Source organism: Salvelinus namaycush, chromosome 33, assembly GCF_016432855.1.
Source record: "Salvelinus namaycush isolate Seneca chromosome 33, SaNama_1.0, whole genome shotgun sequence".
NCBI lineage: Eukaryota > Metazoa > Chordata > Actinopteri > Salmoniformes > Salmonidae > Salvelinus > Salvelinus namaycush.
Genome location: NC_052339.1, coordinates 1,108,051 through 1,252,229, shown reverse-complemented (window position 1 = coordinate 1,252,229; position 144,179 = coordinate 1,108,051). Strand labels below are relative to the sequence as shown.

General features: G+C 43.3%; 3 protein-coding genes and 1 long non-coding RNA gene across 5 annotated transcripts in view; 2 read left to right on the top strand and 2 right to left on the bottom strand.

Annotated features, from left to right (window-relative positions):
- Positions 1-4,671, top strand: part of LOC120027992 (zinc finger protein OZF-like) — a 16,778-nt gene extending 12,107 nt beyond the window's left edge. Inside the window, exon 2 of the mRNA XM_038973093.1 lies at positions 2,693-4,671. Within this exon, the coding sequence (XP_038829021.1) occupies positions 2,693-3,981 (1,289 nt within the window). The 3' untranslated portion in view covers positions 3,982-4,671. The remainder of the gene's footprint in view (positions 1-2,692) is intronic.
- Positions 4,672-12,523: 7,852 nt separating this feature from the next.
- On the top strand, positions 12,524-13,587 carry LOC120027824. The gene is made up of 3 exons (XR_005473346.1): positions 12,524-12,656; positions 13,199-13,261; positions 13,365-13,587. It is a non-coding gene; the product is annotated as an uncharacterized LOC120027824 (long non-coding RNA).
- Positions 13,588-41,334: 27,747 nt separating this feature from the next.
- LOC120028015 (protein CDV3 homolog) lies at positions 41,335-52,350 on the bottom strand. Of its 2 annotated transcripts, none has more exons than XM_038973129.1 (5): positions 51,918-52,350; positions 50,621-50,697; positions 50,364-50,494; positions 50,024-50,186; positions 41,335-42,939 (listed from the first exon to the last, which is right to left on the bottom strand). In XM_038973129.1, the coding sequence occupies exons 1-5, from the start codon at positions 52,122-52,124 to the stop codon at positions 42,810-42,812; spliced, it is 708 nt and encodes a 235-aa protein (XP_038829057.1). In that variant the 5' UTR covers positions 52,125-52,350; the 3' UTR covers positions 41,335-42,809. The 2 variants fall into 2 exon arrangements, with proteins under 2 accessions (XP_038829057.1, XP_038829058.1); XM_038973130.1 differs by lacking the exon at positions 41,335-42,939 and adding an exon at positions 48,182-48,329.
- A 20,370-nt stretch (positions 52,351-72,720) lies between these two features.
- On the bottom strand, positions 72,721-143,906 carry LOC120027965 (transmembrane protein 108-like). The gene is made up of 5 exons (XM_038973062.1): positions 143,692-143,906; positions 114,219-114,302; positions 77,149-78,366; positions 76,618-76,772; positions 72,721-73,511 (listed from the first exon to the last, which is right to left on the bottom strand). Exons 2-5 carry the CDS (start codon positions 114,256-114,258, stop codon positions 73,395-73,397), a joined length of 1,530 nt encoding a protein of 509 aa, XP_038828990.1. The 5' UTR covers positions 114,259-114,302; positions 143,692-143,906; the 3' UTR covers positions 72,721-73,394.
- Between the last annotated feature and the right edge of the window lie 273 nt (positions 143,907-144,179).

Here is a 144,179-nt window from a genome sequence, read left to right as displayed (position 1 = left end):
ATTTTGGCCCATTCCTCCATGCAGATCTCCTCTAGAGCAGTGATGTTTTGGGGCTGTTGCTGGGCAACACGGACTTTCAACTCCCTCCAAAGATTTTCTATGGGGTTGAGATCTGGAGACTGGCTAGGCCACTCCAGGACCTTGAAATGCTTCTTACGAAGCCACTCCTTCGTTGCCCGGGCGGTGTGTTTGGGATCATTGTCATGCTGAAAGACCCAGCCACGTTTCATCTTCAATGCCCTTGCTGATGGAAGGAGGTTTTCACTCAAAATCTCACGATACATGGCCCCATTCATTCTTTCCTTTACACGGATCAGTCGTCCTGGTCCCATTGCAGAAAAACAGCCCCAAAGCATGATGTTTCCACCCCCATGCTTCACAGTAGGTATGGTGTTCTTTGGATGCAACTCAGCATTCTTTGTCCTCCAAACACGACGAGTTGAGTTTTTACCAAAAAGTTCTATATTTTGGTTTCATCTGACCATATGACATTCTCCCAATCTTCTTCTGGATCATCCAAATGCTCTCTAGCAAACTTCAGACGGGCCTGGACATGTACTGGCTTAAGCAGGGGGACACGTCTGGCACTGCAGGATTTGAGTCCCTGGCGGCGTAGTGTGTTGCTGATGGTAGGCTTTGTTACTTTGGTCCCAGCTCTCTGCAGGTCATTCACTAGGTCCCCCCGTGTGGTTCTGGGATTTTTGCTCACCGTTCTTGTGATCAGTTTGACCCCACGGGGTGAGATCTTGCGTGGAGCCCCAGACGGAGGGAGAATATCAGTGGTCTTGTATGTCTTCCATTTCCTAATAATTGCTCCCACAGTTGATTTCTTCAAACCAAGCTGCTTACCTATTGCAGATTCAGTCTTCCCAGCCTGGTGCAGGTCTACAATTTTGTTTCTGGTGTCCTTTGACAGCTCTTTGGTCTTGGCCATAGTGGAGTTTGGAGTGTGACTGTTTGAGGTTGTGGACAGGTGTCTTTTATACTGATAACAAGTTCAAACAGGTGCCATTAATACAGGTAACGAGTGGAGGACAGAGGAGCCTCTTAAAGAAGAAGTTACAGGTCTGTGAGAGCCAGAAATCTTGCTTGTTTGTAGGTGACCAAATACTTATTTTCCACCATAATTTGCAAATAAATTCATTAAAAATCCTACAATGTGATTTTCTGGATTTTTTTTTCTCATTTTGTCTGTCATAGTTGAAGTGTACCTATGATGAAAATTACAGGCCTCTCTCATCTTTTTAAGTGGGAGAACTTGCACAATTGGTGGCTGACTAAATACTTTTTTGCCCCACTGTATGTGTTGCGTAGAAACACAAAGTGGGTGGCCAGCAGAGATAGATGGGATGGGCTGAGGGAAGCTGAGGGTTGGTATGGGGAATTGTAGACAAGTGGGAGTGAAGTTGCTGTGTGAGAGAGAGAATGATGGTCAAAAGATAAAGGAGGAAAAAAAAGTCAAAATAAAACATAATAAAAGTACATTTGAATGACACTAAGTGGCAGTGTTTTTACAACTAATGCCGGTTTGCCTGAGGCTGAGGCTGTGCAGGTGTTTGTACACATGCATATACACACACTCTCATTCAAATAAACACATACAAGAACACACACATACATGTAATAGTGCCAGACATGCACACAAACATATAAAGTATGCATTGCTGTTATGATTTCAGTTGTCCTTGATGTCCTTTATTTAAAATAAAATAAAAATGTGCATTGTTGTTTGCTGTTTTCTTCTGTCTTTTCCTTTTTTCTCTTTAGTTCATTCTCTTGGTTGTTGGTGCGTTGGGGGGTTCTTGGGGGTGGGGAATGGAATTAATTGTATTTTTTATTTTATTTTTCTGGGGGGGGACTGTGGGAGGGGTCTCGAATGGGTGAGGGACAGCTATTGGGGAAGTGTGGGGGGGGATCTTGGAGGGTTCGGGTTTCACAAGATTGTGATCATGAAAAAGGAAACTATGACATATTTTATATCACTATCTTGCACACGTACCCTCACACATAAGGATGGCTCTGTTGCGGAAAGACTGATACATGTTTGATAGTGTCTTGATGCTGTATTGTTTGTCCTTCATGTTCTAATACTTTAATGTTACCCCTTCCTTGTGTTTTTTGTAATAAATAATAATAATTTCTTCTTTAAAAAAAAAAGTTGTTTCCTATTTCAGTCACCTCTTTGCAAAGTTGTTCCCTATTTCAGTCACCTCTTTCCAAAGTTGTTCCCTATTTCAGTCACCTTTTAGGTCACGTTAGCGTGGGTAAAATCAAAAACACCCTAAAGATTGACAAATATTACATCCGATAAATGCATAATATAAAACACAGAAACGATCTGTATAGTATGTTCTTATAGATGTTCTTACCAGCGGTGGTCCTTACCTGTGAGTGTTCAGCTCAAGCGACTCAAGTGTGACGTGTAATCCAGCATACGAACAAAACTTGTGGGAGTTGTAGTTCACATGAGAATTTTTCAACTTTTTGAGATGTCTTGCTTCTCGAACTTCCAGTAACATGCATCAGCTATAAGTAAATTAATTCACAAATCCGAATATAATTTTAGATATATCTTAAATTACGTGTTTTTAATTAATTGGATGATCCAATTTTGAAGCCCCATTGTATAGGTAGTAGTCTCTTTTAAGCGTTTAAGTTTTCATTAAATGTCTTCCTTTCTCTTTCCCTCCAGACCTCCAGCAGCTCACTCTCACTGAAGAGGTTGTTAACCCTGAGCGACAGCACTATGAGCAGGAATGGAGCGCCAGTTTGGGGCCAGTCGAGTCTGATGCCGAAGAGTCTATATGGAACTCTATCAACACTACAACTGTAGAGAACCAAACAGAATTTGATGGTGAGCGCTACAGAGAGTCCGACTCAACCAGTGAATATCAGCCCCCATCTGAAGTAAATCCAGAAAGTGACAACGATGAAAGTGATAATGTAAAAGAGGATGAAGTGGAAAATAGAATACGACTGTCACGGTTAAAGCCTCTTAAATCAAAGAGACGAAGAGGACGGCCAAGGAAAGAAGCCAGGGAGTTGCCTGATCTGAAATGTGACTTGTGCGGAAAATGCTTTGCGACAGCAGGTGGTCTGAGAAGGCATCAACAAAATTTGCACGGTGAAGAGAGACCAAAAGGACAGCCGAAGAAAGAAAAAAGTGAGTTGCCTGACCTCAAATGTGATGTGTGCGGAAAATGCTTGGCGACAGCACGTAGTCTGAAAAGGCATCGACAAAATCGCCATCTTGAAGAGAGACCAAGAGGACGGCCAAGGAAAGAAACCAGTGAGTTGCCTAATCTGAAATGTGACGTTTGCGGAAAGTGCTTTGTGACAAGACGTGGTCTACAAATGCATGGGAAAAATAGGCACAGTGAAGAGAGACCATACATGTGTGACATATGTGGACAAGGTTTCATCTTGAACTGCTACCTGATCCGCCACATGAAGACTCACACGGAGGAGGGACAACATTGCTGTACCGTATGTGGCAAATGTTTCAATCACAAGAATAACCTGAAAAATCATATGGGTACTCATACAGGGCCGTCTTTTAAATGTGATTTGTGTGGAAAATCCTTGACAACAAAAGGAAGTCTGAAACTCCATCAGCAAAATCACACTGGGGAGAAATCCTATCCGTGCAAAGAGTGTGACAAATCCTTCAGCATAAAGGCAAGCCTGGTATTGCATATGAGGACTCATACAGGGGAGAAACCATTCCGGTGCAAAGAATGTGGCAAATGCTTCAGTGACAAGGGAACCCTTACAAAGCATATGATGACTCACACAGAGGAGAAACCACATCGCTGCAACGAATGTGGCAAATGCTTCAGTCTGAAGGGAAGCCTGACTGCGCATATGAAGGTTCATACAGGGGAGGGAGTTCAATGTCATTTGTGTGGAACTCACTTGAAGTTAGCATCAAGTCTGAAAAGACATCTGCGAACTCACAGAATAAATATTCACAATGACTAAGAACAAGAAACAATGCCCCTTGTGTAAAATGTGTTAGATGGAAGAGACTACTAAGAGGACATACCACTCAGGTATGCTCTTGGTAAAAAGTACACTCCGCTATCTTGGAATCTGTTCAATGGTCATTTTAATTCATATAACTTACTCATTGATTGTTGAAGATTTTTATTTTGGGGGAAAATGTATTTATTTAAATGTACTGTATTTAGGTACATTTTCCCATTCTAAATACACTAATATGGCAGCTTAATTACATCATTTTGATAATTAAGTGTGCCACCAGCAGGAGTAGTAACACCAATGATACATTTTAGGTCAATGAGGAGTTTCTGAAATTGAGGCCACAGATTCGAAATTCTAAGATCATTAACCCTTTAAAAATAATACATGTGATATGATTAATCATTTTTCTCACAATGTAATTTCCTTTAAATTAAATTGAGTTACACCAAGTGACACTGGATTTAGACACCAAATGATCAATGGAATCCTCAAAATATATTAAATTCTAAAAGGATGTGATTGGCTAATAATTTTGTTTAATATAGACCCCTCCCCCGATAACAATGGAGGGAATGCTCAAAGTCCTTGTATATCCTAGTATTGAGTGATTTCCAAGGTGTTCACACCAATTACAAAAACCTGAGGGACACATGTTATATTGGTAAAAAAATATATTATTGATCTACAGTGCCTTGTGGTGATTAATTTCTGTATTATCAAATGAGGAGAGACAGACTTATCACACAAGTCAGAGTTATACTTAAACTACATCTTTATTGGTGAGAGCTCTGCAATAGCGGTGGCTGGTCGACGAACCACCCTCAGCTGATTCGTTGAGAGCCACGACACAAAGGCTACTGAAATCTTTTATAGCAAAGATCCACCCCCTAGTCTACATATCAAACAACAGATGTGTGGAACGGGTCACAAGGTGAGACTTGATAAATGAGAATGGAGTATCCCACAGCCAGATAGCATTTGCTATAAATTCTGTTCTTATCGTTCAGTTTGGCCCCTAAGACGAGGCTCCGATCTCATTCTTGGTACTTCATAGCACAAAAACACCAACTCATTCTATGGCATAAATCAATTGTCAACTCCAGATACTCGCATCTCAAGTAAAACCTCTTCTTGACCACACGCCTGGACAAGCTCACTGAGAGAAGTGGCCTCTAGGTCATACACTATCTCAGGATAGGTGCAACATCAGAGATGTCATACAATGGTTCCAGACACTACCCCACAACACTACCCCACACATCTGTTGTCTCAAACCTTATCTCCCCCAAGGCCAAAGGAGGGAGTGACTGGCGCACAGACATTGTGGAGACAAGTAATTGGTTCCCCATTAGTCACGCCATCCCTTCACATGGTTTAAGAATAGGTAAAGACACATTCACATATGAAGACAATGTTCCCTCCTGTCCTCTTTCTGATATTCTGCATAGCACCAGGGACATGTGAAAGACAAGTCTGACTTTTCCTCTCTCTGGGTACCAGGTGACTGAGCCCCAGTTGAGGGAAGAAGTGCAACTACCAACACCAGAGTCCAAAGGGATACATTCTAATAACAAGTATATCACATAAGCATATTATGCAGATAAGACAGCTTAATTATCTATGTTACCTAACTAATTCTGATTCTTCCGCCACAGCCTTCAGAAAGTATTCATACCCCTTGACTTTTTCCACATTTTGTTGTGTTACAGCTTGAATAAAAAAATTATTAAATGTAACTTTTTTTGTCACACAATACCCCATAATGTCAAAGTGGATTTAAAAGCTGCAAATGTCTTGAGTCAATAAGTATTCAGCCTCTTTGTTATGGCAAGCCTAAATTAAATTCAGGAGTAAAAATGGAAGCCTGTACAAAACAAAAGTATTCCAAAACATGTATCTTGTTTGCAACAAGGCATTAAAGTAATACTGCAAAAAAAATGGCAAGCAATTCACTTTTTGTACTGAATACTAATTTTTATGTTTGGGCACATCCAATACAACACAGCACATTACTACCACATTACTACCACATTACTACCACTCTCCATATTTGCAAGCATAGTGGTGGATGCATCATGTTATGGGTATAAATAAAGATATTTAGTATAAAAAATAAACTGAATGGAGCTAAGCACAGGCAAAAACGTAGAGGAAAACCTGGTTCAGTCTGCTTTCCACCTGACACTGGGAAATGAATTCACATTTCAGCAGGACATTAACCTAAAACACAAGGTCAAATCTAACCTGGAGTTGCTTGCCAAGAAGATAGTGAATGTTCCCGTGTGGATAAGTTCCAGTTTTGACAAATCTGCTTGAAAATCTATGGCAAGACCTGAAAATGATTGTCAAGCAATGATCCACAACCAATTTGACAGAGGTTTAAGAATAATTTTTGAAAGAATATTGGGCAAACAAACGTTGCACAATCCAGGTGTGGAAAGCTCTTAGAGACTTACGCAGAAAAACTGACAGCTGTAATCACTGCCAAAGGTGACTCTAACATGTATTGACTCAGGGGGTTGAATACTTATCTAATGAAGATATATTAGTGTTTTATTTGTCATACTTATTTGTCATACTTTCTTCCACTTTGACATTGGAGTATTTTGTGTCGTTATTTAACAAACAATGACAATTAAATCAATTTTAATCCCACTTTGTAACACAACAAAATGTGGAAAAAGTCAATGGGTGTGAATACTTTCTGAAGGCACTGTATAAATATATGAAATACTTTTGTTTACTTTCTAGCATTCAAAATAATAGATATCTCTAAATCCCCAAAACATGTTACTACTGAGACAAGCCAAGTACTTTAAACAATGCATAATCCTATAGTTTTGCAGTATAAATGACTTGCATTGTGTTTTATCATTGATAAACAGTTCAATATAAACAAAAACATGTATGATGTGTGACTATTTGTCATTTTATATTATTTTTCATGGTTACAAAGGTGAGGGGTGCAAATGCCCAGGAATTCATTAATGACCCAACTTATGAATGCACAACTATCTTACGCTATCATATTCCAAAATATAAGGTATTATTACTCAGTTGTATAGAAACAACAAAAATGAAAACAAACACTGAATAGCTTCAAAATATGTTAAAAATGATCATGTGGATGTCAGTCTTTGTATCTATAGTGCTGCCTAGGTATTTGCGAGGAGCTAGCCAACATTTTTCTAGCCCCATCTCTCAGCTGTTTACTAAAACATGGAACGGGAACCACATTTTGTTGTTTTTCGATATTGCAGTCTAAAGCTTTAAGGTGGGTATTAATATATTCCTAAACCTGCTGAACCAGGTAGTAAATCAAAGTTTGTCTGACATTTTAAGACCTTTTAAGTAAGTGTAGTGTCAAGATGAAACCACATCCCGCAACATTGGTTGTGTAGTTCCAGCTACATTTGTCCATCTCAAACGCATGGAAAAGAAAGCGCTGAGTAAAACCATTACAACTTTATAGAAGGGTCTCAAAGCGCTTCAAAAGCAATGTCATTTTGATGATATGGTTTGATGACTGGCTAGGTTATTTTCTTTTCGCAACATATACAATAAGGAGAATTATGACAATGGTTATGATATGATAATGATTATCATGATGTTTAGTAATGTTATGATAATATGCAGTATGCAATGATCAATGAAAATTATGTTAAACTATGTACTGTACCTGGAACCCTGACTGAATATGAAATAATAGGGTCATTCTATATGAATTCAAACACCTTTTTTACCACGTCCCTTTTGATTTGAACAAAAGCCCTATGGCACTATAAAGGCAGCATCACTCCTGTAAACGTTTTTTGTTTTGTTCTACTCAGTGACCAGTTTATTAGGTACACCACCCCGTTCACGAAAATGCTACGCTCCTACAGACAGTGAGTCACGTGGACGTGGCTTGCTATATAAAGCAGGCAGACAGGCATCAAGGCATTCAGTTACCGTTCGATTGAATGCTAGAATGGGAAAAACTAGTGACCTAAGGGACTTTGAGCGTGGTATGATCGTCGGTGCCAGGCGCGCCGGTTCCAGTATCTCAGAAACAGCCAGCCTCCTAGGCTTTTCACGTACAACAGTGCCTAGGGATTACTGAGAATGGTGCGACAAACATACAGTCCTGTGGGTGAAAACAGCTCGTTGATGAGAGAGGTCGAAGGAGAATGGCAAGAATCGTGCAAGCTAACAGGCGGGCCACAAACAGGCAATTAACGGCGCAGTACAACAGTGGTGTGCAGAAGGGCATCTCAGAACGTACAACTTGTCGGTCCTTGTCACGGATTGGCTATTGCAGCAGATGACCACACCAGTTTCCACTCCTATCAGCTAAAAGAAGAAGCGGTTCGAGTGAGTACGCGATCAACAACACTGGGAAATTGAGGAGTGGAGACACATTGCCTGTTCCATCGAATCCCGGTTCTTGTTGTGTAATGCTGATGGCAGAGTCAGGCTTTGGCATAAGCAGCATGAGTCCATGGCCCCATTCTGCCTGATGTCAACAGTACAGGCTGGTGGTGGTGTTGTAATGGTGTGGGGAATAATTTCCCTGGCACATGTTCACTCCCTTGATACCAATTGAGCAACGTGTATCTGAACATTGTTGCTGACCAGGTGCATCCCTTCATGGTTACAGGGGGTCTCATCCGGTACTAGATGTGTACCTAAAAAACTGGCCACTGAGTGTATATAATTATAAAATATTAAAGCCACCATGGCATATTAAAGCTGTCAAGCAAGTCAGATGGATGGTTGGTTTGGCAAGCTAGCTAACTGGCTAGCATGTTATGTTTTGATTTGAATTTTGGAGGTTGAGTGGACAAGGCCAAAGCAAGGGTACAAGCAGAGATGGCAGAGGTATGCGCAAATGCTCGGGAAGGCTACTTTGGACTAGCGCTAACATGCGGTGAGCCTTCCGCTGCCAGGGCATCACCCACGTGTGTGCTAAGTGATCAGTGGTGGTCGAGGAGTAGCTGGCTAGCTACCGGCTACAGAGACCAGGCTTTGCACTGTTTAACGGCTCTGGATAACAGTCATCATTGCTTCGAGACCGAACCCGTCTGACCGAGGCTTACCCCTGCCTATGACTGTGATGCATCCACTCTCTCCCTCCTCACATGTACATTTCCCTTACAAAAAAACTCACCTGAATTTCATGTGATAGCATGTGATCTTATGTGAAGTTAATGTAATAACGTGACATGTAAATGCAACATGTGATAACATGAAACTACACATGTAAAAACATGATCTCATGCTAAATAAATGTGACAACATGGGATGCAAAATTACAACCATCTGAGTTCGTTTTTCACATGTGGAAGTGCAAATTCGATTTTCACAGACATTCCACATCCCACTGGGCACACCACGTCACTTAAATGTGCATAATTGGGTCATATTTGGTTAAGATGATGATCAAAGCACAACCAAATTCCAATGGAAAAACAATGTGTGATTTTTGGTTTATACAACAGATTAATGAGTTATGACTGTGCTTTACCTAATAGCAGAACCAAATGACCTGGATTGCAGTTGAGATTACATTAAAGGTATCCTTGAATATGCACACTTTATATAATTACATAAGAAGACATATATAGTTACAGTCACCTCAAAATGTGGTCATGGATGTGTTACTCATTTGAAGGTTGAATGTTACATTCGTTTGTAAGACAACCTTAACTTTATGCTATTTAATGTATTACAAAAGTAATATTGAATTGTGTTTGGTTGTCAACACAACCAAATATCAACAATTAGTAAACGAGATGTATCTTCTGCTTGGATAGATCCATCTGTGCCACTGACTTAGTCTGGCTTTAATTCCAGTTTGTCTACAAATTAATAATTGATATGTTGGATTCACATCTCCATCTTAACCAGACATCTAAGTTAAAGAATAGCACTACATCAAATCTAATTGTAAGGCCCGACGCCGGAGATGAGAAGCAGGTACGGGGAGTCAACATTTAATCAGGAACAAACAGGTAACAAGACAGGCACAGCTTCGGCACACGGGTAAACAAGGACATACGACAATCAATGCTGAAGCAGGGAACAGAGCGGGGAACCAGACATATAGGGAAGGTAATGACAGAGGTGATAGAGTCCACGTGAGTCCAATAATCGCTGATGCGCGGGACGGGGGAAAGGCAGGTGTGCGTAATGATGGTGGCAGGAGTGCGCAATGCTGGGGAGCCTGGTGCCCTCGAGCGCCAGGGGGGAAGAGCGGGAGCAGGCGTGACATTAATCAAATTTTAAATAAAGTTTGATTTGATTTAGTCCTATTTAACTTAGATTTTTGGTTGAGATTGAGACGAAAACAACATATTAATGATTAACTTGAATCCCAGCGGAGAGAGGGGAGCCGGCCAGGCAAAGACAGCAAGGGTGCCGTTCACCTTTGCACCCCTGAGCCAGACTACACTCAATCATAGGACCTACTGAAGAGATGAGTCTTCAGTAAAGACTTAAAGGTCGAGTCTGCGTCTGTCACATGGATAGGCAGACCATTCCATAAAAATGGAGCTCTATAAGAGAAAGCCCTGCCTCCAGCTGTTTGCTTAGAAACTCAGGGACAATAAGGAGCCCTGAGTCTTGTGACCGTAGAGTACGTGTAGGTATGTACGGCAGGACCAAATGGGAGAGATAGGTAGGAGCAAGCCCATGTAATTCTTTGTAGGTTAGCAGTAAAACATTGAAATCAGCCCTAGCCTTATTAACAGGAAGCCAGTGTAGAGTCTAGCACTGGAGTGATATGATCACATTTGTGGGTTCTAGTCAAGATTCTAACAGTTATAGATCTTTCATTCTCATTGAAAGTAAGTCTAAGAAGCGCTAGTTCTATGTTCTATGTGCGCTATTTCTATGCTTCCCGGTTTTAAGTTTTGTTTGTGGATCTTTTAATTTCGGTTCTGTACACGAACCTCAAACAGCTGAAAATACAATGTTTTTGGTTATGGAAAATATATTTCCCAGCAGTTTAGATGGTACAATAATTCTCAACACAATGACTACTTGTTTTGTTACATAAACTGAAATTAGGCTAACCATTATGATTATAGCAACCAGGAATTGGCAGAGCGATTTTGGCATAGTGCATCTTTAATACACTGAACAAAAATATAAACGCAACATGTAAAGTGTTGGTCCCATGTTTCATGAGCTGAAATAAAAGACCTCAGAAGTTTTCCATACGCACAAAAAGCATATTTTTCTAAAATGTTGTGCACAAATTCGTTTACATCCCTGTTAGTGAGCACTTCTCCTTAGCCAAAATAATCCATCCACCTGACAGGTGTGGCATATCAAGAAGCTGATATGCATGAATATTTGGGGCCTCCCGAGTGGCACAGCGGTCTTAGGCACTGCATCACTACAGATCCGGGTTCGATCCCGGGCCGTGTCGCAGCCGGCCGCGACCGGGAGACGCATGAGGCGGTGCACAATTGGCCCAGCGTCGTCCAGGTTAGGGGAGGGCTTGGCCAGCAGGGATGTCCTTGTCCCATCGTGCTCTAGCGACTCCTGTGGCGGTCCAGGCGCAGTGCACACTGACACGGTGGCCAGTTGTACAGTGTTTACTCCGACACATTGGTGCGGTTGGCTTCCTGGTTAAGCAAGCAGTGTGTCAAGAAGCAGTCCGGCTTGGCAGGGTCGTGTTTCGGAGGATTCATTGCTCTGGACCTTCGCATCTCCCGAGTCCTTACGGGAGTTGCAGTATGGAACAAGACTGTAACTAACAATTGGATATCACGAATTTGGGGAGAAAAAAGGGGGTAAAAAGTACCAACAAAAAAAAGACAGCATGATCATTACACAGGTGCACCTTGTGCAGGGGACAATAAAAGGCCACTCTAAAATGTGCAATTTTGTCACACAACACAATGCCACAGATGTCTCATGTTTTGAGGGAGCGTGCAATTGGTATGCTGACTGCAGGAATGTCCACCAGAACTATTGCCAGAGAAGATTATGTTAATTTCTCTACCATAAACCGCCTTTGACGTTTTAGAGAATTTGTCAGCACGTCCAACCGGCCTCACAACCTCAGACTGCGTGTGTAGACGAATACCCAATGGTGGCGGTGGGGTTATGGTATGGGCAGGCATAAACTACGGACAACGAACACAATTGCATTTTATCGATGGCAATTTGAATGCACAGAGATACCGTGACGATATCCTGAGGCACACTTTACATGTTGCGTTTTATATTTTTGTTCAGTGTAATTTTTCCTCTGTGCAGAATAAAGTCAACATCTGCACTGTCATTTGTGATAAATGATAAAATACATGTATTCATTTTTGGGGGGACATTACACTCTCAGAACTATGGCATGGGGCAGTGATTCAATTAACTGAGATTAATTTGTGACAAAGCCAAAATATAGAAAGACGGCAGTGTATGCCAATGCGCTTATGCTATGTCCAATGGAACTATTGGACTTGGAAGTCACTTTCACCATCATTGATGTAAAGGTGTAAAAATTGACAGCCCATTTTGAACACGCCCTCTATGGGGCATGTGACATCCCCATGCTATAAAACTGAAAAGTGCTGTGGTCTCTCTGAATAAAGCACAAAGTGAAGATGAGAGGAATAATACTACTCAGTCTCCTGGGTGTTGTCCTGGCTCTGCCTAAACCTCAACAACAAACTAAACAGCGGGTAAGAAATAATTTTCTTTGAGTGAATACTAATATGGGCTGAAAGAACTCCTATAGGAACTCTATATAGAACTTTGATTTTCGACTGTTTTGAATAAACTCGGGAGTGAAATGGAGTCAACACTTTTTGAACAGCGAGTTCCTATGTTTAGTTGCTTCATCAAGATACTTCCGTAAAGATCATAATGGACACTGCAAAAATGGAAACGTCATAAATTATATAATTTGGAATTGGGATTATGGAGAGGATAAAGGCATAATTTCATATCATAGAATGTTCAACGGGTTTTGTTAGAGAACACAGCAAAGTGTATTTGGAGTCGTTTGATATTTGCTTTGTCTGGTGTCAATGGCCTTCCTGAAACAGGGTAAACACACAGTTACGGGAATTCATACTCTTATACAAATAAAAATCTGTGGTTTACGGGTGTTGATTAACCCGAGTCAAAGGAGCTATGTTTACCACGTTGTGTTAGTTAAAATACAAAGACACTGAGAAGAGATGAATGGGCTAATATTAACATTTATAATGCGTTATTTCAGTGGCCAATAGGTTCCAGGTTTCCCCTTGAAAATGTAGAGGGGTTTGGAGAACAGGAACCACAAGTGAGTAACTTTTTTGCATGTGTGAGTGTAACTGTGCGTTGTAGATTAAAGGACTTGACATTTGTGTTTTTATATTTACGACTGTCACGTCTTTTACTCCCAGGAGACGTCCCATGGTTTGGTATACACAGGTACTCAGCCCATTATGGAGCCCACTCCTAGACCCTTTGCAAACACGGAGAAGACAACCCTATCAGCAGCTGTAAACGCTTTAATATCAGCAGTTGTAAACGCTATTCAGAGTTTGGGAGAATTTTAAAGGACTGTATTGCTGGTTTGAGTTGGGGCTATCGTGGTGGTGTGTCCAATAAACCAGTGGTGTTCAACTTGTGGTCTGCAAATGATTTTTTACATTGTTTCTCTTCCAAAAATAGTATATTATGATTATTGGTTGAACACATTCATTTATGGTAAAGGGTGATTAACTAGGAAACATGGGGGGAAAAATACACGGCAGTGATTTCATATAAAATGTGAAACCAAATGCATATAAATCAAATGTGCTCATGAATCGCAATACAACATATCAATATTACATTTCAAAGGAATAAATACTATGGGGTCAATAGATTCAAACAAGAGTAAAACAAATGCATCTAAATATGAAACAATAAATGTTCACATCAAAAAGGAACAACATAAAAGGGATACAAACTAACATTGTCATCAATGCGTTCAAAACACACAGAAAAAGTTTACAAGAAGAAAACGTCTTGCAACAAACACTCATGTAACTGAAAGGTGTATATAGACCGCATTCCTCTGCCCAGGCGTTGCTGACACATGCCAGCTCTTACAACGCCTGGATAGGTGTTTTACGTATCAGCTAACCAAATCATTATGTTATAGCAATCTGGTGCCCGCCGGCACAGTCGATAACGTGGCATGCAACGCAACCATTGGTTTAAGCATGCAACGCCTGAGCAGGGGAATGCTGCCACATTGATTAGCTGCAAGTGTGTGCATTAGTTAGTGAGCTGAAGTCCCGCTTCTGCTGGAGGGGGAATGGACAGGAGAATAGCAGATTGGGGTTAGTTAAATGAAGTGACTGTCAGTTTTGGGTAGGGAAAATGTGACAGCAATAGTCACTAAGGGCTCGATTAAATCTGTAGCGCTGAAGATCTGCGCTATACCGCGGTTGAAATGTAAAGGTCCTTTCCAATAGAGCGTTTATCTATGCATTGTTTACTGTGAATGCAGTCTCCGCGAACCGGGAACATTGCTTTTACATTTCAATCTCTCTGTAACACGGAGCTTCAGCGCTACGGATTGAATCGAGCACTAAGTTTTGTACAGAGTCAGATTCTCAAATGGGCAAAAGTCTGTCCACAACTGTGGCGTGTTTCTGTGCACATTCCCTTCGCTACGAGCTATAAACGGGACACACAAAAGCAGTTCACCGATGGGAGTGCATCAGGCTGTAAAGTAGATGACTCAACTGTTGACTCATTTATACTTGCGTGTGTCCCAGTGTCCTTTAGCAGTAATTTATACTTGCATGTGAATCATTTATCTAATCACTTTTTTACAACGAAGATGACATTTTTAGCAAAGCAATGACCCGTTGGAACCGAAACTTGGGATCGACATTTAGCCTACAAAAGGTTTAAACTTTCGGTCCAGTAGAAGATTCGATCAGTGCAATTAGTGATAATATAATACAGTGCACTGGCTTGGATGTGTGGGGTGTGTGGGGTTCTGGGAGGAGGGATGTGTGTATGGCAATATGCACTGCCGTTTACATTTGAAACGCTTGCTGTAACTTGATGTGCAGCGCATCGCGGGCACATCAGTGGGGTTGATCAGAAGGTCAGCAATCAGTCAGTTTTACATCAGACCAAGAATAATTATCACCACTTCTACATTATAAGACAAATCATTTTATCTCAGCCACCAGGATGGTGAAAGTGCATGGTATTGAGCTTGATGCTCCTTTCCAATAAATATTGAGGGTCTTATGCTGGTGACATGACCATCGATGCTTGGCTGCCGTTTGACAAATAAAAGTTCTCACTCTTTTTTCCATAATAATCTCATCATGTAGGCTATACCCACACGGTACCTGTATGCTGTTGGCTAGAGCACATTTGCCAATCAAGTGTGCACATTTACTATATAACGCAACACTTTTAGTGTCAAAACCATCAGTAGAGTTGAAAATCAGATGGAAACCCATTTTTTATTCAGTACATGGAAATGTAATTTGAAAAAGTAATTTTTATGTACATCTACGTCATTACGCACAGCCTTTTATCTGCAACAAGTCAACTTAACGGAAACACACCTCTGGTGGGAAAACACGCATAGTTTTTATGCGGATTTTAGAATATTTGCATAAAAAACATCTGTTGCCAAGTGGATGGAAACCCAGCTATTGTAAGGACTTGTATTCAGGTATGAGATCAGTCTATGGCAGCGTTTCCTAAACTCAGTCCTCAGCACCCCGAGGGGTGCACGTTTTGGTTTTGCCCTAACACTACACAGCTGATTCAAATAATCAAATATTAATCAAGCTTTGACAATTTGAATCAGCTGTGTAGTGTTTGGGAAACTCTGGTCAATGGGGTTGATCAGAAGGTCAGCAATCAGTCAGCTTTACATCAGACCAAAAATCATTTCCACATTATAAGACACATCATTTTATCTTGCCACCAAACTTCTGTCATTCACACCCTTGACGGCATTCACCATCACAGCAAACGTTGCATGAACCTTCAAGGCCAGTCTGGTAGAAAAGTTAATACCTGGAAAGAGAAAATTTGATTTTCATATACATATTAGGTGTCAGTCCAATATTTCTATTTCTAAGCAGACAATGTAATGGTAGCATTGCAATGGTAACATTTTCACATGAATAATTTACTAAATTGTAGTGCATTAAGGTAACTCTGATTTTTTGTAATGATCAGGTGGACATTATCAATCAGGTAGATATATATGAGACTGGTTTATAGGAACTCACCCCGTCAGAACAGGGATGGGCAAAATGGCCTAAAAATCATATCTAGATTTTTTTGAAATTTATGGCCGATTCACGTTATACAGTACCAGTCAAAAGTTTGGACACACCTATTAATTCAAGGGTTTATCTTTATGTTTACTATATTCTACATTGTAGAATAATAGTGAAGACATCAGAATTATGAAATAACACATATGGAATCATGTAGTAACCAAAAAAAGTGTTAAAAAAATCAAAAACAAATTATATTTGAGATTCTTCAAATATATGTTTTGATGACAACTTTGCACACTCTTGGCATTCTCTCAACCAGCTTCACCTGGAATGCTTTTCCAACAGTCTTGAAGGAGTTCCCAAATATGCTGAGCACTTGTTGGCTGCTTTTCCTTCACTCTGCGGTCTAACTCATCGCAAACCATCTCAATTGTGTTGAGGTCGGTGATTATGGAGGCCAGGTCATCTGATGCAGCACTCCATCACTCTCCTTCTTGGTCAAGTAGCCCTTACACAGCCTGGAGGTGTGTTGGGTCGTTGTCCTGTTAAAAAACATATGATAGTCCCACTAAGCGCAAACCAGATGGGATAGCGTATCGCTGCAGAATGCTGTGGTAGCCATGCTGGTTAAGTGTGCCTTGAATTCTAAATAAATCACTGACAGTGTCACTAGCAAAGCACCCCCACCCAATCACACTCCTCCTCCATGCTTCACGTGGGAACCACACATGCGGAGAACCACACAGGCGTTCACTTAATACCTCCTGCAACACCCAGCGCCGCAAAGCTGCTGGTTAGAAGCGCAGTGTGTCTGCCTATAACTTGTTTTGTGCAGAGGTGCTGAAGGGGAAAGGTATGTATTCTCAGATTCATGTTTATTCCAACATAAAAAAATATATGTGTGAAATGTTGATAATTGCTCTATCACTTTCACATCTCCATTCAATAATGCGTCTTTCCACAGGAATCCTTTTTTAGTCATATATATTTCTCAATTCAAATAAGACTGTTTCCTGTTGGACTATTTTTAAAGGGGAGTTAAAAGTAAAAGTATTATTTAAATAATGATATTAAATGGCCAATTACATATTTTTTTTTTTTTTTTTTCCCCGATTCACTACTAATAATAATTCATTCAGGACACTCAAGGACATCTTACATCAGCAATATAAAGTCTAAGCAATCAAAAATCAAAGGACCAGACAAAAGGACAGATAAAAAGAGGAGGGAGGGGTTGGGAAGAGGATACAAACCCGGTTTAGGGTAAGGGTTTTGTTTAAGATGGTAGGGTTGGGAATAGGAGCTAAAGGCCCGGGCACCCATGGTGGATTGGGGGGGAGACAAGGAGACCAGCAGAGGAGGAGCGCGATGGGGCATAGACTGGGAAAAGATCAGAGAGGTAAATGGGTACCATTTTGTGGAGGGCTTTGTAGGTGAGGAGGAGGATTTTAAAGTTAATACAAGATTGCACAGGGAGCCAGGATTGGTTTGATGTGTTCAGTTGATCGGTTGCTAGTGTGGATTCTGGCAGCAGAGTTCAGAACCAGTTGGAATCTATTGATGAGATTGGTGGGCATCTGGTGATGAGAGTGTTACAGTAGTCTAGTCAGGAAGCAACCAAGGCATGGATAATCAAGCAATCAATCAAATGTATTTTATATAGCCCTTCGTACATCAGCTAATATCTCGAAGTGCTGTACAGAAACCCAGCCTAAAACCCCAAACAGCAAGCAATGCAGGTGTAGAAGCACGGTGGCTAGGAAAAACTCCCTAGAAAGGCCAAAACCTAGGAAGAAACCTAGAGGAACCAGGCTATGAGGGGTGGCCAGTCCTCTTCTGGCTGTGCCGGGTGGAGATTATAACAGAACATGGCCAAAATGTTCAAATGTTCATAAATGACCAGCATGGTCAAATAATAATAATCACAGAAGTTATCGAGGGTGTAGCAAGTCAGCACCTCAGGAGTAAATGTCAGTTGGCTTTTCATAGCCGATCATTAAGAGTATCTCTACCACTCCTGCGGTTTCTAGAGAGTTGAAAACAGCAGGTCTGGGACAGGTAGCACGTCCGGTGGACAGGTCAGGGTTCCATAGCCGCAGGCAGAACAGTTGAAACTGGAACAGCAGCAAGGCCAGGTGGACTGGGGACAGCAAGGAGTCATCATGCCCGGTAGTCCTGACGCATGGTCCTAGGTCTCAGGTCCTCCGAGAGAGAGAAAGAAAGAGAGAAGGAGAGAATTAGAGAGAGCATACTTAAATTCACACAGGACACCGGATAAGACAGGAGAAGTACTCCAGATATAACAAACTGACCCTAGCCCCCCGACAAATAAACTACTGCAGCATAAATACTGGAGGCTGAGACAGGAGGGGTCAGGAGACACTGTGGCCCCATCCGATGATACCCCCGGACAGGGCCAAACAGGAAGGATATAACCCCACCCACTTTGCCAAAGCACAGCCCCCGCACCACTAGAGGGATATCTTCAACCACCAACTTACAATCCTGAGACAAGGCCGAGTATAGCCCACAAAGATCTCCGCCACGGCACAAACCAAGGGGGGGCGCCAACCCAGACAGGAAGATCACGTCAGTGACTCAACCCACTCAAGTGACGCACCCCTCCTAGGGACGGCATGAAAGAGCACCAGTAAGCCAGTGACTCAGCCCCTGTAATAGGGTTAGAGGCAGAGAATCCCAGTGGAGAGAGGGGAACCGGCCAGGCAGAGACAGCAAGGGCGGTTCGTTGCTCCAGAGCCTTTCCGTTCACCTTCACACTCCTGGGCCAGACTACACTCAATCATATGACCTACTGAAGAGATAGGTCTTCAGTAAAGACTTAAAGGTTGAGACCGAGTCTGCGTCTCTCACATGGGTAGGCAGACCATTCCATAAAAATGGAGATCTATAGGAGAAAGCCCTGCCTCCAGCTGTTTGCTTAGAAATTCTAGGGACAATTAGGAGGCCTGCGTCTTGTGACCGTAGCGTACGTGTAGGTATGTAAGGCAGGACCAACTCGGAAAGATAGGTAGGAGCAAGCCCATGTAACGCTTTGTAGGTTAACAGTAAAACCTTGAAATCAGCCCTTGCCTTAACAGGAAGCCAGTGTAGGGAAGCTAGCACTGGAGTAATATGATCAAATTTTTTGGTTCTAGTCAGGATCCTAGCAGCCGTATTTAGCACTAACTGAAGTTTATTTAGTGCTTTATCCGGGTAGCCGGAAAGTTGAGCATTGCAGTAGTCTAACCTAGAAGTAACAAAAGCATGGATACATTTTTCTGCATCATTTTTGGACAGAACATTTCTGATTTTTGCAATGTTACGTAGATGGAAATAAGCTGTCCTTGAAACAGTCTTGATATGTTCGTCAAAAGAGAGATCAGGGTCCAGAGTAACGCCGAGGTCCTTCACAGTTTTTTTGAGACGACTGTACAACCATCAAGATTAATTGTCAGATTTAACAGAAGATCTCTTTGTTTCTTGGGACCTAGAACAAGCATCTCTGTTTTGTCCGAGATTAAAAGTAGAACGTTTTCAGCCATCCACTTCCTTATGTCTGAAACACAGGCTTCTAGCAAGGGCAATTTTGTGGCTTCTCCATGTTTCATTGAAATGTACAGCTGCGTGTCATCCGCATAGCAGTGAAAGTTAACATTATGTTTTCGAATGACATCCCCAAGAGGTAAAATATATAGTGAAAACAATAGTGGTCCTAAAACGGAACTTTGAGGAAAACCGAAATGTACAGTTGATTTGTCAGAGGACAAACCATTCACAGAGACAAACTGATATCTTTCCGACAGATAAGATCTAAACCAGGCCAGAACTTGTCCGTGTAGACCAATTTGGGTTTCCAATCTCTCCAAAAGAATGTGGTGATCGATGGTATCAAAGGGAGCACTAAGGTCTAGTAGCACGAGGACAGATGCAGAGCCTCGGTCTGACGCCATTAAAAGGTCATTTACCACCTTCACAAGTGCAGTCTCAGTGCTATGATGGGGTCTAAAACCAGACTGAAGCATTTCGTATACATTGTTTGTCTTCAGGGAGGCAGTGAGTTGCTGCGCAACAGCTTTTTCTAAAATTTTTGAGAGGAATGGAAGATTTGATATAGGCCGATAGTTTTATATATTTTCTGGGCCACGGTTTGGCTTTTTCAAGAGGCTTTATTACTGCCACTTTTAGTGAGTTTGGTACACATCCGGTGGATAGAGAGCCGTTTATTATGTTCAACATAGGAGGGCCAAGCACATGAAGCAGCTCTTTCAGTAGTTTAGTTGGAATAGGATCCAGTATGCAGCTTGAAGGTTATTTTCATTATTGTGTCAAGAGATATAGTACTAAAACTATTAAGTGTCTCTCTTGATCCTAGGTCCTGGCAGAGTTGTGCAGACTCAGGACAGCTGAGCTTTGGAGGAATACGCAGATTTAAAGAGGAGTCCGTAATATGCTTTCTAATGTTCATGATCTTTTCCTCAAAGAAGTTCATGAATTTATTACTGCTGAAGTGAAAGCCATCCTCACTTGGGGAATGCTGCTTTTTAGTTAGCTTTGCGACAGTATCAAAAAGACATTTTGGATTGTTCTTATTTTCCTCAATTAAGTTGGAAAAGTAGGACGATCGAGCAGCAGTGAGTGCTCTTCGATACTGAGCGGTACTGTCTTTCCAAGCTAGTCGGAAGACTTCCAGTTTGGTGTGGCGCCATTTCCGTTCCAATTTTCTGGAAGCTTGCTTCAGAGCTCGGGTATTTTCTGTATACCAGGGAGCTAGTTTCTTATGACAAATGTTTTTAGTTTTTAGGGGTGCAACTGCATCTAGGGTATTGCGCAAGGTTAAATTGAGTTCCTCAGTTACTGGGTTAACTGATTTTTGTCCTCTGACGTCCTTGGGTAGGCAGAAGGAGTCTGGAAGGGCATCAAGGAATCTTTGTGTTGTCTGAGAATTTATAGCACGACCTTTGATGCTCCTTGGTTGGGGTCTGAGTAGATTATTTGTTGCGATTGCAAACGTAATAAAATGGTGGTACAATAGTCCAGGATTATGAGGAAAAACATTAAGATCTACAACATTTATTCCATAGGACAAAACTAGGTCCAGAGTATGACTGTGGCAGTGAGTAGGTACAGAGACATGTTGGACAAAACCCACTGTGTCGATGATGGCTCCAAATGCCTTTTGGAGTGGGTCTGTGGACTTTTCCATGTGAATATTAAAATCACAAAAAATTTGAATATTATCTGCTATGACTACAAGGTCCGATAGGAATTCAGGGAACTCAGTGAGGAACACTGTATATGGCCCAGGAGGCCTGTAAACAGTAGCTATAAAAAGTGATTGAGTAGGCTGCATAGATTTCATGACTAGAAGCTCAAAAGACGAAAACGTCATTCTTTTTTTGGTAAATTGAAATTTGCTATCGTAAATGTTAGCAACACCTCCGCCTTTGCGGGATGCACGGGGGATATGGTCACTAGTGTAACCAGGAGGTGAGGCCTCATTTAACACAGTAAATTCATCCGGCTTAAGCCATGTTTAAGTCAGGCCAATCACATCAAGATTATGATCAGTAATTAGTTCATTGACTATAACTGCCTTTGAAGTGAGGGATCTAACATTAAGTAGCCCTATTTTGAAATGAGAGGTATCACAATCTCTTTCAATAATGGCAGGAATGGAGGAGGTCTTTATCCTAGTGAGATTGCTAAGGCGAACACCGCCATGTTTAGTTTTGCCCAACCTAGGTCGAGGCACAGACACAGTCTCAATGGGGATAGCTGAGCTGACTACACTGACTATGCTAATGGCAGACTCCACTAAGCTGGCAGGCTGGCTAACAGCCTGCTGCCTGGCCTGCACCCTATTTCATTGTGGAGCTAGAGGAGTTAGAGCCCTGTCTATGTTGGTAGATAAGATGAGAGCACCCCTCCAGCTAGGATGGAGTCCGTCACTCCTCAGCAGGTCAGGCTTGGTCCTGTTTGTGGGTGAGTCCCAGAAAGAGGGCCAATTATCTACAAATTCTATCTTTTGGGAGGGGCAGAAAACAGTTTTCAACCAGCGATTGAGTTGTGAGACTCTGCTGTAGAGCTCATCACTCCCCCTAACTGGGAGGGGGCCAGATACAATTACTCGATGCCGACACATCTTTCTAGCTGATTTACACGCTGAAGCTATGTTGCGTTTGGTGACCTCTGACTGTTTCATCCTAACATCGTTGGTGCCGACGTGGATAACAATATCTCTATACTCTCTACACTCGCCAGTTTTAGCTTTAGCCAGCACCATCTTCAGATTAGCCTTAACGTCGGTAGCCCTGCCCCCTGGTAAACAGTGTATGATCGCTGGGTGATTCGTTTTAAGTCTAATACTGCGGGTAATGGAGTCGCCAATGACTGGATAAGGGTTTCGGTGCTGGAGTGTGACAGTAAGGGAGATATTGCGGAGGTGGAAGAATGCTCTCCGGGTGCTGGTTTTTATGTGGGTTCAATAGAGAGGGAACTATCCAGGGAGACACCAATGCTTTTGACTTCTGTTTACAGAGGGATGGGGAAACCAGCAGTGCTGGTGCTTGTAGAGAGTGGATTTGGAGCTGATGAGCATGACCTCTGTCTTGTTGCTGTTGACTTTGAGGAGGTTCATGCTCATCCAGCTCTGGATGTCGTGAAGGCAGCCGATGAGGGAGGGGAGTGGTGGGTTTGGTGGAGAGGTAGAGTTGGGTGTCAACAGCATAGCAGTGGAAGTGAACTTTACGATGGCGCATGATCTCGCCCAGGGGTAGGAGGAATATGGATTCTTCTGACAATAAGTATAATAATTTATTTTCTGAACCACTAATATCTTTCAGCACCAATATTAGAGAGTCACATCTCTATAATCACCATTGGAGCGCTCCGCAATAATATCACACAATCTTCAGCGCTAACGCTCATACAATGATCCTAGCACCAATATATACTTATTAGCTTTCACTTTAAATTAGAAACAGCAATATATACAAAGGTCATAGGTTTAGGGAAGTGTGCCCAGGGAGAAGGAGAGCTGATCCTGGCTGAAGGTCATACTTTTGCCATACTTACGATTCAACTACCTGTCACGCCCTGATCTGTTTCATCTGTCTTTGTGATTGTCTCCACCCACCACCAGGTGTCACCTGTTTTCCCCATTTAGTCCCTGGGTATTTATTCCGGTGTTCCCTTTTTGTCTGTTGCCAGTTCGTCTTGTCCTGTCAAGTCAACCAGCGTGTTTTTCAGTGCTCCTGCTTTTTCCTTATCTCTCTTTTACTAGTCCTCCCGGTTTTGACCCTTGCCTGCCTTGACTCTGAACCTGCCTGCCTGACCATACTGCCTGCCCTGACCTCGAGCCTGCCTACCACTCTACCTCCTGGACTCTGACGTTGTTTCTGATCTTTTGCCTGTCCACGACCATTCTCTTGCCTGCCCCTTGGATTTTAATAAATATCAGAGACTCGAACCATCTGTCTCCAGTGTCTGCATCTGGGTCTCACCCTGTGCCCTTATACTACCAAGCTGCCATTACTGGAAGTTTGGTGTAAGTCACCTTCACTTCTCTTGTCCTCTCAAGGCAGGCCAACCTTTACATATACTGGGAATCTTCTGGCCACTGGGAAACACTGGAAATGTATAGGGAAAACCCCACCTACCAATAACGAGACACACCTGGGCGCAATCACAGTTAGGTGACGCAAGTCACACCAATAAAACAGTCGACATGGGTATTCCGTAATGTTTAATTAGAGAATCATTTAAAAGTGATTTGTTTTATTACACATGTACTCTTCATTACATAAAGCAATTTGTTTTCCAACATATTTAGAAAGAGGTTAATAATTCCTCCCAAACCCGGATCCGGGAGCACCCCCATCAGTAAAAAAGCTGACTAGCATAGCCTAGCATAGCGTCACAAGTAAATACTAGCATCTAAATATCATTAAATCACAAGTCCAAGACACCAGATGAAAGATACACATCTTGTGAATCCAGCCATCATTTCTGATTTTTAAAATGTTTTACAGGGAAGACACAATATGTAAATCTATTAGCTAACCACGTTAGCAAAAGACACCACTTTTTTTACTCCACCAGTTTTTTACTCCATCAGTAGCTATCACAAATTCGACCAAATAAAGATATAAATAGCCACTAACCAAGAAACAACTTCATCAGATGACAGTCTGATAACATATTTATTGTATAGCATATGTTTTGTTAGAAAAATGTGCATATTTCAGGTATAAATCATAGTTTACCATTGCAGCCACCATCACAACTCTCACCAAAGCAACTAGAATAACTACAGAGACCATCGTGTATTACCTAATTACTCATCATAAAACATTTCTTAAAAATACACAGCGTACAGCAAATGAAAGACACAGATCTTGTGAATCCAGCCAATATTTCAGATTTTTTAAGTGTTTTACAGCGAAAACACAATATAGCATTATATTAGCTTACCCCAATAGCAAACCACACAACAGCATTGATTCAAGCCAAAAATAGCGATAACGTATAACCCAGCAAAATATATTAATTTTTTCACTGACCTGCTCAGAATTCTTCAGATGACAGTCCTATAACATCATATTACACAATGCATATAGAGTTTGTTCGAAAATGTGCATATTTCGTGGCACAAATCGTGGTTATACAATGAGAAAAGTAGCCAAGCTGCAAAGAAAATGTCAGGAGAAATCTTGGGAAAGGCACCTATTCTAATCGATAAGTAATCATAAACTTGACAAAAAAATACAGATTGGACAGCAATTGAAAGATAAATTAGTTCTTAATGCAATCGCTGTGTTAGATTTTTAAAATTAACGTTACTGCGCAATACAGCGTGCGCTAAAGCGAGACCGCACTGAAATTCATGGCGGAATTATTATTTGACATTTGTCAACATAAATACGAATTAACAGCATAAAGACTGCTTACTATTTGCTGAGCTTCCATCAGAATCTTGGGCAAGGTGTCCTTTCTCCAGAACAATCGTCTTTTGGTTGAAAGATGTCCTCTTCTCCTGTCGAAATAGCCGCTAACGTTAGCTATGTGCCAGAAAGGTGTCCAACTCCTGATAGCGCGTCACAAAGAAATCCCAGAAAATCGCAATAAACTGATATAAACTGCTATAAGTCGGTTTAAATTAACTACCTTATGATGTCTTTAAAACCTATAACGAATAAAAACATGACCGGAGATATAGAACTGCTAAAACGAAAGCTTTGCAGGACGCCATTGTGATGTCCCTCTTGCGCCAGGCACCCCGTTGAAAAGAACGGTACTTCCGTTCCACGGGCTTATATAGGGCCCCAGATGGTGCAATCCACTCCATTCAAATTCTCACCGCTTACTGACATCTAGAGGAAGGCGTATGCAGTGCATGTAGCCCCATAGCTTACATGGGGACTTATAAACTGACCCTAGAACAGGGACCTCGATTTCAGAAATCTCACTTCCTGACAGGAAATGTGCTGCAGAATGAGTTCTGTTTCACTCAGAGAAATAATTCAAACGGTTTTAGAAACTAGAGAGTGTTTTCTATCCAATAGTAATAATAATATGCATATTGTACGAGCAAGAATTGAGTACGAGGCAGTTTTTTATTTATTTTTTTATTTTATTTTTTTAAATCACAATTTTCACCCATATTAAAGAGATACAACAACAGAGACAAGGTAAAGAAACAACAACAACAACAAAAAAACAGCACCCGCCTACACATACCTGCGCATACATATACATATACACATATACATACACATACACACACATACGCACACCATTTCTCTCCCCGCCTCTCTCCCCCTATCCCCATCATTGCGTCTCTCAATACATACATTTTAAACAAACTTACAAACAAAAATTAAACAAAAAAGCTCGGTTTAAACTAAGAAGTTAGGTTCCACACATGGAACATAGTGTAATTCTGAATACATAGATCCCCACCATTCTAAGAGAATCCTTGCAGCATAATAGCTGATACCTCAGGTTCTAGGTAATTTAGGTAGGGTTCCCACACTTTGTAGAACTGATCTGTTTTAGAATGCAATGTACATGTCAGATATTCCAGAGGCACCCATTCAAAAAGTATCTTATGCCAATCTTTAATAGAAGGAACCTTATCACTAATCCACCGTAAAAGGATGTTTTTCCTTGCAGCAAAGGTAAGGATGTTGTAAAGCCTCCTCTTACCCACAGAAGTAACATGCCTACTAGGGAGACCTAACAGTAAAGAAACTGGGTCCAATTCTAGATCAACCCCTAGAATCTTTTCAATTTCTTGCAGAACACCAGACCAGTATCTTTGTATTTTGGTACATGACCATAAACAATGTGTTAGGGTGCCTGTATCAGTTTTGCATTTAAGACACTGAGGAGAAGAGGAAGAGGGGCTAAAGGCATGTCTGCGATTTGGGGATATATGCAATCTGTGTATTATTCTTAATTGGATTGCTCTAGTACGATTACATATAGATATTGTTTTTGCATATCTCCAAATGTCCTCCCACATCTCTTCGTCAATAGTCACAGACAATTCTTTCTCCCACACTTGTTTCACCCTCTGTGTGTCGACAGCAGGAAAGGACCTTAAAGCATCATAAAACAGACTTACAGACATTTTCCTTTGTGGAAAAAAAAGCATTCTCTCAATGACAGACATATCAGGGTTACCAATTAAGGTGGTGCTCTTCACAATATAATGTCTTACTTGTAGGAAACGGAAAAAGTCCTGCTTTGGGAGTCGATATTTCTCCACCATCTGCTCAAATGACAATAGAATCTTATCAGCAAATAAGTCATTTAGTCTGCGTATGCCCTTATTAAGCCAAAAGTTAAAACCAGCATCCAGCCCTCCTGGACCAAAATCTGGGTTGTTAAGAATTGGGGTAAGAGCAGAGGTTAGTTTGGACCTTCCCAGGAAGCGCTGAACTGACCTCCAAACCTTGAGTGTGTTAAGTGTAATAGGATTGTTGCAGTGATCTTCTACAGACTTGAAACTTCTGAAAAATAAAAGATCCTGTAAGGGGTATTTTGAAAGAGAAGTCTCAATGTCCAACCAAATAGAGGAGCCATCGTTTGTGATCCAATCAGAAATATAACATAGGTGGGCACACCACTGATAGAGCCTGATATTGGGCAGATCCAAGCCCCCCATAGCACTTGGCAGCTGCAATATTGCCATCTTAAGCCTTGGCTTGCGTTTACTCCATATGAAGGAACTTAGCCATCCATTTACATCCTTTATTACCTTATTGGAGAGTAATACTGGGATCATTTGGATTGGGTAAAGTAGTCTAGGTAAAATGTTCATTTTCAAGAGGGATATTCTACCCAACCAAGAAATCGGGAGAGAGTTCCAGCGCTCCAGATCCTGTCTTATTGTATCAAACAAGGGAACAAAATTGGCTTTGTACATTTGCTGGAATTTAGGAGTTACAAATATACCCAGATACGTAAAGCCTGAGGGAGACCATTTAAAAGGGAAGGGGGGAGAGGTATTAGGTACAGAGTGAAGGCTACCAAGTGGCATAGCCTCTGACTTAGTTAAGTTAATCGTGTAGCCTGAGAATTCGCTGAATAATTGAATAATATTAATAAGAGATGTAGTTGAGGTCTCGGGATTAGAGATGAATATCAGGACATCATCAGCATACAAGCTTATTTTATGGTGAACGTCACCAATGAGCAGCCCCTGTATAGCAGGCGTTACCCTGATGGCCTCGGCCAGTGGTTCCATAGCGAGTGCAAATAGGAGGGGGGACAAAGGGCAGCCCTGTCTGGTACCTCTGTATATAGAGAAGCTATTTGACCTTAGCCCATTAGTAAGGACAGCAGCCTGAGGATCATCATATAAAACTTTCACCCATTTTATAAAGTTGTCCCCCAGACCAAATTTATTTAGAGCAAAGAGTAGGTAGGACCACTCCACACAATCAAATGCTTTCTCAGCATCTAGGGAGAGCACAAGACCATCCCTAGCACTTTGTTGGTAGGCTTGAATTACATTAAGAAGCCGCCTGACATTGTTGCACGACTTACGGCCCTTAATGAAGCCAGTTTGGTCTCCTTTCACAATTAGTGGCAGTGAGTCCTCTAATCTTGTGGCTAGAATTTTAGAAAGTAATTTTCTATCCACATTCAGAAGGGAAATTGGTCTGTACGAGGAACAAGACTCTGGACATTTTCCCTTTTTGAGAATAAGTGATATGTTGGCTTCCCTCAGCGTTTGAGGGAGCTGGTCATTTAAAAATGAGTGGTTAAACATATCACGCAATGGCTCAAGGATCAGGCCATGAAACTCTTTATAGAATTCACTACCAAACCCGTCTGGTCCTGGGGCCTTACCGCTTTGCAGATTCTTAATTGCGAACATTATCTCTTCCTTGGTAATAGGGGCATTAAGGAGAGACCTCTGTTCTTCGGAGATAGTAGGGAGCTCAATCTTAGAAAAGAAATTTTCCATTAATTTGGGTGCGTCATTTGGCAGTTCTGTGGCATAAAGATTTGCATAAAATTTCTTAAATGAGTCATTTATCAATTTATTTTCATATAAATGATTGCCATCCGAATCAGTAATAGTAGCAATTGACTGTGAGTCAGCTCTCTTTTTAGCTAGGTACGCCAAGTACTTTCCTGGCTTATCGCCATGTTCATATAGCTTTTGCCTGACAAATCCCATTTTCTTTTCAGCGTCCTGTGTTAGGAGAGAGTCCAACGTTGATCTAAGAACTGATATTTCCTTTAATAGGGCAGGAGTGGGAGTTTTAATGTAGTCCTTCTCTTTAGTTCCTAATTCACCCTCTAACCTTTTTTGCTTTTCACGCTTTTTCCGCCTCTTAGTGGCTGTGTATGACATAATCAGACCCCTGGCGTACGCTTTACAGGTTTCCCAAAGGAGCGAGGGATTATCTGTTGATTGAGAGTTAATAGAGAAAAATGTTTTAAACTCTGTAATAAAATATGATGTGAACGTATGGTCTTTAAGGATGGTTGTATTCAACCTCCAATGTCTTGACAGATTGAATGCCCGTTGAGTTTTATGTCCAGGATCACCTCCGCATGATCAGATATGACTATGCTTCCTATCCTAGCGGATAAAACAGACTGCAAAGACGTCCTGGGCATAAAAAAGTAATCTATTCTAGTCTGACATCCATGAGGTGCAGAGAAAAAAGTGAACTCTCTGTTGGAGGGGTGAAAAGTTCTCCAAACATCAGCATACCCCAGATCATCACAAATAGCTTTAAGTGACTTAGCTCGAGGAGAGAGTGAAGCTATACCGCTGGGAAACTTATCAATAAGGGGGTTCAACAAACAATTAAAATCTCCTCCCACCACTGCAGTGTCTGAGTTTAATTCTGAAAAGTCTAGAAATACCTTAGTGAGGAAATCAGGGGGGTGGGCAGGGGGGAAGTAAATATTCATTATGGAGATGCTCTGCCCTTATAAAGTACCATTAATTATAACAAAGCGACCAAATTTATCTTTCACACAATTCAAGACCTTAAGTGGTAAGTTCTTTTTCACAAGAATTGCTACACCTCTACTTCTGGATGTAAATGATGAGAAAAACACTTGACCAAACCCCCCTTGTTGTAATTTCAGATGCTCCTTATCATCCAAATGAGTTTCTTGCAACAGGGCAATATCAATATTTTCTTTTTTCAAAAAAGACAGTACCTTCTTCCTTTTAATGGGATTATGGCTCCCTCTAATGTTCCATGTACATACACGCAGTGTATTACCTGCCATTGCACTTTGACCGTTTCATATTCAGACTGAATCCCACCGTAAAAATGGGGTGGTACCTTTTTCCATGTGTTGAACTCTCTTCTATCTCACCGAGCATAAACAAACGATATGAACCCTGAACTCTAACTATACTAAACCCAAAACTTAAACATGTAAAGATCCAAAAGGGGGTTTTCCCACTAGTTAACATGCAGGGGATTTCAACTTTCCAATGTAGACTCTTAAGTCTGCATTGCCACTCAATAGCCTCGTCCTTTATACATATGAAAAGGAAAATCAATATATTAAGATTGAGGCTCTTCCACCTAAAACCAAGCCTGGGCACCAATATAGATTCACCCATATCTCAGCCTGAGCTATAGCGGCAGTTACTTTAGCAAGAAAAATAATAAAAATACGAATATTACTGAACCGGAGCATGTGAGAACTCACACCACTGTTTCATGATCAGATTCAAATAAGATAATAAAAAGTTATCCAATGCTGCGGCAGCGCAGCTTAAAGCTATTTACCCGAGAGAGTCAATAAACGCAGCAGCCTCTTCAGGTGTGGAGAGTTTCTTAGGCGATCCGTTGACCATAATCTTCAATGTGGCCGGGTACAACAGTGCGTAGTCCATCTTCATTCTCCTGAGTCGAGCCTTCGCCTCATCAAACCCTTTGCGTCTTCGTACAACCGCTGTGGAGTAATCATTGAAGAATGAGACCTTTGGACCTTTACGTTGACTACCGTCAGAGCCGATGTTTCTAGTCGCATCCATAACGCGCTGCTTGTCGGTGAAGTTGTGGAACTTTATAACCACTGGCCGTGGGCGCTGGTTGGGACCGGGTATCGGTGCTTGAGAGCGATGGGCTCTGTCCAGCTTCACACGACCAGCCTTAGTGTCCATTTGTAAGTAGTCAGGGATCCATTCCTCAAAAAAATTTACTGAACGTGTCCCTTCAGAATTTTCCGGGAGTCCCACAACACGAATATTGCATCTGCGTCCTCGATTATCCAAGTCGTCAATGTGCTCCGCCATTTCGCGCACCTGTTTCTCAAGTGCTTTCATCTTAGTGTTCATAGATGTAGTTGAAGCTTCCACTGTAGCAATTCTTCCTTCCGCCTCATCGACACGTTTGATCACCCTCTGTAATTCAGCTGAATGGCCTGCTATTGCTTCCAAGACCGTTCTTATCTTAACATCGATCACTTTAGTAATGTTGTCCGTCATCTTTTGAATCACCAGGTCCATTGTGCCTGGATCCGCAACGGCGTCAGCTCCGCTAACGGAAGCTAGCTCCTCTTGCACATCTACAGGGATGGTGGTTTTGGTCGAGTTCTTAGTAACTCTGCTGGGCATGTTGTCGGAGATTTTTGAGAAATAACCGTCAAGACTCATTGCAGAATAACTTATTTAGCCAATTCTACCACTTTTTCAAGCTATGAAATTAATGAAAGAATATAAATTTACGAATGCCACGGGAGCTCGCTGAAACACAGTGTTCTCTCTACGGCGCCATTTTGTCCCCCCAGTACGAGGCAGTTTAATTTGGGAACGAAATTATTACAAAGTGCAAATAGCACCCCCTAGAATGTAGGGGTGCAGAAGGTCAGCAAGGTATGAGGGCGCCAGTCCATTGTTAGAGGAGTGCAGTGAGCAGGTGGGAATGTAGGGGTGCAGAAGGTCAGTAAGGTAAGAGGGCACCAGTCCATTGTTAGAGGAGTGCAGTGAGCAGGTGGGAATGTAGAGGTGCAGATGGTCAGTAAGGTAAGAGGACACCAGTCCATTGTTAGAGGAGTGCAGTGAGCAGGTGGGAATGTAGAGGTGCAGAAGGTCAGTAAGGTATGAGGGCGCCAGTCCATTGTTAGAGGAGTGCAGTGAGCAGGTGGGAATGAAGAGGTGCAGAAGGTCAGTAAGGTATGAGGGCGCCAGTCCATTGTTAGAGGAGTGCAGTGAGCAGGTGGGAATGTAGGGGTACAGAAGGTCAGTAAGGTATGAGGGCGCCAGTACATTGTTAGAGGAGTGCAGTGAGCAGGTGGGAATGTAGGGGTGCAGAAGGTCAGTAAGGTATGAGGGCGCCAGTACATTGTTAGAGGAGTGCAGTGAGCAGGTGGGAATGTATGGGTGCAGAAGGTCAGTAAGGTATGAGGGTGCCAGTCCATTGAGTGATTTATAGGGGAGCATGAGTAGTTTGAAGGTGATCCTGTATTGTTCCAGGAAGCCAATAGCTCACGACACTTCCCCCACCACAATATCCTCTGTTATAGTTGACATCAGCAAACAATATTGTCATGTCAGGTGACCTGACAACCCTCAGTGGCGGATGGGAGGGTTTAGGTGAGATGGAGAGGAGGAAATTCCAGAAGATGGCTGAGGAGCTCTGGGAGTCAAGGGAAAAAGGACAGATGGCTGAAGACGTTAGGGCAAGAAGAGTTGATGACCACATAAAGTCATTTAAAGCCCAAGTCAGAGTAGGATGGCAGCCTAACACTATATTTTAGCCCACAATTTTAAGCCACTAATTTGTAGTTTATAAGTGTTTCATAAGTAGTTAGGGAGGGTTTGGCCGGCAGGGTAGGGATATCCTTCTCTCATCACGCACTAGCGACTCCTGTGGCGGGCCGGGCGCAGTGCATGCTGACAAGGTCGCCAGGTGTACGGTGTTTCCACCGACACATTGGTGCGGCTGGCTTCCGGGTTGGATGTGCATTGTGTCAAGAAGCAGTGTGGCTTGGTTGGGTCGTGTCCTTCGCCTCTCCCGAGTCCGTACTGGAGTTGCAGCGATGAGACAAGACTGTAACTACTACCAATTGGATACCACGAAATTGGGGAGAAAAAAGGGGTAAAAAAAACAAAACAAACAATAGTCCTTTTGCACATTGCTCCAGACGTGGCGAGGGCCAGTCCCATCCAGATATGGCGAGGGCCAGCCGGGCCCCAGTGGACCTCCAGCCCCCCCAAGAAGTGGTGAGGGCCAGCCGGGCCCCAGTGGACCTCCAGTGCCCCTCAGACGTGGTGAGGAACAGTATGGCCTCAGCGGACCTCCGGGGCCCCCCAGACCTCTTGTTGCATCCTCACCTGATCAGCCGGTGGGTCTACATTCTCCCCAATCATTTGATGGCCATTTTCAAAAGTCTGCCAAAATATGCTTCTGCAACCACATTGCAACTAGCAAATACCCTAATGCAACAACAAAAACAGGGTTGTTGACACCAAAATGTTCAGTTGAGATCAATCATATTTTAGCTACATTGAGTAGGCTGAGCTACAAAGTAGTAGCGCCTACCTGTTTGTGAATTCAGGGGAAAAGCTATGGGCCATATAACTGCTATGATGTATAATTCACAATTTCACATGATTTTGTTCAGACCTTTGTGGTTTCTTCTGAGTATCCTGCCTTGGAGACTTTTCTGGTGGGTCCACTTCTCTTCACTCCAAGGACATATATTTCCTCATCATCCTTGCTGGTTTAGCTATGTTGTTCTTTACGACATCTTTCAGCAATTAATATTTATTTTACCAAACTAGTTGACTGAGAACACAAACTGTATTACAACAACAAACTGGGGACCATTTTGCATGCATGGGAAGGCGAGGGATGAATGGGCCAAAATGAAGTGTACAAAAATCAAGATGACTTCTCTTGTGTTTTTTTGTGGGGTAGAGTCTCCCTGTTTTGCCTGGACCACCCGGGCCCCCAGGTACTGCAGTTGCTGGGTCAGAGGGACCCATAACTGCCACTCTTGCCCACGCCATGCTGGTGTCAGATGTGACTCGTAAAAATGTGGTTGTTTGCTTTGTTTTTAATGGTGGAAATTGAGTCAGAAAAATATTTTGAAATGAAGTGTCCAGTATATTGAAATTAAATGCTTCCATCTTATGAGGATAAGTCATGCTGTTTTTGTGAGACAGAAAGATGAAAGTCAAATGAATTGTTTTGTTTATGTTTAATGCGTGTGATAGTATTTAACTGCATGGCAGTACATGTTAGTATGTAGTCAATTTCATAACTGGTTATAATGAGTCCTAATACATACATTTGTGTTACAGAGAACCCCAGACACCCTGGTGACATCTCCCTACTTTATGAACATTTCAAATAGAACAAATCTTCCTATTTGTATTTTGTTATTTTGGTGGTTAAAACTTCTTCGGGATCGGTGTCCCGTCCACAGGGCGGTTGAGCTAACGTAGGCTAATGTGATTAGCATGAGGTTGTAAGTAACAAGGACATGTCCCAGGACATAGACATATCTGATATTGGCAGAAAGCTTAAATTCTTGTTAATCTAACTGCACTGTCCAATTTACAGTAGCTATTACAGTGAAAGAATACCATGCTATTGTTTGAGGAGAGTGCACAATTTTGAACATGAAAATTAAAAAAATGTATCCCCTTTTCTCCCCAATTTTCGTGGTATCCAATCGCTAGTAATTACTATCTTGTCTCATCGCTACAACTCCCGTACGGGCTCGGGAGAGACGAAAGTCGAAAGCCATGCGTCCTCCAAAGCACAACCCAACCAAGCCGCACTGCTTCTTAACACAGCGAGCCTCCAACCCGGAAGCCAGCCGCACCAATGTGTCGGAGGAAACACCGTGCACCTGGCCCCCTTGGTTAGCGCGCACTGCGCCCAGCCCGCCACAAGAGTCGCTGGAGCGCGATGAGACAAGGATATCCCTACCGGCCAAACCCTCCCTAACCCGGACGACGCTAGGCCAATTGTGCGTCGCCCTACGGACCTCCCGGTCGCGGCCGGCTGCGACAGAGCCTGGGTGCGAACCCAGAGACTCTGGTGGCGCAGCTAGCACTGCGATGCAGTGCCCTAGACCACTGCGCCACCCGGGAGGCAACATATATACTATTTGACAAAAAAAATTCAAACCTAGATTACATTTGGGGACATTGCCCTGTATAGGGTTACGTCTTTCGGATGGACGTTAAAACAGGTGTCCTGACTCTCTGCAGTCATTCAAAATCCCATGGCACTTATTGTATGAGTAGGGGGTTCACCCGGTGTCATGGATAAATTACCAACCTGGCCACATTCAGTCACGGCCACCTAATCATCCACCTCATTCCTAATTGGCATATATCACTTCTCACCTCTCCACCTGATAGCTGATGTGTGGTGAGCGTTCTGGCACAAAAATGGTTGGGTACGACACATTGATGGTGGATGAGGTGAGTTTCCCCCTACTATGTAATGCGCTTTGAGTGCCTCAGTTGGTAGAAAAGTGCAATATAAATCCAATCAATAATGATTTATTATTTGTACACGATCACATATGTCTCTCTATTATGCTTGGGAATATTTTGGAACAGATTTCCAAAATTAAAATCAATTGGGAGCTGATTTCCTGGTGTTTTTAGTCTCATGTCAAACAAGAAAAAAAAAATATATATATAATACCAACAAAAATATACATATATATTTTTTCTCAGAAAACTTGGGGGGCCAAATAAAACCACCAAATTCGGCCGGCGATCCGCCAGTTGAAGAAGCCTGATTAGGGTGTATTCACTTAGAATCACTGCATCCAATAGGTGGTAGCAACACACTTTTTGGGGGTTGTAGGCGCCATAACACCCCACCGAAGTAGACCAAGTGAATACAAACAGGACTTACCAGTAAGTGAATCCGTGCAATAGAAACTCTCGTTTTCGTTGCAAAAAATAATAATATTATAAATACATCCCAACACCTTACCCCATGTCGCCAATACAGCAAATGGAAGCCTAGTAATGTAAATTGGTGGGGCAGCTAACACGCTTGCTCTACACTGCTACTGGTGAGAAAGGACAATTTACCGAAAAATGAACATGCCTTAGTTGAAAATGTTTAAAATCATTATTCTAAGGTAACGCGTACCACACGTGGCGTGTGGGATACCACATTCACCATATGAATGGTGAGATTGGTAATATTTGTCCACCTTTTAATGGGGTGATTGGTGGCTAATCGGGTGGATATGTACAAATGTGCCATGAATACTAGGCTAGTTTCTTTTTTGTTGCAAAGAAACTAGCTATCTAACGTTACCTAGATGATATTAGGAACATACCCTTCCTTATTTGACCAGATCCCCTTCTCCTTCAGCCAGTGGACTTATCACTTATCATTTCTCCCAACTACATGAACACGGTGAAATCAATTTCAATTCATGGTGTCAGAATGCATTGCAATTCATAACTTAACTTGTTGACATACAAATTCACATCCAGATGTACTCATTGCAGAATGTATCCATAATCATGAATGAATAAGCATATTTATTTGACAAGAATGCACCTAGTCACCAATCAAACACCTGAACTCCAACAATTACATTGCTTTAATAAAGAAAGTACATTAGTAAACAATGCATACATACATGGATTTTATACATAACATATATATTTATACATCTGACTTGAAGTAAACATTAAATTATTTATTTATCAATGCTACAAACCTGGGACTGTGAATTATTTTATTTCACCTTTATTTAACTAGGCGGGTCAGTTAAGAACAAATTCTTATTTACAGTGACGGCCTACACCGGCCAAACCCGGACAACGCTTGGCAAATTGTGCACCGCCCTATGGGACTCCCGGTTGTGATACAGCCTGGATCTAGTGAAGAGCACTATATGAACTATTATTACTATCCGAGAGCGCAAGAATTATTCTGCTTTTCCTTTTTAGGAATTAGACTAGCACAAATAACACTCAATGTAAAAAGAGCATATTGTGATCTTTGGTGGGTGAGTTACAATTGGAAAAACTGGATGCGTGAGGTAGGTTTAATATAAAAATATACCACTGCATTCAGTCTAAACCCCATCATAAGCAGGAGGAGAGCATTACACAGGTGATCCCAAAGGGTAGCAACAACAGTAGTCTAGATGTTATCAAATCAGGAGAAGAACAAGTGAAGGAAGAAGCATAGGAAAAATGAGTGAAGGTAGGGTTGGGTATAGTGTGGAATAAGGGGTAGCTAGAGGGTTGGCCCTAGAATAAACATAACATTGGGTACTGGTGTGCTTCTGCATCCCTTTTAAGTCGTCACAAATATCCTTCCCATGTCCAGCACAGGAGGTTGGTGGTACCTTAATTGGTGAGGACGGGCTTGAGTTAATGGCTGGAGCGGCATCTGTGGAATGGTAATACAAACACACATTTTCCATGTTTTTGATGCCATTCCATTTGCCCCGTACCAGCCATTAATATGACCTGTCCTCCCTTCAGAAACCTCCACTGATGTCCAGTCATACTCGGAGTCTCATGCTGCGTTCAAAACAACTGGGAACTCGGAAATCGCAAACTTCTGTGCATTCAAGACAACTGGGAACAAAACCCCCCATCTCAGACAGGGAAAAATCATCTTTGTAAAGTTCTGACTGTGACCTGAAGATCACTGACGTCATGATTTGACTTGCCTTGACATTATTCCGCCTCAATTGCAGCATTCAAATCGTGGTCATCATGTGTCTGTGCATCACAACATTAAAGACGATGAGTGATCACAGCATTTCCATAAATTGAGTCAGACACAATACAACATAAGCATTGAGGATAGCATTTTGTTGACAACATGGTGGTTTACACCATGTCTATCTCCTGTGTGTGAATTATGGAATCTTACCCAAGCTGTAGGTCCATTTGAGTGTGTGGTCACTTAGGCCTGCACATCAGATTTCAGCACCCAAAGAAAATCTTGCTTTTACAAGACAAAAATACAGTGCCTTAGGAAAGTATTCAGACACCTTGCCTTTTTTCACATTTTGTAATGTTACAGCCTTATTCTAAAATGTATTCAATTGTTTTCCACCCCCATTGTAGATCTACACCTAATACCCCATAATGACAAAGCAAAAACAGGATGTTAGAATGTTTTGCTAATTTATTAAAAATAAACTAGTATCACATTTACATAAGTATTCAGACCCTTTACTCAGTACTTTGTTGAAGCACCTTTGGCAGCGATTACAGCCTTGAGTCTTCTTGGGTATGACGCTACAAGCTTGGCACAGCTGTATTTGGGGAGTTTCTCATTCTTCTCTGCAGATCTTCTCAAGCTCTGTCAGGTTGGATGGCGAGCGTCGCTGCACAGCTATTTTCAGGTCCCTCCAGAGATGTTCGATCGGGTTCAAGTCTGGGCTCTGGCTGGGACACAAGGACATTGAGACTTGTCCCGAAAACACACCTGCATTGTCTTGGCTGTGTACTTAGGGTCGTTGTCCTGTTGGAAGGTGAACCTTCGCCCCAGTCTGAGGTCCTGAGCGCTCTGGAGGTTTTCATCAAGGATGTCTCTATTCTTTGCTCCGTTCATCTTTCCCTCGATCCTGACTAGCTCTACGGACAATTCCTTCGACTTCACGGCTTGGTTATTGCTCTGACATGCACTATCAACTGTGGGACCTTATATAGACAGGTGTGTGCCTTTCCAAATCATGTCCAATCAATTGAATTTACCACAGGTGGACTCCAATCAAGTTGTAGAAACATCATGGATGATCAATGGAAACAGGATGCACCTGAACTCAATTTCAAATCTCATAGCAAAAGGTCTGAATACTTATGTAAATAAGGTATTTCTATTTAATACATTTGCAAAAATGTCCCTAAAAACTATTTTAGCTTTTGCGATTATGGGGTTGCTGAGGATTTATTTATTTAATCCATTTTAGAATAATGCTGTAAAGTAACAAAATGTGGGAAAGGTCAAGAGGTCTGAATACTTTCAGAAGGCACTGTACATGGAAAGCATTAATGAAATAGACATTTTTCCAAATATTTACTGACAGCGATTCAAAGTAGTCGGAAGTACAGTCGGCCCACACTCGTCACCACTCAACTCCATTGTATATTTATATTGGCCATATAGCACAAACCCCTGAGGTGCCTTATCACTATTATAAACTGCTTACCAAAGTAACTAGTAGAGTAAAAATAAGCGTTTTGTCATACCCGTGGTATATCACAGCTTTGATATATGTAAGTCTCTGGCCCGAACCACCAAGTTTATAATGTGGAGTTGAGTAATGTCTGCTAATATTTAAAAAGCGTTTGCACCTGATGAAAGCCAGAGACTTACATATTGTTTGCACCTGTAGCAGTCTTTGGCTAAGTCCCTGTACTCCTGAGTCCAATTGGCTTCTTCTCTTTGCCTCTTCTCTATGACTACTGATGTTTATGACTAGTTCTTTGTGGTCAGTAGTCATGAAGTTGTGGCGACAGAGACAACGAAAGGAAGCCCAATGAAGTGTTGGGACAAAATAAAATCTATGGTCTCTGACAGATGTCATAAATGTGCCTAGTCCACTACCTACTTTACCAAAGATTTGTCCCAAAAAATAACTCCCGAGCCTAAAGTGTTGTTTGAACTTCATCCGATTTTAAATTATAATAACATGTAAGGCTCAACCCAAAATGGTGATCTAAAATATAATTTATTAGACCACGTGCATTATTGTGCTTTCTGAAACACTACTTACCAGCTGCCAATACTCATGCAGACTGGTTTCTCAGTGTGGCCTTTTATTTGAACACCTAGCTTACCTGTAAAACAGTTACTTTCAGGTTAAGAACTCACAGGACACCCTTCACAAGGATCACTGTTTATTTTTTGTTAAACTGTTCTTTGATTGAAGAGTCCTCCGACATTTTCACTACTTCCACCCACATTGTTTTGGCAGAGGACCACAGGCTGCGTAACGTGTTACAGTGCCCTCCACAAATCTCTACATCTCAGTTCGATTGGCTTTGACAGAAATGAACACAACTCCAGCTCTTTTTAGTTCTAACCCTCTGTTCAACCTAAGGAAATGCAAGCATGCTTATTCTTATCTAAACCCCCTGACCTTTGAGATAACCTCATTGGTTTGTTAGAGGAGACAGATCAGGTGGTTTGGAGCCCAAAAATAAAAAGTCAGACAGCAGCCACTGACTGAAGCTCTCCAGGACCACAATTACATGTCATAGACCTGCTCTACAAACATTTCAATAAGTGCTGAATTTTTTTTTGGAACAACCTTTGAGGGCATCGATCTCTACAGGGAGGAGGGAGAAAGATGGGTGAGTTCCATGCTGCAGAACAAGGCAAACTTCAATGCTTTGGACTGAAGCAATGCAATGAGTATAAGAGAACGCAAACGGATGCAGTGCATTCAGCGGATATGGGGAGGGAGACTCCTTGACTTCTCCCACATTTTGTTACATTACAGCCTTATTCTAAAATGGATTAATTCGTTTTTTCCCATCAATCTACATACAATGCCCCATAATGACAAAGCAAATACAGATTCTTTTTTTGTTGCAAAAAGAAATCACATTTAAATAAGTATTCAGACCCTTTACTCAGTACTTTGTTGAAGCACCTTTGGCAGCGATTACAGCCTTGAGTCTTCTTGGTTATGACACTACAATCTTGGCACACCTGTATTTGGGGAGTTTCTCCCAGTATTCCCTGCAGATCCTCTCAAGCTCTGTCAGGTTGGATGGGGAGCGTCGCTGCACAGCTATTTTCAGGTCTCCCCAGAGACATTCGATGGGGTTCAAGTCCGGGCTCTGGCTGGGCCACTCAAGGACATTCAGAGACTTGTCCCGAAGCCACTCCTGTATTGTCTTGGCTGTGTGCTTTGGGTCGTTGTCCTGTTGGAAGGTGAACCTTCGCTCCAGTCTGAGTGCTCTGGAGTAGGTGTTCATCAAGGATCTCTCTATACTTTGCTCCATTCATCTTTCGCTCGATCCTGACTAGTCTCCCAGTCCCCACCGCTGAAAAACATCCTTTTACTGAGGAGTGGCTTCCGTCTGACCACTCTACCATAAAAGCCTGATTGGTGGAGGGCTGCAGAGATGGTTGTCCTTCTGGAAGGTTCTCCCATCTCCACAGATGAACTCTGAAGCTCTATCAGTGACCATCGGGTTCTTGGTTACCTCCCTGACCTTCTCCCCCAATTGTTCAGTTTGGCTGGACGGCCAGCTCTAAGAAGAGCTCTTGGTGGTTCCAAACTTCTTCCATTTAAGAATGATGGAGGCCACTGTGTTCTTGTAGTCAGTGGTGCAGAAATGTTTTGGTACCCTTCGACACAATCCTGTCTCAGAGCTCTACGGACAATTCCTTCAACCTCATGGCTTGGTTTTTACTTTGACATGCACTGTCAACTGTGGGACCTTATATAGACAGGTGTGTGCGCCTTTCCAAATCATGTCCAATCAATTGAATTTACCACAGGTGGACTCCTATCAAGTTGTAGAAACATCCAGGATGATCAATAGAAACAGGATGCACCTAAGCTCAATTTAAAATCTCATAGCAAAGGGTCTGAATACTTATGTAAATATGTATATACATTTGCTAAAATTTCTAAAAACACATTTTCGCTTTGCCATTATGGGGCATTGTGTGTAGACTGATGAGAATATTTAATCAATTTTAGAATATGGCTGTAACGTATCAAAATGTGGATAAAGTCAAAGGATCTGAACTCTTTCCAAATGAACTAAGTAATCAAAAATGGACAGCAGTATGACAAGCCATACTTACTGAGGTCAATTACAGGCATTGAGTACAGAAGGGTCATTTTTGGGACGCTGTAGCTAATGTCTTTGCACCTGTAACAATGTCAGTCTACTTCCCCTCTGTCCCACCTATACACAATGGTGTAAGTACATAAACACTATGGTGAAGAAACAGCCCTCCAAGTAAAACATAACAAAAAAACTCACAAACGAATCCTCAGAATGCTTTAAAAAAAGTCATCTACCAAAGTAATGACTTCAGATTAGAAAAGAGCTTAAATAATGGTTTGCCAATGTTAATAATTTAAAAAGGGTGAGCAAGTCTAACAGTGGATATGAAGGACAGTCGGTGTAATCTGACAAACTACAACTCAGCACTACATTTAACTTGGGAGGTTGGTTTCCTTTTAAGTGGTGCGATCCAGGAGGCAGGCAACAGCCCATGAGACAACCAGCAAGTTTCTCTCCAGAGGACGAGGCAGTTTCTCTCTTTACACTAAGGCCACTTTTAAATAGTCATTCTGAATGAGGACCATAACTTCTCTCCCGTGTTCACAGATCTTTGTAGGAGTCCCATTTTTGAGGAAAACAAAGTTTAAGGTGGTTCTCTCTTCTGCAGGGCTGGTGTTTGCCCCACTCACCACCAATAAGAGCAAAGTCCCCGCTCAACATGGTCACCAGTCACGCGACCGAGGGTCTACGCTCGTGTGCCCAAACCATAACTCACCCCAACAATTACAAACCATGTGCAGTTCAGGTTATAACAATCTCACAAAAAATATATCCATTCTCAACAGTCCATAAACTAATCTTGCCCAATTTTGTGTCTTCTTTGATCCTCTGTGGCTTTATCAAAGAAAGTTGAAGTCCAGAGAGAAGTTGTACCATACAACTGCTGCTCTGACTACAATCCACAAAAGACAACCTAAAGTTGCCTTTGCTGTTGTTGTTGCTGCTGCAGTGTCATATGGGTGTATCATATAGATTTGACATTTGTTTCAGTTGATCCCCGTTGCCACAGCCCTTTTTGGATGTAGTCCTTCAGTTTTGCCAACCAGGTGCTTTATGTAAGTACTGTATATACACGTGAATGTATTGACATAGTGGGAGTGTCTGTGTAGATGTAAAGTGTGTGTCAGTGTATATGGTTGACTGTGTGAGGTGTTTGTATGTATACTGTATGTATTGTACTGTGGTGTGTAAGAAGGAGATAAGGTCCAGTGTGGTGGTGGCAGCAACACCAGTGTTTGTTGTCAGGACTGCACTGTAGTTAGGTACACAGCTGTAGTTCAGCTCCCTCTGGCAGCTGGGTAAGACCACGCTGGCTGTGCAGGGCACTACTTGTCCCCCAGGATGGCGTACTGATTACCAAGCTCCAACTGCTGCAGGGAAGCGCCACTGCCGCCCTCCTCTCGGCCACGGTTTTTGTGCTTCACCACCTCAAAGGTCTTCTCCAGCTCTCTGTCCCTGAAACCCAAGCATTGGACATATTAAACAAAGTTCCTACACTGTGTGTCTAAAGGAGTTCGCATACATTGGTTCGGTTCGCTCCTAGCAGAACTCAGCTAGGCAAAACGACATCTGCTTGTATACCCCTTAAAGACCGTCGCTTGAAAAACAAGAAAATAATATTACCGTCGTTTGTCCCTCGAGCCGCCTAAGCAACAGCCAGAAACACTTCCTCAAAATTGTCAGAACTAATCCAAGATAAATCAAGAAATGTGTCATTAAGTTAGATGTTTTGGCCAAGGAAGTCTTAGTCGCATAATTTTACATTTAGCTAAGATGTTTGGTGCAGTGAACAACGTTGCATAAAAATGTGTCTCTCGCTGAGACTACGCTTCATGTTCCCACTCATACTAAGAGTAGTACTGATGACCAATCACCAACGAAGGGGCGTTGACGTCGGCTATCGAACTTCAACTTACACCAAGAAAGAATGTTGAGCGCACTAGGGTTGACCCCAGTTAGTCAACTGGATGATTGTTTGGTTGTTAGGCTGTTGGTCGACGGAGATTGTTTTAGTCGATCAGTAACATTCAAAAAGTATTTAGACCCCTTGACTTTATCCACACTTTTTTTTACGTTACAGCCTTATTCTAAAATTGATTAAATTGTTTCCCCCCCTGATCAATCTACACACACACACACACAATACCCCAAAATGACAAAGCAAAAACAGGTTTAGAAATATTTGCAAATGTATATATATATAAAAATAAAAAAATGAAACATGTACATACTTTGTTAAAGCACCGTTGGCAGCGATTATAGCCTCGAGTCTTTGGTACAAGCTTGGCACACCTGTATTTAGGGAGTTTCTCCCAGTCTTCTCTGCAGATCCTCTCAAGCTGTCAGGTTGTTTTCCAGAAATGTTAGATCGGGTTCAAGTCCGGGCTCTGGCTGGACACGTCCTCCAGACGTGTCGCTTGGCATTCAGGCCAAACTGTTCAATCTTGGTTGCATCAGACCAGAGAATCTTGTTTCTCATGGTCTGAGAGTCTTTAGGTGCCTTTTGGCAAACTCCAAGTGGACTGTCATGTACCTTTTACTGAGGAATGGCTTCCGTCTGGCCACTCTACCATAAAGGCCTGATTGGCGGAGTTCTGCAGAGATGGTTGTCCTTCTGGAAGGTTCTTTACTCTCCAAAGAAGAACTCTGGAGCGCTGTCAGAGAGTACATCGAGTTCTTGGTCACCTCCCTGACCAAGGCCCTTCTCCCCCGACTGCTCAGTTTGGCCGGGAGGCCAGCTGTAGGAAGAGTCCTGGTGGTTCCAAACTTCTTCCATTTATGGAGGCCACTGTGTTCTTGGGGACCTTCAATGCTGCAAAAATGTTTTGGTACCCTTCCCCAGATGTGCCTCGACACAATCCTGTCTCAGAGCTCTACAGACAATTCCTACAACCTCACAGCTTGGTTTTTTGCTCTGACAGGCACTATCAACTGTGGAACCTTACAGTTGAAGTTGGAAGTCTACATACACCTTAGCCAAATACATTTAAACTCCTTTTCACAATTCCTGACAATTAATCCTAGTAAAAAGTCCCTGTCTTAGGTCAGTTAGGATCACCACTTTATTTTAAGAATGTGAAATGTCAGAATAGTAAGGAGAATGATTTATTTCAGCTTTTATTTCTTTCATCACATTCCCAGTGAGTCAGAAGTTTACATACACTCAATTAGTATTTGGTAGCATTGCCTTTAAATTGTTTACCTTGGGTCAAACGTTTTGGGTAGCCTTCCACAAGCTTCCCACAATAAGTTGGGTGAATGTTGACCTATTCCTCCTGACAGAGCTGGTGTAACTGAGTCAGGTTTGTAGGCCTCCTTGCTCACACACGCTTTTTCAGTTCTGCCCACACATTTTCTATAGGATTGAGGTCAGGGCTTTGTGATGACCACTCCAATACCTTGACTTTGTTGTCCTTAAGCTATTTTGCCACAACTTTTGAAGTATGCTTGGGGTCAATGTCCACTTGGAAGACCCATTTGCGACCAAGCTTTAACTTCCTGACTGATGTCTTGAGATGTTGCTTCAATATATCCACATCATTTCCCCCCCTCATGATGCCATCTATTTTGTGTGCACCAGTCCCTCCTGAAGCAAAGCACCCCAACAACATGATTCTGCCACCCCCGTGCTTCACAGTTGGGATGGTGTTCTTCGGCTTGCAAGCATCCCCCTTTTTCCTCCAAGCATAACGATGGTCATTATGGCCAAACAGATCTGTTTGTTTCATCAGACCAGAGGACATTTCTCCGAAAAGTACAATCTTTGTCCCCATGTACAGTTGCAAACCGTAGTCTGGATTTTTTAGGGCGGCTTTGGAGCAGTGGCTTTTTCCTTACTGAGCGGCATTTCAGGTTATGTTGATATAGGACTCGTTTTACTGTGGATATAGATATTTTTGTACCCGTTTCCTCCAGTATCTTCACAAGGTCCTTTGCTATTGTTCTAGGATTGATTTGCCCTTTTTGCACCAAAGTACGTTCATTTCTAGGAGACAGAACGCGTCTCCTTCCTGAGCGGTATGACAGCTGTGTGGTCCCATGGTGTTTTTACTTGCGTACTATTGTTTGTACAGATGAACATGGTACCTCCAGGCATTTGGAAATTGCTCCCAAGGATGAACCAGACTTGTGGAGGTCTACAATTTTTCTTCTGAGGTCTTGGCTGATTTCTTTTGATTTTCTCATTATGTCAAGCAAAGAGGCACTGAGTTTGAAGGTTGGCCTTGAAATGCATCCACAGGTACACCTCCAATTGACTCAAATGATGTCAATTAGCCTATCAGAAGCTTCTAAAGCCATGACATCATTTTCTGGAATATCCAAAGCGGTTTAAAGGCACAGTCAACTTAGTGCATGTAAACTTCTGACCCACTGGAATTGTGATAAAGTGGATTATACGTCATGCACAAAGTAGATGCCCTAACCGACTTGCCAAAACTATAGTTTGTTAACAAGAAATGTGTGGAGTGGTTGAAAAACGAGTTAATGACTCCAACCTAAGTGTATGTAAACTTCCAACTTCAACTGGCACACAACTGTGTGCCTTTCCAAATCATGTCCAATCAATTGAATTTACCACAGGTGGACTCCAATCAAGTTGTAGTAACATCTCAAGGATGATCAATGGAAACAGCTTGCATTTGAGCTCAATTTCAAGTGTCATAGCAAAGGTTCTGAATACTTAACTAAATAAAGCATTTGTGTTTTTTTATTCTAAAAACCTGTTTTCACTTTGTCATTATGGGGTACTGTGTGTAGATTGATGAGGAAAAACATGAATTGAATTCATTTTAGAATAAGGCTGCAATGTAAAAAAATGTGGAAATAGTCAAGGTGTCTGAATACTTTCCGAATGCATTGTACACACACACACACACACCTCATTGAACTAATCCATCGCGGAGACCTAGACTAAAAGCTAATTTATGCTTGATCTGAAAATGTGGTTGGAGACTCCATATGGAGGGTGTGAAGCAATTGCGTAGCCTCCAGAGGCATGCAGAGGCCAAATAAAGCTCCGTACTGCATTCCCATCCCAAACGTTGTAACAATGCAGAGGGCTCTGTACAGCTCCGCATTTACATGATTGGTTGACGGTAGGTGGGGTCGGTACATCCTGTAGGAAACACAAACTCACGTCCTTGACAACAGCTCTGCACTTCTCCACGAAGCGCAAGTATGAATGCCCTGACTTCTGCTGAGGCCGTATCACCACAAATTCTGCATGGCTAATGCAGACTTCCAATTGACTATGCACCCAGATGTACAATGCACTTCTCTCTACAGAATGCGCTCTCTCCCGCCAATTTGTGCACATTCATTGTTTGCGTTAGATTGTTAGTGTATATCAATTCCCCATTACATATAACACCAGTAGTACATTTACCGTTAAGTCATAATCTACAATGTTTGTTACTTTGGTTACAGTAAATTACATTAATGCATTCAATATTATTATTCCATCTTCCTGTTATCATTGTCGGAGTGGACACATTGTAGCATAAGTTGTGCACTCTGCAAACACTTGTGAGAAACAAGTTGTCCTTCATTTACAAGTTGTCAATTTAGTCATAGTCTTTTGTTTGGAGTGCTTCTGTCAATGTTGAGTAAGCCTATAGGCTACATGGCCTGCGCGCAAATGCAGGCATATAAAATGTGCACATTTGGGGATCTGATCGTATTTCTTATTGGCCTTAACGCACCACCACTAATGAGCTTCTCAAAGTAATGTTCTCACTTCAAACAGCAAGCAAATTAAGTCTGTTTTTACATCAATTGAGAATTACAATAGTTCCTCAATGTATTTGAATATCTTTCCAGCTGTCTACCTTTTGATAAGCACTCAGTGTGAAAGGGAGAAATGTAATTCTCTGACCCAATGGAAAAGTTGTAAAATAGGCCTACCTGATTACTTCTTATTAGTGCTTGACTTGGACTGAAATTGGTTCCTGTACTCATTTTGGTATTGTTCATATTTAGGTGCAGGAGCTCCACAATACTTTGAGCTAATATTCTATAAAAGGAACAGGAGCTCAAGCAGTAGAAAATTTGAGGTGCCATTACTCAGCTCTGGTGAGCTCCTGCCCAAGTCAAGCACTGCTTCTTATCCCTTGCACAAATAGTCTACTGCTGTGTCTGTCCTGAGCTCACTGGCAGAGGAAACTGAGGGCAGACCGGACCCAAGTTAATACAATGTTTCAAGTTAGTTGCAGACAGGCCATGTGTAGCTAATGTGATTTATAGGAGTTTTTATTATTATTATTATAATATCAGGAAATTTTCTACCTGCAGGCTGCAAAGTTTTTATTTGTTGGCTTTATGTAGGCTATTTTTACATAGTTGGCAACAGCAATAGGTGTTACGTTTTAGGTTTGTATCTTTTATATTTGGATTGAGTTTTTATTAAAACACATGACAATGATTGAGATGTGAAGAGGTTATTATAAATTAAATTAAACTGTCGCATAACTGCCACGCAGGTAAGATAAATTGGCATTCCACATGAGAAAGGTTGCCAACTCCTCACGTAGCGTAGCCTATTACCAGCAACTTCAGGAGAGTAATGGCAGAACCTGCAAAATCCAGCAGGAGCGGGAGGAGAAAAGTTTCTCTCTTCTGGATATCTAGGTCTCTGGCGCCCTCTTGAGGCATTCGTCTTATTTCATCAAACTGTAATCTTAAAAAGCATCAGACAAGCTCAATGCATATAGTTGATTTTATTAAAACACATAGGATGTGTCTATATGGAAAAATACACTTTTAAACATTTAGACCAATCGATAACAGACTACTTTCGGTCAACCAAGAATTGTTCAGTTGGGGACAGCCTTAGTGTGCACGAACAGCTGAAAAAACATGCCGAACAGCAAAATGAACAAAAACGTCACAAAATTGTCATAATACACTGCTCAAAAAAATAAAGGGAACACTTAAACAACACAATGTAACTCCAAGTCAATCACACTTCTGTGATATCAAACTGTCCACTTAGGAAGCAACACTGATTGACAATAAATTTCATATGCTGTTGTGCAAATGGCATAGACAAAAGGTGGAAATTATAGGCAATTAGCAAGACACCCCCAATAAAGGAGTGGTTCTGTAGGTGGTGACCACAGACCACTTCTCAGTTCCTATGCTTCCTGGCTGATGTTTTGGTCACTTTTGAATGCTGGCGGTGCTTTCACTCTAGTGGTAGCATGAGACGGAGTCTACAACCCACACAAGTGGCTCAGGTAGTGCAGCTCATCCAGGATGGCACATCAATGCGAGCTGTGGCAAGAAGGTTTGCTGTGTCTGTCAGCGTAGTGTCCAGAGCATGGAGGCGCTACCAGGAGACAGGCCAGTACATCAGGAGACGGAGGAGGCCGTAGGAGGGCAACAACCCAGCAGCAGGACCGCTACCTCCGCCTTTGTGCAAGGAGGAGCACTGCCAGAGCCCTGCAAAATGACCTCCAGCAGGCCACAAATGTGCATGTGTCAGCATATGGTCTCACAAGGGGTCTGAGGATCTCATCTCGGTACCTAATGGCAGTCAGGCTACCTCTGGCGAGCACATGGAGGGCTGTGCGGCCCCACAAAGAAATGCCACCCCACACCATGACTGACCCACCGCCAAACCGGTCATGCTGGAGGATGTTGCAGGCAGCAGAACGTTCTCCACGGCGTCTCCAGACTCTGCCATGTCTGTCACATGTGCTCAGTGTGAACCTGCTTTCATCTGTGAAGAGCACAGGGCGCCAGTGGCGAATTTGCCAATCTTGGTGTTCTCTGGCAAATGCCAAACGTCCTGCACGGTGTTGGGCTGTAAGCACAACCCCCACCTGTGGACGTCGGGCCCTCATACTACCCTCATGGAGTCTGTTTCTGACCGGTTGAGCAGACACATGCACATTTGTGGCCTGCTGGAGGTCATTTTGCAGGGCTCTGGCAGTGCTCCTCCTTGCACAAAGGCGAAGGTAGCGGTCCTGCTGCTGGGTTGTTGCCCTCCTACGGCCTCCTCCACGTCTCCTGATGTACTGGCCTGTCTCCTGGTAGCGCCTCCATGCTCTGGACACTACGCTGACAGACACAGCAAACCTTCTTGCCACAGCTCGCATTGATGTGCCATCCTGGATGAGCTGCACTACCTGAGCCACTTGTGTGGGTTGTAGACTCCGTCTCATGCTACCACTAGAGTGAAAGCACCGCCAGCATTCAAAAGTGACCAAAACATCAGCCAGGAAGCATAGGAACTGAGAAGTGGTCTGTGGTCACCACCTGCAGCACCACTCCTTTATTGGGGGTGTCTTGCTAATTGCCTATAATTTCCACCTTTTGTCTATTCCATTTGCACAACAGCATGTGAAATGTATTGTCAATCAGTGTTGCTTCTTAAGTGGACAGTTTGATTTCACAGAAGTGTGATTGACTTGGAGTTACATTGTGTTGTTTAAGTGTTCCCTTTATTTTTTTGAGCAGTGTATATGCGCAAACTTTTCACCTGGGAAGCATGCAACAGGCTTAAGATGAGTGAAATCTGAAGTTGAGGTTCGCTCACCTGCGTGTCTCCACATGTTTGGAGCCGGCCATGAGTGAGGGGAACTGTGTGTCGCTGAAGATCTCAGGGGGCCCCTGGTTGTGGCCACGCTTTGTGGTAGTCAGTCGGGCCCCTGGGGGGCGGTACACCCCAGAAGGCTTGGACTCAGGCACCTCTTCCACCTCTGTAGAGACAAAAGCAGAGATGAAGCAAACCAGTCAGTGAAAACAAAGGGCAAGGCTCATTATTAGTAAAATCGGCAAAATATCTATTGGAGTAACCCACATACATGTACACATACATACACACTACAATAAGACAATGTGGAAGTGATACATAGAGTGGAGAGAAGTATACCCACCAACAGGGGCAGCGGCTGGGGGCGGGGCACCAGATTTGTTCCAGGGTCCAGACATTTTGTCTCCACTGACCAGGATTATCTCTCCATCCTCACCGACCTCCTCCTCATACTCATCTTCCTCCTTCTCATCACTGCCACAATCGCCAGAGAAAACCCAATCAACAACAAATGTGCCACTAGTACAGACATTTAACATGTCATTTGGGTAGTGCCTACTGAATGAATGTGACCCTGTCCCCCCTTATGTTCAGTTTTACCTTATCTGCAGAGCCTGCAGTCTGAGTCCACTGTAGTCCACCTCCTTTGCCTCAAACTCCTTCCACTCCTCGTCGTCCTGCAGACAGAGCACACAGTTTATCAGTTACACACCCCACTGACGGTTTAGCAATCCAAGGCTTCATAGTTCATACATTTGCATTGTCATCATGTCAATCTCAATTTAGCATGTAAAATTTGACCATGCAAAGGAACGTATGTCAAGGGGCCAAATAACTAGAAACTAGGATCTGGATAACTAGGATCTGGATACAGGCCACGCCCTGACATGGGACAGTCATCACACCATGTCACACTGCCTCTGGAATAAGTGTCACAACCTCTGCACAGAACCACACCAGGGTGGCACCCTGATATCAATTAGCTAAGGTATCCCAGAGAGGGGACAGGTTGACAGTTAACGTTAGACCGGCACTATCGGCTGCCTAGGCTTGTTGTGCGGTTATCAGAATCATAATAAAATGTGCATTTAGTAACTAGCTAACGTTATCTGCTGCAAATGTTACTAATATTACCACCAGTAAGTTATGCTCTCAGTGCATTTTCCGCACAAAGGTTCTGAGTCGAACCGCTGCAGTCCCCATATCTCAGGCTAACCATCTGTAAATTCTGAGTAGATTAGAGGCCTAAGCATCTACCTTTGCGAATCGTGCCAACTAGCTAGCAACATTACTAATCTTCCAAATTAATTAAGTTAACGTTAACTGGCAAGCAAGTTATATTCACATAAGTCACGGGCCATAATATGTTGCTGGCTATATTCACCAATAATAGTATTACAAGTCGTCACGAGGTCATGATTACTAACTAACGTTAGTTAGCTAACGTTACGCCCTAGCCTAGACTCAATCCAATGGGTGACCGTTTTCACCTTTGAAAACATGCTAGCCACTTGTCAGTTAACGTAGTTATCTAGCTGATTAACGTTGATCAATCGAGAAAGTTGACACTGTCGCGGCCTAAAGTTATCTAGACATGTCTGCTCACCGTCTGGAATAAGTATTGAGCTTGCTGGCTTATCTAGCAGCGAACTACATTATTGTATTGCTGTTTGAGGCACTAGTTAACAAACGTAAGGTAGCTAACCTTAAATATGTATCTCCAGAAGTCCTGTGTTAGGCCAGTATAATAACTAGGCAGCCATGGTTAATTACTAAACAGCCACGAGTCATCCCTGTTAGCAGGCAAACTAGCTAGCTAGCAACAGATTGATTTGGCTAGTAGCAGCGGTATGTGCCAACCGCTAACAGTTACTGGCGCGGCGCTAGCCAACGTTACCTTCTCCGGCTGCGCATCTTGATTTTCATTTTTCGTGCCGAACTTCTCCTTTTCTTTCTTGTTCTTTTTCAATACAATTGGTGTGGGCCCAGATGGGACTTCCTTTCCCTTGCCTCCCTTTTCTTTCTTCTTTTTTTTATCCCTCTTGGCAAAGAAATCATCCAGGCTCTTCTCCGGTGCAGCACCACCAGTCTCTACATCCGCCATTTTCTTTCAGAAATTAATGCTAAGCAATGACAAATGTCAAAACGTCTCTTTAAATCAGTTGATAGGGAGGGTTTAAATTCCTATTCGAGCAGAGCAATCAAACAACTCCCCTTCTATCGTGAGCAAGAAAATGTACCTACTGTCTGACTGCCTGTCTTTCAATGTGCCACAATATTATAGGGGTGTGCGACTCGCTCGCTGCTATTTGACAGGCGAACCGGATTTGCAGTCAATACTCTCCAAAATTCCCCGGATTAATTTGAAGAGAAACATAATGAACATGCTGAAGAACCAATTATATTGCATGTCTTTTTTTGATCACCCTATCATATTAGCCCGGTAATAATAATGTACCACACCATGAGTTCTACTGTAGTAGTCTTCACGGATCAATTTATTGTGTTGATCATTGACTAGTTGATCATGGAACAATAGAGAATCACAAAAATATATATTTAATGTATTTATGAGTTTACTTGTTTTCTCAAAGCCAGCATTCCAAGTATTTACAGTACAGGCACTGTGGTAGTCTACACTCTGGATGTGACCTTAGATGAAAACGTAGGTATTTCTGCTCCCCATTCAATGACAGTTCACACTTAAAAACATGTATATTGTGTGTTACTGGTTTCCACTAAAGGAACACATGTGGGATGCCACCGTGTGAAACTATGGGCATAGCATGGGACTGGGCTGCCCATAAAGCGGTTTATTAGGCCTACTATTGGGCTGGGGTACACCAGCATATGTTGTGTGTTGAGGACCTACACGGTCACCTCACACAAAGTTATGGATATACTGACAAGACACTACATGTCTCTCCATCCTAACAAAGGGATGCTGTCAAAAAGTGACTGAATTCAAATGTATTTACCCTAAAGTAAATTTGATGACACCATAATGATGACAAAAAGTTGTCAATCTTTTTTCTCCTACTAATTATTTGCCTACGTTAGGAATTTCATCATATTTACATGCCACTATAGTGTAATTTAGACTGAACAATCATTAACCCTTGTTAAGAATGACTGGACACCGCTCAACGTTTTGGAGCCACTATGGCTGAGGAATCAATAGAATGCTCATAACAACGGTGTGACACGAGACAGAGGTGACAGAGATGCAACCCATGTATTCAAGAATGCATTAGAATGAGGAAAATGACCTTGCTCTCCCAAGTGTTAAACCACTACTAGGCTATCCTTCAATGTAACATTCAACAACAGAATATAGATATTATGGTTAAGTGTTTAAGATGATCATGTTATCATGTATTTAAAGCTTAAAAATTAATAAGAAAAAAGAAGAAGAAGAAGAAAAACTACAATCCATGGATGTCGGGTGATGAAAAGGCTTGAAATAAAGGTTGAAATCCTGGCTTGTCACATCATCATGCAAACAGGTGGTATGAACAGGTGGTTCAGAACACACATTGAAATCTGAGTTATATACACACATCCTCCATTTACAAATTCACCAGGAACACAGAACACAACCATAATGAATTAGTTTATAATCACAGTACTTTACTGTCTGTTTGGCCATATCGCTTAATTCTATCACGTGTGCAATGAGGTCAGAGGGGGAAAAAACAGCCTTTATGTCATATGAACTTCTTTGCTGTTGTATTACCCAAAACCACATGCGGCCAGTGGCACCTTAATTGGGGAGGACAAGCTGAATAAATGGGTTTCATGTGTTTGATACCATTCCAGTTCATTCACTCTATTCTAGACATTATTCTGAGCCGTCCTCCCCGCAGTAGCCTCCTGTGAGTCCAAAAGACGGATCATAGCTTTAATTCATATTGTTTGAATACATTAAATGGCATGAACCCTATGTAGGAGTTAGCATAGCTAATATGAGTAAATGTTAAATAAATTGACAGTTATATTTTTAGCACCTTTGAGGGGTTTTTGCAAGGAAGTGGCCCCATCCTTCTCCCTGTTACAGTTGAAGTCGGAAGTTTACATACACTTAGACTGGAGTCATTAAAACTATTTTTTCAACCACTCCACGAATTTATTGTTAACAAAGTATCGTTTTGGCAAGTCGGTTAGGACATCTAATTTGTGCATGACACAAGTAATTTTTCCAACAATTGTTTACAGACAGCTTATTTCACTTATAATTCACTGTATCACAATTCCAGTGGGTCAGAAGTTTACATACACTAAGTTGACTGTGCCTTTAAACAGCTTGGAAAGTTCCAGAAAATGATGTCATGGCTTTAGAAGCTTCTGATAGGCTAATTGACATAATTTGAGTCAATTGGAGGTGTACCTGTGGATGTATTTCAAGGCCTATCTTCAAACTCAGTGTCTCTTTGCTTGACATCATGGGAAAATCAAAAGAAATCAGCCAAGACCTCAGAAAAAAATTGTCGACCTCCACAAGTCTGGTTCATCCTTGGGAGCAATTTCCAAACGCCTGAAGGTACCACGTTCATCTGTACAAACAAAGCACCCAAGTATAAACACCATGGGACCACGCAACCGTCATACCGCTCAGGAAGGAGACGCGTTCTGTCTCCTAGAGATTAACGTACTTTGGTGCGAAAAGTGAAAATCAATTCCAGAACAACAGCAAAGGACCTTGTGAAGATGCTGGAGGAAACAGGTACAAAAGTATCTATATCCACAGTAAAATGAGTCCTATATTGACATAACCTGAAAGGCCGCTCAGCAATGAAGAAGCCACTGCTCCAAAAACCGCCATAAAAAAGCCAGACTACGGTTTGCAACTGCACATGGGGACAAAGATCGTACTTTTTGGAGAAATGTCCTCTGGTCTGATGAAACAAAAATAGAACCGTTTGGCCGTAATGACCATTGTTATGTTGGAGGAAAAAGGGGGATGCTTGCAAGCCGAAGAACACCATCCCGACCGTGAAGTATGGGGGTGGCAGCATCATGTTGTGGGGGTGCTTTGCTGCAGGAGGGACTGGTGCACTTCACAAAATAGATGGCATCATGAGGTAGGAAAATTATGTGGATATATTGAAGCAACATCTCAAGACATCAGTCAGGAAGTTAAAGCTTGGTCGCAAATGGGTCTTCCAAATGGACAATGACCCCAAGCATAATTCCAAAGTTGTGGCAAAATAGCTTAAGGACAACAAAGTCAAGGTATTGGAGTAGCCATCACAAAGCCCTGACCTCATACCTATAGACAATTTCTGGGCAGAACTAAAAAAGTGTGTGCGAGTAAGGAGGCCTACAAACCTGACTCAGTTCCACCAGCTCTGTCAGGAGGAATGGGCCAAAATTCACCCAAATTATTGTGGGAAGCTTGTGGAAGGCTACCCGAAACGTTTGACCCAAGTTAAACATTTTAAAGGCAATGCTACCAAATACTAATTGAGTGTATGTAAACTTCTGACCCACTGGGAATGTGGTGAAAGTAATAAAAGATGAAATAAATCATTCTCTCTACTATTATTCAGACATTTTACATTCTTGAAATAAAGTGGTGATCCTAACTGACCTAAAACAGGACATTTTTACTCGGATTAAATGTCAGGAATTGTGAAAAACTGAGTTTAAATGTATTTGGCTAAGGTGTATGTAAACTTCAAGTGTATATCCCTGTTATATTCCTCAACCTCATTTTGAAGCTGCTGATTCTCCGCCTCGACTCTTTGCAGTTTGCTTTTCAGCTGTTCAAATTTCTTTGGAGACTGAAGGTGGATACTTTTTTTAAGGACCTGCTTTCAATGTGCCTTTAAATGGTTTGATAGTGGAAAAAACACATTTTATACTTTTGTCTTAGCGCTGTCTTTTCCTTTTTTGGGGGGCTGAGAAGCTGTGCCACTATGCTCATCCCAGCTGCAGGCAGCTTCTCAGGCTTGTTTTTCTTGCTTTTGCTACACTCTAAATATTAGGGGTTCAACAAGGGTTATTCTCAGGCTTGTTTACTTGCTTTTGCTACACCCTAAATATTAGGGGTTCAACAAGGGTTCTTCTAAGATCCTTAAAGTTCTTAGAAGAACCTTAGGGTTCTTGGCACTGAAAATGGCCCCCAAAAGGTTCTTCCAAGAACCCCATAGGAGGTGGGGTTCATCGAGGAACCTCCTTAGTTGGTGGAAGCAGGAACCTAACTGCAGAACCTAACTGCAGGAACCTAACTGCCGAACTGAAAGGTGCAGGCACTTAACTGTCAAATGTAAAGATCTCAATTTAAGGTAAGGTTTGTCCCTTTTATATGATCTAAATTGATATCGTTTTATGATTACACTATCTATCTTTTCATATTTGTGCAAATCCTTCTAAAACAGAAAATGGACACAGTTCAATGGATATCAATCAACAAAAAGGTAACAATATGTAGGCTATAAGAATATGTTCATGGCTAGCTGTATTTGGGAGCAGATGACTGATCTGCTCACTTTTGTGTCTGTAGGTATACAGACAATGAGACATACAAAGGTATTTCAATTGGTATTGGTATGTTATGCAGATCTCATGTACCATCCTCCTTCCTTACATCTTCAATGAATAGCCCATAAGGCCTCTACATTATGGACAAGGTAAGTGTATGAAAACTATTATCAAAGCAGGTTTTTTCATTCACATTCACTACAAAGACCATGGTATGAATACTGTTGTGTGCATATTTTGTTAATCATCTGTATAATGACTATTTTGGGGATTTACAGACTTCACCCTCCCTACACCTCTGATGAATAAAACAGTAAACCTGTTCGATCACCATGCACTGCAAAATTATTATGGCTATTGATACGGAGAACATTCAACACATTAACAAGCCATAGGATATACCTATTGGACTTTAGGCTCTGCTGGGAGTTTAACTCATATTTAGATTGTTTTATTCTGCTTTGCCACTAAAATCATAATAAACACTGAGAACTAAAATATTGTGTTATTGTTGTTATGCGTATTAATAATAATAACAGGGGTGGGGGGTAGTTCAAAAATTAACCCCAAAAGGTTCTTTGAGGATCCTTAAAAAAAGGTTATTTGAAGAACCCTTTTAAAGGGTTATTCGAAAAACTTATAGTGGTTCCCCCACAGTTTCAATATGAAGAACCCCTAAAGGATACTCCAGGAAGCTGAGTGTAGTGTGTATCACTTGCAAATGCTTCACAATTTATTTGTTTGTAGGCTATAACCTTGAAATAATAGGCTAATAATAGGCTATAGCCTAAATAATACATTTTCCTTTCTTCTTAGGCTACCTCTCTGGCTCCTGACCTATTCACAGTGTTTATATGCTGTTTAATACTACATGTAGCCTATTTGAAATGATGAGCACTTGGGAAACCCTGCTCTAAATCATGAGAGGAAAACAATATTTGCATCTCTGTAGGCATTCACCTGCACAAGCAAAAAATGACGTCCATACCCTAACCGTTTTAAATTTCAACGTCAAGGCACTGACATCAGAGCCGGGACGTCACAATGACACCGTTTAGAAAATATCAGACTACAATCCACGAACAGAGGTGAGTTCGCTAATGTTCCTAAAACCACTGGTTTGACTTTAGATTGGAATCGCACAGATTTTTGTTGATGATATATTGTATTATATCATCTTAGGTATAATATGATCTGTACATAATTATTTAGTTAGCCAGAATTCAACAGGTGCTGTAGCCTAGACATCCATGCTTTAATTAACCTGCACATTTGATTTGAGTCTTCATGCCAGGGCCAGCGTTTTGGGCGGGGCCTATGGAGCATGGCCCACCCTACCGCGCCTCATTGCCCGTCCAAATAAAATATTGATCATTTATTTGACCGAGACGCGCGCCGACAGAAAGACGCATCAATCTCATAAAGCATCCGAGGGACCGAAACATCACCCCTCTGTCTCGGTGTATCTGATGCTGTCTGGAGTGGACAACGGAGTATGGCATGTCATACTTTTTGGGTTACATATAGTAAGACAGAGGAGCGCTGTTTCGCTCGCTAGTTTTAGCAGAGAGGAAGAGGCGAAGCGAGAGGGCTCACTCTTCTCCAAATATCAGTCCTGAATAAGCCAAATGCATTTCTATGGGCATAATATGTTGCCTGCATTCCCGCAACGACTCGCTTTGTTAGGGCAGAGACATGATCATCTCGTCATTATATGCTGGTTTCCCCTAAAGTACATCGATGTTTTGCCAAAATTATATAATTACTCCTGTCTAAATACAATAATTAAAATTACTTTACCAGAGAGCTTGACTTAGCCACAGAGGATCATTCGCGTCTTTGTGACAATAGGCCTAGCTGATTATTGAGCTGAGTATTGAGTTGCGGTTGTCAATGAAAAGCATCGAAAATGTGTGAAGATAATGTGTCTTGAATATAATTTAAAATGTTGACAGGAAGGGGAGGGGTGTGTGGCGAAGATGTGGGCGTCTCTCTCCAGAATGCATGCACTCAGGTCTCCAGAATGCATGCACTCAGGTCTCCAGAATGTGCCCCGCTGTCTCCAGACACATCTTGCACATTCATTGTTTCATTGTGTGAATTGATTGCCCCATGATTGTTTATTTTTTAATAAATTTCCCATTACACATGTAACCAGTATGCCTAGTAAATGTACCGTTAATCGCCATCATTTGGTTATATTAATTTATGTAAATGCATGGATTACAGTAATTTACCGTTCTCATTCTCGGAGTGGAAACGTTGTTTGCAGAGTTCACAACCTGCTACACTTGTGAGAAACAAGTTTTGCTTTATTTTATAACAATCATTAAGGAATTTTGTCATTTTTTTCATTGTCTTTTGTTTGGAGTGCTCCGTGTGAGCAATGAGCATGTGTGTGGCTTCTCTGTCCATGGAGCGCAAGCACCAGAACATGCCAACCTGCTGAGTTGATACGTTGCTCTTCACTAGTGATAGTTCAAGTTGCGTGTTGGTGTCGCAAGTCAAGACAGATAGAAAGGGCGGCAGACAGGCGGAGTAGAGAGATCAATGCGATTGAAAGAACCAGTATTTTCATCATCATATTTTCTATTGTTTTTATGTATTGTTTTTATTTGTCGGCTTTAATGCTATGTGTTTTACTTAGTTGATGGAAGTTATAGGCCTAGGCTACTGCTGCATTAGCCTACAGGCTATCTTTGAGTCACATACGCTAATTTCTTTAGCCGCCAACGTGTCCATATGGCAAAGGCTGGTGCTCTTGCATTAGTTAAATTTGAACTTTCAGTTATTTATCGTTTTAATTCCAATTTTTATGATTAACCACGTGACAATCATTTTGCGAAACGAAAATATTATTGAAATGGAACTGTTCCACGAAAATGCTTATATCAAAATAATCATAACTGACACGCAGCAATGGTAGGATAAATTGCAAGCTTCGCAAAACTGTCTATGGTCATTATGACACTATTGACAAAAATAAATTAAATGGGCCTGTCTATAGAAATCAAATGCCTGTCCAACTACTTCGTTCTGGCGCCGGCCCTGCTTCATGCTAATTTGATTTGCCTGATGTTAAAATTCACCAGGTTAGCCTATTGGCAGTGGTGGAAAAAGTACCCAAATTCCACTTGAGTAAAAGTAAAGATACTTTAATAGAAAATGACTAAAGTAAAAGTGAATGTCACCCAGTAATATACTACTTCAGTAAAAGTCAAAAAGTATTTGGTTTTAAATATACTTAAGTATCAAAAGTAAAAGTATAAATTATTTAAAAATCCATATATTAATGTGTTTAGTGACTGCCAGATCAGAGCCAGTAGAGATAACCAGGGATGTTCTCTTGATAAGTGTGTGACTTGAACCATTTTCCTGTCCTGCTAAGCATTCAAAATGTAACAAATATTTTAGGGTGTCAGGGAAAATGTAGAGTAAAAAGTACATTCTTTTCTTTAGGAATGTAGTGAACTAAAGTACAGATACACCAAAAAACGACTTAAGTAGTACTTTACACCACTGACTTCAATACACGTAATTTTGTCCTTGAAACATTTAATTGAAATACTGTAGAATTCCATTCATTCCTATGGAGGACTGCTCCTACTAGGGAGTGTCAATACGGCCAACCGATGGCTTCAAAGCCTCTTAATGGCCAATACGGAGCATCAGCAATCCAGGGTTTATAAACGACATTGGGAGTCTGTGTAGTGATTGGACTCCCTGAGTTGTGAATGGTTCTGGAAAATAACCCTACACAAAACTAAAAAAACTAAAAAAAGGTAGGCATATGTATAATCGATAGAAACTCTACTTACCAGACGTAAAGTGAAATGTGACCCTTGCCATCAAAATAACGTCTGAATCCAACCTTTTTCCGAACCGCACCATATTCCTGCTGTGAAGACAGTGGTACATTTCGTGGTAGGAAGTCTAGCGTGGAGTGTGTGGTCTAATGTCAGCCCACTGTCTAATTCAGCAGGAATATGGTGCTTTTCAGACAAAAATAGGATTCACAACCCTAACCGAAAAACAGGCTTCTGAACAGTCTGTATGCTGTAAACTCAGTATGAATATGCAAATTAGATACGGTTTTTGGTTACTGTCTGTTAAACATTGAAATGTATCTAGTAAACCAAATCACAATTTTAAATTAACTTACTTCAGAGGAAAAACCTAAACATACTAAATGTAGGAAATATATTAACCAACATGTATTCAATGTCTTTAACAGAAAAATAAATCCAATACAACTTCAAAACCTCAGCATTGTACTGAAGAAAATAACAAAGAATGGATATTTCCCTAATAAATTATTTAATCTTTTTATGTAGCTACAACATTTACATGACAGACGTAAACACGTCTGTCATGTAAATGGGGATGTTGACCTTAGGATGTTTAAAGGGACTATAGTCCGGTGCCGACAGAGATGGCCGCCTCGCTTCGCGTTCCTAGGAAACTATGCAGTATTTGTTTTTTTATGTGTTATTTCTTACATTGTTACCTCGGGAAATCTTAGGTTTTATTACATACAGTCGGGAGGAACTATTGGATATAAGAGCAACGTCAACTCACCAACATTACGACCAGGAATACGACTTTCCCGAAGCGGATCCTCTGTTTGGCCCACCACCCAGGACAATGGATCGGATCCCAGCTGGCGACCCAAAACAACGGCGCCGTAGAAGGGGCAGACGGAGCGGTCTTCTGGTCAGGCTCCGTAGACGGGCACATCGTGCACCGCTCCCGAGCATACTACTCGCCAATGTCCAGTCTCTTGACAACAAGGTAGACGAAATCCGAGCAAGGCTTGCCTTCCAGAAAAACATCAGAGACTGTAACGTTCTTTGTTTCACGGAAACATGGCTCAGTCGAGACACGCTATCGGAGTCGGTACAGCCACCTGGTTTCTTCACGCATCGCGTCGACAGAAACAAGCATCTCTCTGGTAAGAAGAAGGGCGGGGGTGTATACCTTATGATTAACGAGACGTGGTGTGATCATAACAACATGCAGGAACTCAAGTCCTTTTTTTCACCTGACTTAGAATTCCTCACAATCAAATGCCGACCGCATTATCTACCAAGAGAATTCTCTTCGATCAAAATCACAGTTGTGTATATTCCACCCCAAGCAGACACATCGACAGCCCTGAAAGAACTTCATTCGACTCTATGTAAACTGGAAACCACATATCCTGAGGCTGAATTTATTGTAGCTGGGGATTTTAACAAGGCTAATCTGAAAACAAGGCTCCCTAAATTCTATCAGCATATCGATTGCGCAACCCGGGCTCGCAAAACCCTGGATCATTGTTATTCTAACTTCCGCGACGTATAGAGACAAAGTAGAGTCGCAATTCAACGGCTCAGACACGAGAGGTATGTGGCAGGGTCTACAGTCAATCACGGACTACAAAAGAAAAACCAGCCCCGTCGCGGACCACGATGTCTTGCTCCCAGACAGACTAAACAACTTCTTTGCTCGCTTTGAGGACAATACAGTGCCACAACCAAAACCTGCGGGCTCTCCTTCACTGCAGCCAACGTGAGTAAAACTTTAAACGTGTTAACCCTCGCAAGGCTGCCGGCCCAGACGGCATCCCTAGCCGCGTCCTCAGAGCGTGCGCAGACCAGCTGGCTGGTGTGTTTACAGACATATTCAATCTCTCCCTATTCCCAGTCTGCTGTCCTCACATGCTTCAAGATGGCCACCATTGTTCCTGTATCCTAGAAGGCAAAGGTAACTGAACTAAATGACTATCGCCCTGTAGCACTCACTTCTGCCATCATGAAGTGCTTTGAGAGACTATATCACCTCGACCTTACCTGTCACCCTAGACCCACTTCAATTTGCGTACCGCCCCAATAGGTCCACAGACAATGCAAATTCCATCACACTGCACACTGCCCACTGCCATATCCCATCTGGACAAGAGAAATACCTATGTAAGAATGCTGTTCATTGACTACAGCTCAGCATTCAACACCATATTACCCTCCAAGCTCATCATTAAGCTTGATGCCCTGGGTCTCAACCTCGCCCTGTGCAATTGGGTCCTGGACTTCCTGACCGCCCCCAGGTGATGAAGGTAGGAAACAACATCTCTACTTCGCTGCTCCTCAACACTGGGGCCCCACAAGGGTGCGTGCTCAGCCCCCTCCTGTGCTCCCTGTTCACCTATGACTGCCATGCACGCCTCCAACTCAATCATCAAGTTTGCAGATGACACAACAGTAGTAGGCTTGATTACCAACAACGACGAGACAGCCTATAGGGAGGAGGTGAGGGCACTCGGAGTGTGGTGTCAGGAAATCAACCTCTCACTCAATGTCAACAAAACAAAGGAGATGATCGTGGACTTCAGGAAAGAGCAGAGGGAGCATCCCCCTATCCACATCGACGGGACAGCAGTGGAGAAGGTGGAAAGTTCCTCATCGCACACATCACGGACAAACTGAAATGGTCCACCCACACAGACAGCGTGGTGAAGAAGGCGCAACAGCGCCTCTTCAACCTCAGGAGGCTGAAAAATTTGGGCTTGTCACCTAAAACCATCACAAACCTTTACAGATGCACATATGAGAGCATCCTGTCGGGCTGTATCACTGCCTGGTATGGCAACTGCACCGTCCACAACCACAAGGCTCTCCAGAGGGTGGTGCGGTCCGCACAACGCATCACCGGGGGCAAACTCCCCGCCCTCCAGGACACCTACAGCACCCAATGTCACAGGAAGGCCAAAAAGATCATCAAGGACAACAACCACCACAGCCACTGCCTGTTCACCCCGCTACCATCCAGAAGGCGAGGTCAGTACAGGTGCATCAAAGCTGGGACCGAGAGGCTGAAAAACAGCTTCTATCTCAAGGCCATCAGACTGTTAAAAAGCCATCACTAACACAGAGAGGCTGCTGCCTACATACAGACTTGAAATCATTGGCCACTTTAATAAATGGATCACTAGTCACTTTATTAATGTCACTTTAATAATGTTTACATGTCTTGCATTACTCATCTCATATGTATATACTGTATTTTATACCATCTATTACATCTTGTCGATGCTGCTCCTCGGCCATTGCTCATCCATATATTTATATGTATATATTCTTATTCCATTCCTTTACTTAGATTTGTGTGTATTAGGTAGATGTTGTGGAATTGTTAGATTACTAGATATTGCCGCACTGTCGGAACTAGAAGCACAATAATTTTGCTATACTCACAATAACATCTGCTAACCATGTGTATGTGACCAATAAAATTTGATTTGAATTTTGAGGGTCTTATTCTGGTGACCCGATGATCGATGCTTGGCTGCCGTTTGACCAATAAAAATATTATCTTTCTTATCGATAATAATCTTGTCATGTAGACTAGCCACCCGCACAGCCTATCCACACTGTATCTGTGAGCTGTTGGCTAGAGCGCATGTGCCAAAACCAGAATAGGCGCATTAGCTATTTAAAGCAACAGTTTTTGTGACAAAACTATCGAATAGGTTTTAAATGCAATGGAAACACATTGAACTTTAGATTTCTATTTGGTACATGACAATTTAAGCGAAAAAGTATATTTTGTGTGCCCTAGTCATCATGCACTGATTTTTATCCACAACAATTCAGTTTGGTGGAAACACACCACTGGTGGGAAAATCCACATATTTTCTTTATGCGTATTTTAGAATATTTGCATGAAAATCTGTCGCCAATTGGATGGAAATTTAGATGTTGTAAATGTTATTTTTCTCTGCACTCTTCTGAATAGGAATTTAGAAAGTACATTGAAACTCATTATTGGCACAGAAACTATACACTCTGTGGCATACAGCAAGTTAGCCACCAGGGAAGACTCATCAAGGCCTGGTGACAGATGGAGTCTATATCACGCGGTGATGGCTCCCTCTGCTGAATGTGCCAGGTCTCGACAGGCTCTCCAGCCAGGACTAATTGGGGCTGATTGTTGTTTGTGAGTAATCTAGGGACTGATTGCTTACCAGCTGGATGAGTCCCATAAAGCTGCCAGAAGGGCAGCACACAGGGGTGGTGACTGGGGGAAGAGAGGTTACTACAGTATAGTCGTGCTCAGTACCAGAGATAATGGCAGGAGCTTGGTTTTGTTCCCCACAGGACACATCAAGACACCGGAGCCCAGAAGACGGTGTCCCGGAGGAGGCCTCCTGAAGGAGACCTATTATTTTCCCCTTGTTTGTAAACACCCTTGAAACCGAGCTAATACAATTCTGTCCGTGTCTAATCTGTGTAAATGTCTTGACCAGACCCCCTGATCTGCCACAACTCTTAGAAAATAAGGTGCTATCTAGAACCTAAAATGGTTCCTCGGCTGTTGAATAACCAATTTTGGTTCCATCTAGAACCCTTTTGGGTTCCATGACAAACCCACAGAGCATTCTACATGGAACCCAAAAGCGTTCTACCTGGAACCAAAAGGGGTCCTCCTATGGACTGAAGAACCCTTTTGGAACCCTTTTTTCTAAGAGTGTACTTGTAGTGTACTTGATCACTCAGAGTTTCATTCAAAAAAATCTATTTTGTATTTATTGCCAAGGCAGCAGCTACTCTTCCTGGAATCCAATTGCAATTTTCTTTTTTGTGGCACCTGACCACACAACTGAACAGTAGTCAAGGTGCGACAAAACTAGGGCCTGTAGGACCTGCCTTGTTGATAGTGTTGTTAAGAAGGCAGAGCAGCGCTTTATAATGGACATACTTCTTCCAATCTTAGCTACTATAGTATCAATATGTTTTGACCATGACAGTTTACAATCTAGGGTAACTCCAAGAAGTTTAGTCATCTCAACTTGCTCAATTTCCACATTATTTATTACAAGATTTAGTTGAGGTTTAGGGTTTAGTGAATGTTTTGTCCCAAATACAATGCTTTTAGTTTTTGAAATATTTAGAACTAACTTATTCCTTGCCACCCATTCTGAAAATAACTGCAGATCTTTGTTAAGTCACGTGGACTGGGATATGTTCCGCATAGCGTTGGACAACAACATTGATGAATACGCTGATTCGGTGAGCGAGTATATTAGCAAGTGCATCGGTGATGTTGCACCCACAGCAACTATTAAAACCTTCCCCAACCAGAAACCGTGGATTGATGGCAGCATTCGTGCAAAACTGAAAGCGCGAACCCCTGCTTTTAATCAGTGGAGAGGGTGGAAAGTTTTAAGTTCCTCGGCGTACACATCACGGACAAACTGTAATGGTCCACCCACACAGACAGCGTGTTGAAGAAGGCGCAACAGTGCCTCTTCAACCTCAGGAGGCTGAAGAAATTCGGCTTATCACCAAAAACAACTTTTACAGATGCACAATCAAGAGCATCCTGTCAGGCTGTATCACCGCCCACAACCGTTGTTTCTGGTGTCCTTTGACAGCTCTTTGGTCTTGGCCATAGTGGAGTTTGGAGTGTGACTGTTTGAGGTTGTGGACAGGTGTCTTTTATACTGATAACAAGTTCAAAACAGGTGCCATTAAGACAGGTAACATTAATACAGAGTGGAGGACAGAGGAGCCTCTTAAAGAAGGAGTTACAGGTCTGTGAGAGCCAGAAATCTTGCTTGTTTGTAGGTGACCAAATACTTATTTTCCACCATAATTTGCAAATAAATTCATTAAAAATCCTACAATGTGATTTTCTGGATTTTTTTTTCTCATTTTGTTTGTCATAGTTGAAGTGTACCTATGATGAAAATTACAGGCCTCTCTCATCTTTTTAAGTGGGAGAACTTGCACAATTGGTGGCTGACTAAATACTTTTTTGCCCCACTGTATATATTTTTTATGTACATATTCTTATTCATTCCTTTACACTTGTGTGTATAAGGTAGTTGTTGTGAAATTGTTAGATTACTTGTTAGATATTACTGCATGGTCGGAACTAGAAGCACGAGCATTTCGCTACACTCGCATTAACATCTGCTAACCATGTGTATGTGACAAATAACATTTGATTTGAAGTGTTTCCGGGATTTCACTCCCTGTAGTAGATGACGTGTATAGTGTTGAGTCATCCGCATACATAAACACACTGGCTTTACTCAAAGCCAGTGGCATATTGTTAGTAAAGATTGAAAAAGGTAAGGGCCCTAGACAGCTGCCCTGGGGACGCCCTGATTCTACCTGGATTATGTTGGAGAGGCTTCCATTAAAGAACACCCTCTGTGTTCTGTTAGACAGGTAATTCTTTATCCACATTATAGCAGGGGGTGTAAAGCCAAAACACATACGTTTTTCCAGCAGCAGACTATGATCGATAATGTCAAAAGCTACACTGAAGTCTAACAAGATAGCCCCACAATCATTTTATCATCAATTTCTCTCCGCCAAATCAAATCAAATCAAATTTGATCAGTCACATGCGCCGAATACAACAGGGTTAGACCTTAGTGAAATGCTTACTTACGAGCCCCTAACCAACAATGCAATTAAAAAAAATACGGATAAGAATAAGAAATAAAAGTAACAAGTAATTAAAGAGCAGCAGTAAAATAACAATAGCGAGACTATATACAGGGGGGTACAGGTACAGAGTCAATGTGCGGGGGCACCGGTTAGTTGAGGTAATATGTACATGTAGGTAGAGTTATTAAAGTGACTATGCATAGATGATAACAACAGAGAGTAGCAGCGGTGTAAAAGAGGGGGGCAATGCAAGTATTCTGGGTAGCCATTTGATTAGATGTTCAGGAGTCTTATGGCTTGGGGTTAGAAGCTGTTTAGAAGCCTTTTGGACCTAGACTTGGCGCTCCGGTACCGCTTGCCGTGCGGTAGCAGAGAGAACAGTCTATGACTAGGGTGGCTGTAGTCTTTGACAATTTTTAGGGCCTTCCTCTGACACCGCCTGGTATAGAGGTCCTGGATGGCAGGTAGCTTGGCCCCAGTGATGTACTGGGCCGTTCTCCCTACCCTCTGTAGTGCTTTGCGGTCGGAGGCCGAGCAGTTGCCATACCAGGCAGTGATGCAACCAGTCAGGATGCTCTCGATGTTGCAGCTGTAGAACCTTTTGAGGATCTGAGGACCCATGGCAAGTCTTTTCAGTCTCCTGACGGGGAATAGGTTTTGTTGTGCCCTCTTCATGACTGTCTTGGTGTGCTTGGACCGTGTTAGTTTGTTGGTGATGTGGACACCAAGGAACTTGAAGCTCTCAACCTGTTCTTCTGCAGCCCCGTCGATGAGAATGGGGGTGTGCTCTGTCCTCTTTTTCCTGTAGTCCACAATCATCTCCTCAGTTATTTGTGTAAGTGCTGTGTTTGTTGAGTGTCCTTCCTTATAAGCGTGCTGAAAGTCTGTTGTCAATTTGTTTGCTGTGAAATAACGTTGTATCTGGTCAAACACTATTTTTTACAGAAGTTACTAAGTGTTGGTAACAGGCTGATTGTTTGGCTATTTGAGCCAGTATAGGGGGCCTTCCTATTCTTGGGTAGCGGAATGATTTTAGCTTCCCTCCAGGCCTGAGGGCACACACTTTCTAGTAGGCTTAAATTGAAGATGTGGCAAATAGGAGTGGCAATATCGTCTGCTATTATCCTCAGTAAATTTCCATCCAGATTGTCAGACCCCGGTGGCTTGTCATTGTTCATAGTCAACAATAATTTCTTCACCTCTTCCACACTGATTTTACGGAATTCAAAAGTACAATTCTTGTCTTTCATAATTTGGTCCGATATACTTGGATGTGTAGTGTCAGCGTTTGTTGCTGGTATGTCATCCCTAAGTTTGCTAATCTTGCCAATGAAAAAGACATTCAAGTAGTTGGCAGTATCAGTGGGCTTTGTGATGAATAAGCCATCTGATTCAAATGTCATTTAAGGTGACACAAAGCTTTTTACTATCATTCTTTATATAATTTAACTTTGTTTCATAGTATAGTTTATTTTTATTGAGTTTAGTCACATTATTTCTTAATTTGCAGTACGTTTACCAATCAGTTGGGCTGCCAGACTTATTTGCCATACCTTCTTCCTCATCCCTATCAACCATACAATTTTTCAATTCCTCATCAATCCAAGGGGATTTACCAGTTTTTACAGTCATTTTCCTAATGAGTGCGTGCTTATTAGTAACTGGAATAAGCAATTTCATAAATGTGTCAAGTGCAGCGTCTGGTTGCTCCTCATTACACACCACAGATCAGCAAATATTCATCAACATATGAATCACTACAAAGCTTATTATATGACCTCTTATACACTATGTTAGGCCCAGCTTTTGAAACTTTGGTTTTCCTAGATATGGCTATTATATTGTGATCACTACATCCTATGGATTTGGATACTGCTTTAAAGCCAAGTTCTGCTGCATTAGAAAAAATTTGATCAATACATGTTGATTTAATTCCTGTGCTGTTTGTAATTACTCTGGTAGGTTGACTGGCAACCTGATCCAGGTTGCAGGCACTGGTTACAGTTTGAAGTTATTTCTTGAGTGGGCAACTTGATGATAGCCAGTCAATATTTAAATCACCCAGAAAATATACTTCTCTGTTGATATCACATACATTATCAAGCATTTCACACATATTATCCAGATACTGACTGTTAGCACTTGGTCTATAGCAGCTTCCCACAAGAATGGGCTTTAGGTGAGGCAGATGAACCTGTAGCCATATTACTTCAACAGTATTTAACATTAGATCGTCTCTAAGCTTTACAGGAATGTGGTTCTGAACACCGCCCCTGTTGCATTTCCGTCTTTTCGGTAGATGTTATAACCATGTATTGCTACCACTGTATCATCAAAGGTATTATCTAAGTGAGTTTCAGAGATATGCATGTCATCTGTTACAAGCAAGTTATTGACTTCATGGACCTTATTTCTCAGGCTGCATATGTTAATATGGGCTATTTTTAGCACTTTTCTGGGTTGCTTGATTGTTTTAATGCTTTACTGGGAATGCCTCAACTTAAAAACAATTACAAGTGTATTTTGAATTAATATACTCTATTACAATTGAAGCATATGAAATTGAAGTACTCTTTTAATACGTGTGCTTAAGTGTTATGATAGTGAGCTCCAAAAGTATTGGGACAGTGACACATTTTTTGTTGTTTTGGCTCTGTACTCCAGAACTTTGAAATTATACAATGACTTTGAGGTTAAAGTGCTGACTGTCAGCTTTAATTTGAGGGTATTTCAATCCATATTGGGTTTCAAAATTGCAGCACTTTTTGGGCATAGTAACACCGTTCTACTGGACTAAAAGTATTGGGACAAATTCACTTATGTGTATTAAAGTGGTAGAAAGTTAAGTATTTGGTCCCTAGTGTTGTAAAGTACTTAAGTAATGATACTTTAAAGTACTACTAACATATTGTAGTTTTTTGGGGTATCTGTACTTAACTATTTATTTTTTCTTTCACTTCACTACATTCCTAAAGAAAATAATGTACTTTTTACTCCATACATTTTTCCTGACACCACAAAGTACTTGTTACATTTTGAATGCTTAGCAGGGCAGGAACATGGTCCAATCCACACACTTATCAAGAGAACATCCCTGGTCATCCCTACCACCTCTGATCTGGCAGACTCACTAAACACACATGCTTCGTTTGTAAATTATGTCTGAGTGTTGGAGTGTGCCCCTGGCTATCTGTAAATAAAAATAAAGAAAGAAATGGTGCCGTTTGGATTGCTTAATATAAGGACTTTGAAATTATTTATACTTTTACTTTTAATACTTAAGTATATTTTAGAAATTACATTTACTTTGATACTTAAGTATATTTAAAACCAAATACTTTTAGACTTTTACTCAAGTAGTATTTTACTGGGTGACTTTCACTTTTACTTGAGTAATTTTCTATTAAGGTATCTTTACTTTTACTCAAGTATGACAGTTGGGTACTTTTTCCACCACTGTTGGTCCCATATTCATAGCACGCAATCATCAAGCTTGTGACAATATATTTGTTGGATGCGTTTGCTGTTTGTTTTGGTTGTGTCCAGATTGTTATTGTAATGGTGAAAGGTTAGTATGTCTTGGGGGTATGATATTTGTGCGTCTGGAACTTTCTCACTCATCATTATTCACGATTCATTCAGGATTATCCGTAGTCATGGTAGCATCCACATTCATGTAAAAGTGTTAAGAAACATATTATATTCTGATTTACAATAAAGGTGACTCCAACATGTCACAATACATTATTTACCATTCATTTCGATTGGGCACAAAATAATCTGAAAGAACCAAAACAAACAGCAAATGCATACAACCTCATAGTCATTGCATCATTTCAAATCCAAAGTGCTGGAGTACAGAGCCAAAACAACAACACATTTATCACTGTCTCAATACTTTTGGAGCTCACTGTAGTATACTAAAACACTGAAAAACAATTCATTTAAAGTACACATTTAATAAGTGTGTTTAAGTTAAATGATAGTATATGTATAGTGTACTGAAGCTGTACGTGCCGAACCAGTTCACATAGAAATGGGTTATCAATCTGTCTTCTCGTTGAAAGTCAGTCTGAGAAGCAGTATATCTGTTCTATGTGCACTATTTCTATGCTTCCCATTCTTATGTTTTAGTTTTTGCATCTTTTACTTTTAGTTTTGTACACCAGCTTCAAATAGCTGTAAATACAATATTGTTGGTTATGGAAAATATATTTCACAGCGGTTGAGATGGTACAATCTCCACACAATGACTGCTTGTTTTGTCACATGAACTGAAATTATGTGAACTATTAGAATTTTAGCAACCAGGAAATGATGGAGAGATTTGTGCATATTGCACCTTTTAAGATATACTAGAAAAGTATATCTCGTATTTGAATTTGTAATATATTGAAGTGTTTTTTTGGGGCTTGGGAGGAGAAAGTGACAGCTCATTAATGAACTGCAAGTAGTGAAGCTCTCTAGATAAGCATTAGCAAAGTGTAGGCTTTTTCCAATGACAGTGAGGCCATGTGTATAGAATGGCATAGATGAACTGTTAATATGCAACAAGTAACAAGCGTCATTACAGTCTTCATTGATGAGTGGAAGGAGTAAAACACATGTATAGTCAGTAAAACACAGAGAACGTTAAAAGCTTTTGTCTTTTATTGCTCAGCTGTCAAAAGTACTGCGTTATGCTACGATACAAAAAAGACATGACGGTGGACCAAAGATACTGCCCCTCCTCTCCATTCTACATGTAGCAAAATACCCTTTCTCTGGTATGGCACCACATGCCCATTTGCAGCGACATACATCCAGTAGTTTGACAACATATTCAACAAAATCTTCAAACACAGGGAAGTATGATTTAACAGATCAGCGTTTCACAATGTGACAAACAGACGCCGTAACAGAGGCAGCATTTAGCAAATATAAATATGTGACAAAGCAAAAGTAAAGCATGACAAACTGAAATTGATTTGATAATGAAACAAAATACGTATGTTTGATTAAACTGCCACTGTATGAGCTCACAGTAAATATTCAGGATAAAATATTATCTCAGTATTTTCATTGGTCATGATTTCTACTGACTTTTTAATTTCTACAACCAGAAATTAAATAGAATATCATTCAATATCTATACATTACAGTAATAAACATAGTTTACGCTCCGGGACAAATACTGTACTTATGGAGGGAGGTTACAATACGTTTGGTCTCAAAATATTTAGTAAAGGTTAGACGTTAAACAAACCTCATTGAGTGTCAAAACCAGAATCTACTCCATAACACAAAGAGAGAGAGAGAGGCAGAGAGAGAGAGAGGCAGAGAGAGAGAGAGGCAGAGAGAGAGAGAGGAAGAGAGAGAGAGAGGCAGAGAGAGAGGCAGAGAGAGAGAGAGAGACGCAGAGAGAGAGAGAGAGAGAGACGCAGAGAGAGAGAGAGAGAGAGAGGCAGAGAGAGAGAGAGAGAGAGAGAGAGAGAGAGAGAGAGAGAGAGAGAGGCAAAGAGGCAGAGAGAGAGGCAAAGAGGCAGAGAGAGAGAGAGAGAGAGAGACAAAGAGGCAAAGAGAGAGAGAGAGGCAAAGAGGCAGAGAGAGAGAGAGGCAAAGAGGCAGAGAGAGAGAGAGAGGCAAAGAGGCAGAGAGAGAGAGAGAGGCAAAGAGGCAGAGAGAGAGAGAGAGGCAAAGAGGCAGAGAGAGAGAGAGAGGCAAAGAGGCAGAGAGAGAGAGGCAAAGAGGCAGAGAGAGAGAGAGAGGCAAAGAGGCAGAGAGAGAGAGAGAGGCAAAGAGGCAGAGAGAGAGAGAGAGGCAAAGAGGCAGAGAGAGAGAGAGAGGCAAAGAGGCAGAGAGAGAGAGGCAAAGAGAGACACAGACAGACAGTCCCCATACTACAGAGGCAGTTCAAATTATAACACCTCCATTGCCTCTACTAAAACCTGGTCTCACAAACATTGCCCTAAATCTCGTAGGTACAGAATTCAAGTTCAACAGGATTTTCAGTGATTATTTGGGGTTTGATTAAAAAGAAAATGAAACACAACGTTCTTACAGAATATCTTCTCTCTAAAGCAGAATTCAAGTGGCCACGTCCACAATGTTCTCACCATCAAGACACTGTAACAAAATGGAAATCACACACACTCAGTGGTTTATAAAGACATAAAAACCCTTATCACAATTAAGCATTTGTAGAAAATGTACATCAGAAAAATATGCGGGCGCACCCTCATAGTAAATACTGTCTGTTATTAGCTCTTCTCTTAGTATTGTCTATATATTCATAATGTACAGTATAAAGTGGGAGTCTCTGAAGATTTACCACATATATAAAAATGACAGTGGAGGGAGAATAGGGAGAAAGCAGTGGCGGGGGACTTTAATTTTGAAAGTCAAACTTTTATTTTTGACAGTCTTGTATTGGTGGTTTCAGGACATGGCCACAAGACCAGCGTCCCTCCTCTCTAGATGTAGCAGGACTTCTCTCTGTTGATGAACAAGGTCTCCTGGCAGAAAGGGTTAACCAGCACCACCCCACTGTCGCTGTAGTCCCCGTTAGGGGGTAGACACGTCTCCTGCTCCTGGAACACACACAGGAGCACACACACACACACACACACACACACACACACACACACACACACACACACACACACACACACACACACACACACAACATACACAACATACACATTAGCATGACACTACATCACATAAATGGGCATGATTCATGCCAGGTACACACTATAGAAGAGAAATACTAGCTGATTCTAAAGGCTAGTGAGATTCAGGGCAGAGTGTTTTGTGACTTGGCAGACACAAACCATTCCCATGAGGACAAAAGATGGCTGAATGATTACGCTAGCAGAGAGAACACACAGAGAGAAAAATAGAGGGAAGGAGAGACGGTAGATGAACAGGCGCCAATGACAGAGAAAAGAAAGAAAGAAGGGCAAAGGAGGGGTGACTCAGCAGAAAACGCAACACAGCAGAGGGAGAGAGAAAGAGGAGAGAGAAATAGTGACGGTTGCTCAGCTAAAAGACAGAACATGGGGTGGGGGGTGGCGGAGAAAAAGCTGAAAAAAACCCAACACAGTGATTCAGAAGTACGAGCCCTACCGAAAGAGAGGAGAAAAAGAGAGGTACATTCTAACTGGCAATACCCCAAACCCTAACAGAAACAAATTACTATATATAGTACTATATATAGATATTCTAGGTTGCACTGGAAAAAGGCTATTCAGGAAAAATAAGCAATAGATATGGACTGTAACGGCCATAGAGATAAATCTATTCACAATTCATCCCTACGGTAACAGCACCAGACAAGCTAGAGGCACTTTAGGAAAGAACAATATGGATGGAGGGAGGAAGGGATGAGGCAAAGCTCCAGTGAGAGGAGGAATAAAACAGGGACGCAACACAACACCTGTGTGTCACCACGAGCATCCTAAACATGTTCCAACCTCGGCATCCACTCCTGCACCACCAGAGAGATGGACGGAGAGAGAAAGCGATGGAGGGAACAAAAAAAGGAGGACAAACCAGAAATAGAGGTGTGGTCAGTATGCAGATGAGAAGATAGCCCGATAAGACTTACTGATTTCATAGCAACACAAATATGTCAATAGAGTGAACTGAAATGTGATGGACTAAATAAAGGATAAGCTAAAAAGGTCTAAAAATGACACCAATTATTTGTCGAAGTGGAACATTTTAGCTTTACCATTAGCTGTACCATCTTACAGCAGATGGCACTATAGTCCACATATATACAGCACCAGTCAAAAGTTTGGACACATCTACTCATTCAAGGGTTTTTCTTTATTTGTACTATTTTCTACATTGCAGAATAATAGTGAAGAAATCAAAACTATGAAATAACACATATGGAATCATGTAGTAACCAAAAAAGTGTTAAACAAATCAAAATCTATTTTATATTTGAGATTCTTCAAAGATATTATTTTCCAACAGTCTTGAAGGAGTTCCCACATATGCTGAGCACTTGTTGGCTGCTTTTCCATCACTCTGCGGCCCAACTCATCCCAAACCATCTCAATTGGGTTGAGGTCGGGTGATTGCGGAGGCCAGGTCATCTAATGCAGCACTCCATCACTCTCCTTGGTCAAATAGCCCTTACATAGCCTGGAGGTGTGTTTTTGGGTCATTGTCCTGTTGAAAAACAAATGATAGTCCCACTAAGCGCAAACCAGATGGGCTGGCGTATTGCTGCAGAATGCTGTGGTAGACATGCTGGTTAAGTGTGCCTTGAATTCTAAATAAATCACAGTGTCACCAGCAAAGCACCCCACACCATCACACCTTCTCCTCCATGCTTCACGGTGGGAACCACACATGCGGAGATTATCCGTTCACCTACTCTGCGTCTCACAAAGATGTCCATTGCTCATGTTTCTTGGCCCAAGCAAGTCTCTTCTTCATATTGGTGTCCTTTAGTAGTGGTTTCTTTGCAGCAATTTGACCATGAAGGCCTGATTCACGCATTCTCCTCTGAACAGTTGATGTTGAGATGTGTTTGTTACTTGAACTCTGTGAAGCATTTATTTGGGCTGCAATTTCTGAGGCTGGTAACTCTAATGAATTCATCCCCTGCAGCAGAGGTAACTCTGGGTCTTCCTTTCCTGTGGCGGTCCTCATGAGAGCCAGTTTCATCATAGCGCTTGTTGGTTTTTGCGACTGCACTTGAAACTTTCAAAGTTCTTGAAATTTTCCGGATTGATGGACTGTTGTTTCTCTTTGCTTATTTGAACTGTTCTTGCAATAATATGGACTTGTTCTTTTAATAAATAGGGCTATCTTCTGTATACCACCCCTACTTTGTCACCACAACTGATTGGCTCAAACGCATTACGGAAAGAAATTCCACAAATGAACTTTTAACAAGGCCCACCTGTTAATTGAAATGCATTCCAGGTGAATACCTCATGAAGCTGGTTGAGAGAATGCCAAGAGTGTGCAAAGCTATCATCAAGGCAAAGGGTGGCTACTTTGAAGAATCTCAAATATAAAATATATTTTGATTTGTTTAACACTTTTTTGGTTACTACATGATTCTATTTAGCACTATATATGAGTGCTATTTTATAGATTTGATGTCTTAACTATTATTCTAAAATCTAGAACATAAAATAAAACCCTGGAATGAGTAGGTGTGTGCAAACTTTTGACTGATACTGTGTATATATATATATATATATATATAGTCCACTGTAACCACATGTTGACCTAATGTCTACTAAAGTACTCTAGCTACTTGGCAACAACACTTGGCTCGCTGATTGACATTTTCTGTATCATCACTGAATTCATGTCAAGTTGAACAAAGCCCAACATTGTGATGCCTGTATGAATATAGGTTCCATATTCATTAAATCCCTTGGTATTTCTAAACTCTAATCTATGCCATCACACAGCTTATATCAATTGGACTAAATGTCCATTATACCATGCTGAATCAAGGCTTCACAACAACATTACATATAAGCCCTTTCACTTAAATAATAAGTCCTCTCTAAAGCAATTGAGTGCCAGACTCGGGGCTGTAACTTAGCAATAACATTATATACAGGCCCTTCCCCTCAAGTGTAACATTTCTCATATCCTACAGGAAGTCCTCTATGGTCTAATAATACAAGTGGCAGTCAGTCTCAGGACTGTGTGTACCTCAGCATTGTCAAGGGACGTGATTTCCCGGGGCAGCTCCACAGCGTGCCTGTTGAAGTAGTCCATGGTGATGGCATTGTTCCAGTAGCTCAGGTTGTTCTCCTGATTTGAAGACTTCTTCTTCCTCCTCATACAGCACATGGTCAGCAGCACAGCTGAAGGGGGAGAGGAAGGGAGGGAGGATGGAGGAAGGAGGGAGGCAAAGTCAGTACAGCCTCTAAAACGATAGAACCTCAGTTCAGCTCTTTCATTATGCATCACATTGTCTCAGTGGACAGGTTGGATGGTGTGAACGTGATCTCAGCCTCCTAAAAGTGGTGGTCAGCCTCCTACTGACTCAAACACAATTTCTCTAACCTCTTTGCCTTTGATATGGTTCTCTAAGAGGCTTTGAGTTTATACTAAAATTGTACAATATATATTCATCCCATATAGAGGGAAATGGACATTTGATATAAAGGGCTTTGTTGTCAACAAAAAACAACATGTTTCAGCATCAAAGCATTCATCAGGTTGCTATTTGATACTCACAGCACGAGGACACAGGCACACTGATGGCCAACACGATCCACACAATGTCTATCTTGCTCAGGCAGATGGTGGCGCTGGACAGCGGTGAGTCCAGAGCGGGGCCGGAGCCATTACCAGGACCCCAGGGGTCTGCAGTGGTGGCGGGGACCAGTCGGTTCAGAAAGTTCCCACTGGCCGTGGAGGGGGGCTCCGTAGCGGACGAGCTGTTCCACTGGGAGGAGGGGTCCTCGCCATGGATGCCCTCCACACTGCCGCTATGAAAAGTGACATTGCCATCTGTTTTGAGCTCCAGGGTGGGGTCCTCGTTGACCAGTGGGTGCACCTCCCGTAGGGTGATGGCGTGGGGTCGGGAAAGCTCAGGCGTGGCTTCAACATGCTCCCTGAGGGTCTGATCTAGAGCAGCATCCTCTGAGGAAGAGGAGGAGGAGAGAGAGGAAGGCTGCAGCTCAGTGGTGAAGTCCTGCTGACTGGGGTCTATGGGCTCCTTGACATTCCCCCCCTGAGGCTCCTGGGTGTGTGTGGGGGCCGGGGGACCACCAAGCTCCGGGCCCAGAGTATCCTCTCTCTCTGTGAGCGGGCTGGGCAAAGGAGCCAGGGCAGACCCAGAGTCTGGAGCCCCCTCCACTGCAGCTGGAGCTACCTCACTCTGTTGGCCAGCAGAGCTGGGAGGTCTAGGAGGGCTGTTGCCCTGGTTAACATTAGCATTATCTGGGCTATGGGCTTGATTGACTGAGTTGGGCAAGAGGCCCTGGTCTGCACTGAGAGAATTGGAGCTGTGGCCTGGGTTGAGAGCACCAGAGCTGGGGGAATGGGCCTGCTTGACTGGACTGGGGCTGACAGAGCTAGGGCCAGGGTCTTGGTTGACTCTCACAGAGTTCACAGTGTTAGGACTGAAAGTAGCTGCAGCATGAATGAGGCTGTCTTTACTGGGTGGTGTCACAGTGTGTGCCAGGCTGGTGTGGTGGGTTAGATGCCAGCCCCAGGAGCTGAGCGCTGTGGTGGGCTTGATGATGCCTGTGGGCAGCGCCCCTCCCTGGGGGGACCAAGGGTCCCCGCTGCTGGAGTCCTCCTGCTGCCAGTCTGGGAGAGGCAGGAGCGGGTTAGGGGGGCTGCTGTGGGGCGCTGACATGGAGACAGGGTCCTCGGGGGTCCAGCTGGGGTACAGCTCCTGGGTAGAGAACACCACTCCCACTGGCACAGCTAGGATCGCTAGAACACCTACAGAGAGAGAGATAATTATTGTAAAGAATGTGTGTGTGTACTTGCGTGCAGGTGTGTGGGTGTGTGCGTGCGTGCATGTGTAGGTCAGTCTACCCTTTCTCCTGAGGTTCCCTGCTTGGAATATTGAGGCACCAACACTGATCCCCAGAAGCGGCAATAGGCTGTTTATGAGTCCTGGAGGAACCTTACAACCGTGGGCTGGATTCAATCGAGCAGAAAGACGATGGCCAGAGCTTACCCATGATGTTGCACAACAATTTAAGTCAATAAGTCATCGTTTTAGTCAAAGTATAATATACAGTATTTGGGCTTGAAGTGACAAGTCAGAAGTACCCACTTAGTGCAAATCCGTGTGATCCAGGTTTTATTAGTTTTTTCCTTTGATATGATGTACAACTTATTTTCAGCCTAGGTTTCATTTCAGGGCTGGGTTATATTTGAATGTTACCACCCACCAGCATGGCATTATTTATTCATCAGAAACAGCTGCAAAGTTATTGCTTTTTGCCACTGAGATGAGCCAACCAGCCTTGTGTCCACTTGGTCGCCTGAGCCAAGGAGCACATTAAAATAGGGGGTGCAAACTTATGCTTTTGCACCTCCGCTATAAATAAATCATAATCCAGTGGATAATTTGTGAATTTTCACTTATTTTTTTAGATAGTCTGTATTAAACAAACACACACACACACACGGCCAAAAGTATGTGGACACATGCTCGTCGAACATCTCATTCCAAAATCATGGGAATCTTCCGGGAAGGAAGGCCAAAAAGATCATCAAGGACAACAACCACACGAGCCACTGCCTGTTCACCCCGCTATCATCCAGAGGGCGAGGTCCGTTCAGGTGCATCAAAGCTGGGACCGAGAGACTGAAAAACAGCTTCTATCTCAAGGCCATCAGACTGTTAAACAGCCATCACTAACATAGAGTGGCTGCTGCCAACATACAGACTCAACTCTCTTGTCACTTATAAATGTAATAAATGGATTTAATAAAAAGGTATCACTAGTCACTTTAAAGAACACCACTTTAATAATGTCTAGATATCCTACATTACTCATCTCATATGTATATACTGTATTCTATACCATCTACTGCATTTTGCCAATGCCGCACGGCCATCGCTCATCAATATATTTACAGTTGAAGTCGGAAGTTTACATACACTTAGGTCATTAAAACTCGTTTTTCAACCACTCCACACATTTCTTGTTAACAAACTATAGTTTTGGCAAGTCGGTTAGGACATCTACTTTGTGCATGACACAAGTAATTTTCCCAACAATTGTTAACAGACAGATTTATAAGTGAAATACTCACTGTATCATAATTTCAGTGGGTCAGAAGTTTACATACACTAAGTTGCCTGTGCCTTTAAACAGCTTGGAAAATTCCAGAAAATGATGTCATGGCTTTAGAAGCTTCTGATAGGCTAATTGACATAATTTGAGTCAATTGGAGGTGTACCTGTGGATGTATTTCAAGGCCTTTCTTCAAACTCAGTGCCTCTTTGCTTGACATCATGGGAAAATCAAAAGAAATCAGCCAAGACCTCAGAAAAAAATCGTAGACCTCCACAAGTCTGGTTCATCCTTGGGAGCAATTTCCAACGTCTGAAGGTACCACGTTCATCTGTACAAACAATAGTACGCAAGTATAAACACCATGGGACCATCATACCGCTCAGGAAGGAGACACGTTCTGTCTTCTAGAGATGAACGTACTTTGGTGCGAAAAGTGCAAATCAATCCCAGAACAACAGCAAAGGACCTTGTGAAGATGCTGGTGGAAACAGGTACAAAAGTATCTATATCCACAGTAAAACGAGTCCTATATCGACATAACCTGAAAGGCCGCTCAGCAAGGAAGAAGCCACTGCTCCAAAATCGCCATTAAAAAAAGCCAGGCAACACATGGGGACAAAAATCTTACTTTTTGGAGAAATGTCCTCTGGTCTGATGAAACAAAAATAGAACCGTTTGGCCATAATGACCATCATTATGTTTGGAGAAAAAAGGGGGACGCTTGCAAGCCGAAGAACACCATCCCAACCGTGAAGCACGGGGGTGGCAGCATCATGTTGTGGGGGTGCTTTGCTGCAGGAGGGACTGTTGCACTTCACAAAATAGATGGCATCATGAGGGAGGAAAATGATGTGGATATATTGAAGCAACATCTCAAGACATCAGTCAGGAAGTTAAAGCTTGGTCACAAATGGGACTTCCAAATGGACAATGACTTCAAGCAAACTTCCAAAGTTGTGGCAAAATGGCTTAAGGACAACAAAGTCAAGGTATTGGAGTGGCCATCACAAAGCCCTGACCTCAATCCTATAGAACATTTCTGGGCAGAACTGAAAAAGCGTGTGCGAGCAAGGAGGCCTACAAACTTATTGTGGGAAGGCTACCAGAAACGTTTGACCCAAGTTAAACATTTTAAAGGCAATGCTACCAAATACTAATTGAGTGCATGTAAACTTCTGACCTACTGGGAATGTGATGAAAGTAATAAAAGCTGAAATAAATCATTCTATCTACTATTATTCTGATATTTCACATTCTTAAAATAAAGTGGTGATCCTAATTGACTTAAAACTAGAATTTTTACTCTGATTAAATGTCAGGAATTGTGAAAAACTGAGTTTAAATGTATTTGGCTAAGGTGTATGTAAACTTCCGACTTCAAGTGTATATGTACATATTCTTATTAATCCCTTTATATTTGTGTGTATAAGGTAGTCGTTGTGAATTTGTTAGATTACTAGTTAGTGCAGTAATATCTGTCGGAACTAGAAGCACAAGCATTTCGCTACACTCGCATTAACATCTGCTAACCATGTGTATGTGACCAATAAGATTTGATTTGGAAGGCTTTCCACTAGATGTTGGAACATTGCTGTGAGGACTTGCTTCCATTGAGCCACAAGAGCATTAGTGAGGTTAGGCACTGATGTTGGGCGTTTAGACCTGGCTCGCAGTCGGCGTTCCAATTCATCACAAAAGTGTTCGATGGGGTTGTGGTCAGGGCTCTGGGCAGGCCAGTCAAGTTCTTCCACACCGATCTCGACAAACTATTTCTGTATGGACCTCGCTTTGTGCATTGGGGAATTGTCATGCTGAAACAGGAAAGGGCCTTCCCCAAAACGTTGCCACAAAGTTGGAAGCACAGAATCGTCTAGAATGTCATTGTATGCTGTAGCGTTAAGATTTCCCTTTACTGGAACTAAGGGGCCTGAACCATGAAAAACAGCCCCAGACCGTTATTCCTCCTCCATCAAACTTTACAGTTGGCACTATGCATTGGGGTAGGTAGCGTTCTACTGGCATCCCCCAAACCCAGATTAATCCATTGGACTGCTAGATTGGGAAGCGTGATTCATCACTCCAGAGAACTCCAGAGTTTCCACTGCTCCAAAGTCCATTGGCGGCGAGCTTTACACCACTCCAGCTGACGCTTGGCATTGCTCATTGGTGATCTTAGGCTTGTGTGCTCGATTTTATACACCTGTCAGCAACGGGTGTGGTTGAAATAGCCAAATCCACTAACTTGAATGGATCTCCACATACTTTCGGCCATGTAGTGTATATGTACAGATGGAGAAAAGAAAATATATAAATAAATTAAATAAGATAAGAATGATAAAGAAAAGAGAGTATAAGGACAAAGAAGGGTAATAAAGAGGGTGAAATACCACAAAAAACAGTCACACCAGCACATGTCCACAATCTCAAACACTGTACTGATTACCCATCTTAACTCAGTCATCTACCAGTATTCAGCATCACACATTCCTATACACTCATTTCCCCCAGTCCAATAGGCGTTTAAACACAGCCTTCAACTCATAAATCATATTCCTCCCGATATGTGTGTGTCCTAAATTACATCCTATTCAAAAGTGGTGCACATGGGGAATAGGGTGCCATTTAGGACACAGCTGCTCTGGCTCGCTAGGTACTGTATGAGAGGGTCCTCTCTCCTCTGCTTTCCTTTTACCAAGCCTGTCTCATCTCTAATGCATAGAGGAGCCTACTCCAGACACTCCAGAGTGACCAATGACTGGGAGATAACACAGACAGGATAGTTTGATTTATGAATGGTGGTCTCAGAGAGATGGCCGTAAGGCAGGGAGACCATATGGTGTCACAGAAATAGTCTAACCCACCCCAGGAATATTTGCCTCATATTTTGGCCCATTGTTGATCTCTGGTGGTGGTACCTTCCACCCCGGTCTCCTCAACACATTATTACTGTATTCCATCCTCCAACATGCACAAACATACTAATACATATATACATGTCTCTCAGTCACATATAGGCCATCTATGGTTCCATTCACACAGAGTAGAATTGATTACTATATTATGTTGTCCATTGTGGGGGCTGTTAGTAAACCATAGCTACTATGTTGCTGCTATAGACTAACAGTAGCAGTTGTTCCGGAGCATTGTACATCAGGAGTGTGATAGTGTGCAGCACTGTTTGTCATGCAGTAGTCTGGCCTCAATCAAACCCTCAATCAGGATCTAATCCCCGCTATCACAACACTACCTGGCAACCCGGCCCTCGGTCGGTCGGGAAAAGCCTGGAAAATACATGCGCTCCGGCTCCGCGGACAACAAAATGGCAACAGAGTTTACATCCGTCGTACATACTTACACATGCTCCAGCAATACACTCCGCAGACACACACAACTCTGCACACGCCCATACATGCACCCACGCTCGCTCGCACACTGATCCTCCTCATCTGCAATAAACATACTTATTAATATTCATCTGGCAACCCGCTGATCATCATGTTTTATTGAGTAGCTCATAAAATCTTAAAGGAGGCAAAACACCTTTTAAGTTTGGTAGCATCAAAACATGTTGCATGATGTTCGTTGTCGGTCCGGTGAATAGTCAATATTTTGAAAAGTGTCTTCATTACTTGTGTGGTAGGCTATGTTGAGGTTGAGTAAATCAGTTGAAAGTCATCTAATCTCTCTTGAGAAGCACATGCACACACATGCACTCACACACAAACACAGATTATATGGTATGATATAGATACGGATTCATGCAGATCCTCTACAATAGTCTCACGAATCTCAAACTCCCACTCTCCCTCCCTCCTCCTTTTCCTATAGCAGTGTGTTCAATTTCCCTTCTCGGACAATAAAGATCTATTGAATTGAATTGTGTGAGTGTTCCATACAGTAATGTGAATGTAAGTATGCCTACTGGTGACTACAAACAGTGCGGAGGGTTAGTGAATACTAAGGACAACGAGGAGGCATCTCAAGCTACAGTATTTCTCCAGCTCAACTCGTCATTTTCATCAAAGGTTATGTTTCTTTTTTTCTGGCAGTGAGTCACCCACTCCTGGTCTGGCAGTGACATTAGATTAGAGCTACTGCTGTTGCTCATGGACTCCATTACCTCACTTATTACCTCCCCTATATCTGGCACTCTTAGGTTCCTTCCCCAGTCAGTATTGTTTATGTGTTTCATGTCTATACGCCACTCGTGTTTGTTATATTGTTCGATGGTCCGTTTATTATTAGACTCCCATTGTATACGTTACAATAAGACAGACACTTGCAATGACTCACAGGCTGTCCCAAATGGTACCCTATTCCCTACATAGCGCACTACTTTAAGTCAAAAGTACTGCACTCTGTAGGGAATGGGATGCAGCCCCAGACACAGGATAGCTCCAGGGGTTCATTGGGGGAATGAGGGAGTCCTTCATCACCTATAGGCATGTTCCTGCCCCTAAGCCTCCCTGTAAAGACTCTGAGTAAGTGTCCTAACTAAGCAACACTCTTGGCCTCCAATGCCCTCTGAGATTGTACACAACACTATAATGCTGTTTATGTAATGCAAAGGAGGTACTATGAGGCATGAACCTAATACACACAATACACAGTAGTACAGAATGGAATAAAGTAGCTCCCCAAACGTGCCTGTGGGTGGGCAGGCGCATACATTGGAACTAGTGGATATATGGAGGCTTAAATATCCTGACCGAGTGAGATATAGAGTGCATTCGGAAAGTATTCAGACCACGTGACTTTTTCCAAATTTTGTTACATTACAGCCTTATTCTAAAATGTATTAAATTATTTTTTTACCCCCTCATCAATCTATACACATTCAGTGGTGTAAAGTAGTGAAGTAAAAATACTTTAAAACACTACTTAAGTCGTTTTTTGGAGGGTATCTGTATGTACTTTACTATTTATATTCATGGCAACTTAACCTTCACTACATTCGTAAAGAAAATAATGTACTTTTTACTCCATACATTTTCCCTGACACCCAAAAGTACTCCCAAAAGGAAAATGGTCCAATTCACACACTTATCAAGAGAACATCCCTGATCATCTCTACTGCCTCCGATCTGGCGGACTCACTAAACACAAATGCTTCGTTTGTAAATTATGTCTGAGTGTTGGAGTACTCCTGGCTATCAGTTAAAAAAAAATTAAGAAAATTGTGCCATATGGTTTCCTTAATATAAGGAAGTTAAAATTATTTATACTTTGTTTTACTATTGATTCTTAAGTACAGTTTAGCAATTCCATTTACTTTTGATAGTTACGTATTTAAAACCAAATACTTTTAGACATTTACTCGAGTAGTACTTGACTGGGTGACTTTCACTTTTACTTGAGTAATTTCCTACTAAAGGTATCTTTACTTTTACTCAAATATGACAATTGAGTACTTTTTCCACCACTGCACACAATACCCCACTGCACACAATACCCCAACTGAGGGACCTTATATAGACAGGCAAATACCTGTCTATATAAGGTCCCATAGTTGACAGTGCATGTCTGAGCAAAAACCAAGCCACGAGGTCAAAGGAATTGTCCATAGAGCTCCGAGACAGGAATGTGTCGAGGCATAGATCTGGGGAAGGGTACCATAACATTTCTGCAGCATTGAAGGTCCCCAAGAACACAGTGGCCTCAATCATTCTTAAATGGAAGAAGTTTGGAACCACCAAGACCGCTGTGCAAACTGAGCAATCGGGGGAGAAGGGCCTTCGTCACAGAGGTGACCAAGAACCTGATGATTACTCTGACAGAGCTCCAGAGTTCCTCTATGGAGACGGGAGAACCTTCCAGAAGAACAACCATCTCTGCAGCACTCCACCAATCAGGACTTTATGGTGGAGTGGCCAGACGGAAGCCAGTCCTCAGTAAAAAGGCACATGACAGCCCGCTTGGAGTTTGCCCCAAGGTCACCTAAAGGACTCTCAGACCATGAGAAACAAGATTCTCTGGTCTGATGAAACCACGATTGAACAGTGTTCGTTGTTTGAAGTAACGTCTTTGTTGTTGTAATATTGCAAACAAACATGTCAGTTTCACTACTATGGATTGCAGCTTTAAGGTTGCCAGTACATTTCATTGAAAGGGCTTGTCAACACCAAACCCACTGGGCACAGACGTCAGTTCAACATTTAGTTTTTATTTACATTTGGTTGAGTTGTCAACTAACGTGAATTCAACAAAAAAAAGGTCACCATGTCATTGGATTTAGGTTAAAAGTTGGGTTTTGCAAATCCAATCAGTTTCCCACGTTGATTCAACCTGTTAGCTTCGCTCACCATCTCTGACACCCACCTGATCATACCACTCACTATTCTGGGAGGGAGAAAAACAAGGACGAGGTCACTATTACTGTTAAATTAGATCCTGATTTATTTCTGTTATATCAGCCAAAAACCTATTTCAATTAACCCAGCCAAGAGATTTATCATGGGGAAGGGCAATTTATGCAGTAAACTTAGTGAATTCGAGGCTGTTTGGAATGCATAAGAAGCGAGTGACATTCATGTATAAGTGCTCTATTGATGCCATGGAGGGGAATGGGACATTAGTAGATCATAGGGCTGGCTGCTGTGTCTTGTGCACTTGATCCAATGACTTTTGCCCCATCTCTCTGTCCCTTTCACATCACTCAGTATTAGAGTCAATGTCAGGGCCATAGAAAGCCAAATTGGCCACCCAGTGGCATTGAGTTTGAGACCTAGTGAAATTAAAGCATCATAATGGTGAAAATGATCAAATCCTCAACATTCAGCTATAACCTCATTGGTCAGTATTTACTTAAACTACCAATACTACCAACTACTGCAGTGGGGTAATAGTGTGAGATGTAGCCTATACTACTACATCCTATATCCACCACACCAATCATAGCAGAGAATCAACTTAGTGCGTGTAGTAGAGAGCAGCTCTACAATATCTGTAGAGTAGGACCCTACCTCACACAGGAAGCGGGGCAAGTCCTAATCCAGGCACTTGTCCTCTACCGTCTGGACTACTGCGATTCACTGTTGGCTGGGCTACCCGCTTGTGCCATCAAACCCCTGCAACTTATCCAGAACGCTGCAGCCCGCCTGGTTTTCAACCTTCCCATGTTCTCTCATGTCACCCCGCTCCTCCGCACACTCCACTGGCTTCATGTCGGAGCGCGCATCCACTACAAGACCATGGTGCTTACCTACGGAACAGCAAGAGGAACTGCCCCTCCCTACCTTTAGGTTATGCTCAAACCCTACACCCCAGCCCGAACACTCCGTTCTGCCACCTCTGGTCTCTTGGCTCTCCCACCCCTACGGAAGGGCAGCTCCCGCTCAGCCCAGTCCAAGCTCTTCTCTGTCCTGGCACCCCAATGGTGGAGCCAGCTTCCCCATGAAGCTAGGACAGTAGAGTCCCTGCCCATTTTCCATAAACATCTGAAACTCTACCTTCAAACAGTATCTTAAATAATCCCCCTACCTGCACCACTTGCACTTGACCCTCCACCCCCACTTCTAGCTCTGACTCTACTGATGATATATCCATTATTTGGGAAAAATATACTTTCTATGCCTGTGATGTGGTTGTCCCACCTAGGTAGTATGCAGAACTCTCCTCTAGCTGCTCAGTCTGCATTTCAGGTACCTCCCAGCAAAACACACTCTCAGGGGGTAGAAGTTGCCCTTAGGCACAGATCACAGCACAGTTTATCCTCCCTAAATCATCACCTTCACCATTAGTAGGTAAAATCACCAAATTGACCTTAGATCAGTGTCTAAGGGGCAACTTCTCCAAGCTTAACACACACATCATTCACTGTGGTGCCACAGGGACAGATAATTATAGTATCACATCAATAGCGGTTAGCGTACAGGCTAAACATGCATGACTGTTACTGTATTGTTAGCAATGTGGGCACTGAAGCATACCAGTTTGCGATTAAGGAGGCCCTCACCATGCAGTCCTCTATGGACTGCGTTAAGGCAGGCAGATGCTAACTCAGTGGGATCGTCCACAAATCTACACGGGAGGTGGGAAGGCTGTCTACAGCATCGATCAGAATACCAATGAGCTTCTATCTCAAATTTCACAACACCCAAACAACACACACACAGACACACACACATGCATGTGCACGCGGTACAGATGTGCTCTGAGATGTGAGACAAAGAGAGAGTCTATGGTTGTGTCCCAAATCGTACCCTATTCATTACATAGTTCACAACTTTCGACCAGAGCCATATGGGTCCTAAAAGTCTTGTACTATGTAGGGCAGGGATTGGCAACTTTGCCACAAAAAATCTGAACTCAACATGAGGCGTCATAGTGGATAGCGGGTTTGCGTACCCACATCCATATCCACAAATGCAGTCAGCCTTTTGGAGGCCTGTCATGCCAAATAGTGTCCACCGGCCAAATAGTGTCCCCCTCTACGTCACAATGGGATTCGATGTGTTCTAGCTTCTTTTGCTAGGGCTGTTTCTAGAACTTGCAACATTCTGACCGGATTACGTAATGAACCAAAGCGTTGGTTGTTATGCTAGTTGCCTGGCTCTATTTTACCTCGTAGCGGTCGCAAAGGAAGGAGGATGCGGAAAGTTCTAGCTCTATTTCATTGCATAAACGCTCGCTCAGTCCGCACAAAATTATTACCTCAGAATTGCTCTCCAAGGACGGTGTTTTTGACCGTGACAACCTGCTGACTACCTACTGCTTTAGAGGCCCGAAAAGACTGGAAAGAGAACACTTTCTTTACCATGTATTTGTCTTAAGTACATATTGTTAAATAGGAATAAATAACAGTTTTTATAGATTGACGTTGGTAACTACTGTAACGTTACTTATATACCTCAGCCTGCCTAGTCAGCTAGCCATCTAGCTGGACAGTTTTATTTAGCTAACATTAGCTAGCAAGCAAGCAAGCTACTGTAATTTTATTATGAACATATACAAAAATACAAAAAACACAGAAATATACAAACAAGAGTACATAAACCTAACAGACAGGGGTATTACATATCAAGATTAATTTTAAATTTGCTAAATACTTTTATGGTGCGTATTGCTTTTTTGTTTTTACATTTACTGATCATTTAAAAATAATATTTAAATTCGATCTTAAATAATGTGAAAGGGGGTTTGTTCTCTGCCCACATCATTTTATGGATAAAGAATCTTCCATGAAAGATAAACAAATGAACAATGAAAATTAAATCAGGGTCCATATCATTTGGATCAAAATAAAACAATATCAGAGTCTCTCAGATTAACATTAATACGTTTCTTTTAAAATATAATCTTCTAACTCACTCCAAAATCTTCTGACATAAGAACAGTCCCAAAATAAATTGTCAAGTGTTTCTGGGTCACAACCACAAAATACACATTTGTTATCAATAGCTATTTTAAATCTGTGTATAATAAAGGTCTTCTTTCACCTTATTAGATATACAATATTTACCAGATAACAACGAAACTTTGTTCCAGTTCACTTGTCCTAGGCCTGCATTCCAGTACATTTTACAAGAGGGAATAGTAACATATTGACATAGTTTCCTTATATAGATGTTATTACATTTATAGTTTAAAATGTCAATTCCTTCTATTTGTATTGAGGCTACAAAATCCTCAACAGTTGCACTTGGAGTACTGTTACATTCTCCTAAAAGAAGAATAGCACCTTTAGGGACAGCTCTAACAACAATGTGATACTCCTCAGGAGTGAATGTAACATTGTGTGTTCTCATAAATTCTGGATAATCATATAGTTGTCCATCATTATTCAATAATTGTTTAACCCAAATAAGGTTGTTGTCAAACCAGTTCTGGAAAAATAAAGACCTGTTTTTGTATTTTATGTCTTTAGATTGTATACCTATGTGGGGACACATTTTGTTTGTACATGAGGTTCCAAGTTAGAAGTACTTGTTTATGAAAGTTTGCAAGCTTAATAGGGATTTTACCCATATCAAAGTTGCATTTGAGTAAGAATTCTAGACCACCAATCTGTTGGAATATTAAATTAGGGATGATATTCCAAATGCAATCCTTATTTCTTAAATAGTTTTGCATCCATTTAATCTGAAATATTATATTAGAGGTTTTAAAATGCAGAGCGTTCAACCCTCCCGTCACTTTGGGTGGTACATATTACCGCTTTTCTTAAATAATGAGGTTTATTACTCCATATGAAGTTAAATCATTTAGTATCAACCATTTTAGTTACTGACAGAGGAACATCCAAGGCAAGGGAGGTATAAACTAATCTGGACAGACCTTCAGATTTTGACAAAAGTACACATCCAGATAAAGAAAGATCTCTCAATAACCAGGAGTTAAGTCTCTTTCCAATTTTTTCTACAATAGGAGAGAAATTTAAGTTGGCCCTTTCTTTCTGATCTTTGCTAACTTTAATACCAAGATATGTGATCATATCTTTTACAGGGATATTACATTCTGAGTTTAAGTCACATCTTTTCAACGCAAATAATTCACATTTCCTAATATTCAGAGATAAACCTGATACACGTGAGAAGGCATTAAAACACTCAATAGCTTTCCTGACGTCATTATGATCTTTCTAAAAAATGGTGGTGTCGTCAGCCAATTGTGAACATTTTATCTCTTTGTCTTGTATCTGAATACCTCTAAAACTATCCTTATTTATATGAAGTGCCATAACTCGTGTGACCAATAAAAATAAGAAAGAAGAAATTGGGCATCCTTGTTAAATTCCACGTCTAATGTGGAATCTCTGTGAAGTTCCATGGGATAATTTAACAGAGCTTTTATTGTTATTGTAAAGTGTCTTAATTCCACTTTGAAAATATTGACCGAAACGAAAAAAATCGAAGAGTCTCAAAAACTGTATCAAAAGCCTTGTAAATGTCTACAAATAAAATAAAGCTATCTTCCATAATGTGCTCATTGTAGTCTATCAAGTTCAATACTAATCGAATATTATTACATATATGTATGCCCTTCATAAAACCAGACTGGGTATCATCAATGATTTGGTCAAGACCTTTTTTAAGTCTTTCTATAAAGATGGATGCAAGTAGCTTTCCATCATTGTTCATTAATGTGATTGGTCTCCAATTTTCTAACATCATAGAATCTTTGTTTGGTTTGGGTATTACAGAAATGAGGCCTTGTGTCATAGAAACAGGCAGGACCCCTAAATCAATTGCCTCCTTATAAACATGAAATATAAATTCAATAATATCCTCCTGAAAATATTTATAGAATTCACTGATAATGCCATCATTCCCTGGAGATGTGTAACTTGCTGATAATTTTTTAAAATTTCATCACAAGACTTTTGGAAGTCTTCATCTTCATCATGAATTTTGCATAGTCTTTGACAGAGTCTAGAAAGGCAGATATGTCACTAGTAGGACAGGCATTACTGGTATAAAGGTTACCATAGAATTCTGAAACATATTTTGAAATATCTTTGGGGTTTTCATTTTTTTTGCCATCTATATTAAGCTTATGAATAGATGTAAATTCAGAATTTTTTCTTTCTAAATTGTAAAAGTATTTTGTATTTTTTTTCACCTTCCTCCAACCATCTCCTTCTTGATCTTACAAATGCCCCTTTCGCTCTCTCGTCATACATTCGGTCCATTTCTAGTTGTAAAGAGAATAACTGAGCCTTTCTTTCTTCGTCTCTAACCCTCCATAGAGATTAGAGCAAGTATTTCCTTAACAAGTTCATCTTCCCTCAATCTTTTAAGTTCAGCAATTTCTTTACCTCTCTTCATGACTGTTTGTCTTATTTCATACTTCATTCATTCCCAATATTTCCCATAAGACTTAAATAGTTGGGCTTTCCACAAATTGTCTTGTATAATATCTTTGGCATCCATCTTGAAATTATCATCTTCCAACAGTCTACTATTGAGTTTTCAATAACTCCGATTCGGTTTAACTTCAGATCCATTCACATTTAAAGATATGCTACTGTAACTGTTATTGCCGCTTTCTGTTTGTATGTAGCTTGCACTTCAATGGCATTCCTCGAGGAGATTTTCTTTTATCTTTCCAACCAGGCAAAGTACTATGAAGACACCACTGATCTCGACAAGAGGCACAACATTCAGAGAAACGTAAAGCAGTTAACTTCAACTAGATGGACGGATTTAGCTATGCACAACCACTTTTCAACAACCATTTTCCATCTAACAGTAGGCTAGTTGCTAACTATACATATAGTACAGTGGAGTGGCTGCTGACGGGAGGATGGCTCATAATAATGTCTGGAATGGAGTATATGGGATGGTATCAAACACGTGGTTTCCATGTGGTTGATACCATTCAATTGACTCCATTCCAGCCATTATTATGAGCCGTCCTCTCCTCAGCAGCGTCCACTGATATAGCTATATGTCTGTCATATTGAGGTGTCTAGCTATACGTTAAACCTGATCAATCAAATGGATATGTGTAAACTACAGCAGGTGTCTTTGCTAGAGACACACAGAGGGGGGGGGGGGGGGGGAGAAAATGAGAAAGGATGAACGTGAGAGAGGGAGAGAGAGGTGGGAAGAGAGTGTAAGACAGACAGAGAGAGATGGAAAGCAAAAACAGAGAGAGAAAGACAGCAGTGCAAATATACTTAGACTTGAGTATTTCAACAAGTTAGGCAATCATATCTACCTACGGGGGAAGGATGGCCAGCCACTCAGGAGGGTGATTTTTACTAAGGAGGAGGAGGCCGTGCTGACTGAGATGAATGCTGGCAATTTCGGAATGAAGCCTATGCTTCTTCTGACGGGAAATTGTCAAGGTGGACAGCTGGGTAAGTGAAACAACCTTTAGTTTATCAATCACATTCTATTATATCTGAAATGATTATGATTTCAATTAATGTCATATCAGAGAGCACACAATGTTTCAATTTGTCCCTTTTTGCTTAAAGGTCATTACACCCACGGTTCTCCTGAGGTCATCTTGAGTGACCGAGATCATGAACGCTGGAACAAGGTACAGATGTTACAGGTTATATTCTGTCACCAATGGTTTGTTTTACTTATTTTTTACAATTTGTTTTTCTGTGCTACATAATTAGACATATTTCAATATCTAACATTGTCAATAGATATCGCTTTCTTACCCCCTCCTCCAGGTTTGGACCAACCAGACCCCTCAAGAATGCCATGGGCAAGTCCCTTGACGGGTACCAGAAAGGGTGGGAGAACAACCTGAAGGTAATTCTCTTTGCACACAACAGCAGCGTCCAGGTCTCTACCGAGTACTGACGGGAGCCGCAGCTGTTGACTGAGGTAAACAATGCAATTGTATATACAATTATTGCATATACTGTAGTCTTTCAAATTTGTGATTGACTTAGTGTTGTTGTATGTCTATTGTTATTTTTGTATAAATACTTTCAGATCACTGAAACCCCACCTGATGTGGTGGAAGTTGTCGAACCAGATGAGAACGTCTTCGAGTACTACCTTCAGGCACGGACTGAGAAGGATGGAGGTTTTTGACCAGGTAAATATGATTGCCCGCTGTTCATTTATTTTATAACACTGCACTAATCCATCAAATTGTCTCACAGTAAAGTGTAACCTGTGAGTTTGCTTGTTTACATCTCTGTCTCCTTCCCTTTAACTCTGCTCCTGTTCTCCAGGACCTAGGGGGTTCTGCCCAACACCCAGACGTGGGTCCAGGACCTGCCCAACACCCAGACGTGGGTCCACCTGATGTCCTCCATTACCCACCACCCTCCAACTTTTCATTACATCATCTACAGCTACTGTTATTGTCATTATCTGCTAAGAAAGTGTTCTTGCTCTGTCACACATAATATGTGAGATACACAGATGAACTAAAAACACTCGCACTGCAAACACTCAGAACAAAGAGAGCAGCCGTGCCTGGACTTTGCAGTCTCCCTCTTCAAGTCCCCCTTCTGAGACTGGCTGCCTGTTGAGAACAAGTGACAGGCAGAATTCCACACACCAGAATTCCATATTTTAATCTACGATTGCCATGTGAGTGCACAAAAAATCAGTGAAAATAAATGAATGGCACAACTGCACCAAAAACGATCAACGTTGATGCATTCAAATCTTAAATATTGCCAGGTTGGTTTTCACAGCTGTTTCACAAGGTGTTCACAAGGTGTAAGTTGTAAGGTATCCTTTGATGGTGTTTATTTCTTCCACATTATTCATTGTTGATCCTAGTACCTTCAATAGATACATATATGAGCCAAGCGAGATAGAAAAAAAATCATAATAGAGGACTACTGAAATGATATTATTTCAGTGTAGACAAGGGAAGGGCAGGTTAAAATAAAAACATGACAGCCAGACAAGCCGGTGTATGAATCAAACGGATTTGCAAATGAATGGAGTGGAAATTAGCTGACTTTGTGATCTGTAAGGTGAGTAACTTTAATGTGTCAAGCAGATTACACGTTTTCTTTGCCATTTCCGAAACGTAGCAATGTTTAAGACATGGACTTCATGTTCTAATGTTAACAAGGTACCCACAAGTACTTCGAATTAATGTTTCCATTTTATTAGCTGAACAAAACTTGTTTAAACAGCGAAATTGTCGCAGAAATCAGCCTTGTTATAACGACACAGGGCGAGACCCACATGCAGACACAGGAGGCAGATTGTTCGAGTCTGATATTTATTAAAATACAAGGGGCAGGCAATAGGTAGGTCGAGGACAGACCGAAGTTCATTAACCAGGTCAGAGTCCGAAAGGTACAGGGGGGCAGGCAGGCTCGAGGACAGGGCAGGCTGAATGGTCAGGGCAGGCAGAACAGGTCGGAAACGGGAGGGCTAGAAAACAGACTTGGAAAAACAGGAGCACGGAAAAACACGCTGGCAGGCTTGACAAGACAAGACGAACTGGCAACAGACAAACATAGCAATGACGAAAATAACGTAATTTAGGCTGTAACGATCTCCAAAATTCGAATACTTAGGTCATCACACCGTTGATATAGCAACGGAAGGTAATAGTTTATCGAATCCCATTGTGACCTATAGGGGGACACTATTTGGCCAGGGGATATTATTTAGCATGACAGGCCCTAAGTGACATTTTGTTGCGAACAGAAACTTTTTGTGGCCCCCCCCCCCCTCTTGACAACGCAGAGAGAAGAATAGGTAATTTCCTGCAATTCTGCACATTTTCCCATGAGACAGTTTTAAAGCAAGTTTGTTGCAATCAATTATTATATATTTATTTACTTTTTACCCCTTTTTTTTCCCAATTTCGTGATATCCAATTGGTAGTTATAGTCTTGTCCCATCGCTGCAACTCCTGTATGGACTCGGGAGAGCCATGCGTCCTCCGAAACAAGATCCTGCCAAGCCGCACTGCTTCTTGACACGCTGCTCGCTTAACCCGGAAGCCAGCCGCACCAATGTGTTGGAGGAAACACCGTATAACTGGTGACCGTGTCAGTGTGCATGCACCCGGCCCGCCACAGGAGTCACTAGAGCGCGATGGGAGAAGGACATCCCGGCCGGCCAAACCCTACCCTAACCCGGACAACGCTGGGCCAATTGTGCGCCGCCTCATGGGTCTCCCGGTCGCGGCCGGGAGAGACACAGCCCAGGATCGAACCCGGGTCTGTAGTGACGCCTCAAGCACTGCGATGCAGTGCCTTAGACCACTGCACCACTCGGGAGGCCAAGTTTGCTGCAATTCTACGCAATTTGCCAAAGGGCGGAGAGAAGATTTTGACATTTTACAAGGGATTGTAAATTATTTATAACGAGGGATACCTGGAGAAAATGGATGGCTCTCACTTCAGTAAAATATATTTTTACAAGGCCCCTCCTGAATGCTTGAAAAATGCATATTTTAATACCACAACAGAGCATGACAACGAATGAACGCATGCTGCAGCACCGGAGAGGTTTTGATTTCTGTACAGACTATTGTTAAAAAATTGAATAGTCTAAGTTTGGAACAGTACTAAAAATGTCTATCAACTGTATCAAGAAAAATACATTTGTTTTTTTGAACACAGCAGCCGTATATCATCAGGTAGGCCTATATGCACTTATACACCTTTATTTCATTCAGGAAACTATAATTTTGTAATTTATTCTATTTTATTCCATGATATTGTTGTTAAATAGATTTGTGTTGACTGTGATTAGGGCATGGGACTATAAGAGCATCTGCTAGGCTAAATTAACAAACTAGGTATGCATAGCTCACCACATGATCTTCAAACCACACTGACCAAACTTGTGTTTCTAAAAGTGAATTCAATGGCTGTTAGCCTAATAAGGCATTTTCCATTTCATTATTATTTAATTCTAAGTAATAATTGTTTTAAATTTCATTTTATTAAGCCTAAATGCAAAACGTATAGGCATGTTGTTGAAGTGCTGTTGTCGATGTGTTGTCGAAATGCTGAGCGCTCCTGCCAGCCTGTAGCGTGTCACGATTGCTTCACAATGTATTTCTTAAATCGAATACTATAGCCTTGAAATTATAATAATAATAATAATAATAATATAGCCTAAATAATTCATTTTCATTCCATCCTAGACTACCTGGCTTGCTCCTGGCTGATTTAGAGTTAGTATGTTGTTTAATAGCCTGTTGAAATGCTGAACGTCGATTGATAGTGACAGAATCACACATTAATTCCCAAGCAAAGTAGATGTTGTGTCTCCTTTGCTATAGAAGGCTGCAGAGCAGCCTCTGAATGTTATAGAGACAAACCAAAGATATCCCATATGCATCGGAGTCACATCTTTCCCCGGCATTTTACAGGTTGTTTCTAGCATAAAGCATTTGCAGGACTAAAGTGTTGTTATAAATCATTTGAAATAACCATGTCCATCATAATTTTTTTTTTTTAAATCTCAAGATAACAAGTGCTAGGCATATGCTTTTAGCCACTTTCTTTAACAAAAGCCACAATACCGTCACATACCCACTCAATTCGAGCACTGGTTTTAACTTAACACACCAAGCCCTTCACTCACTGACACAGAGACATTTAAGGAGTGCATGGTGAGTGAAGGAATTGGCTGATAAAATCTATGGAAAGTAGACCAATTTCGTCTGTCAAACAGGTAGGCCTGCCTCTTTCTTGAATAGGAAGAAATAAACTCCAACACAAAGCCCTCTTGCTGTTAGTAGCCTAAAGTTACATTTAAATGAAGACTGTTTAAATGAATCAGGACTTCTCGAAGTAGCCTACTTTCAGCACCCATAACATGTCCATATCCACGGCTGCCGCTTCATAGTAATATAACATACAGTTGAAGTCGGAAGATTACATACACTTAGGTTGGAGTCATTAAAACTTGTTTTTCAACCACTCCACACATTTCTTGTTAAACTATTGTTTTGGCAAGTCGGTTAGGACATCTACTTTTTACATGACACAAGTCATTTTTACAACAATTGTTTACAGATTATTTCACTAATAATTCACTGTATCACAAATCCAGTGGGTCAGAAGTTCACATACACTAAGTTGACGGTGCCTTTAAACAGCTTGGAAAATTCCAGAAAATGATGTCATGGGTTTAGAAGCTTCTGATTGACATCATTTGAGTCAATTGGAGGTGTACCTGTGGATGTATTTCAAGGCCTAAAAATTGTAGACCTCCACAAGTCTGGTTCATCTTTGGGAGCAATTTCCAAACGCCTGAAGGTACCACATTCATCTGTACTGTAACGGTCCTGACCTGTTTTATGTTGTTTTTGTATGTGTTTTTGGTCAGGGCGTGTGTTTTGGGTGGGCAGTCTATGTTTTGTATTTCTAGGTTGGTTTTTGTGTTCGGCCTGGTGTGATTCTCAATTAGAGACAGGTGTGTATCGTTTGTCTCTAATTGAGAGTCATACTAAGGCAGCCAGGGTTTCACTGGGGTTTTGTGGGTGTTTGTTCCTGTGTCCACACATGGACGGTTGAAGGTTAGTCACATTTGTTGTTTTGTAGTTTTGTAGTGTCTTGTTTGCTGTTGTCATTAAAAGATGGCTTATTTCCCTCAATCCGCATCTTGGTCCTATCCATGCTCCTTCTCGTCTAAGGGGGAGAACAACAATGACTGCCTTTACAGAAACACCCACCACAACAGGACCAAGCGGATTGAGGAGAGAGAAAAGGAACTACAGCAATGGGGAAAAGAGGAATGGACTTGGGAGGAGATCCTGGACGGTAGAGGACCTTGGGCTCAGCCAGGGGAATATCGCCGTCCCAAGGAGGAGTTGGAAGCAGCGAAGGCTGAGAGGCGCTGGTATGAGGAGGCAGCGCGACGACGCGGTTGGGAGCCCGTGAGTCAGACCCAAAAATTTCTTGGGGGGGGGGCACACGAGGAGTGTGGCAAAGCCGGGTAGGATACCCGAGCCAACTCCCCGTGCTTACCGTGGAGGTAGAAGGCGTCGTACTGGTAAGACACCGTGTTATGCGGTAAAGCGCACGGTGTTCCCAGTACGCGTGCTTAGCCCAGTGCGGGCTATTCCACCTTGCCGCACTGGGAGGGCTAGGTTGGGCATCGAGCCGGATGTCATGAAGCCGGCCCAACGTATCTGGCCTCCAGTACGTCTCCTCGGGCCGGCGTACATGGCACCAGCCTTACAGGTGGTGTCCCCGGTTCGCCTGCATAGCCCAGTGCGGGCTATTCCACCTCGCCGCACTGGCAGGGCTACGGGGATCATTCAACCTGGTAGGGTTGGGGAGGCTCGGTGCTCAAGAGCACGTGTCCTCCTTCACGGTCCGGTAGACCCGGTGCCACCTCCATGTACCAGTCCTCCGGTGGCAGCCCCCCGTACCAGGCTGTCTCTCCGGGTTCTCTCTCCTGCTGTTTCCTCCTCTCCAGCGCAGCCAGTGCCTACACCACGCACCAGGCTTCCAGTGCATCTCCAGAGCCCTGTTCCTCTTCCACGCACTCTCCCTATGGTGCGTGTCTCCAGCCCGGTACCTCCAGTTCCGGTACCACGCACCAGGCCTATAGTGCGTCTCAGCCGGCCAGAGTCTGCCGTCTGCCTAGCGCCAGAGCCGTCCTGCCATGACCAGCCGGAGCCGTCCTGCCATGACCAGCCGGAGCCGTCCTGCCATGACCAGCCGGAGCCGTCCTGCCATGACCAGCCGGAGCCGTCCTGCCATGACCAGCCGGAGCCGTCCTGCCATGACCTGCCGGAGCCGTCCTGCCATGACCTGCCGGAGCCGTCCTGCCAGGACCTGCCGGAGCCGTCCAGCCAGGACCTGCCGGAGCCGTCCAGCCAGGACCTGCCGGAGCCGTCCAGCCAGGACCTGCCGGAGCCGTCCAGCCAGGACCTGCCGGAGCCGTCCAGCCAGGACCTGCCGGAGCCGTCCAGCCAGGACCTGCCGGAGCCGTCCAGCCAGGACCTGCCGGAGCCGTCCAGCCAGGACCTGCCGGAGCCGTCCAGCCAGGACCTGCCGGAGCCGTCCAGCCCGGACCTGCCGGAGCCGTCCAGCCCGGACCTGCCGGAGTCCCTCAGCCCGGACCTGCCGGAGTCCCTCAGCCCGGACCTGCCGGAGTCCCTCAGCCCGGACCTGCCGGAGTCCCTCAGCCCGGACCTGCCGGAGTCCCTCAGCCCGGACCTGCCGGAGTCCCTCAGCCCGGACCTGCCGGAGTCCCTCCGCCCGGACCTGCCGGAGTCCCTCCGCCCGGACCTGCCGGAGTCCCTCCGCCCGGACCTGCCGGAGTCCCTCCGCCCGGACCTGCCGGAGTCCCTCCGCCCGGACCTGCCGGAGTCCCTACGCCCGGACCTGCCGGAGTCCCTACGCCCGGACCTGCCGGAGTCCCTACGCCCGGACCTGCCGGAGTCCCTACGCCCGGACCTGCCGGAGTCCCTACGCCCGGACCTGCCGGAGTCCCTACGCCCGGACCTGCCGGAGTCCCTACGCCCGGACCTGCCGGAGTCCCTACGCCCGGACCTGCCGGAGTCCCTACGCCCGGACCTGCCGGAGTCCCTACGCCCGGACCTGCCGGAGTCCCTACGCCCGGACCTGCCGGAGTCCCTACGCCCGGACCTGCCGGAGTCCCTACGCCCGGACCTGCCGGAGTCCCTACGCCCGGACCTGCCGGAGTCCCTACGCCCGGACCTGCCGGAGTCCCTACGCCCGGACCTGCCGGAGTCCCTACGCCAGGACCTGCCGGAGTCCCTACGCCAGGACCTGCCGGAGTCCCTACGCCAGGACCTGCCGGAGTCCCTCAGCCAGGACCTGCCGGAGTCCCTCAGCCAGGACCTGCCGGAGTCCCTCAGCCAGGACCTGCCGGAGTCCCTCAGCCAGGACCTGCCGGAGTCCCTCAGCCAGGACCTGCCGGAGTCCCTCAGCCAGGACCTGCCGGAGTCCCTCAGCCAGGACCTGCCGGAGTCCCTCAGCCAGGACCTGCCGGAGTCCCTCAGCCAGGACCTGCCGGAGTCCCTCAGCCAGGACCTGCCGGAGTCCCTCAGCCAGGACCTGCCGGAGTCCCTCAGCCAGGACCTGCCGCCCCTTGTCCCGGTGCCGCCCCTTGTCCCGGTGCCGCCCCTTGTCCCGGTGCCGCCCCTTGTCCCGGTGCCGCCCCTTGTCCCGGTGCCGCCCCTTGTCCCGGTGCCGCCCCTTGTCCCGGTGCCGCCCCTTGTCCCGGTGCCGCCCCTTGTCCCGGTGCCGCCCCTTGTCCCGGTGCCGCCCCTTCTCCCGGTGCTGGCCGTTCATTTAGGGGATGTTAGTTTTAGGGTGGTCATTGGGAGGGGAAGACAGAAGCGGGGAGTGACTATGGTGGTGTGGGGACAGCGTCCAGAGCCTGAGCCACCACCGTGGTCAACTGCCCACCCAGACCCTCCCCTGGACTTTGTGCTGGTGCGCCCGGCGTTCGCACCTTGAGGGGGGGGTTCTGTAACGGTCCTGACCTGTTTTATGTTGTTTTTGTATGTGTTTTTGGTCAGGGCGTGTGTTTTGGGTGGGCAGTCTATGTTTTGTATTTCTAGGTTGGTTTTTGTGTTCGGCCTGGTGTGATTCTCAATTAGAGACAGGTGTGTATCGTTTGTCTCTAATTGAGAGTCATACTAAGGCAGCCAGGGTTTCACTGGGGTTTTGTGGGTGTTTGTTCCTGTGTCCACACATGGACGGTTGAAGGTTAGTCACATTTGTTGTTTTGTAGTTTTGTAGTGTCTTGTTTGCTGTTGTCATTAAAAAATGGCTTATTTCCCTCAATCCGCATCTTGGTCCTATCCATGCTCCTTCTCGTCTAAGGGGGAGAACAACAATGACTGCCTTTACATGTACAAACAATAGTACGCAGGTATAAACACCATGGGACCACGCAGCCGTCATACCGCTCAGGAAGGAGACGCGTTCTGTCTCCTAGAGATGAACGTACTTTGGTGCGAAAAGTGCAAATCAATCCCAGAACAACAGCAAAGGACTGTATGTATTGTAGGCAGGCCAACAATATTTTAGCCATGCTTTGGAGGTGCGTAAACTCCCCCACACCATGATGTAGTCTAATTTTGTCCATGCCCATCATGAAATGAGAGATGAGAACCCCCGTGAATTTTCCTGTAGCTATTGCTTGTTTCCCGCTTCACATTTTTAAAACACAAATCCCTCCATAGGCTACCCTTACCCTAGGCCTAATATAATGAAGGCTGGTTACACAGCAATGCGTTGTGTCTTTTTTATCCTAGCAATTTTATATCATTACATTTTACATGTACTTATTAATTGTTGTTGAAAAAAAGTAAGATTGCTTGTTTTTCATAGAATTTGATTAAAACCAAACTTATTAGAATGATTAACAATGTCCTGGTATTATGGTGAGAATGTCCATGGCTCGCATACAATGCAACTTCTGGAGCAGTGGGACTGCAATCTGTAAGATGGTTCCAATATGTATACAAAACATATTTGAGAGCAGTATAACGTTAAGGGGATGTTCTCCCTTTCTCTTTATATTGGCTCTTTGTCCAGCTACTGTGAAAACTTTGGATGCACGTAAAACCCTCCATAATCTGCGTTGTTTTAATATTATATGCCCACAGGGAGCAATTATGGTGCCTGTAAGTGTATTTAGACATCGTTTTTTAGTTTTGTTTAGAATTTGATTCCAATTATTCGCTCTCTTTTTAGGTTTTTATCTGGCTTATTGACAACCTGTGGTATGTCCATGCTCAGTCATATTGCAATTTACAGTAGGACTAGCTCCTATATCAGTGGGAATGTTATGTATACTGTATATTTCCACATTGAAGCCATGCAATTACTTAGAACAATGTGGACTGCAAACAGGTTTAAGTTAACATATTTAGCAAAGATGGGATGGGTCTACATTTTGTTATTTCGTTTCTGTAAGCTGTTTGACAAACTTGACTAACATTGGAATTGGAGTGGATTCCAATAAATAAAAAATCCAATAAAAGGCAGTAAATACACAACTTGAAACAACCACATATTTAACCATGGACCACGTTCTATTTGGCCAGTGAGGGGCCAAGCCTTGACACACCAACAACTGGTTTATTCGTCAAAACCCAACCCTTTCTCGCCACCGCCAGTGTAACAGTTTTGTAACAGTCCCTCTCCTTGACCCCGCCTGGGCTCGAACCAGGGACCCTCTGCACACATCAACAACTGACACCCACGAAGCATCGTTACCCATCGCTCCACAAAAGCCGCGGCCATTGCAGAGCAAGGGAAACAACTACTTCAAGGTCTCAGAGCAAGTGACGTCACAGATTAAAACGTTACTAGGGCTCACCCCGCTAACTAGCTATCCGTTTCACACTGGTTACACCAGCACTGTGCCGATAATGTTTGGTTGTGAAAATAGCAACAAAAAAATCTGACAACCCTAAAACTATAGCACTACTGCCAGCGCTTAGATTTACCATTACATTAGGTTTGTTAATTGATTACATGACCCTACCATGGGAACATTTTTAAATACTAAACCCTCCCCCTGACTGAAATTGAAAAATCATGACTCTCCCCCATTTTCCTACAGGTAACAATTGTGTAAATTTCTATCACTCCCTAACAAATATCATGCATTCTACTCATTATGCCATGGGCGGAGAGAAAAATGTGTAGCTTTCCAGCAATTCTACTCATATTTCCATTGGGTGGAGAGAAATGTTTGCCGTATTAAATATGATATCTGAGTGAGTGAGAGTGACTAGCAAAATCAATGGGGGCCCCACGGTCAGTAATTTGACCATGATTACTATAAGCTTAGATAGATGGCTAGACTAACTTACCAATTAAAAAAATGTTAGCTGACATGGGCTAATTGAGTGATTGTCAGTTGTGCTGATGCACAACCAAATGTATAAACTGCACCTTGTATATTCTTCTATTCTAACTCTCAATATGAAGTTGAGACCGACTGTTTCTGTTGTAAATTGATCCGCGGGCCTATTTGGTACGCATCCTATCACACAGTGGGATGCATCCTATCACACAGTGATATACAGATATACAATATCTTCCTGTTTGAATGCTCTGCAATGCTAGTCATATTAGGCTCCTGCCCCACTTTCAACACGGACATGTTTATCCCAGAACCCATATCCATGGTGTCAGAACTTAATATTGAGAGTTAGAATGAGGAATGAGAGACGAGGAGGAAAGAAAGGGCTTCTGGGATAATGATTTAGCGGGACACTCGTTGCCTGGTTGATTGGGGCTGTGACAACGACTGGGCCGCAGGGCTGGCTCCGGTCGGTTCAAACAGGAAGGGCCAGACATAAACTAGGAAGTTTTCCGAGCTCTGGGGAGAACACTGAGCCACGAAGGCTGTGAAAAACAATGCCATAAAGTAGACCGCCAGCTCTCTCACTAAATGAAATAAGTTATTCACAACATTACAGCGGTGTTATGACGGTCTTACAAGCATAATCATTTGCCATAATAGACCCCTACGGAGAGGCGAGAAGTGCGGCCCTGCAACTCAGATTAGGGTGATTTCTCATAGCGTGCAATCATTCCCACCTTCCACTAAACGCTCTCACAGATAAGCATTTTATGAGATGACTTTACAATGCAATTTGCACTTGAGGCATACTTGAAAGGAATTGACTTATTTGGAAGGAATTGGATTGAGGAAAGAGGGCAAAACAGCATTTTCTTAAAACAAACGAGGAGTCCTCCCTGTAGCGTCGGGTGGGTCTGTACAGACAATCATGTTGAGCCAGACAGACATGGAAGGTTAGAGAGAACAGAGAAGAAAAGAGACCATTAGAGAAAACCATAGGAAAGGAGGAGTGCGACCAAAGGTAATAATGGGAAGGGAAGAGAGAAACTTCCTGTGCTAACGAGTGTTTGATCATATCATGAGATGATATCATCCCCCTCTCTGTGCATTCTCACTGAAACCCCTCTCCACAGCCAAAGCTATAGATCTACATTAGAGTTGGGTCAACTCATCAGATTGATTGAAATTCATTCCAAGAATTTGTCACACCCTGATCTGTTTCACCCGTCTTTGTGCTCGTCTCCACCCCCTCCAGGTGTCGCCCATTATCCCCAGTGTATTTATACCTGTGTTCTCTATTTGTCTGTTGCCAGTTCGTTTTGTTTCATCAAGCCTACCAGCATTTCCCCCCGTGCTCCTGTCTTTCTAGTTTTCCCGGTTTTGACCATTCTGCATGCCCTGACCCTGAGCCTGCCTGCCGTTCTGTACCTTTCGGACTCTGCTCTGGATTACTGACCTCTGCCTGCCCTTGACCTGTCGTTTGCCTGCCCCCCTGTTTTTGTAATAAACTTTTGTTACTTCAAAACTGTCTGCATCTGGGTTTTCTCCTGAGCCTTGACAGAATTGAAAAGTTGCCTGTAATCCAGAAACCATGGATTACAGCCAACATCCGCACTGAGCTAAAGGGTAGAGCTGCCACTTTCAAGGAGCGGGACTCCGACGATCCATCAAACAGGCAAAGCATCAATACAGGACTAAGATTGAATCGTACTACACCGGCTCAGATGCTCGTATTACAGACTATAAAGGGAAGCACAGCCGTGAGCTGCCCAGTGACATGAGCCTACCAGACAAGCTAAATTACTTCTATGCTTGCTTCAAAGCAAGGAACACTGAAGCATGCATGAGAGCATCAGCTGTCCCGGATGACTGTGTGATCACGCTCTCCGTAGCCGATGTGAGTAAGACCTTTAAACAGGTCAACATTCACAAGGCCGAAGGGCCAGACGGATTACCAGGACGTGCACTCCGAGCATGCGCTGACCAACTGGCAAGTGTCTTCACTGACATTTTCAACCTGTCCCTGACTGAGTCTGTAATACCAACATGTTTCAAGCAAGAACACTAAGGTGACCTGCCTAAATGACTACTGACCCATAGCACTCACATCTGTAGCCATGAAGTGCTTTGAAAGGCTGGTCATGGCTCACATCAACACCATTATCCCAGAAAACCTAAACCCACTCCAATTTGCATACCACCCCAACAGATCCACAGATGATGCAATCTCTATTGCACTCAAAACTGCCCTTTCCCAACTGGACAAAAGGAACACCTACAGTGACAAGAAAAATTATGTGAACCCTTTGGAATTACCTGGATTTCTGCATAAATTGGTCATCAAATTTGATCTGATCTTCATCAAGTCACAACAATAGACAGACATAGTGTGCTTAAACTAATAACACACAAATGATTGTATTTTTATTGTCTATATTGAATACATAATTTAAACATTCACAGTGTAAGTTGGAAAAAGTATGTGAACCCCTAGGCTAATGACTTCTCCTAAAGCTAATTGGAGTCAGGAGTCAGCAAACCTGGAGTCCAATCAATGAGACAAGATTGGAGATGTTGGTTAGAGCGGCCTTGCCCTATAAAAAACAGTTTGCTATTCACAAGAAGCATTGCCTTATGTGAACCATGCCTCGAACAAAAGAGATATCAGAAGACCTAAGACTAAGAATTGTTGACTTGCATAAAGCTGGAAAGGGTTACAAAAGTATCTCTAAATGCCTTGATGTTCATCATTCCACGGTAAGACAAATTGTCTATAAATGGAGAAAGTTCAGCACTGTTTCTACTCTCGCTAGGAGTGGCCGTCCTGCAAAGATGACTGCAAGAACACAGCGCAGAATGCTCAATGAGGTTAAGAAGAATCCTAAAGTGTCAGCTACAGACTTACAGAAATCTCTGGAACATGCTAACATCTCTGTTGACGAGTCTACGATACGTAAAACACCAAACAAGAATGGTGTTCATGGGAGGACACCACGGAAGAAGCCACTGCTGTCCAAAAAAAACATTGCTGCATGTCTGAAGTTTGCATAAGTGCACCTGGAGGTTCCACAATGCTACTGGCAAAATATTCTGTGGACAGATGAAACTACAGTTGAGTTGTTTGGAAGGAACACACAACACTATGTGTGGAGAAAAAAAGGCAGAGCACACCAACATCAAAACCTCAGCCCAACTGTAAAGTATCGTGGAGGGAGCATCATGGTTTGGGGCTGCTTTGCTGCCTCAGGGCCTGGACAGCTTGCTGTCATTGACAGAAAAATTTATTTACAAGAGAATGTTAGGCTATCTGTCCGCCAATTGAAGCTCAACAGAAGTTGTGTGATGCAACAGGACAACGACCCAAAACACAGAAGTAAATCAACAACAGAATGGCTTCAACAGAAGAAAATACGCCTTCTGGAGTGGCCCAGTCAGAGTCCTGACCTCAACCTGATTGAGATACTGTGGCATGACCTCGAGAGCAGTTCACACCAGACATCCCAAGAATATTGCTGAACTGAAACAGTTTTGTAAAGAGGAATGGTCCAAAATTCCTCCTGACCGTTGTACAGGTCTAATCCGCAACTACAGAAAACGTTTGGTTGAGGTTATAGCTGCCAAAGTAGGGTCAACCAGTTATTAAAACCAAGGGTTCACATACTTTTCCCACCCTGCACTGTGAATGTTTACACGGTGTGTTCAATAAAGACATGAAAACTTATAATTGTTTGTGTGTTATTAGTTTAAGCAGACTGTGTTTGTCTTTTGTTATAACCAATTTATGCAGAAATCCAGGTATTTCAAAAGGGTTCACATACTTTTTCTTGCCACTGTATGTGAGAATGCCATTCATTGACTACAGCTCAGCGTTCAACACCATAGTGCCCTCAATGCTCATCACTAAGCTAAGGACCCTGGGACTGAACACCTCCCTCTGCAACTGGATCCTGGACTTCCTGACGGACCGCCCCCAGGTGGTAAGGATATGTACAGTGCCTTGCAAAAGTATTCATCCCCCTTGGCGTTTTTCCTATTTTGTTGCATTACAACCTGTAATTTAAATAGATTTTTATTTTTATGTAATGGACATACACAAAATAGTCCAAATTCGTCTAGTGAAATGTAAAAAAATAGCTTGTTTCAAAAAATAAAATAAAAACGGAAATGTGGTGCGTGCATATGCATTCATAAGATCTGGTGCAACCAATTACCTTCAGAAGTCACATAATTTGTTAAATAAAGTCCACCTGTGTGCAAACTAAGTGTCACATGATCTGTCACATGATCTAACCACTAGGCTACCTGGGGCGGCAGGTACCTTGGGCGGCAGGTAGCCTAGTGGTTAGAGTGTTGGACTAGTAACTGAAAGGTTGCAAGACCGAATCCCCGAGCTGACAAGGTAAAAATATGTTGTTCTGCCCCTGAACAAGGCAGTTAACCCAATGTTCCTAGGCCGTCATTGAAAATAAGAATTTGTTCTTAACTGACTTGTCAAGTTAAATAAAGGTAAAATATATATATATATATATATATATATATATATATATATATACACATAGACCTGTTCTGAAAGGCCCCAGAGTCTGCAACACCACTAAGGAAGGGGCACCACCAAGTAAGTGGCACCATGAAGACCAAGGAGCTCTCCAAACAGGTCAGGGACAAAGTTGTGGAGAAGTACAGATCAGGTTTGGGTTATAAAAAATTATCAGAAACTTTGAACATCCCAGGGAGCACCATTAAATCCATTATTAAAAAATGTATAGAATATGGCACCACAACAAACCTGCCAAGAGAGGGCCGCCCACCAAAACTCACGGACCAGGCAAGGAGGGCATTAATCAGAGAGGCAACAAAGAGACCAAAGATAACCCTGAAGGAGCTGCAAAGCTCCACAGCGGAGAGTGGAGTATCTGTCCATAGGACCACTTTAAGCCGTACAAACAACAGAGCTGGGCTTTATAGAAGAGTGGCCAGAAAAAAGGCATTACTTAAAGAAAAAAATAAGACATGTGGGAGACACCCCAAACATATGGAAGAAGGTACTCTGGACAGATGAGACTAAAATTGAGCTATTTGGCCATCAAGGAAAATGCTATGTCTGCCGCAAACCCAACACCTCTCATCACCCCTCGAACACCAATGAAAAACATTGGCAGTGACTGGGAAACTGGTTAGAATTGAAGGAATGATGGATGGCGCTAAATACAGGGAAATTATTGTTTCAGTCTTCTAGAGATTTGAGACTGGGACGGAGGTTCACCTTCCAGCAGGACAATGACCCTAAGCATACTGCTAAAGCAACACTTGAGTGGTTTAAGGGGAAACATTTAAATGTCTTGGAATGGCCTAATCAAGGCACAGACCTCAATCCAATTGAGAATCTGTGGTATGACTTAAAATTGCTGTACACCAGCGGAACCCATCCAAATTGAAGGAGCTGGAGCAGTTTGCATTAAAGAATGGGCAAAAATCCCAGTGGCTAGATGTGCCAAACTTAAAGAGACATACCCCAAGAGACCTGCAGCTGTAATTGCTGCAAAAGGTTGTAATTGCTACAAAGTATTGACTTTTGGGGGGGGGGGGGGGGGGGGGCACTGTGAATAGTTATGCACGCTCAAGTTTTCTTGTCTTAATTCTTGTTTGTTTCACAATAAAAATATGTTGCATCTTCAAAGTGGTAGGCATGTTGTGTAAATCAAATTATACAAACCCCCTCAAAAAGCTATTTTAATTCGAGGTTGTAAGGCAACAAAATAGGAAAAATACCAAGGGGGTGAATACTTTCGCAAGCCACTGTAACAACACAGCTGATCCTCAACACGGTGGCCCCTCAGGGGTGTGTGCTAAGTCCCCTCCTGTACTCCCTGTTCACTCATGACTGCATGGCCAGGCACGACTCCAACACCGTCAAGTTTTCCGATGACACAACAGTGGTAGGCCTGATCACCAACAACGACGAGACAGCCTATAGGGAGGAGGTCAGAGACCTGGCCGTGTGGTGCCAGGACAACAACCTGTCCCTCAACATGATCAAGACTAAGGAGATGATTGTGGACTACAGGAAAAGGAGGACCGAGCACGCCCCCATTCTCATCGACAGGGCCGCAGTGGAGCAGGTTGAGAGCTTCAAGTTCCTTGGCATCCACATCAACATCAAACTATCATTTAAAAAAAATGTGTTTCACCTTTATTTAACCAGGTAGGCCAGTTGAGAACACTGCGACCTGGCCAAGATAAAGCAAAGCAGTTCGACAAAAACAACAACACAGAGTTACACATGGTCCAAACACACTAAGACAGTCATGAAGAGGGCACGACAAAGCCTATTTCCCCTCAGGAGACCGAAAAGATTTGGCATGGGTTCAGATCCTCAAAAGGTTCTACACCTGCACCATCGAGAGCATCCTGACTGGTTGCATCACTGCCTGGTATGGCAACTGCTCGGCCTCCAACCGCAAGGCACTACAGAGTGTAGTGCATACGGCCCAGTACATCACTGGGGCCAAGCTTCCTGCCATCCAAGACCTCTATACCAGGCGGTGTCAGAGGAAGGCCCATGGACTGTTCTCTCTGCTACCGCACAGCAAGTGGCTCCGGAGCGCCAAGTCTAGATCCAAAAGGCTTCTTAACAGCTTCTACCCCAAGCCATAAGACTCCTGAACAGGTAATCAAAGGGCTACCCAGACCCCTCTTTTACGCTGCTGCTACTCTGTTTATTATCTATGCATAGTCACTTTAACTCTACCTACATGTACATATTACCTCGACTAACCGGTGTTCCCCCGCACATTGACTTTGTACCGGTACCCCCTGTATATAGCCTCGCTATTGTTATTTTGCTGCTGCTGTTTAATTATTTGTTACTTTTATTTTCTATTTTTTACTTAACACTTTTCTTTCTTAAAACTTCTTAAAGCATTGTTGGTTTAGGGCTTGTAAGCATTTCACTGTCTACACCTGTTGTATTCGGCGCATGTGACAAATACAATTTGATTTGATTTTGTAAGTGTAATGTATTTTTTATGAGGATTGTTCAATTAACTAAATGAATTTCCATCCAGTAAAATTTTTATTGGGGATACGATGTCACATATCCAACATTTCTGAGCCACAGAATGATAAGAATTTCCTTTCTAAAGGTTCCATTATTTCAGTGGCTGTACCCTCTTCTCAGCTGTATTACAGTCAGTGGTTCAGCCTGACCCCATGTTCCACATTCTGTTCTGGACACCTGCCAGACACACACACCAGCTCCCCCCTGGCCCCACTAATATGCTGAGAATGTTAAACACGCTAACAGCATACTGTATGATATGATTATGGAACACAGAGGTAGATATGGACGAGTAACACACTGCAAATACAAAACTGTTCTCGCTCTACCTGGAATCGTCCGAGACTGTGCTTTGTAGCTGTTATCGGCACTGTTATGGTGCTCTCACTTTAGCTGTGTACTCTGTCTTACTGGACTGCGGAGCCCCACCTGTTTTGAGCCCCACCCTTTAAATCAAAACATTTTTATAAAATAAGAAAATTAAAATAAAATTGGGGGTTGCCTGTTTTTTATGTTATTTGGGCATTAATACGTGTCACATATCAGTTTGCAAACAATGTAATTTAAAAATATATATTTTTGAATTTATAAAGCTGCATATACATTTGGTAACTTTTTTGCTTTCTTGAGTAAGGCAGTTCCAAAATGCAGGTGTTTCAGCCTAGCTCAGTGCATTCTGTGGTGGTGGGGCAGCCAGTGGAAATACAGAGCGTAGGGCTTGGTAATGTTCTCTAGTTGCGCTGTGATTGGCTCAGTGTTCTGTCACTCATGGGGACACTACGTCACTGCCAAATCTAAGGGTAGAGAGTCAAAGCCAGTTATATCTACAGTAGCTTTGATTGGACTGCTACTTTCAAAATCTTAGCTAGCAGTCATCATCATGAATCAACTCGACAATCTACTGGCAAATCCTTTTTAATACTTGTCATATGAAGATAAATAATGAAGAGAAATTATAGATAAAACGTATGTGTTCATCGGCCATAAACATTACACAACAAGTTGGAAATCGCAAATTCAACAATGAGTGGTTTGGAAGGAATCAGTGGCTAACTGCAAGCATTGCAAAGCAATCACTAGCCTGCTATTCAGTGGAGTGGGTGTGTGATCCCAAGTCTGGGTTTAAGGGTCTCTTTTCCAAGCTTAAAAGGATACATATTTAACATTGGCCATGCTGTCAATCCAGCATGACTATTGCCATGCTCAAAACAACTGGATACTCGGAACTGGGAAATCGGACTTCAGTGAGTTCAAGACAACTGGAAACTTGGGGAAAAAACGAGCTCCGACTGGGAAAATATGTTTTGAACAGTCATCCAACTTGGAATTGTAAGTCGGGAACTCGGGCCTCTTTCTAGAGCTCCGACCTGAAGATCACTGACGTCATGATTCAACCTTGTTTTTTCCCCCAGAGTTCCCAGTCTTGAAAGCACCATAAATCCAGAGAATGCCAGACTTTGATGACAAAATTTGCCCACGAAGGCACCTTCCTGTGGTGAGTCCAAACATGTCTTGTATGCTGCTGCATAAATTATGTAATATGCCAGGGAGATATGTATACTGTAGCTAAGAAAGTAATACTAAGTGTATGTTGTGTAGTAAGTTGTTAGTAGCCCATGTGCCTCACCCTAATAATTTGGTCCCTTTTCCCCTTTTAATTTCCCCTACTGTTTTGACTTGGTGGTGCACATGTAGCCTATAACCTGTTTAGAGAAATGTAATCATCAAATATTGTAAGAGCTTTCATAGTCTGCTTATATGCCCCCTTCACTTATCCTATGGTTCTGACTTGGTGTACAGGGAGAATACTGTAAGAACGGCCGATGTTCTGAATTCTGTCGCTGTACATTTAAAAAGTGCTGAACAAATAGTTATATTGACTACATCCGTCCTAGCTCGCTCATTAATGTCTTAATCGAAATTATGGATTGCCTCTTATCCACTTGTTGTCCCCTTATGCCACAGTTTGTACATCTCAATTGTCAGTAGAAACCACATTTGTTTAAGCAAGTCAGCCATATCAGCTATTTTTTTTTAAAAGGCAGTAAATGAGGCTGAATGTACTGTTTCGCTGCCAGACAAGGCTCCGCTGATAGACAGGTGTAGCAGTGGTACGTTGACTGTGCCTTTAAACAGCTTGGAAAATTCCATAAAATGATGTCATGGCTTTAGAAGCTTCTGATAGCTAATTGACATCATTTGAGTCAATTGGAGGTGTACCTGTGGATCTATTTCAAGGGCTACCTTCAAACGCAGTGCCTCTTTGCATGACATCATGGGAAAATCAAAAGAAATCAGCCAAGACCTCCACAAGTCTGGTTCATCCTTGGGAGCAATTTCTAAATGCCTGAAGGTACCACGTTCATCTGTACAAACAATATTACACAAGTATAAACCCCATCGGACCACACAGCTGTCATACCACTCAGGAAAGAGACGCGTTCTGTCTCCTAGAGATAAACGTACTTTGGTGCGAAAAGTGCAAATCAATCCCAGAACAACAGCAAATTACCTTGTGAAGATGCTGGAGGAAACAGATACAAAAGTATCTATATCCACAGTAAAACGAGTCCTATATCGACATAACCTGAAAGGCCGCTCAGCAAGGAAGAAGTCACTGCTCCAAAACCTCCATAAAAAAGCGAGACTACGGTTTGCAACTGCACATGGGGACAAAGATCGTACTTTTTGGAGAAATGTTTGGTCTGATGAAACACAAATAGAACCGTTTGGCCGTAATGACCATCGTTATGTTTGGAGGAAAAAGGGGGAGGCTTGCAAGCCGAAGAACACCATCCCAACCGTGAAGCACGGGGGTGGCAGCATCATGTTGTGTAGGTTCTTTGCTGCAGGAGGGACTGGTGCACTTCACAAAATAGATGACATCATTAGGTAGGAAAATTATGTGGATATATTGAAGCAACATCTCAAGACATCAGTCAGGAAGTTAAAGCTTGGTCCCAAATGGGTCTTCAAAATGGACAATGACCTCAAGCATACTTCCAAAGTTGTGGCAAAATGGCTTAAGGACAACAAAGTCAAGGTATTGGAGTGGCCATCCCAAAGCCCTGACCTCAATCCTATAGAAAATTTGTGGGCAGAACTGAAAAAGCGTGTGCGAGCAAGGAGGCCTACAAACACTGACTCAGTTACACCAGCTCTGTCAGGAGAAATGGACCAAAATTCACCCAACATATTGTGGGAAGCTTGTGGAAGGCTACCCAAAATGCTTGACCCAAGGTAAACAATTTAAAGGCAATGCTACCAAATACTAGTTGAGTGTATGTAAACTTCTGACCCACTGGGAATGTGATGAAAGTAATAAAAGCTGAAATAAATCATTCTCTCTGCTATTATTCTGACATTTCACATTCTTAAAATAAATTGGTGATCCTAACTGACCTAAGACAGGAAATTTGTACTAGGATTAAATGTCAGGAATTGTGAAAAATTGAGTTTAAATGTATTTGGCTAAGGTGTATGTAAACTTCCGACTTCAAATGTACATGCTAAAATTGCCACTGAACATATGGAATTGTTCTAAGATGGTCATACCATGGACCATTTAGCTATTTAATTTTGAATTTTAGGACCCTTTCAGCTATCAAATTATTCTTTTTTTAAAATGATTTGATAAAATATTGAATTTGGCCTTTACTACTATAGCCCATAGAAAAGCATTGAATAAAATATTCATAAATGGAAAAAAAGTTATCATAAGGAATAAGGTTTTGAAATGTCTGTCCTAGAACTAGGAGGTATAAGAAAGCTCAGTGAATTTTTTAGTTTTTTTGGACACATTATCTTTGTTGGCACAAAACTACCTCCATACTTCCATTTGTTTGTATGGGTTACCTTCAGACGAGTCCTTTGACACTTGTATGGGTCGTAGAGCAAAAATGCAGTCTCCCCTTTCCATAGTGGGGACATATTAGTTTTGTAGCTCAAACGGTTCGGACACTACAGACAGAATATGGCACATCAGCGTTACCAACTTCAGACGACTCCTGTGACACTTGTGGGGGTCGTAGAGCAAAACGGAGAACACCATCATGTTGATTTTTGGGATGTCTCATGGTCTGTCAAACACTGCTATAGTTCTGTCACCTTTCACCGCAGATGCGGAAGTGTTACATAGGCGGATGCGGTGGATTGAGACACTCGTATTGATCTGTATTTATCTCACTGTGCTATGAGTCTCACTAATGTACAGTATATTATTTGACTGTATTCTATCTCAGTTAGTATGAGGACCCAGTCTTGTCTACTCACTCAGCAGCTGGCGGCGCAGGACCTGCAGGCTTCTCTTCATGGTATCATGTGGTCCGAGTCCACTACCACAGTGCTCATGGTTCTCTGTGGAACACAACCACACCAGAGAGAGAGAGATTAAGATACTGCACTGTCAGGTAGCACGGTTAGCTCAGGTAACTCAGTCAGATACTGATGTGATTAAGTGAGGACATAGAGGAAAAAGAGAGTGAGAGAGCGAGAGATTGAGATGGGAGATAGAGAGGATGGACAGAGAGACAGACAGAAAGAGACAGACAGATAGGAAGAGATAAAAAAAAACTGTCAGATAAAGACCAGGGCAGACTAGTCTGTGTTTACAATTGCTAATCAGTTCAGCCAAAAACAGAAAGAACTCAAAATGTATTGAAAAATAAACTCCCTCTAACAATAAAGAAATATTCACAGCGACAGGCATTAATACTTATCCATGGAAAAGCAACATAAATCAGGGTTGGGTTAGACCTTAAATGTAAAGACTTGGCTCCTTAACACTGGCTAGGCATTATTTTATATACAGTACCAGTCAAAAGTTTGGACACACATACTCAAAGGTTTTTCTTTATTTTTACTATTTTCTACATTGTAGAATAATAGTGAAGACATCAAAACTATGAAATAACACATATGGAATTATGTAGTAACCAAAAAAGTGTTAAACAAATCAAAATATATTTTATATTTGAGATTCTTCAAAGTAGCCACCCTTTGCCTTGATGACAGCTTTGCACACTCTTGGCATTATCTCAACCAGCTTCACCTGGAATGCGTTTCCAACAGTCTTGAAGGAGTTCCCACATATCCTGAGCACTTGTTGGCTCTTTTCCTTCACTCTGCGATCCAACTCATCCCAAACCATCTCAATTGGGTTGAGGTTGGGAGAAAAACCCTTGAATGAGTAGGTGTGTCCAAACTTTTGACTGGTACTGTACATAGACTTGGAATCACTGGCCACTTTAATAAATGTTTAACTAATGTTTACATACTGCTTTACTAATCTCATATGTATATACTGTATTCTATTCTACTGTATTTTTGTCAATGCCACTACATTGCTCAATCTAATATTTATATATTTCTTAATTCCCTTCTTTTACTTTTAGATGTGTGTGTATTGTTGTTCATCGTTTTTAGACACTACTGCACTGTTAGATACTACTGCACTGTTGGAGCTAGGAACACAAGCATTTCGCTACACCCACAATAACATCTGCTAAATATGTGTATGTGACCATTACAATTTGATTTGAGCTTGGTGTGATGTCATGGTTGTACTTTGATTGCATTATAAGAGTTATGATTTTCTAAGAGTATTCCCTTCAGAGTAGAGAGTTGGTCATCTTGAACCTGCTTCTAGATATATCCTCCCACCACTTGGGATATTACTATTTGCAGCTCGTCTTCCCAATTGGTTACCGCTTTAAAATTCTCATCTTTTAATTCTTCGATAATTCTGTATAGGTACCCTATTACATTCTTGGCATACTTTGTTATATTTCTGAAGCTATACTGTATATCTAATGTACGTTGTTGAGAGTTTTATACGGTCCCACTGCTTCAGTAAGATAGCTTCTTACTTGGGAATGCAGTACTTTGGGGCCAGCCTCCAAGTTCAATTAATAAACTACAGCTCATCCAAAACAGTGCTGACAAAAAGGTCTGCCACACATCACCCCCATCCTTGCTGATCTCCATTGGCTACTTGTTCCTCAAAGAATTGACTATACAATTCTCATCCTTGTCTACAAAGCCCTATATGGCATCGGACCCACCTACACTCCCCCTATGAACTTCCACGTACCCTATGTTCAAGCCACGCCAAACTCCTACATGCCCCCAGGACAAGGCTCCGCCCAATTGGGGACCGTGCCTTTTCCTCCCACACCTATGGAACTCCCTTCCTGATAATCTCTGTGCTGTTCAGACTGTTGTGGCTTTTAAAGCAGGCCTGAAGACTCATCTCTATCAGCTGACCTACCATTACGTCCCCCTTCCTAGACTTTGATTGTTGCTTTCATGATATGGTTAGATATTGTCTTGCCCAACTCACACCTCTCCCTTGTGATTAATGAGCTAGCCTAGATTACCCCCACTTTAGGCCTATTACCTACGTGTGTTGCACGTCCAGCCCAGTCCCGATCCCAGCGACCCACTGATACCAACTGCGGTACTGGATTAGCAGTTGGCGGCCGACAGCTGAGGTGGGAGAAACCTTTTCCAAAAACCACCCATCGGGACATCCAGCTCAGGGGTAGGGCGACCCGTAGTTCATCAGGCTCTCTTAGTGCTATAATACCAGGGGAACTTGAGTGGTGAATACACTTCCTCCGCTTGGCAACTTGTTATTATTAAATAAATATTAGTTTTACACCCACGAGTGCCCGCCACAAACCCTTCACCTCAACCATAGATAATGGCATTCCACAGCAGGCCTATAGGGACAAATGACCATTGTTAGCACATTGACACACTTTCCCTGTTTGTGTATCCACTCAGTTGCTTTAAATACATTTAACCTCTCCCAAGGTCCAGAGCCTTAATGGATCCCAAGGGGTGTGGGTGGCCTCCACTTCTCTTTCCCAGCCGGGTAGGTGGGTTAGGCCTAAATTCCCTTATTTTCCTACGGTAAACTATTTCCACCTCAAGGACCCATTGTGCCAGGTTCCTGACCAATAGCTTGTTCCCTTCCCTAATCACAGTTAAATAGATATACCCGCGTGTTTAAAAACACCTTACACAGACCCTGGCCACTTAATATCGGCCACTTTCCTGGCCGAAAACAGCATATACAACTGTTCCTAACGTCCCTGGGAGGGAAACCAGCGGAGATCTTCACCACACCTCCACGTTTCGTCCACATTACCTGTAATTTAAAAACGGCTAAATTAGACTAAACCCTCTCACTTTCTCCGGTTAGTTAGAATCACAGGAACCTATCCACATTCCTGCCCCCTAAGTACACATTAGCTAACAAAAACCTACTCAAGACCTATGGCGCCCTCTCACACTCCTTGTCTTGTTCCCGGGGTCCTCTCTAAGGGACCAGCTCAGGTCCCATAATACAGTGCTCATCCTGTCTTTCCACCAGGCAACCTCCCTAGGAAGAGCCCAGGAGGCCAGAGCCAATCCAATGCCACTCCATTGGTATTCCATTGCCTGGTTCCCCCACTGGTCCCAATTGGGCGCCCTGCCTCATCAAGACCCGTACAACCTTCTTCCTGACAGGACCTCTAGATCAACCTTAGCAGTGCCCAATTTGCTCGATCTAGGGTGCTTTCAGAGAGGCCACAGACCTCTCCTTGAACCGCTCATCCAGACGGTCCTCTATATTGCCCCTGATCATGCCGGTCATACCTCGTCGAGTTTCGGCAGACCGGACAACTATACCTGGTGTGCAGCCACTCCCGAAAGCATCCAATTTGGAACTCATGGTTACACCTCAACCTGGTAGCCATTTCCCTGCCTCATGTCTCTCTAAACAGATAGCACATAATACATATGCATCTCCATGTTTCTGGTATCTGATACTCTCCATACCTTACCCCTGGAGAGGGGTTGACCTCCGGAGCGGTAGCTCGGGCTTCACACGGCTCCGGTATCTCTTGGTCATCACTATGACCCACTAGGTCTACCGGTTCCATTAGGCTCACCACCACTACTTCCACCATTTCACCCTCACTCGAACTACCAAATGATTACCCCTGAGGACGACCCTGAACTCCACCTACTGTACGTCTGAGGAGCCTGGATCCCTTATCCTTTCCGTAGGTTCTCCTTGTAGCACAACGGGCACCCTGTGACCCCTCACTAGCCAAGGAGCCTGTATTATATCCTTATACCCCCCCACCAGGACTTCCACTCATTCTTTCGCTGGCTGACACATGCACCAGGTTCCACCCTTCTGGCCCCTAACGGGTGTTCAGGATGGGATTAGGCGTATCGGACCCTGACCATACACGATATCCTTCCACCCATCAGCATATAACACCTTGCTCATCCTCCCTATCCTCAGGTCGTCCAAAGGCCCCTGTTAGCCTCAATGGTAACACATTCCATGGCCCTAAGTGTCCCAAGTTCCGCCCCTGCAGGTCCTTTACCCACCTAGTGGCATGTGCTGCAGATTGCTATTATGGCCCCTCTAATCACCCTTCCCTGTTCCTCTTTCGTCACTCGTTTACACTTGTGACATGGCAAGGGCATCGAGGGACCCCAATTGGGGTACCTGAGGACCCATGGAACGCTGACTCGCTTGTTGTGTAAAGAGGATACCGTACATTATAAACCATCGGACAGCCAGGCCATTCTTTTAAACTATAATCTAGTCTAATGTGGTTGTAATGGGAATTTTAATGTTTGTGCTTAGAACTAATTCATGTGTTCTATTTATGCACTGTTCTATAAACCAATTTCTGTGTTCATGCAAGTGGCTGACTGTACAAATCACACCTATCAGTAGCTGCAATTTGGCAGTACGCCCAGACGTTGTTTTGAGAACAAACAAAAGATATCTCAGTTTCAAGGTCTGAGCTTAGAGAGGAGACGCCTCGTGAGGTGTTGGTCTGTCACATGTTATGAAACAGTATTGGTCGTCACATGAATGAAACAAAACGGTAATGATGAATGAATTATGCTAAATCATGCGAATATAACTTGTCTGTGTATAGCCGTATATAAGACAATTGTTGGGACTGCCCCAGCAGAGCTCCTGATTGACATGTGTACTATGGTGCATTGAGTTGGTTGGAACCTCTCCAGCACAGTGTCAATAAACAATGATTAATTTAAGATTGACTTTGAGTGTCCCTGTGTAAGAATCTTTCCACAACACGGTGAATACTCCCAAACAGCAGCAGCCACCCTGACATCTTACACGCGACACAGTAGTATCAGTCATCACAGATACACTCCACTCTGCAGCACTTCCCATCCTTGCGTGCTGCTCCCATGTTCATACACATCCCCAGATATAGTTCTAAGTATACTCCTATCAGTGCTTACCCATAACAGAGGCCTCAGGGTATCACACCATTCTACACATACATCCACTGCTTGCCACACCAAGACTCCCCATTTGCAGTACTTGGCCTTTCCTGGTTCTATTGGGCTTCTCCCCAATAGGTAGGCCACAAATCAACTACATGGGTACCTCCAGGATGCTCCCAACCAGATCTGCCATGCCAGCTTGATGGTTCCTCCTAGAAAAATAATTGCCCTAATCACCCAACCTTCCTTCCATGAGCCATGTACACTGTATTCCAACCATACTAGTGTATGTAAGGTGTAGTCTATTCCATTCACCCAGGACCCATTCAGGTTTGCCACATTTTTAGTGAAATTGCCTGCAGTGTAGTTGGGGAGGTGGCTCGCCATCTTGCTCCTTGGTTCCTGTCCTCTCAAGTGCAGCCCCCACCCTCAAGACTTGGCTTATATCCCATCTTTAGCCTTCAACCGGAAGTGAAACTGCTCTGCCTCTACTTCCCCTTTTTGCTTGCACAATTTTTTTTTTTTTTGCACAACCTCTTAATGCTGACTTGGAGGACTTCCCATCCTGCAGACACAGCGTTGAGCCAGTAACCGAAAGGTTTCTGGTTCGAATACCGGAGCCGACAAGGTGCAGCATTTTTTTTCTGTAGCTGTGCCCTTGAGTAGGGCACTTAACCTTAATTGATCCAGGGCACTGTACAATGGTGACCCTGGTCGTGACTCCACTCCCTGCAGGTGTCTCAGGTTGGTGTCTCAGGTTGGTGTCTCAGGTTGGTGTCTCAGGTTGGGATTTGCAAAAAAAAACACATTTCCATTACACACCTGTGTGCAACAGGACAAATATAAGCAACCCCTGAATTATAAACTTGCTGCGGCCCCTCCCAAGGCTATTAAAGGAAAAGTTAACCTATTTTAAATGTTATATTGAGCGGACCGGTCCTGAGCACAAGCCAGGGGCAAGCTGAATTGCTTCGAACTAAAGCACGCTAGAGGGAAGCTTATAAAGGAATGGGCACCTGAAGAAACCGGGTGGAAGAAGTTACCAGGTGGAAGCTATCATGTCGAGGCTACGTGAGTGGCAGACTGATGGGTGAAAGGTTCACACAAGAATGGGTGAACGAGTGGTTAAATAGCTGGAGTTAAGCGTTGAGGCGGAAATGGAGATACCGACCCCCAGCTCTACACGTTGCAACCCCCCTGCTCTATGGCCACAGAGTCCAACAGTGGAAACAGGATGTGACCGTTACATCACGAGCAGGGCCGGTCTGGGCCATTCTGATGCCCTAGACGAGACAAAAAAATTGCCGCCAGGGCCTCCCGAGTGGCACAGTGGTCTAAGGAACTGCATCGCAGTGCTTGATGCGTCACTACAGACCCGGGTTCAATCCCAGGCTGTGTCACTCAGGAGGCCCTGGCGGCAATTTTCTTGTCTCGCCTAGGGCATCAGAATGGCACGGACCGGCCCTGCTCGTGATGTAACCGTAACATCCTTCTCCTGGTCCTATGTTAGGAGCATAGGGTGTCTTAATCACCTGGGTGTCCCATGTGTCACCTGCCAAATAAACCGTGGCCAGATACTGGTAACTTGTCCAGTTTTTGTTCCTCCAGTCTAGTTTATTCAAGCAAGGTTTCACACAGTTCAACACCTCCCTAGTTTGCAGACCCCACCATACCCGGGCCTTAACAATGGTAAAAACCTTTGTATAGGATTTCAATGTACTTTTCACCGTGTCTGATCTCCGGAGTCCCATACAGTTGTACCACCAGTAGCCCTTCTCACTAACTCCCACCTGACGTATAGGGAACATAGGGGTTCCCCAGGGATTCCTATCCTCATCCAGGATGAAGTCCTGCTCGTCTAGGGCCTCCGCCATCGCCTTACTCACACACTTATCCAGTTCCGCAAAGTGAGATCGATTCACCCCTCCAAATCCCCAGGGGTGGGCTGACGTTGTACCCACATTTCCACCTGCACTTTTTCCCACTTTACTATGGGGTCGTTCACACCTAGTATAAACAGTGTGACTGGCCTGCTCCACACCCAAGGCAGTGTTTTATTGATCAATCTATCTACTCCGACCTCAGTTATACTGAGACAGGGCCATCGTGCACAGAGCCACTGCCGGAGTCATAACTGGTCACCGTGACCAGGGCCCAACATCCCCGTCTTGGGCATGGCCTCCCGTCTACGTGCATACCCAGGACCATTTCTAGTATCTTTGTCACACACCGTTTATAAAACATTTAAAGCCCAAGGTCTTTCCCAACCTGCCTCTGGGCCCATGATCTCGGGTCTACCACAGGCCCCAGGTTCTGAATGCACCAGTTAGCATATTGTCTGGGCAATCCTCTCAAATCTCTAATCCAGTTCAACTGCATAGATCGGTCTTCCAGTTCGGACCTTGACACCATAACGAAATACAAAAACTGAGGTCCCAGATCCTGTCCAAAACTAGAAAGCCAGGCTTATGATTCAGGTTGTCCTCAGCTGCCCAATTAACCAGCCCTTGGGTGCAGTTGGCAACGGTGTCGTTCAACTCCTTTCCCATCGCTTTATTGAACCCATTCAATATTTTGGTCATATTCCAGTGCCTGAATAACCTACTACAATCTCTGGGGCCCCAGCATTTTCTCCATTCAAGTTGGAAGTTCACATACTGTCACGTTCCTGACCTGTTTTCTCTTGTTTTTGTATGTGTTTAGTTGGTCAGGGCGTGAGTTGGGGTGGGCATTCTATGTTATGTGTTTCTATGTTTAGGTTCATTGTCATTTAGCCTGATATGGTTCTCAATCAGGGACAGGTGTTTTACGTTTCCTCTGATTGAGAACCATATTAAGGTAGGTTGTTCACACTGTTTGTTTGTGGGTGATTGTCGTCCGTGTTTGTGTCTGTGCACCACACGGGACTGTTTCGTTTGTTCGTTCGTTTGTGTAGTCTGTACCTGTTCATGCGTTCTTCGTGTTTATGTAAGTTCTCTAGTTCAGGTCTGTCTACATCGTTTATTTGTTTTGTAGTTTGTTGAAGTATTTTCGTGTTTCGTTTTTACTTTAATAAATATCATTATGTCATATAACAATGCTGCGCTTTGGTCCAATCCCTACTCCTCCTCTTCGGACGAAGAGGAAATATTGGACGGAAAAGGACCCTGGGCTCAGACAGGGGAATATCGCTGCTCTTTTGAAGAGAGGGAGGCAGCTAAAGCCCAGGAGCGGTGGTATGAGGAGGCAGCAAGGAGACGTGGCTGGAAACCCGAGAAGAAACCCCAAAAATTTATTGGGGGGGGGGCTAAAAGGGAGTGTGGCGAAGTCAGGTAGGAGACCTGCGCCTACTCCCTGTACTTACCGTGGAGAGCGAGAGTACGGGCAGACACCGTGTTACGCAGTAGAGCGCATGGTGTCTCCTGTACGTGTGCATAGCCCGGTGCGGTACATACCAGCTCCTCGTATCGGCCGGCCCAGATTGAGGATTGAGCCGGATGTCATGAAGCCGGCCCAACGCATCTGGCCACCAGTGCGTCTCCTCGGGCCGGCTTACATGGCACCAGCCTTACGCATGGTGTCCCCGGTTCGCCTACATAGCCCGGTGCGGGTTATTCCACCTCCCCGCACTAGTCGGGCGACGGGGAGCATACAACCAGGTAAGGTTGGGCAGGCTCAGTGCTCAAGGGAGCCAGTACGCCTGCACGGTCCGGTATTTCCGGCGCCACCTCCCCGCTCCAGTCCAGTACCACCAGTGCCTACACCACGCACCAGGCTTCCAGTGCGTCTCCAGAGCCCTGTTCCTCCTCCACGCACTCTCCCTGTGGTGCGTGTCTCCAGTCCAGTGCCTCCAGTTCCGGCACCACGCATCAAGCCTCCTGTGCGTCTCCAGAGCCCTGTACGCACTGTTCCTTCTCCCCGTACTCGCCCTGATGTGCATGCCCTCAGCCCGGTACCACCAGTGCCGGTACCACGCACCAGGCCTATAGTACGCCTTGAGAGTCCAGTGTGCCCTGTTGTTGTTCCCCGCACTAGCCTGAAGGTGCGTGTCCTTAGCCCGGTACCTCCAGTTCCGGCACCACGCACCAGGCCTACAGTGCGTCTCAGCCGGCCAGAGTCTGCCGTCTGCCCAGCGGCGCCTGAACTGCCCGTCTGCCCAGCGGCGCCTGAACTGCCCGTCTGCCCAACGCCGTCTGAACTGCCCGTCTGCCCAACGGCGCCTGAACTGCCCGTCTGCCCAACGCCGTCTGAACTGTCCGTCTGCCAAGCGCCGCATGAACTGCCCGTCTGTACTGAGCCTTCAAAGCCGCCCGTCTGTACTGAGCCTGCAAAGCCGCCCGTCTGCCATGAGCCTTCAGAGCCGTCCGCCAGACAGGAGCCGCCAGAGCCTTCCGCCAGACAGGAGCAGCCAAAGCCTTCCGCCAGACAGGATCAGCCAGAGCCTTCCGCCAGACAGGATCAGCCAGAGCCTTCCGCCAGACAGGATCAGCCAGAGCCTTCCGCCAGACAGGATCAGCCAGAGCCTTCCGCCAGACAGGATCAGCCAGAGCCTTCCGCCAGACAGGATCAGCCAGAGCCTTCCGCCAGACAGGATCAGCCAGAGCCTTCCGCCAGACAGGACCAGCCAGAGCCTTCCGCCAGACAGGACCAGCCAGAGCCGTCAGCGAGCCAGGACCAGCCAGAGCCGTCAGCCAGCCAGGACCAGCCAGAGCCGTCAGCCAGCCATGACCAGCCAGAGCCGTCAGCCAGCCATGACCAGCCAGAGCCGTCAGCCAGCCATGACCAGCCAGAGCCGTCAGCCAGCCATGACCAGCCAGAGCCGTCAGCCAGCCATGACCAGCCAGAGCCGTCAGCCAGTCCGGAGCTGCCCCTCAGTCCGGAGCTGCCCCTCAGTCCGGAGCTGCCCCTCAGTCCGGTGTTGCCCCTCAGTCCGGTGTTGCCCCTCAGTCCGGTGTTGCCCCTCAGTCCGGTGTTGCCCCTCAGTCCGGTGTTGCCCCTCAGTCCGGTGCTGCCCCTTAGTCCATTGGGGTTAATTTGGAGGGTGGTCATTGGGAGGAGGCTACAAAAGCGGGGATTGACTATGGTGGGATGGGGACCACGCCCAGAGCCTGAGCCGCCACCGTGGACAGATGCCCACCCAGACCCTCCCCTAGACTTTTGGTGGTGCGTCCGGAGTTCGCACCTTGAGGGGGGGGTTATGTCACGTTCCTGACCTGTTTTCTCTTGTTTTTGTATGTGTTTAGTTGGTCAGGGCGTGAGTTGGGGTGGGCATTCTATGTTATGTGTTTCTATGTTTAGGTTCATTGTCATTTAGCCTGATATGGTTCTCAATCAGGGACAGGTGTTTTACGTTTCCTCTGATTGAGAACCATATTAAGGTAGGTTGTTCACACTGTTTGTTTGTGGGTGATTGTCTTCCGTGTCTGTATGTATGTTCGTACCACACGGGACTGTAGCGTTGGTTTGTAGTCTGTACCTGTTCGTGCGTTCTTCGTGTATTTGTAAGTTCTCATGTTTTAGGTCAGTCTACGTCGTTTTGTTGTTTTGTAATTTTCCAAGTGTTTTTCGTGTTCGTCTTCGTCTTTAAATAAATTCATTATGTATTCACAACCCGCTGCATTTTGGTCCGATCCCTACTCCTCCTCTTCAGACGAAGAGGAGGAGAGAAACCGTTACACATACACTTAGGTTGGAGTCATTAAAACTCGTTTTTCAACCACTCCACACATTTCTTATTAACAAACTATAGTTTTGGCAAGTCAGTTAAGACATCTACTTTGTGCATGACACAAGTAATTTTTCCATCAATTGTTTAAAGACAGATTATTTCACTGTATCACAATTCCAATGGGTCAGAAGTTTACTTTCACTAAATTGAGTGTGCCTTTAAACAGCTTGGAAAATTCCAGAAAATTATGTCATGGCTTTAGAAGCTTCTGATAGTCTAATTGACATAATTTGAGTCAATTGGAGGTGTACCTGTGGATGTATTTCAAGGCCTATCTTCAAACTCGGTGCCTCTTTGCTTGACATCATGGGAAAATCAAAAGAAATCAGCCAAGACCTCAGAAGAAAATTTGTAGACCTCCACAAGTCTGGTTCATCCTTGGGAGTAATTTCCAAACGCCTGAAGGTGTGACTGTTTGGGGTTGTGGACAGGTGTCTTTTATACTGATAACAAGTTCAAACAGGTGCCATTAATACAGGTAACGAGTGGAGGACAGAGGAGCCTCTTAAAGAAGAAGTTACAGGTCTGTGAGAGCCAGAAATCTTGCTTGTTTGTAGGTGACCAAATACTTATTTTCCACCATAATTTGCAAATAAATTCATTAAAAATCCTACAATGTGATTTTCTGGATTTTCTTTTCTCATTTTGTCTGTCATAGTCGAAGTGTACCTATGATGAAAATTACAGGCCTCCCTCATCTTTTTAAGTGGGAGAACTTGCACAATTGGTGGCCGACTAAATACTTTTTTGCCCCACTGTAGGTTTCAAACAGGATTGTACGCTGTTCCCTTAAATCGTCTAGTCGGCCTTATTCCTACCATAACATGTGTCCGCTCCCAACCAAGCACCCCAATCGTGTACAGAGCTACCATGAGCAAAGCCCCGAACAACATGCTCATACCCACTTCGTACCATCGTTTACACCACTTCCTTCTTGGCTTTCCCTCGGACCCAGATGGTGGGACGGCACCATCTCCTTTGCTTCCTTTGACCTCAATTTTTACCCTTTCTAGATGCTGGCTCGGGGGCGTCTTTTTACCAGGCCGGTTCCAGCTCCTACCACTCTCACAAATGTAGAAAGGGAGTAGAAACCCTTTAGCGGCACATAGACTGTCCTGACTTTCACCCCGATCTGCAAAGGCTCCTTCCCGCCAGTGGGCCGGGCGCTCTGACAGCCTGACCCCCAGAAACCTGTAGCACACCCTGTCTAACCGGGTCCTCTGCGACTGCTGTCAGAGTAGCTTCCTTGCACCATATCCGGGCTTCTTCCCTCCCCCAGCCATTTAATCTGGTCAGGACGTAGTGCAGCCTAGTACGATTCCCTTTTCCTCCTAAGGGATTTAGAAATCCATCAATTTCCTTTATCAACTGGTTCCAATGGTATAGTTTCCATAGGCCTGTCAAACCCTTAGCTATATCCTGATTACCCACTGGGAGCTGACTAAACTCCCCTCTGGCCCATAGACCCTTATCTAGCCTTTCCTATCCCAAGGGGATCTGATTTACCTTAAACACATTTCTCACTGCTGGCCAGCAGCCATTTATGGCCTCTATCCAGTCAGTCAATTGGGTGACCCCTCCCTCGGCACAGGGGTTCAAGCACTCCACTTTGACGACCCCTGGCCCACTAGGATACACTTCCCTTTGAGTTTCTTGGGCCTGTGCTCAAAAGGGGTCTTGTTAATTTTTCCTAACCTGGTAACCATAAACCACCACGGCTGAGATTAGCAGGGCTGCCCTTTTTAGATCACTGCACTCGTCACATCTCCCCAGTCCTGGGGCCCTTTCAACAGCCCCTCAGTGCCACCCTGTCCTACCCATTGGGTGTACACTCTAAGTCCTGGGAGAAACTGAAGGCGGCAGTGGTGACAGAATATGTGATCCATCACTTTTACCCGGTCTCGTGGAACCCCATCTAGCCCATAGGCCACATCGCGCTCCACAGGCATGACTGGAGGCCTCTTATTCCCTGGTCCTTCCCACACCTTGGGCAGGGTATATTCCAGGCAAACGGAACATTCCCCGACAGCCAAAGGACCCCACCTGATCACTTCCTTATCCCTGGATATCAATACATTCTATGCCCCAACCCTCTACCAAACCATGCTTGGGTATACCCTTGTCTCAACACTACGATTCCCTGCACATTGGCCACCCCGGAGCAGGGAGGTAGTGCTCCAGTTTTCGCTGCCATAAGGTCTTCACCCAGATCTCCTGCCCTACAAACAGAGAGCATACCGGTTTAGAACTTTCGAGGGACTGGAACGGGCGAGAGTTGAGTTCCCTAGCCGGAGTGCCTCTAACACGTTCCCTGTCGTTTAGTACTCCTCCCATCCTTAGCAGCTGCTTACTCCAACAACAATTACACCACTAATTTGGGCCAACATGTCAACCTCTCTATTACCTACATAATACTTCCCTTCAGTGGTGTGACTTTTTGTTGAGCAACCTCAATTTCCATTTTTTGTAATGAGTATTGCAATTTTTTCACATGACCCTCTGTGGGCCACTTCTTCACCCTTACCACCTTCATTACAGTAATTTTATTTGGATCTCTTTTAGTCCCCATTTGGACTAATCTTCCAAGAGTCCTTAAACATTAAAATACAATTTATAATATGAACACATTTTCACATATAACACACTATTACAAACATACATAATATACTAACATAATGACCCGATAAATACTAAATCTAAAAAATATTGATTCTTCATCTACTATAGTCCCACAACATTTTTATGTATTATATTTAAATCGTTTTAAAATAATGTTTAAATTTATATATTGAAAGGTTTCTGGTCTGCTCAGTTAATTTATTCCATTTCTTTATTGCTCTAAATCGAAATGTTCTTTTGCCTATTTCTCTTTTCTGTCTGGACAACGCATAGATGGTGGACAATCTATTCCTAGTATTAACGGAATGTCTGTCTCTTACCAACTGAATACCGTTGTGAATAGAACTTGGCCGTTTTAAATGATGTATATTATGAAATAAAATAAGCATGTTTTTTTCAATTATCTTGTCGATTGATGACCAACCAAGGACACTGCGCATGACTGCAACAGAAGAACCATATCTCCACCTTAAAACAATCCTTGCTGCTTGCTGTTCCCACTCTCTCAGGCTCCTATGCCTTCTTAGCCTGCTTCCATCACCGTACACAAACTGTAACTGTGGGTTCAACAAGATATTTTCCCATCGACACCATCGCGCATTTGTGTCTCTGGTGCCCACCCACCCAAGGACACCAAAAATGTCTTGCCCAACTCGCGCCTCTCCCTTGAGATTAATGAGCTAGACTAGATTACCCCTGCTTTAAGACTATTACCAACGGGCGTTGCCCTTCCAGCGACCTGCTGATACCAACCGCGCCGCCGGCTTAGCACTCGGCGGCTGACAGCTGGGGTGGGAGAAAACTTTTCCAAAAACCACTCAGCAGGACGTCCAGCTCAGGGGTAGGGCGACCCGTAATCCATCAGGCTCACCTAGGGTTATAAGACCAGGGGAACTTCAGTGGTGAGTATACTTTCTTCGCTCTGCAACTGTTATTATTAAATAAGTATTTGTTTCACACCCACGGGTGTGCGGCACAAACCCTTCACCTGTGGACCTGGAATTACTCACCGCAATAGGGCCTAGTCTCCCACGAGACGAGATGTATAGTCACCGTGTCAGCCTTAGCCTAACATTCTATAGACACCCCAAGCATGGACCCCACACGGAAATCCACTGCAAAAACCCTTTACAATGAGTCTACTATCCTATGAATACCCTAGCTCCCAACCTTGAAACCCAATACAATTATATGACCCTATGACCCCTGGGTGTAAAGAACCGAGGCTTACCTCTAACTGATGTCCAGAAGAATTCAGAAAAAGTAAAACTTCAACCATTACAAAAATGTTCCAAAAAGTGGAACTTAAAAACAGCAGTAAAAAAATTGTTAAATACCCCAAAAAGAGAACCCTCTTTAACCCGCAAACAATGACTCATATACTGTCAAGCCTCCATTACACACTACTCCCTTAAAACCGGTTACATCTGCTTAATTCCCCTTGTTCAACCACTCCTTAAGCGGTTATATCTGGTCCATATTGGACTCACCCCCCTTATTGACCTCCAGCAGTAAGTCAAATGAGAGGGTTGAAGGAAGTTCATGTTGGATGGCCCATCCTTCGATCACTCCCTCTGGTACTTCCCATGGCCCCGTCTCTGGCTCTGCTGATGCTGTTCGGCGGTGAAGGTGCTGACGTTGGTAGTGTGTGGGGCTGGCTTTATGATCGTCTGGTGGCTGTGGAGTAATTCAGATCTCCCCTTCTGTTCTTCTTCCCCTCATGTCAAATCTCAGCTTTTCTGGCTTTCTGCTCTCTCCCTCCCAGAATCAGTTGTAGCTCAGTAGGGGTGAGCGTTACATCCATCCCATGGTTCATAATTATTATAAAGTTTATGTTTCTATTTTATGCACTTCGAGATTATTCTTATATAATGAAAAGTGCTTTACAAATGTAATTTATTATTATAATAAGTAATTGTAAAACTGAAAGTTCTGGAGGTTATATCTTTAATAGATTCTCAGATGCATCTATCACCTTGTCGGTGAACATCTGGTGGTACCTGGTCAGTCCTTTATCAGCCCATTTTTAAATGTATTATCAATTATACTGTACTTGGTTTAAGGTCGGCGTCCATTCCAATTTCTCGCAGGTGGATAATGTCTGTTTGGATAAGTTTTGTTTTGGTGACCTTTATGGTGTAATTTATACAGGTATGTTCTATCTGCTTCTGATTTCCCAGTATTTAGTCTGTACCCAGATACAGCACTGTTTTGTTTTATTTCATCCATCGAGGCGGGAACTGACTGAGGTATGTTGTTAAATAGAGATTCACGTTGTTTGCTAATTTGTGTTCTTCCTATCCGATCTGCAGACCTTGTATTTTCAGAAGGTTTCTTAGAGGATCTCCCTGTCGTGTCCCCCTTAGAATGTCAAAAGAGCGCAATAATGTACCATTTACCATTATTCTGGCATTTGGTGTTACGTACATCATTTGCAACCTGTTCAAGAAAGTTTTACAAAAGTAAAAAAAAATGTTGACCATGACACAAAGGTTTTCTCTGCATCTAGAGCTACCATAAGCTGTTTATATTTTGTCAGGAGTCTGCTGGACATTATATTACTTAATATATTTGCAATAATTGATGTAAGCAAGTTTTGGTCATCGTTCAGTAACGATATTGGTCAATACGATGCACATTCTGCTGGATCTTTACCTTCTTTATGGATAACGGTAATAATAGATGAGTTGGTGCGTACTCTCTATTGTCGAGGGCCCAGTTGAGGGCTTCCAGCTTTACATAAGAAAGTTACTACTTCTTGTTTGAATTCCTTATAGAATTAATTTGTGTATCCTTCACTTCCTGGGCATTGCTCTCTTTTTTTTTTTAAGTAGCTGTCAGTTCTTCAGTTATTGGTTTGATTAACTTAGCATTTTGTTTATCACTTTATCACTATTTTTTCTAAGTATGTTTGTATTTTCTCTATGTTAGATGATTGTGCCGCTGTAGTATAGAGTTAGAATTTGACAAATTCATTAGCTATTTCAGTTCTTTTTGGTGAGGATTCTGAGTTGTTATCTTCAATTCCTGGTAGGCAGCTATGAAATTCAGTCCACTGCCTTCACTACCTGGGCTGGTCAGTAAAAACAATGATGGGTCACTTAACATTGAAGAGTAGGGCCTGTAGTGTACTGAGCTAGAACCCTATGGGCCCTGGTCAAAAGCAGTGCACTATAAAGGGAATTGGGTGCAACTTGGGACGCAAACAGTGTTTCTTTGGGATCATGCAATGAGAGGGAGAGGGGATAAGCAACACAAGCACAGCAGCACAGTAGCATTTATCATTTAATCATTTATTGTTCCTTGTAAATATAATCACTTTTATAATAGACTGGATGGAGATATGCACGCTGCAGGCTAGAGGTCTTCAAGGGTCCAAAAAGCTGGACCTGTTCCGAAAGGGACATGGGGCTTTCCTACCCGGACCCGATATGCATAAATACATTTTTTAAATATAGAAACCCGCTCCAAACGGACCCGTGGACAACTAGACCCGTTCCGTTTAGACCTGGTCAGATCCAGACCAGGTCTAATCCGAGTAAAGGAAGCAGCTTTATTAACTGGAGCTGGTAAAGCTCGAGAGGAGGGAGAGAGGTGACGCTCTAGCTGTGCGACTGACACAGGGAGACCGGAGCGAGAGACAGCAACCAGACAAGTTGACTTGCGCTATAGTAGACTAATAGCTGTTATAGCTAGGTTATTTATCACCAAATATGATTACGTAGTACCTGTCTTGACTGCATCAAACCGGGAGAAGCTAGTTAAGCTAGCTAGCTAGGCTAATTGAGGCTGCAGTGCATGCACTTTCTAATCCTACAGTTACAACAATACTGAACAAAAAATGAAACGCAACATGCAACAATTTCAAAGATTTTATTGAGCTACAGTTCATATGAGGAAATCAGTGAATTTAAATAAATTCATTAGGCCCTAATCTATTGATTTCACATGACTAGGAATACAGATATGCATCTGTTGGTCAAAGATACCTTACAAAAAAATGGGCCTCACAATGGGCCTCAGGATCTCGTCACGGTATTTCTGTGCATTCAAGTTGCCATCGATAAAATGCAATTGTGTATGTTGTACGTAGCTTATGCCTGCCCATACCATAACCCCATCACCACCATGGAGCACTCTGTTCACAACGTTGACATCAGCAAACCGTTTATACACACGGTCTATGGATGTGGGGCCAGTTGAACGTACTGCCAAATTCTCTAAAACGACATTGGAGGTGGCTTATGGTAAAGAAATGAACTTTCAATTCTCTGAAAGGAACATTAAATTATCTGGCAACAGCTTTGGTGGACATTCCTGCAGTCAGCCTGCTAATTGCACACTCCCTCAAATCTTGAGACATTGTGGCATTGTGTTGTGTGACAAAACTGCACATTTTATTAGAGTGGCCTTTTATTGAAGACCTCTACTGCAGGCTGCAACCCAACCAACTTACTACCAAGTCATATTTGCATTTGGATGTATTTTCCAACCACCTGAAAAGATCAGCTAGCTGAGTGACTGTGTTTTTGAGATGTACAATTGTGGCATTCCTTTCATTAGAGAAAAAACAGGTGCGTATCATGACTCTAGTCCATAGAGAGAGAAAGGGAGTGGAGAGGCTGTGGATTTAACTTGCTGAGACAGAAGAAAGCATCAGGCTGTTCACACATTGGGAGCTGTCATAGAAATAGAATTACTAGCATGGGTAAAGCCACTCAGACCACTGCACAGATTACAGCTGGACACAGAGTCAGAGAGAGATAATGTGTTATGGCAGGCCGTGTCATGGTCCTTAAAGTCCAGGAGCTGGAAGGAACAATACTCCTAAAACAGAGCATTATGTCAGGGTATGTGTTTGAAATATGTTGCTTAGAAGAAGAATCAAAATACCCACTTCTATAGGATATAATAAGACAGAATATACATCCATCCAAAGATGCAAACATGGGGAATAATTCACAAATCCACACAGAGGTAGACCCACAAAGATCCTATAAATCAGTTCTATATGAAAATGTATTGGAATACCCTCCATCTGTGTATTTTCTGGACAGCTAGCAGCTCCATGACATTCCAGCCTTTTACAGGAGAATAACAAATCAACAGCTACATGGCAACTGACACACACACACACACAGAGAGAGAGAGCGAGAGAGAGAGAGAGCGAGAGCGAGAGCGAGAGCGAGAGCGAGAGCGAGAGCGAGAGCGAGAGCGAGAGCGAGAGCGAGAGCGAGAGAAAGAGAGAAAGAGAGAAAGAGAGAAAGAGAGAAAGAGAGAAAGAGAGAAAGAGAGAAAGAGAGAGAGAGAGAGAGAGAGAGAGAGAGAGAGAGAGAGAGAGAGAGAGAGAGAGAGACTGTGGCCATTGCTATGGCAACTCTAATAGTAGGCCTACATTATATATTCAAATCTCCTTGGCGAGGACAAACGCGGGTCTCCATCAGAGACAAAAAAAAACACAGCCCCCAAATTTCTAAAAGAGAAAGACAAAATAAAGCACTCACCATTGGGACTGAGAGAATAAGACTTTTCAGAAACCATTCCCTTCCTCCTAGCAGCTCAGCCTTTGTGTTTGGGCTCATGTTGACAGCCCTTTGGGTCCCCAAAATGCCTTTGCTGCTGCTACTTGGAGAACGCAGCTCTGAATAGTGAGTCTGGAGGGGGGCACAGAGTTTACGCCCCAGCCAAGGTCGCTCGAGATGGGGTAGTGAAATATAAACCTGTCAATCCGTCTCCCCCGGGGTACAAGCCCGCAAGGATAACAATGCCTTTTCATTTTGAACTTCTATTTTACTTTAGGGGTCTAGCGTCTAAGGGTCTGGCTATATGCTTACATGAAGCTGCACTTTCCATAACAAGAGAGTAAAGAGAGCGAGGTGGGAGGGAGTGAGGGAGTCACTGAACGAGTGGACAGGGTTGTGCTCTGACAACAACCCACAGATGACCCAAAGCCCTAATCCCAAGCTTTTATGGAAGCTGTTGAGCTGATATTTTCCTCCCTCCAATACATGGTTCTCAAGACTAGGTTTATCGGCTTGTTCCAGGTGCATTGAATGAACACACTGTGTGTGTCTCAAATAGCAACCTATTCTATTCCCTATATACTGTAGTCCACTACTTTTGACCATTGGGTTCGGTCAAAAGTAGTACACTATGTAGGGAATAGGGTGCCACTTGGGACGCAGCGTTGTCTATCTGTGAGGGCGGTCGGTAAATAGAGACAGAGAAATTAGGAGAGACGTGCTTCTGAATTCATTACACAGATTTATGGAGTCAAACCTCAGTCAAAAAGTATTACAGAAACAAATCAGAGAAAATATGGCCGCCGGAGGTGTTACATGGACTTATCACTTTTGTTTCCTTAACTTTCTATCAGATAGCTGAAAAGCAAACATGCGCACATTGTCACGATGTAGGTTGCCCCATGTAGGCTGCCCACATTGGCAGATGCGCATTTGCTATTTCATAAGAATTTATTTATTTATAATTTATAACATTTAAAATGTAATGCATTAATTGCATAATTTTCTAAACATGTTACACTGTATCAGAAAGAACAAACAAAAAACTAAAACACATATATTGGGCATCACACAACAGAACAGTTACACTCTCAATAACTGTTGTACGAAAAGAACTGGGTGCAAACCACACCTCCAAATATTCTAATGGATTCCGCCACTAGCTGTGCTGGGCTTGTTGTTGGCTATCCCGTTGGGCTCGGTGTGGGCTGGCCCGTGTTGGGCTGTGGTGGGCTAGCTTATGTTGGGCTGGAGTGGGATTGGTGTGGACTAGCCTGTGTTGGGCTTGTTGTGAGCTCGCCCGTGTCGGGCTGGTGTTGGCTTGGTGTGGGCTAGCCTGTGATGGTCTGATGTGGGATTGCTGAGCAAACCTGTGCTTGGCTAGCCCCTTTTTGGGCTGGTGTGGGCTTGGTGTGAACTTTCTGTGGGCTTTCCCATGCCCACCTTGGCCACCGCATACCCACATGGGGCCAATGGGTGTCATGTTTGCTAGGATAGATTTAACAACTTTTGCATAATTTCTCCATCATTTTAATCCATTTTAATATTCTAATTCTAAATGTAGAAATAGGTCAATTTTCAGTAACGCCACCAAGGCAGCCCCAGAGGATAAACAATGTGTAAGTACCAAAAGGCATCCTATTCTCTATATAGTGCGCTCTCTCTATAGTGCACTACCCATAGGGTAGAAAAGAAAATAGGTGCCATTTTGGAAACAGACCGGTTACATTAGATTAGAAAAGTGGATTTCCAGTGGACCTCATTGGCGTGATCTCAAGGGGTTCCATGTGATTGCGACAAGACAATGATGCCCATCTCCACCCCATCCTCCCATAGGACCAGCGAAAAGTGATGTTTCTTTCCCCCCTTCGATGGGAATCAGTAAACAGTTCCTGATAACATGGCCTCCCTCCTGACGCACAGGGCCTCGTTCTCTCCATATGTTTCCTGTGCTGCTGTTTGTGGGGAGGATGAGTCTCAGAGGGCCATGACTCAGAGGTGCTGATGTCTCAGGACCCCTCCCCCCCTCCCCCGGCCCTTGCGCTCTTAGTGACCTCACAGTAGACCCAGGGCTGGACTACTGCATTTGGGGCCCATTTTGCCATGGAGCTGAGAGAAAAATCAATGAGTAGTTTGGCTATCCGGCCCTGAGCAGACCAAGGGTAGTTGGGCTTTCATAACAGGAATTCACGTAAAACCCTGCTGAGGCTGATCCCCCCCCTCCCCCCCGGCAATAGATGACGAGCCTGATTACAATGAACAATTCCATTATGAAACAAATAACACTTCTTCTTCAAGCATGTGCCACAGCAATAGCTAAGAGCCAGTAAGCAGTGACTCAACCACAGAGTAGCCGATTGTGCCACTGGAGTGCTGCTGTGATCACTTAATTGGCCAGCCAGCCAGCGAAAACAAATTGAATGTTTACTACAGTATCGATTTGCTCCAATAACGGTCCCTGATGAAATAGCACCAGGTATTTACCACAAGCTCTATAGAAAGGAATGCTTGGTTCTTCAGCATCCCATTCCTCCTCTCTACCACGCCAAATGTGTATCTGCAGGATGCTATGGTGCTGAGTCACTGGCAGTGCTGTGCTGTGATTGAACGCTGTCGACGTCATCGGCCATGGCCCTGATGGCAGGATGAGTTGCGGTTGCTATGTCATGCAGGCTTGAGGCGGTTGGCGCTGGCTGCACGGGTCATCAATCAGCGCAGCCTGCCACCACTTCCCCACCACTCCCCCCGCCAACCAGCTAGTAAATGCCAGGCCATTAAAAGGACATTAGACTCCCAGCATGCCATTCACCCCGATGCGGCAGGAGGTGGGGACATATCATCACGTCCTATCAACCCTCACTGACTAACTGGTCTGGCTACCTGAGTCTCTTGCCACTTACATAATCATGGGGGATTCTCACATACTGTACTGCCTGCCTGACGCCCTGTCTGTCTGTACATCTCAACAACCAGTCTAAACCCTTTAGAGTAAATGGATAGAAATGAGTAGCAACAGCTGATTTATACCGTTGCTATAGTCCCCTCGTAAGTGGCTCGTAAGTAGCAATTCTGTTCTATTTGTACAAGAAGAGTATCGTAACGGACACAGTAATTAGTTCACAAAATGCCTCTGCAAGAACATTAATCACCAAAAAGAGACACACCACTGGCATAAAATACAACCGTACTGTCATGTCTACTCCCGCTCCCCCTCAACGTCGCCGGTCTACTAAACACTGGTCCTGGCAACCCTTATTATGCACACCTGTGCCACATCATGCACACCTGGACCTTCCTGATTACTCCCCATATATATATATATATATATATATTGCAGTCTGTTGTTATTTCCCATCGGTCCCGATGCTAATCCTGTTGCTGTATTGCTTATTGTTCATCTTCTATTAAACTCTCCAACTGCACCTGCTTCCTGACTCCCAGAGTCTACGTTACACATACAACCCTCTTCCACGTTCACGGAGCTGTGGATGTCAATTCCCATTTCTCTCTGTTTTAGAAGCTAGGTTAACATCAGTAATGCAAGGCAGAACAGTGTAGCAGCAGGGATGATACAGTTGAAGTCGGACGTTTACATACACTTAGGTTGGAGTCATTAAAACTCGTTTTTCAACCACTCCACAAATTTCTTGTTCACAAACTGTAGTTTTGGCAAGTCGGTTAAGACATCTACTTTGTGCATGACACAAGTAATTTTTCCAACAATTGTTTACAGACAGATGATTTCACTTATAATTCAATGTATCACAATTCCAGTGGGTCAGGAATTTACATACACTAAGTTGTCTGTGCCTTTTAACAGCTTGGAAAATCCCAGAAAATTATGTCATGGCTTTAGAAGCTTCTGATAGGCTAATTGACATCATTTGAGTCAATTGGAGGTGTACCTGTGGATGTATTTCAAGGCCTACCTTCAAACTCAGTGCCTCTTTGCTTGACATCATGGGAAAATCAAAAGAAATCTGCCAAGACCTCAGAAAAAAATTGGAGACCTCCACAAGTCTGGTTCATCCTTGGGAGTAATTTCCAAACGCCTGAAGGTACCACGTACCACTGTACAAACAATAGTAAGCAAGTATAAACACCATGGGACGACACAGCCGTCATACCGCTCAGGAAGGAGACGCATTGTCTCCTAGAGATGAACGTACTTTGGTTCGAAAAGTGCAAATCAATCCCAGAACAACAGCAAAGGACCTTGTGAAGATGTTGGAGGAAACAGGTACAAAAGTATCTATAGCCACAGTAAAACGAGTCCTATATCGACATAACCTGAAAGGCCACAAGGAAGAAGCCACTGTCCCAAAATGCCATAAAAAAGCCAGACTACGGTTTGCAACTGCACATGGGGACAAAGATCGTACTTTTTGGGGAAATGTCCTCTGGTCTGATGAAACAAAAACAGAACCACTTGGCCATAATGACCATCGTTATGTTTGGAGGAAAAAGGGGGAGGCTTGCAAGCCGAAGAACACCATCCCAACCGTGAAGCACGGGGGTGGCAGCATCATGCTGTGTCGGGTGCTTTGCTGCAGGAGGGACTGGTGCACTTCACAAAATAGACGTCATCATAAGGGAGGAAAATTATGTGGATATATTGAAGCAACATCTCAAGACATCAGTCAGGAAGTTAAAGCTTGGTCGCAAATGGGTCTTCCAAATGGACAATGACCCCAAGCATACTTCCAAAGTTGTGGCAAACTAGCTTAAGGACAACAAAGTCAAGGTATTGGAGTGGCCATCACAAAGCTCTGACCTCAGTCCTATAGAAAATTTGTGGGCAGAACTGAAAAAGCGTGTGCAAGCAAGGAGGCCTACAAACCTGACTCAGTTACACCAGCGCTGTCAGGAGGAATGTTTCCCACTTATTGTGGGAAGCTTGTGGAAGGCTACCCGAAACATTTGACCCAAGTTAAACAATTTAAAGGCAATGCCTTTAAAATTGAGTGTATGTAAACTTCTGACGCACTGGGAATGTGATGAAAGAAATAAAAGCTGAAATAAATCATTCTCTCTATTATTATTCTGACATTTCACATTATTAAAATAAAGTGGTGATCCTAACTGACCTAAGACAGGTAATTTTTACTAGGATTAAATGTCAGGAATTTGTTGAAATGTATTTGGTAAACTTACGACTTCAACTGTACACCTGCCAATAGCAGTTTGTGTAGGAGTGACATGGAGCGCAGCAGCATAGTGAGTGGGCACCTGTTTAGTGTGTGTGTGCGTCACAGGCTGACTCTGCCAGTTCAGCTCACACACTCTCACACACACACACACACACACACACACACACACACACACACACACACACACACACACACACACACACACACACACACACACACACACACACACACACACACACACACACACACACACACACACACACACACACACACACACCTCAACCCGGAATGAGTATCTTACTCATTTACTTGAGTGCTTCCACTCAGTAAAAACCACAGCAGCACCTGCCTGCAGTAGAAAGGAGAGTTACGGGAAGTCCAACAACACCTCCATCGTCCCCATTACTCACTAGCCAAGCCTGCCCCCGGACGAAGACCATTCATCAGAGCAGCTGTGACCAAGGTCCTGTGTGTGCATGTGTTTGTGTATGTGTGTGTGTGAGCGCGCACATGGGTCTGATTCATCATTGACAAAAGGTACAGCTCGCATAGACTTCAAATAGTATTATGGTCAGCAACAAACAAAATAACAGACTAACTGACTGCATGCCACAGAATGGAAAACAATCCTATAACTGTCTGCAGGCAAACTGTCAACACAAATACTGGGACATATAGTTGACGTGGGTTGAAGACAGATCTGGTTGTCTGATGGATAGTTCAAGGGTGCACACACACACACACACGCATGCACAAAAATCACACACACACACACACACTCAAAGTGCTAGCCCTATATCAATCTGATATGCCTAACATCTAGCCATTGCATAGCTGTCACACATGCCTTATGTCCCTTTAGAGTTATTGGGACGAGCAGTGAAGACAGAGATATTGGGATGCAGCTCGTCTCTCTTTGGCAGCGTCCCTGTTGTAAACACTGTATATCTCTCCTCTCTCTCCCCCCCCCTCTCTATATCTATATCCTACCTTATCGGAGTTGCACAGCGGTCTAAGGCACTGCATCGCAGTGCTGGAGGCCTCACTACAGACCCGGGTTTGATCCCAGGCTGTATCACAACCGGCCGTGATCGCGAGTCCCATAGGGCGGCGCACATTTGGCCCAGCGTCGTCCGGGTTAGGGGAGGGTTTAAATAAAGTTTCAATATATAAAAATATCTCTGTCCTTGTGTGACCCTGCAGACAGTAATAATATGATTGACTGCTGCCGTGTTGTGTGGTGTTGCTGATTAACAGTCACGTCCTGCTACGCCTGTCACAATCACTAAGAAAATAATACAGCCGGAAAACAGAGAGCGTGGGTTGTGATTGACACCTAAATTCACCACACTTTACACAAAGCCTGATGATGATGCCTGTCAGAATTGCCTGGCAAGACAGGGTGCATCCCAAATCTTCCAGGAGAATGCTGTGCTGTGGTTACTGTAAGATCCTTTTTTACTGCGTTTTACTGCTTTTCCATTGATCATGCTGTATCTGTCTCCTACTGATGAAGTGGAAAAGTATTGTGTTGATAATTTAATATACTTCATTTCTCCAATCCAAGTGAAAGATGAGAAAGTTCCAGAGAGAAAAGAGGAGAGAAATTCAAATATTCAAATATTTAATAATTCAAATATCTAGAAGAATAACTCAAGGATTAAAGATCTCTGTCATTTAACAAATGCATCAACATGAGATTAGAGCAGAGTCCCTTGTGCAAAAATCTGACGCAAAGGGCAGACGTTTCAGCTCTAGTCTAGTTCAAGACAAGCCCCCTTTACATCAACATCGTCTAATCGTTACAGTTTAAAAATTGTTGGCTGGATCTGCCAGATAGACACGTCAACTCAGCCACTCCTGAGTGAAGCACATTGATTATTGGACTAGGAGATCAATGAGACCTTAGTAGCAGATAACGAGCATGTAGCCTTTTACCCTTGATCCATCCAATGCCTTGCTGTCTAGTGGGCGGGGCTACTCAGCTGTGAAAGCTGCTTGATTGGCACTTTGAATTCCTTGATAAAACATTGGTTTGGTTTTGTAGGTGTTGTACTTGGGTGACTTAGTATGCAACCGTTGGCTGACTGTGTTGGGTGTTCAGCTTGTGCTAGTGTTGATATTTGAGGCTTGGTTAACCGCATGAGCAGGTAGTCAGTCGATACAGTGCCGTGTTTCTCAAGCTTGGCTCTTTGCGTAGTGGGTGGGCGGGGATGTGTGTGATGCAGTACCTGCAGTGGACTGCTTTAGTCTGTTGATTGCCCACTGTGGGAGTGGGAGAGGCTGCGATAGCTGTGCCCTCCGATCTCATCTCATAGCCTCAAACACAACTTGACCCGCCCTACTCCCGTCGAACTCTCCTTTATCTCCCATGTACCCTTGGTCTTCTCTCCTCATTTACTTGCGTCCCTCTCGCTCTTCTTTCCCTTTCATCTTTCCTTAGACGAGCTTGATCCCTTCCATGTCCTAACTCTCTGTTGCATTGACTTCAGAAACGATCATCAGCTGACATGTACAGTTGCAATGCTTAAAAATAATCATATTAGGACATGCACCACTTCTGGGACATTAACATCACAGCACCAAGCATTGAAGAAATATCCTCTTTGAAATGAGCAGTTGACACTGTCTGGCAATACCAGACGCATGGATTCACAGGGATGTTCTAAAGAGGAAACATATGTACTCTTCTGACCTTTTCAGCCTGAGAGTGTCAGTGTGACTCACGTCAATAGGTGTGTGTGTGTGTGTACGTGCATGTGTGTGTGACGGAAAGGGGGATCCTGTAAGACCATGGACGTGTGTGTCTTTGACCGATCTGACAATCAATCTGCAGTGGGGCCTGACACCTGTCACTCCTCCCTGTCTCCGTCTGCGTGTGACGCTAACCCCTATGGTCACACTGTGTCTGTGCACCGTCTGACAGGCTCTGGGAACAGGCGCTAGTCGGGTAAAGTAATCTCCAACTGCAAGGGAACATTACAGAAGGTCCACACCACAAACAAGCATGCAGGAGGCTAGAAACTACTTTACTGTGCTCAATGTTTTAGTACAATGTTCAATTGGGAGTTCCATATGGCGGCGCACAATTGGCCCAGCGTCGTCCGGGTTTGGCCGGAGTAGGCCGTCATTGTAAATAAGAATTTGTTCTTAACTGACTTGCCTAGTTAAATAAAAGGTTAAATAAAAAAATAAAAAGCATGGAATGAGTTTAGCACAATGAAAAGTAAGGAATGTATTGTAGGTAATGGTAAAACTTGCTGGCTCACCATTCAAAATTCACTTTAAAGCAGACGAGGGGTTGAAAGAAAAACAAAATGTCAAACAAATGTTCTGGAGGTCGTATTAATGAGGGAATTAAAACTCTCAGATTCAGCTGTTTTAGATTCAGCTGAGCTCCCATAGTTCCATGCTGTGGGGACAGACAGTGGTTAGTCAGAGAGAGCCACGGGAGGGACAATGTCCTGTCCAACGAGACCTCACCGTTCAACCCTTTCTTAACTCTGATTGGTCAGACAACGCAGGGATATTTTTAGCCCAGGAGACACAGCAGTATCAGATGCGTCTCCTCACCAGTGATTTGAAATGGAGACAAACAGCCCAGCGTCCCACAGCCCATGCTGTAGTGTAGGATGACACAGCAGCGGCTAGCACTGCAACGCCAGGGGAGCTGTCAACGACTATCAATCCTCCCCACAACCCAGCAGGCATTGCAGTTACCTGGTGAACCTGCTCCGGTGCACCTTGCCCTGTTGCTGCTCTATAGAGCCTGACACAGCCGGCCGTGATACATGGGGAGAGGTAGTAGAAGAAAAAAACAACGCTTTCCCCCGACAAAATAAAATGAAAACTGATGCTCGAGAACCGCAGTACAGGCATCTGAAAGCATGTAATTGAGGAGGAAGGTTTGTCAAGGTGTTTGTCAATTGGATGTTTTTATGAGCTACCAATGGTAACCTTTAAGGAAAGTTAGTGCCATGTCGGTCCAATTAAGTCCCTGAGGTCCTTTTGCACATCCCTCAAGGAGTGGCGAGTCATGCAGCAGAGTACAGTGGTTAGGGAGTTGGAAAGATTAAAGTTTAAGAGGGACACACAATGAGAATTCCTCTAAGCTTGAGAGAGGACACACAGTCCTACTGCTTGTCTAAATCATTCACGTAATAATAAGGTATCATGCATAAAAATTAAAGCTATTTTAGTGGCCCTTAGGGCATCTACCTGTATGAGAGATTAATAATGTAATGGTGTAATATCATACATTAGGGCTGTATCCTGCAGCCACAGAAGTGAAGTATGTCACGCCTTCTCCTTGGGTTGCGTTTGATGTTTCTCCATAAAAGATCTAATGGACACCAATAGAGTGGGCGTAATAAGACAAACAGAATTAATCTCTCAGATAAACTGATGACAAAGTGCCACCATTCCGAAAATATAGAGACCCGTTCCAAACGGACCCGAGGACAACTAGACCCTTTCCGAATAGACCTGGTCAGATCTGAGTGATGGAAACAGCTGAAAATATTTTAAGACACTTTATTAAATCGGCACTGATAAAGCACGAGAGGAGGGAAAGAGAGGTGCCACTCTTGCTGGTGGGGGAGGGGTCGTACTGTGAGCAAGGAGGGAGAGACATCAACCAACCAACAAGCCGACTTGCACTATAGTAGACTAACGTTAGGTAGCTAGGCTAATTGAGGCTGCAATGCAGCTCTTTCTCATCCTACAGTTACAAATAGTAACAACTCCATTCAGAATATTAAATAGCAGCCTACCTGTTGACTCTTGGTCGTTGTAGCCTATTCTTCTCCTTTAACTTTTAATTCCGTAATTTGAATTCCATCGTCCATTGATTAGATATCTCCTAACTTTTGCCACACACGGAGCGAGGCTCTATGACTGTAGCCTATTGCCGCTTTGATGACTTATGATTGGCCAACAACAAGCTACATGCGCCACGCTCCATTTACATGAAAAGCAAGAGCAGCAGCATAAAAAATGTAATGTCTCTCTCTCTACTGCAGTAGTCATGTTTGGATCTGTACGAGCTCTTCCAGACAAGTCAGTTAAAATAACAACAACTCAGACCCATGATAATCATATATGATCCGGCCCAGACTCGTGACATTATTTTGAATATTGGATCCGGACCCGCTCATGTCCCAGATCGGGTCTCGGGTATTCCTGTATTGGTGGACCTGTGAAGACCTCTAGTTTAGACATTCACATGGCAATTGTCATTATCTCAAAGGGTGTGTCCTCTCAAAACCAGTCTCATGGACTAATGCCTTCTTTCACAAGGCATCAGGAGTGGCACACAGCACACAAAGATTAGGCTCAGTTAAACGCCTCTGTGAAGACATACAGCAACCATGTTTGTTACTAATGTTCTTATTCGCCTACATTACTGGTATGAGTGAAAAAACATGGTATCCAAGAAGGTTGGAGAAACAAGAACGATAAACTATGGTATTTACCTTTTTGGAGAGATTTGATCTGGATATGATCTCTATTTATGTCTGAAACTTTGACTCACTCCAATGTCCGGTAAAGATAGAGTACAAAACCTTCTGAAAAGTCCAAGTATTTCCATGAGGTAGCCTTAGCAAGCCGGTCTATGGAGATACACAATAACCTGCATTGCGAGGAAATAACTTCTCTCCAATGCATCTACATTTCCTCTCTCCTCTTTTCTTTCATTAACGGCTGCACGCGCACAACGTACGCACGCACAGCTCAGTAACGCAAAAATGCAGTCCAGGAAGGTCCATACTCTGCACACACACATCTAATTTTACCTCTTGACGCATTCCAGGCTTGTCACGGTGACAATGGCAGGAAGAGGGTAGTGAGGAAGGATGGGGAGGGGGGAATGTGCTGGGCTTCCTTGAGTGTCTACACAGGGAGCCCTCAGAAACAGCTGTGAGACAAGTGGGAGAACCAGCATCCTTGGGCAGATGCTGTA

Bases quoted from the DNA above. Each gene is read 5' to 3' on its own strand.
- LOC120028015 (XM_038973129.1), bottom strand. From the start codon at position 52,124: ATGGCGGATGTAGAGACTGGTGGTGCTGCACCGGAGAAGAGCCTGGAT. The intron at 50,698-51,917 runs GTAACGTTGGCT...CTCTGTCTGCAG, and splicing joins AAGATGCGCAGCCGGAGAAG to GACGACGAGGAGTGGAAGGA. The intron at 42,940-50,023 runs GTGAGCGAACCT...CTTGGGTTTCAG, and splicing joins AAACATGTGGAGACACGCAG to GGACAGAGAGCTGGAGAAGA.
- LOC120027965 (XM_038973062.1), bottom strand. From the start codon at position 114,258: ATGAAGAGAAGCCTGCAGGTCCTGCGCCGCCAGCTGCTGA. The intron at 78,367-114,218 runs GTGAGTAGACAA...CTCTCTCTGTAG, and splicing joins CCTGCGCCGCCAGCTGCTGA to GTGTTCTAGCGATCCTAGCT. The intron at 76,773-77,148 runs GTGAGTATCAAA...CTCCCCCTTCAG, and splicing joins TGTGCCTGTGTCCTCGTGCT to CTGTGCTGCTGACCATGTGC.